At 38.7% G+C, this 144,179-nt stretch overlaps 1 protein-coding gene and 1 long non-coding RNA gene across 6 annotated transcripts; one reads left to right on the plus strand and one right to left on the minus strand.

The window, feature by feature from the left end:
* Positions 1-11,664: 11,664 nt before the first annotated feature.
* Positions 11,665-23,759, minus strand: LOC110152706 (uncharacterized). Of its 2 annotated transcripts, XR_011491235.1 has the most exons (4): positions 22,989-23,759; positions 22,427-22,560; positions 14,024-14,099; positions 11,665-12,033 (listed from the first exon to the last, which is right to left on the minus strand). It is a non-coding gene; the product is annotated as an uncharacterized lncRNA (long non-coding RNA). The 2 variants fall into 2 exon arrangements; XR_011491236.1 differs by lacking the exons at positions 11,665-12,033; positions 14,024-14,099 and adding an exon at positions 16,972-17,905.
* Positions 23,760-23,845: 86 nt separating this feature from the next.
* GPBP1 (GC-rich promoter binding protein 1) lies at positions 23,846-91,519 on the plus strand. Of its 4 annotated transcripts, none has more exons than XM_070476708.1 (13): positions 23,846-23,931; positions 25,420-26,393; positions 57,447-57,566; positions 73,182-73,305; positions 73,439-73,662; positions 74,544-74,610; positions 75,644-75,703; positions 82,584-82,768; positions 83,369-83,509; positions 85,311-85,478; positions 85,935-86,122; positions 89,222-89,324; positions 91,026-91,519. In XM_070476708.1, the coding sequence occupies exons 3-13, from the start codon at positions 57,504-57,506 to the stop codon at positions 91,182-91,184; spliced, it is 1,482 nt and encodes a 493-aa protein (XP_070332809.1). In that variant the 5' UTR covers positions 23,846-23,931; positions 25,420-26,393; positions 57,447-57,503; the 3' UTR covers positions 91,185-91,519. The 4 variants fall into 4 exon arrangements, with proteins under 4 accessions (XP_070332809.1, XP_070332808.1, XP_070332811.1 ...); XM_070476707.1 differs by lacking the exon at positions 23,846-23,931 and adding an exon at positions 23,958-24,224; XM_070476709.1 differs by lacking the exon at positions 23,846-23,931 and adding an exon at positions 24,860-24,878.
* Positions 91,520-144,179: the final 52,660 nt, after the last annotated feature.

Raw genomic sequence — 144,179 nt, forward strand, 5'->3', positions numbered from 1 at the left:
TAAACATTAAGTGAATTCAATAAAAACAGATAACATTATCTGGTACTATCTCTTATCTCTTATCAAAATGTCACTTGTAGGTTGCACATCATCACCACTGATAAATATCTGAAAGTTTTAAATTAAATCGATATATGAAGTGTAGGGGGATATGCTCGATGTTTTTAAAGTTCTCAGTTGAGTGGGAACTTTAGAAATATTTGTTCCTAAAGTTAGTTGGCGCTATGAATTATCTAAGAACACGTGAAAAACACATGCTCCCTCCATACACACAAACACACTCACTCACACACACAAGGGCACATTTTCTACATATACACAATGGATTATTACTCAGCTATAAAAAAGAATGTATTTGAGTCAGTTCTAATGAGATGGATGAAACTGGAGCCTATTATACACAGTGAAATAAGCAGAAAGAAAAACACCAATACAGTATATTAATGCATACATATGGAATTTAGAAAGATGGTAACAATGACCTTATATGCAAGACAGCAAAAGAGACACAGATGTAAAGAATGGACTTTTGGACTCTGTGGGAGAAGGTGAGGGTGGGATGACTTGAGAGAGTAGCTTTGAAACATGTATATTACCACATGTGAAATAGATGACCAGTGCAAGTTCGATGCATGAAACAGGGTACTCAAACAACAACCCAGAGAGATCGGATGGGCAGGGAGGTGGGAGGGGGGTTCGGGATAGGGGTATACATGTGCACCCCTGGCTGATCCATGTCAATGTATGGCAAAAACCACCACATTATTGTAAAGTAATTAGCCTCCAATTAAAGTAAATAAATTAAAAAAGAATTACATTGCTTAGGACCCTCAGATTTTCAAATCCTTTTCTTCTAGGCCATGTACATAGTTTGTTCCTAAATTACGACCTTTCCTCTCAATTATATGGAAATGATTATGAAGTTGGGGAAGCAAGGAGGCAAAACAAAAGGAAAAATGAAAAGAGAATTTTCATACATTGCTAGAGTATTGAAACGTTTTAAAATTTTATTTATTTATTTATTTTTGGGTGTGCTGGGTCTTCATTGCTTTGAGAGGGCTTGCTCTGGATGCAGCAAGTGGGGGCTACTCTCTAGTTGTGGTGTTGGGCTTCTCATTTCGGGGGCTTCTCTTGTGGTGGATCATGGGCTCTAGGCACATGAACTTCAGTAGTTGTAATGCATGGGCTCTAGAACTTGGGCTCAGTGGTTGTGGTCCAAGGGCTTAGTTGCTCTGTGGCATGTGGAATCTTCCTGTACCCGGGATCAAACCTATATCCCCTACGCTGGCATGCTGTTTACCCCTGGACCACCAGGGAAGTCCAAGAGTATAAAATTATATAACTACTTAGGCAAACTCTGTGGCAATTTCTACTCAAGTACAATATATGCCACTCGATGACACAGTGTTTTCCCTCTTACGTGTTTACCCAAGAGAAATGAAAACAAATATCCACACAAAGATTTTTACACAGATGTTCATAGCAGCTTAATTTACAGTAGCTCTAACCTAGAAACAACCCAAACATCCATTAACACTGGAATGGATAAACAATTTCTACCTGCAACAGCATGGATGAATCTCAGAAAACATTACACAGAGCAGACACAAAAGAATACACACTATTAGACTCTGTTTTCTCTTTTTAAAAATTATTTTGTTGCTGTTGCTGTTTTTAATTACTTTTTCTTTTGTTTTTGTGAAGTTCTAGAAAAGACAAATAGGCAAAGAACACAAACTTTGGAGAGTGATTGGTGGTTACTGTTAATGGGTACAAGAGAATTTCTTGGGTGATAGAAACATTCCATAGTGTACCTATATATATATAGTTGGATATATAGGTAAAAAGTCAGTGAACTGTATACTTAAGATCTGTGTATTGTACTAAATGTCAATTATATTTCAATTTAAACTAGAGAAATAGAATATATAAAGAAACAGAAATTAGAAAATCGAACAGTGACTTGAGTTAAGGGAGAGAGTTGCCAGTTAGCAATATCTAAATTTTCAACCCAGAATTCTATTAAATATTCCATCCCGTGTTGAAGTCAAATGATTTTAAAAATTTATTTTGATTCCAAATGATGTCCCCAAATATGGCAGTAATTTCCCGGCTTTTCCTTTTGCCCAGGACCCGGCCAACGTCCTGAGAGGGCTGAATCTGGGCTCTGGAATGAGACGGGGCTTCCTGGACATACAGCCTACACAGCAGCACAGGGCGATGAGCTCGGAAAGAGTTTCATGCTCTACTGTTACAGCCTTGAAATTCTTAAAAATTTTATCTTTGAATTTGTGTTTTGCAAGAGAAATTTGTTGAGACAATGAAGCCTGTGCGTCAACAGAAGAGATATGTACAATAGATGCGTCTGCTACTTGTTGCTGTTCTGTTTGCGCATACAATTTGTGAGGCCCATGGTCACAAAATTTTCGTGGGTTCACAGTGTGTGGGAGCTCCATAAGACTCAAACCAAGGGCAAGATAACACACTGCATCTCTAACTGAGTAAGGAATGAAGCCCTGACAGCCCCCAGAGGCCGGGTTATCTGCTTGAACTGGAACTAGTTTCCAAAATAGGAAAAAAAAAAAAAAGGCAGTGGTGTTCTAAGAAACAATAATCCTTGTATTGTGGTGGTGGTTTAGTCACTAAGTCATGTCTGATTCTTTGCAACCCCATGGACTGTAGCCTGCCAGGGTCTCCTGTCCTTGGGATTTCCCAGGCAAGAAAACTGGAGTGGGTTGTCATTTCCTTCTCCAGGGGATCTTCCCAACTCAGGGATCGAACCCATGTCTCCTGCATTGTAGGTGGCTTCTTTACCAAGTGAGCCAGCTGAGAAGCTCAGTTTCTTGTATAGCCAAGTGAAAACTGTGGCGGAAAAGGAAAAGGAAATATAAGGCAACTCATGTTTTCTTTTTCTTTCCTTCTTAGTCATTCCTTATTTATCACAAAGCTAAAGGTAGAATGCGTTGATAGACTGTATGCATATCAAGAAGTGAAATAAGGGACTTTGCTGGTGGTCCAGTGGTTAAGACATCATGCTGCCAGTGCAGGGGGTACAGGTTCAATCCTTGCTTCAGAAACTAAGATCCCACATGCTGAGGGGCATAGCCAAAAGACTAAAAAAAATAATAACAAAAAATAAAGAAGTTAAATAACTGTGCAGCCAATCTAGTTGTAAGACATTTCTATCATTCGAAAAGAACCTTTGTATTCAGAGAAGTAGTCATATGAAAATCTTATTCACATTTACAGTCTAATTTCTCTTTGGATATAAATAAAAGGATCTGGGTTTTAAATATAGTATTAAAAAAGAAGCAAAATAAAAACAGTTGGGTTGGCATTGTTCAGTGTTTTACTGTCTCACTGTTTTTCTTTACTTAGAACAACAAAACACGACAAGTCAGGAGAGACTGAAGAAAAAAAGAATCTTTTTATTTTGGTGCCTTTAAGAGCATTTTTTTTTCTTTTTGATTAAGAAGTCCCACTTTTTCATTTTGCACTGGGCCTCACAAATTAGGCAGCCTGTGTTGCCTGGAGCTGAAACCCTCAGATAATCTTGTGTTTTGGGTAAAGGTGAGAATAATGACAAACCTAGACAGCATATTAAAAAGCAGAGACATTACTTTGGCAACAAAGGTCTGTCTAGTGAAAGCTATGGTTTTTCCATTAGTCATGTGTGGTTATGAGATTTGGACCATAAAGAAGGCTGAGCACTGAAGAATTGATGCTTTTGAACTATGGTACTAGATAAGATTCTTGAGAGTCCCTTGGACTGCAAAGAGATCAAACCAGTCAATCCTAAAGGAAATCAACCCTGAATTTTCCTTGGAAGGACTGATGCTGAAGCTGAAACTCCAATAATTTGGCCATCTGATGTGAAGAGCTGACTCATTAGAAAAGACCCTGATACTGGGAAAGATTGAAAGCAGGGTGAGACAGGGATGACAGAGGATGAGATGGTTGGATGGCATCACTGACTTGATGGACATGAGTTTGAGCAAGCTCTGGGAGTTGGTGAAGGACAGGGATGCCTGGTGTGCTGCAGTCCATGGGGTCACAAACAGTTGGACTGAGCAACTCAACTGAACTGAGAATAATGAGAAGAATAGGAAATGGTGTGGAGCAGGCACCTAGGAGCCCTTCTTAATCTCATAGACTCAGTACCTGGGCTGTAGAAGAAATTCAACCCCAAGTAGGAGAGTCAGAGAGCAGTTTGGTTTTGAGAGTAGTATTATGTGCTGTTTTTTCCAGGGTCTTCTGACCCAGGCTTATTGTGAGAAACTAACAGAACTCTTCAGAATAGCGCTACAACAAGAAGACTGTGGTAAGTGGCAAGAGGCTTGAGGTCTAATACCACTGTCAGCACTGTGGAGCATGGGGATTGGTGAATCTTTTTCCTTCCCAGAATTGGGTGCTACTTACTAGGCCTTCCAGGATGTGGATGAGAGGAGGAGTGGCTTTGATATGGAGGCTACAACAAGAGCCGGAAGTCAGCTCATTTCACTGGGAGCCATAGGGTCAATAAAAGCTGATGAACCTTAGCTTCACAAATTTGGAGATGAAGTTTAATAGGCACTGTGGCGGTTTTAAAACATTATCCCAAATGCTTTGGTGCTCCTCTCATTAAAAGGTAGGGTCCATGTTCCCTCCGCTGCATTTCATAGAATATGGCAAGACTCATGCTCTGATAGATTCCAGCTCCAGGCAGACACCACATCCTGTCTCTTTGGGATGCTGGTCTTGGAACTCACTGATTATGCTGTGAGGAAGTTGAAGTGGAGAGGCTTACATCGGGAGGAATCAGGTCCCCAGTTGACACCCCTGGATGATTCTCAGCATCGTCAGCACGGGCTAACCAGCCATGAGGCTGAGTCGTCTTGGAAATAAATCTTCTAGCTTCCAGATGACCTGCTCCAGTTGACACTGCATGGAGCAGAGACAAGCCTTCTTTGTGAAATCCCACTCAAACTACAGACCTGTGAGCTAAATAAAGGATTGTTGCTGCTTAAAAGCACCGAGTTTTGGCATGGCTTTTTATGAGGCAATGGAAAGAATGGTATATTCCTTGGGTTCTACCAGGAGAAAAGCTCGACTTGATTTAGGACTGAGGCTGTAACATTTCCACCAATGAGAAGTCAGCTGAGTGTAGAGGTTAATCATATAGACCCTGGAGTTAGGTTTCCTTGGTTACTATTTCCAGTTACACCAGTTACAGTTGTGTGACTGTAGTTTCTACACTCAGTTTCCTCATCCATCCAAAATAGAACAATAATGATGATAACTCTACCACCTTGGTGTCAAGGTCAGATGAGCACTTAGAATGGCATCTGGTGCATTGATATCATTATTTTCCGAGCAAAAGCATCTTTATAACCTTTTAAAAGAATTCTTTACTTGTGATTTTACTCTCTAGAGTAGCTGGGCTTGAGAAAATACAACTTCACCTTTTACTCATTTAGTAATCACCTCTCTCTTCAGATTCTGCTGTCATTCTGGCTTTTTATGTTCTACAACATGAAGTTTTATTTTATTTATAACCAGAAAAAAAAAATCAGCAGCACAAAGAGTGGAGGTCATGCTGAAAGCCCACCTGGTGGATTTGAGCCTATCAGGTAAGCATATCATCTCATGCTTCCATTCTGTAACTGCTACTCATTTTATATTACTTGGTAAATTATTAATATAAATGTTATAGATGAACTTAAGACTATGGAAACATGAGTATTATGTTTTTGTCTGCACTTTTCTGTACTTTTACCATCTCAAAGTTAAAAGTGAAAACACACAATACCTGTTTATTATTTGAAATCTGGAAGATACAAAATAGTACAATAATTACTCATAATTTAACCACCTGGAGGTTACTCTTAAATGTCAGTACCCTTTTCTTAGTGAAGGGAAAATGGACCAACCATCTAAGCATTTTATGCTGGTTAAAGTGGTGGCATCTGAAAGCAAAATATCAATACAACACTTGAAAACAGGTGATATCGGATTCTTCAAAGAAAGTCAGGGACCATAAGTGTACTTGACACAGATGCAGAAGGGTAAAATCTCAGATGGGCAGAACATTACAACACAATGGTCGTAATCTATATGACACTTTTAATTTCACATGACCGTGTTTCAGAACTCTGCCATGCTAGTTAGTAGAACCATTTACCTCAAAAAAATATCCATCTCTAACAAGCTACAAGGACCTACTTATAGCACAAAGAACTACACTCTCAATATTTTGTAATAACCTATAAGGGAAAAGAATCTGAAAAAGAATATATACGTATATATGTTCTGTATACCTGAAACTCACACTACATTGTAAATCAACTATACTTCAATTAAAAAAAAAATTGACTTGCTAAAAATTAAAATATATATAAATGTGTATATGTATATATACATATATACATATACACATAAACACTCAAAACAATTTTGCTTTTCCTTTGGGTCTGTAAGTAGCAAAATGATTTTTGCAAATTTATTTATTCACCCAATTTATGAATGATAAAGTTATCTCTAAGGAATTTCTGCCACTTTACTTTCTCTTTGGGTTCCTGGTTCTTTCTAGATGGAGGCTTGGAGGCGTCACAAAGAGGAATGAGTGAGTGAAAGTCGCTCAGTCATGTCTGACTCTTTGCGATCCCATGGACTATACAGTCCCTGGAATTCTCCAGGCCAGAATACTGGAGTGGGTAGCCTTTCCCTTCTCCAGGGGATCTTCCCAACCCAGGGATCGAACCCAGGTCTCCTGCACTGCAGGCGGATTCTTTACCAGCTGAGCCACAAGGGAAGCCCAAGAAGAAGGAAAGTGAAAGTGAAGTTGCATCTGACTCTTTGCAACCCCGCAGACTGTAGTCTACCAGGCTTCTCCGTCCAAGGGATTTTCCAGGCAAGAGTACCGGAGTGGGTTGCCATTTCCTTCTCCAGTGGATCTTCCCGACCCAGGGATCGAACCCGCACCTCCCGCATTGCGGGCAGACGCTTTACCCTCTGACCTACCAGGGAAGGAGGTTTTGAACAGGCAGATGCTTTACCCTCTGAGCTACCAGGGAAAAAAGTGAAAAGTGAAGTCGCTCAGCTGTGTCTGACTCTTTGCGGCCCCATGGACTGTAGCCTACCAGGCTCCTCCGTCCATGGGATTCTCCAGGCAAGAATACTGGAGTGGGTTGCCATTTCCATCTCCAGGGGATCTTCCCGACCCAGGGTTCGAATCCGGGTCTCCGGCATTGCAGGCAGCCGCTTTAACCAGGGAAGGAGGTTTCAAATCATGTTTGACCAACTAGCTTGAAGCAGAAGCTGCTGAAAGTTAAGCTCCTGAGGCAAATGCGCTCCAGCCCCACCCAGTCCTTGTGCTCAGCAACACTGTCCTAAAACAGGATCGAGACTGTGGCTTTTGGCTTTAAAATAGGACTCCATTTTCTCTCTCTCCAATTTCATCTGGCGGAGACCAGACTCAGCTGGGTTGGAATCCTCCTGCTAGGCAGTAGAAACCTCCATTCAGCACTCCACCTTGTCCTCCATTAACAGGCTGCCAGGATGCATGCTACTATAGAAAGTTGTTGCTTTGGCAGGTGAGAAAAGCAAGGAAATGAAAGGATTATACAACTTTATTTCACTGAGGTAGGAACTAAGGTTTGAGGAACTGAAGTAAGAACTTTACTAAGAAACTGTTCAGCTGGAGTGATGCATTGGTTAGAGGGTTGGGGATCAGGGCTGAGGGAAATGAGAGAAGCTGACATGAGAAAATATGCTGCTCCAAGGGACCTGAAATGGAGACAGGTAAATCTGTGATAAGGTCAGTCAGCATGGTTCTAGGATTTTCTACAGGAGAGTCCCCAAATACAGAGAATCTTCTAAAAGCAAAATCACTAAAAAGGGAGGGTTGAGAACCTGGGTGACTTGGGGGGTTTTATGCTTCCCCAGGTGGCTCAGACGGTAAGGTATCTGCCTGCAATGCAGGAGACCCAGGCTCCTGGGTTGTGACAATCCCCTGGAGAAGGGAATGGCTACCCACTCCAGTATTCTTGCCTGGAAATTCCACGAACAGAGGAGCCTGGTGGGCTACAGTTCATGGATCAGACAGGACTGAGTGACTAAGCACACACAGGGCATCTAAAACATAATCAAGATTTGGCTTTATAGGATAATCAGAGGTAGGATCCTCTCAATTTTTCTAAAAGAAAAATACTACAAAGTGGTTTCTCTTTAATCCAGAAATTCCCCTTAAACTGGAAAGGTAGGAGGGAGGGCTAGGCAGGAACTGAAAAGGCCTGAGGGAGAAGTGGGACTAGATGACCTTCAAGGACCTTCCCAGAGCACCCGAAGGCAGGATAGTCCCCTGAGGGTGAGCTGGAAATTTGTGAGAGTGTTTTTTGAGTGTTAGAAAGATAGCATTTAGTAAAGCTAAATGTAATCAATGACACTTCTTTTAAAAGATAAACACCAAGTATTTCTTGCTTGACTTTAGTGTACATTGAATTTTCTGGGATTGCGGCTACTGAATATACTAAAGGAAAATTGTACCTCCTTTTATGGAGAACTTTATCAAGAAACATTCAGAACTTTTTAAATAATACTAGTAGTAACATGTGAGCTAATGTTATTTAAATCAATATAATACCCTTGTTTTAGTCTGCATTTGTAGCTTTTGCAGTCAAAAATTCCACATACAGGAACTGTTAGGAAATTACTGAGCTATATAAAAAATTTTAAGTTTGGGCAAAAAATGCTTAGAATTGGGCAGCATCCAATCTAGCAGATAGAAAGGAGCTCCGAGAAGCTGTACAATATGAAAGATTTATCTGTAGAAGGGTGAAAGAACAAGGAAGTTAGAGGAGGCAAAAAAAAAAGCATTTTGTTATTGCAAGGTTATTTTCCTTCAGTTGATGGCAGGAGTCTGTCAAGCAGTTTACCCAACTGGTGCTGATCAGATTATTCTTGATTAACTAGTTTAAGATTCCATTTCTGGGAGAGCAGAAACTGTAATTAGGTCCTGGTTTGGCAACATGGGCCTTGGCATAACTGATTCCATTTTGGGCATGTCTTATTTTTTAACACTACAGACATATGACTATTCCATTATGCATCCAGTAAAACTGTGACTAAGCATTTACACATCTAACTGTGTGTTTTATTACAAATTACTTCCAGTTTTTTAAAGTAAAGGGGGTGACACAAAACACTTATTATTTATTATTTAAATATTACTTATTATTTAAAAAGGGAGGAGGGTGTAGGTATGTAGAGCTTAGACCTGTTAGCCTAGTGTAAGATTTTTTTTTTTTTTTACTTTGGGATCAATAGACCTTTAAGAGCATCTTGAAAACCAGGAAACTTCTTATACATTTACATATAAGCATAAACACTTGCATAAGCACCCTACCCTTTGTATATGCAAATAGATTCATTCTTAAGGGACTTTTGGAAGAGGAGGCACTGGATGACTGTGTGTGAATAGTTTAGTAAACTATTAAAATTGGACCATTGTAAACAGAGTGAAGTTGCTGGGTCGTGTCGGACTCTTTGCAACCCTGTGGACTGTAGCCTATCAGGTTCCTCTGTCCATGGAATTTTCCAGGCAAGAGTACTGGAGTGGGTTGCCATTTCCTTCTCCAGGGGATCTTCCAGACCCAGAGATCAAACCCGGGTCTCCCGCATTGCAAGCAGGCGCTTTACCATCTGAGCCACCAGGGAAGGTGTTCAGAAAACAACCCTTATTCCTTTGCAGCCTTATGTTTAAACTCTCCTCATGCTGCGTGCTAGGTTGCTCCAGCGTGTCTGAGTCTTTGCGACCCTATGGACTATTGCCCTTCAGGCCCCTCTGTCCATGAGAATTCCCCAGGCAAGAATATCAGAGTGGGTTGCCATACCCTCCCCCAAAGGATCTTCCCAACCCAGGGATTGAATCCACATCTCTTAAGTCTCCTGCACTGGCAGGCAGTTTCTTTACTAGCGCCACCAGGGAAGTCCCTTAAACTCTCTAGAATGGCTCTTGTCTGTCTCAGCACAAAATCTTGGGCATGTTCCACAGTATTTTCACTGTCACTTTCACATAAGTTTTGACGAAGATTCTCTTCGTGACTGCATTTCAGCCAGGCACTTCTGAGCCCTCTCTTGAGTAGGCCTCAACCTTGGCCTGTAAAGATTAGAACAAACACAAACATAGTTTCTAACAGCTCAAGGCCACATTCCTAGGATAAGTCTCACTCCCTTCAAGTGCCTCCCTAGAAAACTCCATGCTGCCAAAAGAATTGACTGTTGCAGCCAACACCTGAAGATAGAGCCTTGCCTCCTTCTCTGTGGGAGAAGAGACATCTAACTTTGATAAGGGCCAACTAACAAACAAAGAAAGGTTTCACAGGCACCACCCCATCCTTCTAGCTTTTTATAATTTTACTCTTCCCTGACTCTGCTAAGGCCCTCCCCTCTCCCTATTCCATTTTCTCCCCTTAAACTGCCCAGCCACCTCTGTACAAATTCAACTAAAAGTTGGGTTCAGTTTATGCTGGAATCTTCTCCCTATTGCAATAGTGTAGTACTAATTAAAATTTGTCCTTACCACTTTAACTAGCATCTGGCTTTGTTTTTCTTTGATAGATTCAAGCGACCCACCTTTTTGCTGAAGTCACTGCACCCTTTTGGGTGATCATTTTGGCCCAAGTCCAGCTCCCTTTCCTACGTCTACATCTGGTTTTGGGGTCACTTATGCACCCCCTAGCCCACCAAACTTCAGGTTCAGGCCATTCCCAACAGAGTTCTCTTGTTTAACTCTGTTGTCAGAAAAGTAGCTCACCACAACATTGAGACCCTTAGGTCTGAGTCAGACATCCTATCTTCCAAGCTTCCTTCTTGGTTGGTTTCAGAATGGCCTAAGCACCCTCCTGGGATTAGGAGACCATCAACACAATGATACAGTGGACTCTTGCTATTCATTTCTCTTTCCTTCCTACAATCAATTTTTTTTTAATTCATCTGGTCTTTATTTAAACTTTTTTCTTCTATGTTTTATTGATATATAATTGGTACAGGGTGCTCTGTAAGTTTAAGGTGTGCAAGCATAATGATTTGAAATGAAAACGAATATCAGGAAATGATTACCACAATAAGTTCAGTGGGCATCCATCATCTCATATAGATACAAAATTAAAGAAATAGAAAAATATAGATATTTACAGATGTATAGATATATTTTCAGAGAAGACAATGGCAACCCACTCCAGTTCTCTTGCCTGGAAAATCCCATGGCTGGAGGCGCCTGGTGGGCTGCAGTCCATGGGGTCGTGAAGGGTCGGACATGACTCAGCGACTTCACTTTCACTTTTCACTTTCATGCATTGGAGAAGGAAATGGCAACCCATTCCAGTGTTCTTGCCTGGAGAATCCCAGGGACAGGGGAGGCTTGTGGGCTGCCATCTATGGGGTCGCACAGAGTCGGACACGACTGAAGCAACGCAGCAGCAGCAGCAGATATATTTTTCCCTTGTGATGAGAGTTCTCAAGATTTACTCTCTCATCAGCTTTTATATATAACATACTGTTACCAATCCCCAAAGGACCAAGGATCCTTTAATTTGGGTCCTTTGCCTGGAGTTGCAAATGCCAATCAAAGGAAACTGAGTTCAGTATAGCAGAGCAGAAACTTTATTCATTGACCAAGGGATGGAGAAAAGAGAGTTCATGCTCTAAAAACACCCTCTTCTCCAGGAAATTTTAAGGTGTAGGAGGGAGACTTGTCATCAGGACTCTAGGAAAGTGGTGGAGATAGATTTCCTTGAGCAGCCAGGGGCAGCTGCGGCTCGTACAGTCTTCCACAATTCTTTGCACATGGAACAAATTGTGCCTAGCAGAGAACAAATCCCTCCTTGGGCAGAGATCTTAGCAGGTAATGAAGCAAAGGTAACTTTCGGATACCTCCAGGTCTCATCTGCTCAGGTACGTGTCTGTGGTCAAGTCAGAGCCAGCTGGTTCAGAGCAGTTGACCACAGCATTTCTCTTAAAGCACAGATGGAAAACATCTCTGTCAAATGCCAGGTGCTTTAGAAACAAACACGGGGATAAATTAACACAAGCATACTTTAGCTCTCAGAGGCTGGTATAGATGACAATGCAGCAGCGTTCATTATGTTTATCATGTTGCACATTACATTGCTAGGACTTATTTACCTTACAACTGGGAGTTTGTTCCTTTTAAGCACCTTCATCCAGTTCCCCCTCCCCGCCACCTCCTATCTCTGATAGCCACAAATCTGATTTCTTCTTCTGTGAGTCTATTTGTTTATTTGTTTTGAAATATAATTGACATACTATGTTATTTAGTTCCTGGTATACAACATAGTGATTCTGTATTTCTATACATGTCAGTATGATTCACCGTGACCTTTCTACCATATGAGGACACAGCGAACCAGAAAACAGAATCTCACCAGACAGTGAAACTTCTAGAATCTTGATCTTGGACTTAGCCTCTAGAACTTGAGTAATAAATTTCTGTGGCCTTCTGGGAAGGCCACCCAGTTAGGCTTCCCTCGTGGTTCAGCTGGTAAGAATCCGCCTACAATGCAGCAGACCTGGGTTCGATCCCTGGATTAGGAAGATCCCCTGGAGAAGGGACAGGCTACCCACTCCAGTATTCTGGCCTGGAGAATTCCATGGACTGTATAGTCCATAGGGTTGCAAAGATTTGGACACGACTGAGCGACTTTCACTCTCACTACTTTCAGTTTATGGTATTTTGTTATGATGACCCAAATAAACCACCAGGATTTCAATTTTTTTGTAAATGTTGAAACTTGCCTTGTGATCTAATGCTAAATGCTGAGGATGAGTGTATTCAGTTGCTCAGCTGTAGCCCACCAGGCTCCTCTGTCTGTGGGATTCTCTAGGCAAGAATACTGGAGTGGGTTGTTGTTTCCTTCTCCAGGGGATCCAGTGATCAAACTTACTTCTCTTGCGTCTCCTGTATTGGCAGGTAAATTCTTTACCACTAAGACACCCGGGAAGACCACTTGATGATTTTTAGTGATGTTCAGTATATGCTTGAAAAGAATGTGTAATACTGCTTTTTTCTGTACAAATTTACATATAAAGATGCATACACAAGTAATCTATTACATATAGTAGATCACATAATTATGCATTATAATACTAGGTTATATTATTATACAATGTATGTTTTATGCAATATGTTATATATTACATATGATATGCTAAAAATGATCACCACATTAAACTTAGTTAACATCTATTACTATACACAGATATTACATAATTATCAACTGTATTTCCCACACTGTAAATTTCATACCTGAGACTTATTTTGTAAGTGGAAATTTACACCTCTTAATTTCCCTCACCTATTTCCCCCTCTCCTCAATCCTGCCTACAATCAAACTTTGATTTTTATAAATATAGATGGAGTGATGAGTATCTTATTCCTTGTTTCATCCTCAGCATTTAGACTCTGCCTAGATCAGAATAGGCTTTATAGGACTTTGTTGTTTTTTTAATGGATGAATGATTATGGAATTGATAAATAAATTTTTTGCATGTAAGTTCAGGCAAAGAACAACAAAGAAAATTCTAAATAAGGTTATTTTTCTGTTTCAGTTTTCTTTCTCTCTTATCCAGTTTATTTTCTTATTCCAATTATGCTTTTCTCTCACTCTTTGAGTCACCAACTTTTTCCCCTTAAAGTGATTGCCTTCCTTCACCTATTCATTTTACACTCCAGAAGTCTGGCTGAATTCATTCTTTACAGTAGAAAAGAATGCTAACTGTAGGTAGACTTCCCAGAGTCTTTCTCAGATGCCCTTTTCATTCTGTGGAAGTGAAAAGAGTGTCTGCCCTGGGTAATAGAGGAAAATTGGATAGGATAAATTGCTTCCTTTTCAATTTATTTTCCACAAAAGAAATCCTGCTTTAAAGGGAAACTTATTTAAGATAGGATAAGTGAATTTGATTCTTCTTTGGGTTAGCCACAGTGTAGACACAAAAGGGAGAAAAACATCAGAATTGTTACACTTACCCCATTGGTTGTTTCAGATGGCCAGTTTCTTTACCAGAAACTGAAGGTCTTTCACAACTGACTTGGGATATCACAGCTGAAAGAAAACATTGCATAGTATCAGCCAGCCTACAGGACAAAGACCCTAAATTCATAGACACTCCTAAACTGAAAGTGACAGAAATGTAACACAAACTAGTAAAGCAATAAAGAAAAATTGAGTGCATTACTCTAAAGTCCAAGGATGGTCATTATTTCAAGTAGGACTAGGTCTAAGGACTGAGAGGATGTTAGGGTTCTGATTATGTTTACCTCTAAGAGCCACATAGTAGGCAGGATGAGAATTCCAGAGTTTCTGCACTGGAAATTCCAGATTTGCTCTTCCTGAGTTTTTAGTAACCCTAATAGAGAATGTTTTCTTGATAGTTCCTGTAGAAAAGTCTCAGAGAAGGTTCTGATGAGTCTAGCTTGAGACAGGTGCTCAAATCAGCACTGGGGCCATGGAGATAGTGTTCCAATTAGGCAGGGATAGGACCCAGCTTCATCCCTGTAACTGAGGGGTGGGGAGGCAAATGGCTAATGGGGTGGGGTTGGTCCCAAATCATACTACACAGAATGGGTCCCTTTCGAAACAGGCATTCTAGAAGTTTTCAAAGGAAAGAAGTACTGGCCAGCCCCCACTCTTCCATCAATATTTTTTTTTATGGGTCTCCACTTTAAACTTCTTTCAAGTTTGACACTTAAAAGATGGAAATTTCTTAAAGTAGCCTGTTATTAATTCCAATATTTAGTAAATTTTTTTATCAGAAATCATCTGGTTCCAATCAAGATTACTCATGCTCTAATTTACTTTTTTGTTGGAATCTTGATAGAGATGTCAAACAGCTATGACAACTTTGTTTTAGTAACTTTACGGCTTGGAAAGAGAGAAAATTAGAGAAAAAAAAAAGACATAAATAAAACAGATGCAAAATAACTCCAAGAGTGCAGCAGCATAGTTATTACTGAGACAATCGGTAGCCTTAGTTATCATTGGAGTCAGCACGGGAGATCCTGAAATTAACTGGGATATAGGACTTTTTATGGAAAGCTAGCTGAGTTCTCGTTCCTGTCCACTTGAATTTGTGATCTGAGATTCAAACTCACAGTAAGTCCCAATCTGAATTGGGATTCCCATCTTCCACCTAATTTGTTTCTCTGCCTTGATTTCATAACTCAGAAAATGCCACCAGCATCAACACAGATGACCAGATTAGAAACTAGTGTTCTCTTGTCTTTTATCTTCACAAACATTTAAGCATAACATTTTCTATATCCACTCTTGAATCTGTTCAAATCTTTCCCTGTCCATTCACCTACTCCACTCACTCAATTCCTCAAGAAATCTCGAGTCCACTGGGCCAGGTATATATCAAACGAATAACCATAAAAATAACTTTAATTTATAGTTACCATCAGTGCTATAAGGGTGAGTACAAGGGGAACAAGGAGCTCAGGGATGACTACCAAAGGAAGTGACATTTAAGTTGAAACTTGAAAGCTTGTAAGAGTTGGCAGAAAGTGGGAGATCACCTGTGTTCCAGGCAAAAGGAAGTTTGTGTGATGACCATTTACACAGTTGTGATGTGTTAGAAGGATTGTGGAGGAGAATTAAGGGGTGTAGGAGAAACTGAAAAATGGCCGCAGCAATCTCAAGACATCATCGTCTTTTACCTGGATTACTGCCATAGCATTTTAGCTTTTCTCTTCGTGGACTTTCATTTTCCTAATCTCTTCTTCAGAGGATCACAAGGAGGCTCTTTGTTAAGCATGAATTCAACATGTTTCTTTCTTACTTAAAGACTCTCCAAAGCCTTGGGGATAAACACCTAATCTCCCTAGCACAGAGTTAGGCCCTTGGGATTTGTTCTCCTGTGTTTTTCTCCAGTCCTCCCTCAAGGTTCCTAGCAGTCTCTGTGGTGGCAGTCACTTCATTTGCATCTTTGGAAATGACTTGCACGTGTGTGTGTGTGTGTGTGTGTGTGTGTGTGTGTGTGTGTATTAGTCGCTCAGTCTATCTTTCAGTCGCTCAGTTACTCTTTGTAACCCCATTGCTCTGGCTTATTTTCATCCATGTATCTCTGACTGTGCAACAAATTCTAACTGGAAGGCCCTTCCCTCCTGGAATTATATTCAACTCATCGGACTCAGTTTTTTAAAGGTTTCTTCTTGGAAAGCCACCTCACAGCACTCTGCACGCTTCTAACATAACACTTGGCACAAAGTCTTGAAATCCATTCATTTGACAAATATTGAGTGGTTACTATTGCTAGCACTGTTTTAGGCACTGGAGGATACAGTAGTGAACAAAATAGATATTAGGTCAGCTTTACCCCTCAGGTTGCGAGAATCTGGAGCACTGATTGTGTCTTAATCATTTCTGTATCCTCAACAGATGTACAACAGTGCCAAATATAATTAAATCTGAATTGAATTGAGCTAGTATTCAAGCCCAGGTCTGCCTAATTTCAAAGTCCATGATCTTTCCACTACTATGTGGAATCCAGATGAATCTGAGTCTATTAAAGTAAAAATAGAAACACTATTAAAGAAAAATGGCAGCATGGATCATAAGTAACCAGGACCTGGTTCATTTTAAGTGCTCAAAAAATAATGTTATTTTGCCAAATCTTCCTCTTAAACTACCATCTTTGGCTCAGTGAGTCACCCTCTGGCATATTACCTTAATTTTCCAACACTTCTCTCTCCTTCCTCTCCAGACACACTCTCTAAATTCAGAAACATTTATCACTATACAGTTTAATAGAAGAAAAAATTAGATACAATCTAAATGTTCTTCTATAAGATACTGGTTAAATAAGTTAAATTCTTCCAAAGGGTTATTATACAATTCTTAAGTTAGCACTAAGTGCAACTGACAAAGAAAGATGACCATTTATTACTAAGTTGGAAAAACAAGTTGCAGAATAATGTGTAGAGACCAATTTTATTAAAATATGTATAGACATGATACATACATGAATAAGAAAAACTCTGCAAGGATCACAACAAACTGTTCACAAGAGCTTCCTTCTGGAGGTATAGTAGGATCTTCTAATTTATATATACTTTTTCAAAACAACTTTTTACTAAAGGATAGCTGATTTACAACATTGTGTTAGTTTCAGGTATACAGCAAAATGATTCAGTTATACATACGTGTATACCTGTTCTTTTTCAGATTCTTTTCCATTATAGGTTATTATGAGATATTGAATATAGTTCCTTGTACCATACAGTAGGTCCTATTGCTTATATGTTTTATATATAGTAGGGTGTATATGTTAATTCCAAACTCCTAACTTATCCCTCCCCTGTCCTTTCCCGTTTGGTAACTACAAGTTTGTTTTCTATGCCTATAAGTAGGACTGAGATTCTTAGAGACACCCCTGACTCTCCTAGAGCTTCGTCAGCTGGGCTACGGGGGACTGACTGTGCACCCTCTGACAGAGCATATACCTTTTGCATGTATGTAGAAATGTGCTTTTTTCCCCCGGGAATGGTGTGCATTATTATCATTAGATCCTCACAATAATCTTTGACCTAAGATACATTGAACCATCTATGCAGAAGACAGATGCTTAGGAAGTCCTCCATGAATGTCCTTTATCTCCAGTAGGTTTTTAAAAATTTTAAATGTTTTATTGCAGTATGGTTGATTTTCAGTTTTTTTTTAAGTCTTTGGTACATAGCAAAGTGATTCAGTTGGTATGTATATGTATTTTCAGATGTTTTTCCATTATAGTTTATTATGCAGGAGACTCAGCTTTGATCCCTGGGTAGAGAAGGTCCCCTGGGGGAGGAAACAGCAACTGGCTCCATATTCTCGCCTGGAGAATCCCACGGACAGAGGAGCCTGATGGGCTACAACAAAGAGTCGGACACGACTGAGTGACTGAGCACAAGATAGTGAACATAGTTTTCTGTTTTATATAGTAGGACATGGTTGTTCAATTAAATACTTTTGTATTGCTTGATTTTAGAATAAACTTGTATCATTTTCATAATTAAAAAGGAAGATAAGGGTGAAAATATAAAAGATGCTCTGATAACATAAACTATTACCATATTAATTCCTGTGATTTTGTTTTAAAAGCTGGTTAGCTTGAGCACAGCTTCTAGTCTTAGTAAAGTTGAAGTGATCTAGTATTACTTAATTCTGAAACTTACAGGCTTAATACTAGGTATCAAAATGAGAAATCTTTAGTTTTACTTCCAGATCTGTTTGACTGACTTTTGACCAGGCCATTTAGCCTCCAGTCTGTATCCCTATATGCTTAGGCAATTAGACTTAGTGTTACAAGTGGCATTAATGCATTTAAATAGAATTATTTGCCGGGGTGGGGTGGGGTTGGGGGGCAGCGTTGCCACTCATTTTTACTGGGAAGCTATTGATTCAATAAACCTTCTAAAGTACTTGATGGATTTCCTTTCACTGAATGAATATTCAGAGCCAAAAGAGGATGGAGCTACCCCAAGATGAACTTGGAAACCTAAGAGGAAAAACACAAAGGAAATTCCATCATGGAGACTATTCCTAAGCAGTTTCCCACATGTTTATTGTACCTAGAGTCAGGGCCCAGCTCTTGACTCAGTATCTCTCAAGTCACTCAGTCAGTAACAAGGTGCAGGGGATGGTGGCTATTGTGCCTCCAGGGCTCCTCACATTTCATTTTCAGAGATCACAGAGGAAACAACATGTTGAAATAGATTCCAAGACTTTTAAAAACTCTACAAAGTGTTTTCACTTTATCTTCAGTGATTTACATGCATTTAAATGCTATAGTTTTAAAATTATAGATACCATGCAAGAAGAGTCTGTGTTTTGAAAGTCACATATTGGAGAGAACATTTAAAAATTTTGTTGACAATTGTGCTCATGCTAATAGTGTTCCTCCATATCTCCTAGAACAAAGAGAGGAACACAGACGTGTAAGTGCCAATTAGCAAAACTGGGCCACCCATAACTGGAGCCCAGAGAATATTTGTCAATTCACATATATGCTTTGAGAAAGGAGTAAGTGGTCAATTCTCCAGCAATTAGTTCTATGCTCAGACAGTAAAGAATCTGCCTGCAATGCAGGAGACCTGGGTTTGATCCCTGGGTCAGGAAGATCCCCTGGAGAAGGAAATGTTTACCCACTCCAGTATTCTTGCCTGGAGAGTTCCATGGACAGAGGAGCCTGGAAGGCTACAGTCCATGTGATAGCAAAAGGTTGGACATGACTGAGTGACTAACACTGTCACAACTAAAAAACTCATCAAAAGGAGAAAATACTTGGTAAATTTAAATTTATAATCATGAAATGGGGCTTCCCTGGTGGCTCAGATGGTAAAGCATCTGCCTGCAGTGCGGGAGACCGGGGTTTGATCCTTGGGTTGGTAAGATCCCCTGGAGAAGGAAATGGCAACCCACTCCAGTACTCATGCCTGGAAAATCCCATGGGCAATTGAGTGAAACTTAACAGGATCAGGAGCCTTTTCTAGGGAAAGGTACATTAGAAAAGTGGCTCAAAAATAATGACCATCCTTATTGTTAAAATAAACAGGTCATAAAGACTAGGTATCAAATGTTATGCTAATCCTTAAAATGAACCATAGACAAAAGGAAGAATTTTTTAAATGTGGGAAGTTTTGAACATACGGAATAAAAAACGGATATAAAGGTTAGCTTAACATACATGATGATACAAAGACATACTAAGAACAAATCCTTGAAATGAATACATTAATAAAACTTAAGAACCATTATTTCTGGGTGGTGGACTATAGGTAATTTTTATTTGTTTATACTCTTCTGTATCTGTCAAATGTTCTACATGTACAACTTTTGTACTTAAAAATTGTTATTGGTGGTGGTTTAGATGCTATGTCATGTCTGACTCTAGTGACCCCAGGGACTGTAGCCTACAAGGCTCCTCTGTCCATGGGATTCTCCAGGAAAGAATACTGGAGTGGGTTATCATTTCCTTCTCCGGAGGATATTCCCAATGCAGGGACTGAATCCGGGTCTCCTGCATTGCAGGCAGATTCTTTACCAACTTAGTTACAAGGGAAGCCCACAAGTATAATAGTATGTGGCAAAAACAAAGATTAAGGTGGGGAAGCCATGCATTTAACAAATATTTATGCTGTGGCCAAAACTATACTAGTTGCTATGAATAAATATGAAAAACATAATTGCTGCTTTCAGGGACCTTTGAGTTCCATGGTAGAGACAAGTGAGGAAATCAGCAACTGTAATTACATGTAGAGGGATGATAAGGAAGTTCCTAGACACTTTCCAGGATCAAGGTAGAGGTAAAAATGGGTAATCATAGATATGAACACAGGATTGCATAATGGGAACACAGAAAAGGAACACTGGATATAGTTTGGAAAGATTCAAGGTTTCCTACAGAAATATTTTGCTTCCCAACTGCTTTAGATTTTTGGCAATTAAGTTTTAAACATCAAATTATTATAAAATAGTATATTCAAATAGCATAGAAGTGAATAAAACAAAAAATCTTGATCTGATGAATATTAAAGTTATTCTTTCATTATTGCTATATAAATATACATACTTTAAAAAACAAATTCTGATGCTATATATATATATTGTTTTGTCACATACTTTTACCTCTTAACATATTGAATATCTTTGCATATATTGGCCTACCTTATTCTTAACAGCTGTATAGTATTCTACTATATGGATACACATTAATTTTTTAACCAGTACTTGACTGGTAGAGGCTTCCCAGGTGGCACAGTAGTAAAGAATCCTTCTGCCAGTGCAGGAGATGCAAGAGAGGCAGGTTCATCCCTGAGTTGGGAAGATACCCTGAAGTAGGAAATGGCAACCCGCTCCAATATTCTTGCCTAGAAAATCCCATGAACAAAGGAGCCTGGTAGGCTACAGTCCCTGGGGTCGCAAAGAGTTGGACACCACTGAGCATGCACTCACACACACACTTGGTTGGTAGACATTTAGGTTTTCTGGTTTTCACTATTACACATAAGTTGGAAATGAATACCTTCATTTACACATCATGTATACTCGAGCTAACATTATTTTGAAGCAAGTTACTTAATCTCTTTATGACTAATATTTATAAAATCACTGAAAGAGTTGTCAAGTTTGTCAATATTTCTTATATAAAGTGAAGAGTGTGTGCATGCTCAGTTGTGTCCAACTCTTTGCGATGCCATGGACTGTATCCTGACAGGCTCCTCTGTCCATGGAATTTTCCAGGGAAGAGTATTAGAATGGGTTAACATTTCCTACTCTAGGGTAACCTTCCCTACCTAAGGATTGAACCTGCATCACTTTCATCTCCTGCATAGGCAGGCAGATTTCTTTACCATTGAGTTACATAGGAAGCCCTTATTTCTTACACAGGGCTTGGTTAAAAAAGCGTTTTTCAAACTATTATAATGTTATGCTAACTAATAAAATAAACTATTATGTGGTAAATCCTTTGTTTACATTTCACTAAATGAATAAAATAATGGAAACCATATTACTGGTTGAAGACAGATTCTTGTATTTTTTTTAGTTAGCTTGTTTTTTAATGATTAGAAAAATAACACAGGCCCTTAACAAGTATAAAGATTCTCTATCTGGAAATAAACATTGGTAACATTTTTATATCTATTTAGTCAGACAATCTTTTGATATAAAGTTTTTCTAGATGACAGAAAATGGACAGTCCTGTAACTGACATTTTTCAGCAATGTCTGCTGTGAACATCTTTTCATGTTATCATTTTTTACAAAGAAGTATATCATCATTTTAAATGGCTTTTGTAATTATAAGCAACTTATCAACGGATATCTTTATAAAATTGTTGGACACCTTTATTATTTTACTAATAAAAATTCTCAGATGTAGAATAACTGTTGATACACAAATGCCTATTCCTTATACCTTCATCTAGTTTTTATTCTTTTTAAATCTTTGTCAGTCTGCTAGGTGAAATGTAGTACAGAATGTCACTATTAGTTTTATTTTCATTTTTTCTGATTTTTAGTGAGGTAGAACATCTTTTCATGTAATTACTGACACATACATGACTGGCTTCTTCATGTCCTTTGACCTTTTAAAAGAAGTTAGTATGGTTGCCTGTTCCTTAATAATTTGTAAGAGCTCTTAATGCATTTATTATGTAAATTGAACATTATTATTGTGGATAGTAACCGACTGTATATAATTAAATATTAATATTTTTGTCATCCATGTTACAACTGTTTCTCCATTCACTATTGGGTTTTCAGCTTTATATCTTTTGCCATATGAAAGGTACAAATCGTGTTTTCAAAGCATCAATATTTTCCTTTGTTTGTTGAATTGACACCATGCTTAGAAATAGAAGCAGCAGCAGGTCTTGTCCCAATACGTACGTTATTTCTATGGAAGCAATGTGGTGTGGTATAAAGAACGTGAATTAAGACCCAAACACAATTGAGTTAAAGTATGGTACAGCCAAGTGGTGGCACCACATCCCATGTTGTGTAATCTGAACCAGTTTCCTCATCTGCAAAAGGAGGAAAACACCACTTCAGAAACTAGTGTAAAAATTAAGTACTTGGCACAGACAAGGAATCTAGCAAGTGTTAATTCTCATTTCTTTGCACTCAGCGAGGCATTATTAATTGCCAAGTGTCCATCTTCCCTACGAAAACGAAAAGATTGGGAGGTGTAATTTTTGGTGAATTTATATTCAAACATTCTTTCAGGTAGCTTTTATTTTTTTTTATTTTTATTTTTTTCAGGTAGCTTTTAGAAGCAGTTCATTAAACTACAAACCCCATAATGCACATAAAAGAACCATAAAGTTTCCGTGTATGAAATCCTCATGGCTTGGAGGAGGGCGAAAAGCCAAGAAATTTTTCTCCGGTTTTTCCCTCGTTAAGACACCCTTCCCCTACATATTTGCTAAAGAAATACGGTTACTTTTCTTACTTTGCGATACCCCTTGAAAGGCTGATTTCACAGGTTTCAACGTGAGTCTTCAGTTTCAAGGCAAAAAAGCATCGGAATTAGAAAACGGTGACGCCCACAAAATTTATTATACCGAACCTTACGAGCTGTGAGGGACCGAGACACTGTTGAAATAATCCTCCCCTGCCGTAGATTTAATAAAGAGAAAAACGATAATTAGCACGGTTATATCCAGTAGCTACTTTTATCCCTGACAATCTGGGCTTCGTTCCCAACCAGCGAGTCTCGTCTACTCAGTCACCGGCCTCGCGTATATTATTTATGTTCGACACTCTCGTATTTGCATACGACAGTGGATCCGCGGCTTCAAGGCGCCGGATTAGTCCTGCGCCAACTCCGTCGGCGCTCCGCTCGCGCAGGTCTGTGTACCGGCAAGCATGTGATCTCTCAGCCTCCCAGGCCTGAGCGAGGTATCCGGCGCATCGCGCGCGCCGCCGCTCCTCAGAGCATCCAGCCAGGGTAGACGCCGCGGCGCGAGCCACTCGAGCCGGCGCGGACCGCCTGCCGAATCGGCGTTCTCCTCTCGCCCTCCCGTAGCCCCACCATCCCAGGCTCCGGGGCGGGAGCGGACGGGGGGAAGGGCGGGAGGAGGGGCTCCTCAGGGAGCAGCGGGGAATTCCCCCTTCCACCGAACATTCCCGATTGTTCACCACCCTCACGTCAGCAGCAGGGGGTAATCCCCGACTCCAGCTGCTCCTGACGTCACCGCGCGGAGCCACCGCCCCCCGCGCGCCCCTGCCTCCGGGACCTCCTCGAAGCCCCTCCCCTAGGCATAACCACGCCCTCTTCCCCTCCCCCAGCCGCTCGTCGTAGAGGGCGGGGCTTCTTTGGCCGGGGCGTGAGCGGCTGCTTAGGCCAGAAGGTTCTCTGGTGGAGACGCTCCTCCTGCTGCCCCGCCCAGTAGGTTCGTTCGCACCGCTTCTTCCACACCCTATCTCCCTCCTCCTTCTCCTCGCCCCGCCTTTCCCCTCCCTTCTCCTCAGCCCTTTTAGTTTCTTCCCCGCCTCGCCACCTTCCACGATCTCGCGAGACTTGGCCCAGAACATTGCGGATCGGGTCGGCGCCATTTTGGGACTGAGACTGGTTGTGGGGGAGGGAAAAGCGGCAAAAGGGGATTATTCAAAGTACCGAAAACCTCCTCCCGGGATCGAGCGCAGCGGCACCCCTAGGCCAGGGGCACCTCTGGTGTGGCAGAAGGTAATAGCGTCCTCTGCTCTCGGCGCCAGGGTCTAGGGATGGGAGGGGGTACCCGTGTCGGCGTTGAGGTTTGAGGGGTCGGGAGCGGCGTTGGCGGCGCGAGGTGTGAGGCTACCCGAGGACTGGGGGGTGGGTGGCGGGAGAGCGAGGACAGAGAGGGAAGGACGGCGCGGCGAGGCCCCTCTAGGTATTGACTTGGTCCGGGTGGAGCGGAGGTGGCGGTTGTGGGAGGGGGTGGGTGGCTTAGCCCGGGCGGCTTGGGCGGGGGGGTGTTGTTTGGTGGAGGCTGGGAATGGGTCCGACGCCTTTCGTGCTCGGTCTTCCTCCCTTCGGCCTCTCGCAGGCTCCCGCCTCCTTTTGCACCGCTGCCGCTGTCTGAGGGTTGAGAGAGTCGAGGCCGAGTTGTGGCCTTTGGTTGTTTCTCAGCGCACCCGCTCAGCCCGCCTCTCCAGGTCCGTGACTGTGGACCGAGGCGAGCGCAGCCTTGCCCCTCTGAGTCGTGTAGGGTCTGAGGGAACTCGGTCTGGTTGGGGAGAAAAGCATTCTTAACGTGGTATACGAGAAGGGCTCAGTACCTTCCACCCCCTCAGTGTTGAGAGAAACCTGTTTTCTTAATTCAAGGAAATGGGAACCCTCACATCTCGTGGCTGCCGGGTAAGTCTCACCCTCGGGCGGATTTAAGGAATGTTCTTGTCCCACTTCCCGGCCACTTTCCTTCCTACTCTGAATGGAGAAAATGTGCCCCTTTCCTTTGGACATTCTGATTTGGAGGGAGCGTCTTTCTCTTTATATCCCTCATTCGCTAAGTTGCATTTAGTAATGCTGCGTGGCAGCACACCTGTCTTTTCGTTTTCTTTTGGTAGATTTGAATAGAAAATACGGAAGATCTCTTAGAAGATTGTTTGCTCGTTTGTAACATTTACTCAAAGTATAAGGAGGTTTGCTTATATAATTCCTTTACCTTATATCCGCACACCCTTCCCAGTTGGAATCAGCACTTGTCTACCATAATTCCATCTCCCACCTTTTTTTCTCCCCCTCTACATATTTTGAAGTCCTTTTCATACAGTAGACCTTTTTTGGGTGCGGAAGTGCCTTTCTCTCCAGAGGTTGAGTGTTGAGGATGGGGATTAATTTTTAGTTCAAAATTAAAATTAAGTGTATAATTAAAACATTTTTTTTATAACTTTTACAGGTGATTGAATTACTCAGATATGAAGATCATCTTCTAGGTTTTGTGTAAAAGGCCCCGGATATTTCAAGTGGCCATTTTGGAATTACAGTGTTTTTGGATAATTTTACCCCAGAAGTTTATTAAAATTGGCAAGAATCATCTCTGAAGTGAATTGATAGTAGTGAACAATTCTACAAGCTACTTAAAAAGAGATCCAGGCATTTCTTCAGTATTTTGGTTCAAACGGATTATATAACTGGTTTAAAGTGTTTCAGCTGGTGGTATTTTTGCTTCCCCCCCAACCCCTCCCCTGTTGTTGGTGTTCTTCAGCCAAAACTGTAAGATAAGTTTGATTTGTGTACTGAGTAGTTTCGGCAGTTTTCAAATTACTGTTTAAATATTGCTGAAGTTTTTCATGGCAGTTTATTTTTACCTTTATTAAAAGTTTTAGGAATTTTTGACCTCAGCCCTTTTCATGTCACAATGGGACAGCTTTTCTAAATGAAGACATTGAATGAATACAGAGTTTTTTTGCTTTTATCTTTTATTTACGTGGAAATTTAAGATGTGGCAGTTTCCCAGCAGCATGGTAGTATTGAGATAGTCTCTGTTTATGCTGATGTTTAGGAATGCTCTTCAGATGTGAAATTTTCTTTTTGTTTTTGCTTTTTGACTCATAAATTGGATTATTTCATCTGGAGTGGATAAGTACAACAGTGACAAGTACATGGAATAATAAAGAAGACTTTAAAATCTTAAAATCCAAGGAACTTGGCTAATTCTGGCGATAGCCATATGAAAACTTTAAAACAGAAGTATGGGTAGCTGACTGAAGTAACTCTATGTCAAATAGCCATAGGTTAAGTGTCTTCAAAGAACTTGGATATTATTTCAGAGGATACAAAATAAAAAAACAAACTGGAAAACATAAAGATTACAGAGACAAACCCAACACCTTCCTGTGCAGTCCTGTTGGAATTTGTAAGTACTATATGGTGAGCAAATCAAATGTTCATTTGTAAACTGTAATGAGTCAACTTTATCCTATGTTATTCTTTGGACGCCTTTCAGTTTCTTGCAGTCAGGTTCCTTGGCTTCAGTTTCCTGGGCAGTCTGTAAAGAACTGTTAAGTAAATTGAAATGCAGAAAGAATTGTTAAGAATATTTCAGATGAAACTGTTCACATTTGAAGTTTTTGTGCTTCTGAAGTAAGAGACAAATCCATATGGTCAGTATGGCTTTATGGATTAATAGAAAGGTAGGAAAAAACTCAACAAATAGCCAATTTACTTCCTAAATATGAGTTTAGATTACATTCTGAATGCAGTTTAGTGTTCCATTGTAGAATTAGGTAGTTGTTTAAACAATTACAGGGCTTGACTTTTAATCTGGTCTTTCATGAAGTAAATTGTTTTAAGGGGTAACAATTCCTAACTTTTTAATCCATTACAGAAATTTTTTGAAACAAATTTTTGAAGTGGCTTTGTATTTCAAATTGTTCATTAAGTTCCAAAAAGTTTCAAAAAGTCATTACTAGGAACAGAAACTGAGAGGAAGAGAAGGTATATTAAGAACCTTTAACTTAAAAAATGAGTATATATTTTCTGCCTCCAGAAGGTAATGTTGCCTTAAGTTTATAAACAAATCTTGGTTAAAAAAAAAAAGTTGTGAATATTAATTGCTGTAATAAAAATCCTTTGACAAAAGAGTATCATCTTTTAATTGTTTATTTGAGGATTGACTGGTATTATGATTTGTTACTGCATTTAGTTTATTTTAGTGAGTCATAGGCATTCAATAGAAGTGTTTTTAAAAAATTGACTAAAATTTATTTTTGAAGCGGTTTATATTAACAGACGAATGTAGCTAAAGTTGAGGGTTATTTTTTTCACTTAATTATCTCTCTGAGATTAAAAAACACCGTAATAGTTGCACACTTTGCCAGGATAGCCTAATAGCTGGTCATTTGACTCATTTATTGTTTTGTTGTTATGCTGTTGAATCCTGTTAGCTCCCTTAGAGCAGGAGAGGTAGGAGAGTCCAAAAGGATTGTAGGTATTTAGACATACGTGGTATTTTATTTTCTGATGTAAAATTGAGATTAGAGTTAAATTAATCTGTCAGAAAAGAATAGGAGATTTGTTTTCTCTGTCAGAGCTTTGTGTAGTAGTTCTAACTTAGTTTCCACCTTTATTTATATAAACCTGTGATGAGAGCAACCCCCCTTCTGCCCTTTTCTTTGCTTCGGAAGCCTGTGGTTTACGTATTGCTCAACCTTAGTGGGTTTTCAAGTTACTTATCTAAGAACATGCATTTTAAATGTGATTAGGAATTTGAACTGGAAGTGAATGGTTCTTTTATAGAAAAGAACCACATAAGATTTACTGTTTGTGATTATTTTTCTTTAAATTTCTCCTGTTGCTCCAAGCAGTAATATCAGGATAAAGATGACTCTAGTGACCAGGGTTTTTAACAATTAACTTTAATCCTTGAATTTACTTACAGTAGTTGTTCAAGGGCAGCTTGATTCAACTTGAGTGTTTTGATAAATATTTCATTATTTTCTTGGCATTGAGATACACAGTACCAGAGTAATTGAAGTAATGGTTGGGTTCTTTCCCCCCCATAAATACCTCTATCTCCCTTTCTCCCATTTCCCCCCCCCACTTCTGTGCCTGAACAATATATAGGTCTAAAATAGCAATTACAATGATTAACATTTGTAGGTGATGATTGTGTAGTACATAGTAGTATATCATAGAGAAAACTACTACTAGTTGTATAGGTGAGAAATTAAAAATTTTAGGGAGACTGAGACTGGTGTAGGAGTCTTGACCAAGTCTCCAAGTCGGACTAGAGAGACCCAAGCTAGCCATGTTTAATACTGTCTTCATGTGGATTTTACTTTTATTAATTCTGTTTGAAGGTTATCACTGATATTTTTGTTTTTCTTCTCATTTACTGCTTTTCTTTGGTTAATAATGATTACTAGTGAAGCTTGGAGACCAGCTAAAAGAAGAAAAACCACTGTTTTACAATTTGTTAGTAGCTGTTTGAGTGCTAACTTTTGGTTAGCTAAAAATTAAAGTATGGTTTCGGATTATAAAATGAACAGAAGAGAGAAGAAAGTAAAATTCAACAAGGGAAGGGAATAAGGATGGGAACCTCTAATCTGAAAGTAAAATTACAACTGAGGCTAGAACCTAAACAGGCCAGATTATCTAATTGTCTTTGACTCAACCACTTTTTAATAAAAGCGTTTAGATAACAATTTAGATCCAGTTAGGGGTAGAGATGTAGGAAAAGGGTAGTTTGGGGGAGTTAGGACTAGTATTTGGAATATTAGAAAAGGGTCTTTGTGACCTTGTATATTTACTTAAGGGCTTCCCAGGTGGTGCTAGTGGTAAAGAACCTGCCTTTCAGTGCAGGAGACCTAAGAGATGGGGGTTTGATCCCTAGGCGGGAAAGATTCCCTAGAGGAGGGGATGACGATCCATCCACTCCAGTGTTCTTGCCTGGAGAATCCCATGGACAGAGGAGCCTGGCAGGCTATAGTCCTTTGGGTTGCAAAGAGTCAGACACGACTGAAGCAACTTAGCATGCATGCACGTATTTACTTAACCTCTTTTGGCTTTACTTTTTTCATAAAAATGATGGAAATAACGTATGTGAAGGCTTTTTTGTTAATTGTGAGGTGTAGTATATAGGTAAAGTTTTATTGTATGTGTAACATTTTAAAATTCTGTTTAATACATTTTACATGTTAAACTAATATTATGGTCTCTGAAATTATTTCTCTCTCTGGTTTCTGTTAACAGCATTACCTGCATCCTAGTCATGCTTTCCTTCTCATTTCCAGTTTAATGTATCGTCCTAACTTGATCTTTGGCTAAGGAAATACCCTACTTTATTTGAGTTTATGTGTGTGTGCTTAGTCGCTCAGTTGTGTCCATCTATTTTCAAACTCATGGACTGTAACCTGCAAGGCTCCTTTGTCCATGAGGATTATCCAAGCAAGAATACTGGAGTGGGTTGCCATGCCGTCCTCCAGAGAAACTTCCCAACCGAGGGGTTGAATCCAGGTCTCCCCCATTGCAGGCAGATTCTTTACCGTCTGAGCCACCAAGGAGGTCCTTAGTTGAGTTCACGTCTCTACAAAGTCTTTTACTGTGGCCAGAGAAATCTGCCTAAATTACAGTTCTTGGTTTTGTTACTTTAGCAGCCTTTTGGGCCATGTCTGGAATATTTTGGAAAGAGCAAGTTGCAAAGAGATGTATCCTATGTCCTCCCCTCTTTTAATGTTTCATGTGTGAGGGGCTCCTAACATGAGTTCTTTATGGCTATGTGGATGGGAGACTGATTTGAGAAGTCTCTGAAATAGATGTATTTGAAGGTGCTTCCATGTATTTTTTTGGAGAGCAGGTTCAACAACAGGATCACGAGACACAAAATGTTATAATTTCTGATAAGACCTTTATGATTGGATCTCCTTTTCAGTTTTACCTGCCTGCTTTTCCCCTTTGTGTTAGCTGTCCCACCCAGCAGAATGCTTACAATCTTTTGTGCTGTATCTCTTCAAGTAATTGCTGTTTTCTGCATCTTTTTTATATAAAAGATCATACTCAGTTTCTTTAAAAAAAAATTATTTATTTATTTATTTTTGGCTGTGCTGGGCTTAGTTGCTGTGTGGATTTTTTCTAGTTGTGTTGCTTGGACTCCAGAGCACTGGTTCAGTAGCTGTGCTCCTGCTGTGAGGCATGTGGGATCCTCCCAGGCCAGGGATCAAACCCATGTCCCATGCATTGGCAGGTGGACTCCCAACCACTGGACCACCAGGGAAGGCCCAGTTTTCTTTAGTCATCTTTGTGTTCACAATTTGGGGAGTGTGTTGTTTTCATCTTCATTTCCTACCCGTTAATTCAGTTTCCAGGTTATGTATTTTTAAAACTATATTTAGAAGTTGTTCCGTACTTGTGTTTTTTTTTTTTGAAGCGAGGATCTTAAAAATTCTAGTTAAATGGATTGTTTTGGTTGCACCTCGCAGATACCTTTAAAAAATCATTTAGCTGAAAAATTGTCATTTTTTTGTCTTTACGTATGTGTGTATACTAGTAAAAACAAGTTAGCTTTCAGTGAACATAAATAACACAGTTGATTCTTGAATGACATGGGGATTATGGGCACTCACCTTTGAATTGGATAATTTGCATATAGAAGGCCAGACGTCTATATCTGAGGATTCTCGGGATCTGCAGTTTTGCATCCACAAGTTCAACCTGTTTTGGATAGTGTAGTAGTCTATTATTTAATATTGCTAAAAATCCACATGTAAGTGGGCCTGCACAGTTCTAATGACTGTGTTGTTTAAGGGTCAACTGTACTTGTTTTTTTTCTAATGGCAAAACTTTTTTTTTTTTTGTACTTAAAACTGTATATTCTTTAAACAGGGGAGTTAAAAGAATACTATTGCACATGGATTTTCTGTGGGTCAGAAATTTGGTAGCAGTTCAGCTGAGTGGTTCTGGCTTCTTCCATGTCTTTCATAAAAATCTCAAAGGTTGCTGTCATTTGAAGGCTTGACTGGTGCCTAGAGGGTCTCCTTCTAAGAAGGTGTTCCTCTTTGGGCTAGCAGGTTGCTGCTGGCTGTTGTTTAGAGGACTCAATTTACTTTGCATGTGTAGATCTCCAGCTGTTTGCATGGCAGCTGCATTTCCAGAGGAAGTGACCTGAGAAGAAAGGTAGGTAGAAGTGTGCAGTGCCTTTTCTGACCTGGTCTCAGAAGTCACTTCTGCCACATGCTTTTCATTAGAAGCAAGCTGTTAAGTCTAGTCCACAGTCAAGGAGTAAGAAGTATGGCTCTACCTTTTGTCAAAAGATTTTTTGGACATAGTTAAAAAAAACTAGGGGGTAATTCTTTTACAACCTGTTGTTGTCAGTATGGGGGCTTCCCAGGAGGCTCAGTGGTAAAGAATCTGCTGGCCAGTGCAAGAGGCGGGGGCGGTTTGGTTGATCTCTGGGTTGGGAAGATTCCCCTGGAGTAGGAAATGGCATTCCACTCTAGCATTCTTGCCTGGAAAATTCCATGAACCGAGAAGCCTGCAGCCCATGGGGTTGCAAAGAGTTGGACACTACTAAGTGACCGAGGACACCCACACGTTGTCAATATAATAGGTAAAGTCTTCACCCCCACAAATAGATTGTTTTAAGTTAAGAGAAGAAAATGAATTCAAAATTTGTATCAGTTTAGCAGATATAAGTCTTTTCTGCCTTTTGAGTCACTGTATGAGATAGAGAAGTAAAATCTTCGGCCCCATTTGCACTAATCTCCCAATCTGTGTAATGAGGAACTTTTCTATTATGGTAAAGTAAACATAAAATTTACCATTTTAGCCTTTTTTGAGTGTAAACTTCGGTGAAATTGAGTACTTTCACGTCGTGCAATTATCACCACTGTCCATCTCCAGAACGTTCTTTTATCTTCTCAAATTGAATGCTACCCATTAACTCTCCATTTTCCCTTCTCCCAAGCCCCTGGCAGGCACTCTTGTATTTTCTATGAATTTAACTACTCTGGGTACCTCTTACCTATTGATATTGTACTCTTTGAAACACTTCTTAAATATTTTGAAGGATATCTTCAAGGAAATTAGATATGTTTATAATAAAGTAGACTTTTCGGTTCTAATTAATAGTTTGTGGCAAAATACCCATAACAAAAAAATAACTGAAATGCTGAATTTTAAGTGTATAGTTCTGTGGCATTTAGGTACATTCATGTTGTTACGCAGCCATTACCAGCACTCACCTCCAGAGCTCTTTTCATTTTGTAAAACTGAACCTCTGTACCTGTTAAACCATAACTATTCCTTGCTCCTCCCAACCCTTGTAAATCACCACTCTCCTTAATGTCTCTATGAACTTAACTACTTTAGGTACCTCGTATTAGTGGAATCATGCAAATTTGTCCTTTAGTGACTGGCTTATTTCCTTTGAGCGTCTTTGAGGTTCGTCCATGTTGTACCATGGGTCAATCAGAATACCTTTTAAGACTCTAATCCATTATATGTGCATGTACCACATTTTGTTTATCCATTCGTGCATTAATGGACACTTGGGTTTCCACCTTTTGACTATTGTAAATAATGCTGCTGTGAACATGGGAGTACAAATATTTGTTTGCATCTTTGCTTTTGATTCTTTTGGATAGATACCCGGAAATGGAGTTGCTGATCATATGGTAATTCTGTTTTTAATTGAGGAACCACCATATTGTTTTCCATAGAGGCTGCACCGTTTCTTATTTCTACCAGTGATGCACAGGGGTCCCAATTTCTTCAAATTTTTCTCAGCATTTGTTGTTTTCTGTGTATTGTGTTCTAATGGTTGTGAAGTGGTATTGTTACGGTTTTGGTTTGGATTTCCGTAGTGATTAGTAATGTGAGAAGTGATGTCTGGTGTGCTTTTTGGTCATCTGTATGCTTTGGAGAAACACCTTTAGCCCATTTTTAAACCAGATTGTTTTTGTTGTTGAGTTATAGGAGTTCTTTATTCTTGATATCAGCATCTATCATAAATGAGTGGGTTAATCCATATTAATGCTTACCATGTTTCAAGCAGTATTCAAATCTTTTTAACTGTATTAACTAATTTGATCCTCATTGGTGCAGCTTGTGGGAAGGTTCTATTCTCTTTTTATAGGTAAGAAAATGAAGTCAGAGGTTTTAAATTGCTTGTTAAGGTTACACAGCCAATAAGTGGGATTTCTGAGTCCATACATTCTGTATCCAGAACCTAGAACTTCCAACCATTATGGCTCATAGTTAGTTTTAGGATCATAGTAGGAAGAAAGTCAAATTCTATTCTGTTTCAGGAATTTAGAAACTTTATTCTTAGTCAGCAACTAAATTTTATTTTCCTTAATGTGATACAGTTGTGACTTGTTAATAAAATGCTCACTTAAGTTCTTTTTCAGGAATATTTTCCTTTAGAATCACCTCATGACCAATGTTTATATAGCAATTTAATTTAGAAAGTGTTTCCCCCAATTATCATGTAAAATAAATGCTATTTCTGTTCAGTGGTTTAAGAAAGTCAGTCTGAAATTAAATAATTTATGCAAACTTCTCAGTAAGTGAAGGAACCCTAATTTGGATTATTTGCATTCTTCTGTTACAGTTAGCTTCCTTAGCATTCCAAGGTTCTAAGTAGTAGGTCTTATTCTAAGAGCAGTGCTATCCAACAGAACTTTGTGAAAAGGTATAAGATTCTGTGTCTATTCTTTCAGTATAATAACTAGCTATATGTCAATGGAGAAGGAAATGGCAACCCACTCCAGTAATCCTTGTCTGGAAAGGAGCCTGGTGGGCTGCAGTCCATGGGATCGCAGAGTCGGGCACGACTGAGCGACTAACACTTCAAGACTTCGTATGTCATTATGGATATTTGAAATACATCTGGTGCAGATGTGGATTTGAATTTTAAGATTTGTTTAATTTTTGTTTAAATTTAAATTACAGCCTATGACCACTAGCTGCCATATTGGACAGCACAGCTCTAGAGCAGTGATACAGAACTCTGTCAGATTCCTAACCTTTTGTGACAAATACTTTTTAAAGTGCTCTATACTATCCTGAAATAAAATAGCCTATGCAAAGTGCTCTATACTATCCTGAAATAAAATAGCCTATGCATATAGTAAGATCACAATGTTATACAGCCGTAATGAGAAAATAGACATTTATGTTAATGTATTTCAATATATAATAGCAAAGTATGATCAGATACCCTCCTCTCTGCCCCCTAATTTCCAGACCATACTCTACAGGTTATTTTCCCTTCTTAAAAAGAAGCAGGTGATCTAATAAATACTCTTGTCCTTTAAGGAAGAAAAGTACCTCAAGTTGATTAATTTTTCCTTTAATATTATTTACTGCTAGGGTAATTGAGTGAGCAGTTAGCCACATTAAAGCTATCATACAGTGTAGTGACATGATAAGCATCTTTTAATGTGCTTTGGTGAAGTGTCTATTCAAGTCTTTGATCCATTAAAAGATTAGCTTGTTTTATTGAATTGTAAGAATTCTTTATTTTGGCTTTAAGTGTATTAGATAACGTATTTTGCAAATTTCTCCCATCTGTGGTTTATCTTCATTTTCTAACTGTGTTTTGGAGATCAGACATTTTAAAACATGTAGTAAAATTGGTTATTTTTCTTTCATGATTTGTGCTTTTTTTGTGTCATAAGAAATTTTTACTTAACCTGAATTCATAGGATTTTCTCCTGCTTTTTAGCTTTCTTCTGGAAGTTTTGTAGTTGATATTTTTAGATCTGTGATCCATTTGGAGTGAATTCTTCTGTTTTGCATGTGAAAGGATTGAGGTTCATTTTTTTCTTTTTTAAATATAGATGTCCTACTCTCCTGTTTGTTGAAAAGACTTTGTTTCCCATTGAATGATGTTGAAATACCTCTGTTGAATGTCAATTGACCTTATATATGTGGAACTATTTGTGTCTTCTTTGATATATGTCAGTTGCACAAAGCAGTAGTCAATAAATACAAATGGTAGCTTTTGACTTTTTCTTTCTGCTTTATTTTAAAACCTGATTGACATCTTTTATAGGAAATTTGGGTTAAAGGGGGAAATTGTTTTTATGGGGATATGAAATACGACCTGTTGCAAAATAATGCCATCTTGAATTCATGGAGCAATTGTCTTTTGAATGGCTTGCGATGTTAGATATTATCTAATTTATATGTAAGCATACTTGGAAAATAAATGACAACATTTTTATGTCGCAAATGAGAAAGTAAGATACAAGCATATCATCTTATTTATGGTAAAATATTGACGCAACAAGTGGATCTGGGATTTTTATTTCTTGACTCATTAGTCTGTGCTAGAGATGTTTATTGCCTGGTAGATGTTTGTTATGTGCCAGTACTTTGATTGGTGCTGGGCATTTAGTAGCAAACAAGGTAATAATACAAGATTCCTAAACTCATGTAGTTTGTCTTCTCTGAAGTTCTGTGAACATAGAGTAAACACAGTCCTTACATTTGAATGCTGATTTCATATCATCTAGTAAATAAAAGCTATTTAATGTTGGCCAGGTCAGCCTTTTTAAGACTTTATTTTCTGCTCTGGTAAAACTAGTTTTTTTCCTGCTTCACAAAGTTATCATTACAGAAATAGTGAATGTTAAATGCTTTGAAATTGTAAAATGATGACAACATTATTAGTAGTATTGTTACGGCTGGTCCATATAGATAGTAGTGTTTGAGGAGCATGTGATCAGCCAGGAGGGAGATTGTAGATAAGGGAAGGTAGGGAACTAGCAGAAGCTAGGTGTATTTAGATTGCATTTATGACCTGTTTTAAAATTGTTGAACCATGGTCGTTACACTCTTCTGAGGTAATTGCTTAACTTGCAATATGGTACCAAATTTTAAATGGCATCTTTATGCAAAAGATCTTAAATTTAAATCTCCAGTCCAGGCCTCCTCCCCATATTCTAGGCTTGTAATTTAATCGACCTTGACTTCTTTATTTCATTTACAAATTTAACATATCCAAAACTGAACTTGTGTTTGAGTCTTTCCCGGCTGCTTTGACCGTGCTTCCGTAGCTCAATAAACGGATACAGTATCCGCTTGTTCAGGCTAAATAATCAGGTCTCATCTTAGTAAATCTCTTTGCTCTCCCAAATATATCCATTTCTGCTCCACCATCACTGTGCTTTTACAAGCCTTGATCTTCTCTTACTTGAACTGCTTGTAGCCTTGTAACTTTGTAATTGTGCCATTCTTTCATTATTATAATTCATTATTCCCAGAGCATGGTCTTTCCATTGGACCTAAGAATAACATGCAGACTGTAGCCTACAAGTAACTTCATTGTCCCTTCTTTTTCTTTGCAGCCTTGGTTACTGTCATCCTAGACCCTTGACTCGGCCTTTTCGTCCTTAAATACACCAGGCATTTTCCTTCCTGTCTTTGGGCCTTTATGCTCTGCCTCTTTTCTTCTTTAGCTCAGTTTTGGCTCATATGTTACATTCTGAATGACTTTCTCTAATCATTCTGTGTGAAGTAGGCAATCGCCTTTGTGTAACATTTGATTTCTCTTGTTACTGTATTACATTCAGATCAGTTTCTTAATTATCTCCTCTCACCTATGTTTATTGCATAAACTTCTGAGGACAGGTACCTTGTCTTATTTGTTTATTGTTATATGCTCTGTGCGTTTAGGTAGAGCAAAGACATCTTAAATAATGTAATCCATCCCCCACCTACACCACCACCCTCAGTATTTTATTGTAGAACTTCTGTTTAACTACCTGGGGGCTAGGTAAAATTTGTTGGGGGATTATTTGTAGCTGAATTTCTTTGTTGTCTGCTCATTTAGAAGCGGTTTTACCTGCCCGAGAGTGTTAGTTGCTTAGTGGCGTCTGACTCTGCAACCCTATGGACTATATATAGCCTGCCAGGCTACTCTGTCCCTGGAATTCTCCAGGTAAGAATACTGGAGTGGGTTGCCATTTCCTTCTCCAGGGGATCTTCTGGACCCATGAATCACACCCAGGTCTCCTGCGTTGCAGGCAGATTCTTTATGGTCTAAGCCACCAGGAAAGTTCTTTATCTGCCTAGACTTAAATAATTGTTACATGAACTTCTAGTCTGTTTGCTAGATTCAAGGCTAACTTTGGGTTTTCTGTAACCTTTCTGAAGGGACTGCTTGATAAAAACTTCTTTTTATTATAACCCTGGCCTTTTAAAAAATTTCCATAGTTTTGAAATGTTCAGTCAGAGAGGTTGAAATCTAGTGGAATTGGTCTCAGGCTTAAAAAGATAAAACACTTTACATTTCAAGGAGTGACCTTGAAATATGTGGGTGGCCAATTTTAGGCTCATTTTTAGAAATCAGGAAGGCCATGGCAATTCATTTATATTAACTGATATCTTTATTTAAGGAGGAAACATTTATGTTTCCTCTTCAGAGATGGCAAATGCAGATTTATGTCCATAGAGCTTTAATTATTTTTGGTATTGCAGATTTTCTCAGTTTGCTTTTGGCTTTGAATCTTTTAGATCCCTTCCAAGGGGGCTTATTTAATAAAACTCTGGTAGGATGGTAAACTTAAGGCTACTGTAGCAAGTATCATTAGGTGAGTGATGAAATCATTGCTTCATGAACACTAGCTAGGTTGAAAACTACTTATCGAGATGTCTTAAGGACTTTTCCTATGCAAGCCTAGTTGCCTTAGGTTTTTTTTTTTTTTTAGCTCATAGTTTAGATCTTTCACATTATGTACTCTTTGATCTCCATTTAAAATGAGTTCCTTTTATAGGCACTTTGTGGAAATGGGAAAAAGTGAGTAAAAATGTTTTCACCTTAGTACTTTAAATTAGGGCCTTCCAAGGATTGAATTTGATGAGAGAACAAGTCTTAATCTTGGAGATAAAGTTGGCTAGGTTAGTGGAAGGTATGTTGTGACTGTTGTGGAAGTTCAAACTACTTGTCTTCTTTTTGCCGCCTAAAAGACTTTTTGTCTAGGAGATTGAGATTGAGGTCTGTATTTTCTGTGGTTTGATACAAAGCTATAAACCCAAGATGGTGCCTGACAGGTAAGGCAGAAACTTAAAACTCAGAACATAGAGACTGACTTACATACTTGTTAAACTTAAAGCTAATATTTTATATAACACATGGTCTCTACCTAATGTACCCTGGGTTATTTACAGTATGTGTAGGGTGTATTATAGAGGTTAAGAATTTGAGCTACCACTGATTAGTACTGTAACCCTAGGAACTTTAAAATGTACTTCACATCTAAAAACCTGTTGTTCTTTTTTGAAGAAAAGATAATATCAACCACCTGGGGATAGTGAGAACTAAATGAGATAATACTGTAAAATCCTAAGCAGGTTGCCTAACAAATAGCGTGTGTGCGTGTGAATATATATATTTATTGTATATTTTGTCTTCATAATCAGGTCCTTTAAAAAGTTCCCTGAATTATTTTCTAAAAAATTATTTTAATTTTTTTACTTTTAGCCATGTTGTGTGGCTTGAGGGATCTTGGTTCCCTGAGATTGCCCCCTGTAGTGGAAGCACAGAATCCTAACCACTAGACTGCCAGGGAATTCCCCAAATCTTTAAATTTCATATCAAGGATCCTGAATCTGTTAGCACTTTGTGAACTGACTTATTCATAGGGTTAGGTTTACTTATTCATTTGTTGAAACTTGGTTGATGTTCTTAGGATCCTACCCTTCAGTGTAATTTGACTTTAGAAAAAGATGGATTATATTAAAATATTTGAGGATTCAAGAACTGGTAAAGCCGAGTCAGACTTAAGAGGATTTAAAATTATTTTGAATACATGCACCTAGTGCAAATTACAGATAGTACACGGGTTTTTTTTTTTTTTTTTTTAATAGAAAAGTCACCTTCTCTTTTTGTCCAGCTATAGTTCTTGTCTGAATAAACTGTTTTCTATGAATTTTTCTAGAGATCTTATGGATATATAAGCACGTGATATTTTTCTTTTTAATACAAGTAGAAGCATGATGTCCACTTTGCTCTTTTTTTTTTGTTGGTCTAAGTTGGGTTTCATTGTGGTGTGCACATTTAGTTGTGCTGCAACATGTGGGATCCTAGTTCCTAGACTAGGGATTGAACCTGTGTCCCCTGCATTGCAAGATGGATTCTTAACCATTGGATCACTAGGGAAAGTCCCTCCATCTCGCTATCTAACCTTCTTTACTTAAGGAATTATCTTGGAAGATTATTCCATATTAATACCAGTAGACCACCAGGAAACGCCTGAGAATGAAAATTTTATATATAAGATCTTTTTCTGTGAACTCTTTATATCCTTTTCTCAATTTTCTTTCTTTTCTATGAGTTCTTTTTCTGTTGATTTATAGGAACATTTGTGTATGAAGACAAAATACCTTTATATATGCTTTGTGTGACAAGTATTCCCTGCCCTCCCCCAGTATAATGATGTTTTATTTGACATTGATTATGATTTTCATCAAATAGAATGTTTTTTGAGTTTATATGTAAATACGTTTTTATTCTCTTTTCTTGTGTCATATATAGAAAGACCTTCCTTCCCTTTTCTGAGATAATTAAAATTTCTCTTTTTCTGTAATGACTTTGACTTTTTTCTCCTTTAAATTATTAATCTGTTTGATTATTTTGAGTAAACTTTGAAGTAGGAGAGTTGTCCAGACTTTTATACTAAATTTCTGTATGTGTTGTTTACGTGGACTTTCGTTCTTTCACTGTTTCTTTCTGTTTACGTATTGATGTTATGGTGCCTTAAAGTCACTGTGACTTTTCAAGTTTAGTTATGTTAAATAAAAAAGGAGTTAAAAAGTCATTTAATCTGGAATTAAGGAACCACATATTTAATGTTTAATTTATTATTTCCTAATTCTAGAATATTGATTTGCCTTTGAAATGCAGATTATCAGGCCCATTATTCTGTAAATAGGACATGAATTCTTCCCTCCCTCTCTCCTGTTCTCCATTCAGTTCATTCATTTCATACTAGTATGTGTTCTTTTGAAGGATGTTCTTTAAAGTGTTGGTTTGGAGTTTTGGCTCCCTAGATTTCATTTTTGTTACACAGAAAACAAATATGTCAGATATTTCTTTATGGGAAGCTTAATTGTTTAATAGAACAACATACATTTATATTGAATCTTTTGATAAATAACTTGTGGTAAAATGGTTAAGGTTTTTCTTATGAAAGATTTTTATGCCTTTAATCTTTTTAAAGTTTTATTGAGATATAAATTGACATATATGATTTGTGTAAGTTCAAAGTGTACAACAGCATGTTTTCACTTAACATATATCGTGAAACGATTACCACAGTAAGGTTAGTTAGCATCCATTTTCTCATGCTGTACTTATCTTGTAACTGTAAGTTTGTACCTTTTGATTATGCTTCTCCATTGGGTTCCTCACTCCAACTCTGTAACCACAATCTGATCTCTTTCTAGTTTTTTTATTTTAACAGATTCCACATAAAAGTAAGATCATATAGTATATGTCTTTCCTTGACCTATTTCACTTAGCATAATGCTCTCAAGGTTTACCCTGTTTTGTTGTCACAAATGGCAGGATTTCCTTTTTTTTGTACCACAGCTGCTTTATCCATTCATCCGTGGATGGAAGAGTTTCTTAGAAAGGTAATAGTTGTTTATCATGTTGAGTTAAATTTTGAATGCTTCATATTTAAAGCACAATTTAAATTATAAACCAGTCTTAATGTATATTTATTTACTTTGCAGTACTGTGGAGTTCATATTGATACTTCCAGTTCAAGTTTAGGACCACTGGGTTTTTGTTTATTGCCTTCTGTTTTACATGTGTATTTCCTTTTTTCAGCGTTTAGAATCTTGGTTCTCAAGGACACTTTAGTCTTGTTTTTTTTTTTTTTTTTTTGGTAATGGTATGCTTTCATGATAATTTGTTTAGATTTTTTCTTTACTGGGGATATTTTTAGTAAATTGTCTTTTTCTAAAAATTGTCCATTTCTGTATTTTCAGCTTTAATTACATAGAGTTGTTCAGATGGTTTATGATTTTAAATGTTGTCATTTTTGATTTTATATATTTGTGCTAGTAGCTTTTCTACTGATCTGTCCCTACCCCCACCTCACAGCAGTTTTGGATTTACAGTTCTTCAGCTTTTCCAATTTACTAACTATTGGTTTTGTGACTTTGCTTCTTTTCATTTATTTTGCTTTAAAATTGCATGTGGTAGAGGCTTGATTTTGTTATTTCTAGTTTAATTGAATTGTGGTCAGGTAATGTGAATCCCACGGACAAAGGAGCCTGGTGGGCTACAGTCCATGGGGTCACAAAGAGTCAGACATGACTGAGCAACCAACACACAATGTCATTTGTAGGTATTTTTGAAATTTATTAAAGATTTCTTGGTGGCCTGAGATGGGTGCTGAAAAGAAGATATACTTTCTGTGTTTAGGGGTTTAGCATTTGATACATAAAATCTGTTAAAATTTAAATGGGTATGGTTTAAATCTTCTATATGCTTACTTTTTATCCATGAGGCTTATATTGGAGCGAGCAAGATGTGTTCAAGTCTTCTGTATTTTTCTTGTATCACCTGTTATTTTATGCTTTATGAAAGTGTATCAGTGTTATTGGGATCATAAATATTAGAATTGCCTTGTTATTGTACATTTCAGTTATAAAGTCTGTCTACTTTAATGCTTTCTAGTTTGAATGCTACCCTGTTAGTACTCTTACTGATCATTTTCTTGTGCGTTGTCTAATCGACTGTTAATCCTGTCGAGTGTTTTTCACTTCAGATACTACATTTTTTATTTCTAGAAGTATTTTTTAATGTTCTCTATTTTTCCTTTACGTTCCTATTTTCCCTGTCCTTAGACATGTTTGTAATAGTTGGTTTAATGTTCTTGTCTGCTAATGCTGTCATATCCATCATATCTGGCTATCTCTTTAAGTAGATTCTTCCTCTTGTTATTTGTAGTATTTTCCTGTGGGGGACCCCCCCCCTTTTGCATGACAGATAATTTTAATTATTTTTGTTTTGTTTATTTGGCTTCTCTGGGTCTTCGTTGCTGCAAGCAGACTTCTAGTTGTGGAGAGCTGAGGCTCGGCTAGTTGTGGTGCGTTGGCTTTTCATCGTGGTGGCTTCTCTTGTTGCAGAACACAGGCTGTAGGTGTGCAGGCTTCAGTGGCTGCAGCATGTGGGCTCGAGTGCAGTCGCAGTAGTTGTGGCGCACAGGTTCAGTTGCCCCATGGCATATGAAATCTCCTCAGACCAGGGAGCAAACCTGTGTCCCGTGCTTTGGCAGGCAGATTGTTTACTTACTGCTGGACCACCAGGGAAGTCTTGGGTGAGTGAAAAGTTTTGACTGAATGCTAAAGATTATGAATTTCATATTGTTAAGTGTTAGGTTTTGTCATTGGACTTTGCTTTGGGAAACAAGCTGGAATTAGTTGGGTCCTTTCAAGAAAAGTTCTCTGAGGAAATTTACACAAGTAAAACATTCAGTTTCACGAAAATCCTGTAATAGTAAAATTGAGTTGGCGTGCAGTTTTTAAATTCTGGCTATGACAGAATAACAGGCAACCAGATAACCAGATTTACGCACTCATCTTAGAAATCTAAAAAGCCAGACAAAATGTATGATACAGGCTTTTAGACATTGGATAACAGGAGGTGGTCGGTCTTATGAAAGCCCTCATTGCTTGAAGAAAAGGAATAGGTTACAGCACGGGGTGGGGAGTGATGGGGTGAATTCAAACAGTCTGGTGGTCTTACTAAAAGTTGAGCAGGTAGCTGAAAATTTGGAAAGGTCAAAGTCGATAGAATTTGTGAGGCAAAGTAATAGGCAAACTATTGAGTGCAGAGAGGACTCAGAAGAATCTACTCAAGGCTTGTGACTTACAACTGGACTTGCATGTGCATGTTTGGAAGTGACTGAAGCCAGGGAATAGAACCACCAGAAAGGAGTAGGTGAAACAATTCCAGAGTTTTACATAGGGTCAGGAAAAGTTTATGTTTACATCAGCTTCAGTGGAAAAACCCACCTAAGAGTTGGAGCATAGGCTGTAAGTAGAATATAGGCAAAATCTCAAAAAGGATTAGCTCCAGTTAGTGGGGCAAAATTAACTCTAGACTACAAGCTTTTTTGGACCCACCCTAACAGAGTTTGGTAAGTTTGGTAGCTGAGTTCCAGTTTTTGTTTTTTTGTTTTTGAGTTCCAGTATTTTAATTTGTTATGAAAATAGCTGAACATCTTTTCCCATCTAAGTTTTTTTCTTTTTTAATTTGCCTCGGGTTTTTAGTTGCAACTTGCAGGATCTTTGTTGCATTGTATGAGTTTTTTTTTTTTTTTTTGTGGTGGTGGTGTTGGTGCCTGGATTTTCTAGTTGTATGTGGCTCAAGGCTTCCAGGATGCTCAGTCTTTAGAAGTTGTGGCACTTGGCCACTCTAGTTGTGGCACACGGGCTCCATAGTGGACTGGCTGAGTAGTTGTGGTGCCTGGGAGCTTAGTTGCTCCACAGCATGTGGGATCTTTCCTGACCAGGGATTGAACCTGCATCCCCTGCATTGCCAGACAAATTTCTTAACCACTGTACCACCAGAGAAGCCCCTAATGGTTAATTTTTTTTTTTATGAACTGCCCATAAAGTGACTAGAAAATATTGGTCACTGGTCATTTTTTCTTTTGACTGCACCCCACTGCATGTGGGATCTCAGTTCCTCTATCAGGGATCAAACCTGTACCCCCTGCAGTTGGAACCCTGGAGTCTTAACCACTGGATAGCCAGGGAAGTCCCTCCCTTCTTTCTCTTTCCTCCTGGTTGTTAGGAATTGCTTGTCTAAGAATATATTTATCTGCTTCACTTTTGATACTTTGAGTATAGCTTTCATGATTCAAAATACTTTTTCCCTCAGCACCTTGACTGCTATTTTGTTGTCTTTGTTGAGATGTTTAAGAAGTTTGATGCAGTCTGATTTTTTTCTTTCATGTGGAGATGTTTTTCTCTCAAGAAGTTGTTCTATATTTTTGGGGTTCTGAAAATTCCATTTTGCTAGTTATTTCTTGAATTACGTATTTCCTTTGTGTTCATGGTTTTTAGTGGTCTCTTCACTGTTGCCACTTTCCTTAAAATGTTTGGTTATTACTTCACATTTAAAAATGATTAAAAAGCTCTTTGGGACTTTTATGTGTGTGAGCGGTGCTTTTTGAATGTCTGTTAATGTTGAAGGACTCTGAAAAGTCAAATATCTTTGTGGTGTTAGTGCTGTTTATTTGGAGAATCTACCCCAACTCTGTTCAGGTACTGCTAGATACTCTGTGTACATTCATACACCAAGCAGCAAGCATTTCTCCAGTTTTTTTTTGTGGATACTCAACTGGGTTTTCTACAATTGAATTCAGTTTGGATTTTCTGACACTTATTACCTGGAGTTAGTTTAGACTGTACAGGTTAAGGGCTCAGTCCCATAGGATTGCCCTTCTGGTCCCACTTCAGATATGAATATCAGGTAGTAGATTTTCAGGTTACCCACACTTCTGTGTGATTTGGCTTTAAATTAGAGATGCCATGGACATCCCTCCCACCACCACCAGATCCCCCTGCCACCCCCCAGGTTCCATATTTTTCTGTAACGGTTTACAGAATGCAAGAACATACTACTGTTACTGGTTTATTGTAAAGGATATTCTAGAAGACACAACTGAACAGCTAAATGAAGCAGTACATAGGGTACTGTCTGGAATAGTCCCTTTGGAGTTTGGGGTATACCACTGCCTCAGCAAGTAGGCACATTCAGCAACCTGGAAGCTCTGCAAACCCGTTCTTTTGGGGTTTTTACAGAGGTTCTAGTACCTAGGAGTGAGTGATTAAATCACTGGCCCTTAGTGATTTGTTGCAAGTTGCCCAGTAGTTCTTGAAAATTTTGTTTCTGGTTTTCTGTCAGTAAAAAGTTTTCATTTGTAACACACATGCACTAATGGACACTGCACACAAATATTAAGTATGCAGTGTGAACACCCCATATTAGCACCATTTACTAGGAACCCCCAATGTTTGTGTCCTTCTCATTTTCTAACTTTGAAATGTTTTTCATCTTGCGTTTCTCAGTCTCCTTACCTCTTCACATCCAGTCCTTTGCAATCACCCTCCTGTAGATTGTGTTTCTGCAGTCTCCCTCTGTCTCCCTCCCTCCACATCATTTCCATTGTTACTACCCCCTTATTCTTTTTTGTTGTTTTTTTTTTTTCTTTCTTTAATTGAAGTATAGTTAGTTTACATCCTTGTTGTTTATTTTATATATGGTGGTGTGCATCTTTTAATACCATAATCCCAGTTTATACCTCCCATTCACCTTTGATCACTGTAAGGTTTTTCTATGAGTCTATTTTGTTTTCATTTGTACTACTGTTTTTTAGATTCTACATATAAATGATATATAATATTTGTCTTTCTCTGACTTACGTCTCTTAGTTTGATAATCTCTGAGTCCATCCATATTGCTGCAAATGGTATTTCATTCTTTCTTATGGTTGAGTAATATTCCTCTGTGTGTGTGTGTGTGTGTGTACATGTTCTTTATCCTTTCATCTGTATGGAAATGTCCATGGTTGCTTCCATGTCTTGGCTATTGTAAATAATCCTTCTATGAACATTAGAGTGCATGTATCTTTTCGAATTACAGTTTTTGTGTTTTCCAGATGCATGCCCAGGAGAGGGATTTGCTGGTCATACAGTAACTCTTCTTTTAGTTTTTAAAGGAGTGTCCATACTGTTTTCCACAGTGGCTGCACCAATTTGTATTCCCAGCAACAGTGTAGGAAGGTCTACTTTTCTCCACAACCTCTCCATCATTTGTTATTTCTAGACTCTCCGATGATGGCCATTCTGACCAAGTGAGGTTGATAACTTGTTGTTTTGATTTGCAATTCCCTAAGAATTATTGATATTGGGCATCTGTTGATGTGGTTTTTGGCCATTTGTATATCTTCTTTGGAGACGAATATCTCCAAATATGGAAGACAAATATCTATTTAGGTCTTCTGCCCTTTTTTTGTTTGGGTTTGTTTGTTTTATGTTATTGAGTTGTATAAGATGTTTGTGTATTTTGGAAATTAAGCTCTTGTTGCTCACATTGTTTGCAGTTATTTTCTTCCAGTCTGTAGGTTGTCTTTATGGTTTCCTTTGCTGTGTAGAAGCTTATAAGTTTTGTCAGGTCCCTTTTGTTTATTTTTGTTTTTGTTTCTATTGTCTTGGGAGACTGGTCTAGGAAACACTGGTACAATTTATGTCAGAATGTTTTGTTTATGATCTTTTCTAGGAGTTTTATGGTGTCATGTATTATATTTGTCTATAAGCTATTTTGAGTTTGTTTTTGTGTGTGGTATGATAGTGTTCTAACTTCATTTATTTGCATGTACTGTCTCCTTATTCTTGCTCTCTTTACTTCCATTCTTTATAAGAGAGCTTTGAGTTTGGCTTTTATATTACAGCTTTTAGAAAATTGAAGGAAGCTAGCTCTTTTCCACTGAAATTGAACTCATGGACAGTTCTTCAAAGTTTTTTAAGTAACACAACTTTTGAAAACTTCTGTTATGAGTGAGCTGGTAATGGGAACCAATACCTTTACTCGCAGGGTGATTTTCTGAATCCTCTCTGCCCCCTTTATTTTACAACAAACTATACCAGATTTATTTTTTCTAACCACGTTTCCAGACATACAGTTGTAACTTTAAAACTTCTGAGTGCTTCCCTTGCCTGCTGAATTTAGTTCCGATTTCTCATTCCTGTGAGCTGTTCAAGACAGTACTTAATGTCCCCAGAGTACTTTCTCTACTTAGTTTTAGATATACTGGCATGTTGAATGGTGTTGGTTGACATGTTCATTACTGGGTTGATGTGTTGAGAGTCTGTTGATTAGATTCATTAGTTCAAATAAGTTTGTAACAGAATGACTTAGTACCATTGAGAAAGGAAACCCCCAGTAGTAGTAGTTGTTTTTTAAATTACTTATTTTTGGTTGTGCTGGGTCTTCATTGCTGCTCATGAGCTTTTGCTAGTTGTGGCTAGCAGGGGCAACTCTCTCGTATTGCTCAGGCTTCTCGTGGTAGATTCTCTTGAGAAGCACAGGCTCTGGCATGTGGGCTTCAGTAGTTTCAGCCCTCAGTCTCAGTGGTTGTGGCCCACAGGGTTAGTTGTCTGCATCACGTGGAATATTCCTGGACCAGGGATCAAACCCATGTCCTGTGCATTGGCAGGCAGATTCCTATCCACTGGACCACCAGGGAAGTCCCCCAGTGTTTTAAGAGACCTGTTCATAAATATTCTGTGCTTACTCTAAATTATTCACACAAAATGATTCCTTCAGGTTTTTTATTTTTTTAGGATTATGTTACTGGCCAAGGTGTGGGGACAGACAAGGAAAAACAGTGATAAATTCCATTTCCTTTCTGTGTCCGTGCCAGAGAGTATAATTTTGTTTTCTGCTTAATTGAAACAAGACATTAGACATTATGGTTTTGTGTCTTAGGCTAAATATTGAACATTTTAAATAACAAGATCTTTAAATCTTAAGGGATGGTAATTTAGAAGCTTCTTGGTAATTCTAATTTATAATACCGTTTTTTTAAAAAAACATTCTACATTATATGAAACATTGTCAGTTGTATCTAAGAAATTATATGTATATATTTAACCATAGTCATACATCATTCTGTTTTTTTTCTCATGTTGATATTCCAGTTGAACTAAGTCATTTCTGGGATTTTATGATGTTATAGCAGTGTTTTCTCAAACACATGGTTTAAGAAACCTTAAGGGTAAACCAATCACCTCTGATCCAAGGTTATTTTACTTGAATAAGTAACTTAAATTTTTTTATATTGAAACATATATAGATTACAGTGCAGAAATTTCATGAGTTTGTACATTAGGACTTGAGGACGAGTTGTTTTGGTTACTTTCTGAAAATACATTTTGGAGGGGGCAGGTTTGTTAACTCTGTAAGTAATTTCTGTGGGAAAAAGTTTGAGAAATATACTGATAATGAACAATGAGCATGGTTTTGAGGCAGGAAGATTTGAGTTCATATCATAATGTAACAGGCTCTGTAGTTTTGCAGTTGTTGTTCAGTTGCTAAATTGTGTCTGACTCTGACCCCATGGACTGTAGCCTGCCAGATTCCTCTGTCCGTGGGATTTCCCAGGCAAGAATACTGGAGTGTGTTGCCATTTCTTTCTCTAGTGGTTCTTCCTGACCCCAAGGGATCAAACCTGCTTCCTCCTGCATTGGCAAATGAATTCTTTACCACTGAACCACCTGGGAAGGACCTAGTTTGGGGGTAAATTATTTATCTCTTCCTATTTTGCCCCCTCCCCCCTTTCAGAGAACATATATAAGCTGATGCCACATATATTTTTTTTAAAGTTTATCTGTTTACTTTATTTGAACTCTGATAATATTGGCATTTTTTAAAATGGCAGAACATCATTTTTTCCCTTAAACTGCATTTTCTTTTAACAAGGGAATTAAAATACTTTTCCACGTGGATTTTCTGTGGGCCAGAAATTTGGTAGCAGTTTAGCTGAGTGGTTCTGGCTTCTTCCATGTCTTTCATAAAAATCTCAAAGGTTGCTGTCATTTGAAGGCTTGACTGGTGCCTAGAGGGTCTCCTTCTAAGAAGGTGTTCCTCTTTGGGCTAGCAGGTTGCTGCTGGCTGTTGTTTAGAGGACTCAATTTACTTTGCATGTGTAGATCTCCAGCTGTTTGCATGGCAGCTGCATTTCCAGAGGAAGTGACCTGAGAAGAAAGGTAGGTAGAAGTGTGCAGTGCCTTTTCTGACCTGGTCTCAGAAGTCACTTCTGCCACATGCTTTTCATTAGAAGCAAGCTGTTAAGTCTAGTCCACAGTCAAGGGGTGACCTGGGTTGGGAAGATTCCCCTGGAGTAGAAAATGGTAACCCATTCCAGTATTCTTGCCTGGAAAATTCCATGGACAGAGGATCCTGGCGGGGTACAGTCCATGGGGTTGCAAAGAGTTGGATGGGGCTGAGTGATGGAGTGCGCGCGCACGCGCGCGCACACACACACACACACACACACACACACACAGACACAGTTTGCACTTTTCTCTGCTTAAATACTTCAGATGGATAATTTGCTTATTACCTTAACTTTTGAAGGATATGAGGCAGCAACTTTGTTTCCATTTGTTAGCTTCTTAGCTGTTAAAGAGGGAAGACTGCCCTTTTGAATCTAGTACTTTCAGCAGTGTTTAGTGCTTGTTTTTGCTTACATTGGCTGTTTAGTAAATGAGCTGATTTGAATTAAATTTTATTCTATGTAGACCATATTGTTTGCAGTATAGTTCTAAATTAAAATTTATCAGCCCTTAAAAAAAGATCTCATTCAGGGATGACAAACTGTTTAGTATTGTGAGCTTGAGAAGCTCAGTGAGTAAAGTATTGTTTATAGAGTAAGGGTTTTTTTGTAGTGGTACATTTTGTATGAAAATTGTTAGCTCATTATAAGTTTTGGAGTACTTCAGTTATGTTTTGTGTATTAAGCCTTTAGTAATCCAAAATCGCAAGAATTGAAAGCATGCTGTTGCCAGTAATTTTTTTTTTTTCCTTAAATAGAATTCTTTTTGTAGGGGTGAAAGTAGCAATTTTCACATGTAGCAATTTAACAAATAACAATTCTTATAAAATTCCTCTTCTGTTTTAATTTATTTTTTATTTTTATATGTAAGTAAATCAAAAGTTCTGAACAACTTAATAGATAAGCTGAGGGGGATAGGGGACTTAACAAAAAAAGGTTAAAGCAAGCCAATAATATGAAACTTTTTAAAGAATGGAAATTTCTATAATACTCTAGATTTCTTGTGAAATTTGCTAATGTTTTATATTTGAGAGTCTAATATGTAATTGAGAGTTTGATAACTAAGAAAAGATATTAGACACTTTGTTTCATACCTGAAACTGCAAAAAACAGAACAGTAGATTATTTTCCTATGTTTAGAGGTCATGTTCCTTAGGCAAGAGTTTTTTGGTTACTAAATAATACAGTATTTACCATCTTTTCCTGATTATCATTACTTTAAGTACTCATTTAAGAATAGTACTCAGCCTTAAGACCCGTTGAATCAGAATCTGTAGGGGAAGGACCTTTTACTTTTTATTACGGAAATCTGGAAATCACTTAGCGCTTACTAAATATTAATCAGACTTCATTAGTGGTATTGCAGTAGTGAAGCAGACACAACAGTGGAATAAGATGTCAGAGTATACTTTTCAAAAGTTATAAATATGAAACTTCCCTGGTGGTCCAGTGGTTAAGACTTCACCTTCCAAAGAAGGGGGTTCAGGTTCCATTCCTGGTTGGGGAGCTAAGATCCCACATGTCTTAGGGCCAAAAAAGCCAAAACATAAAACAGAAACAATATTGTGACAGATTCAATAAAGATTTTAAGAATGGTTCACATCAAAAAAAAACTTAAAAAAATGTTAAAAACATGACTTAAAGATATAGAATAAAGTCACAGCCTCATCATTTTTAAAAAATGATTTAAAAAAAAATAACCTAATTCTTGAAGATTTTGAGCTAGTTGTTAGAGTACATATAATGTGTCTCATATAATGTCACCAGCTCCAGGAGTTGGTGATGGACAGGGAAGCGTGGCACGCTGCAGTCCGTGGAGTCTCAGAGTCGGACATGGCTGAGCAACTGAACTGAACTGAATGTCTCTCAAGTTGGTGTCTCTCCTGTTGAAGACAGGCTGTGCTTTGGTTAGGATATTACAGAAGTGAAATGGTGCCCTGTCTTGCTCATTGGCACACAATTTCAGTTTGTTCTTTGCTGATGATACTCACTTTGATCTGTTGATTAAGGTAAGGATTTCCCAGGCTATGTGCCAGGCCATTTCATTGCAAAACTGTAGTAACTTTTTTTTTTTTGAGGTTCTTAAAAATTGTATAAATAACCTCTTCCTTCTAAAATTTTTCAGTTGTATATGTATTTATCTGGATTCATAGTGTTTCATTCAAGGGGTTATAATATAGCACGTTTATTTTTATGAGGTGAAAGCCACATTACATGAAATTAACCATTTTAAAAAGTATAATTCGGTGTCATTTAGTACATTCACAACGATGTGAAACCAAGTTCCAAAACATTTTCATTACCCTCTAAGAAAAATCTGAATCCATTTAGCAGCCAGTCCCATTCCTCCTTCCCAGCAGTCCCTGGTTAGGTCTCTGCTTTTCATCTCTGTGGATTTGTCTGTTCTGGATATTTCATAGAAATTGGGATTGTACAGCATGTGATCTGGCTTCTGGATGTGTTTGGCAGAACATGGTTAATCATAATAGAATATGTCTTCTATTGAATACATACATGACTTTTTATTCACTTATCTATAAGTGGACTTTGAGATGTTTCCACCTCTTGGCTGTTGTGAATAGATCTTCTGTGAACATCAGCATTTAAGTATTTTAGTATCCATTTTCAATTCTTTTGAATGCAGTGGTATTGCTGAGTCATATGCTATGTGTTTTTAGCTTTCTGAGGAATTATCAAACTGTTTTCCTCAGCACTTGCATCAGTTTACCTTCCCATTAGCAATGTACCAGGGTACCAGTTTCTTCATATATTTGACAACACTTGTTATTTTTTATATACTTTAAAATTTCATTTTTATATTATTTATATATATATTTAAGTTTTTTTAATTGGAGGGTAATTACAGTATTGTAGTGGTTTTTGCCATACATTGACATGAATCAGCCATGGGTGTGCAGGCACTTATTATTTTTTAAAAATTAATTAATTTTTGGCTGTGCTGGGTCTTTTCTGCTCTTGGGCTTTCTGTAGTTGCTGCAAGGTGGGGCTACTCTTGTTGCAGTGGGCAGGCTTCTCATTGCAGTGACTTCTCTTGTGCTGTGGAGCACAGGCTCTAGGCATGCAGGCTTCAATATTTGTGGCGCGTAGCTTCGTTGTCCTGTGGCATGTGAATCCTGAACCAGGGATCAAACCCATGTCTCCTGCATTGGCAAGAGGATTCTTAACCACTGGACTACCAGGGTTGTCTAACACTTGTTACTCTTACTATTTCTTTTTCTTTCCCCTTTCTTCGAGGGAGGCTGAGAAATGTCTGTTCAAGTCCTTTGCCCATTTTTAAATTGTCTTCAAGAACTCTGTATATTCTGAACACTGGACACCTGTTAGATAAAATTTGCAAATATTTTCTTCTGTTGTCTTTCCACTTTCTAGATGATATCCTTTGTATAGAAGTTTTAAATTTTAGTGAAATCCAAAGGTGCTGTATCTAAAATTCCATTGCCAGATCCAAATTAGTGAAACTTTACCTCTGTTTTCTTCTGCTAGTTTATAATTTTAGCATTTGTAGGTCTTTGATCCATTTTGAGTTATAGATATCAATAGGAGTTTATTGGGTATCCACTTGTGGAAGTCCATTTGTTGTGGTTTTAGCAGTTTGGCTTAAAAAAAGTCAGTTGGCCATACATGTATGACTTTTTCTGGATTCCCAGTTATGTTCCATTGGTTTATTTTTCTATCCCTTACTCTATACCAGTGAAACATTGTTTTGATCATTACAGCTTTGTAGTAAGTTTCAAAATAGGGATATGTGAGTCCTGTAACTGTGTTCTCCTTTTCTAGTAGTGTTTTGGCTATTTGGGGCTCCTTGCAGTTCCAAATGAATTGAGAATGGCTTTTCTGTTCCTTCAAAAAGGGTTGTTGGAATTTTAATAGAGGTTATGTTGACTCTGTTATTGCTATCTTAACAATACTTAAGTTTCCCGATCCTTGAACAAAGCATGTCTTTATATTAATTTAGATCTTAATTTTCCTGTAGCAGTGGTTTGTAGTTTTTAGTGAACACATCTTAAAACTTCTTGGTTAAGTGTATTTCTGGATACTTTTTGAATAGACTTGTTTGTTCATTTCCTTTTGGACTGTTACTGCTAATGTATAGAAATGCTACTGAATTTTCTGTGTTGATCTTGTATCCTGCAATATTGCTGAGTTTATTAACTCTAATAGTTTTCTCCACAGATACGGAAATCAGGGTTGATTTCCTTTAGGATGGACTGGTTGGATCTCCCTGCAGACTCTCAAGAGTCTTCTCCAACACCACAGTTCAAAAGCGTCAATTCTTCCGCGCTCAGCTTTCTTTATAGTCCAACTCTCACATCCATACATGACTACTGGGAAAACCATAGCTTTGACTAGGTGGTTATATGTCTTGGTGTGAATATTTTTGTGTTTATCTTTCTTGGAGTTCAGTTAACTTCTTGGATATGTATATTTTGTATCTTTAGCTAATTTGCTAAGTGTTTAGCCATTATTTCTTGATTTCTTTTTCTGCCCCCCTTCTTTTCTCTCCTTCTGAAACTTTTGTTATGTGTATGTTCGTGTGCTTGATGATGTCCCACAGGTCTTTATTCAGTTTTGTTTTGTTTTCTTCTAGCTCCTTAATCTGGTAATTTCAATTGACCTCTTCACTCATCAGGTTCTCTGATTCTTCTTTCTGCTGGCTCAAATCTGCTATTAAACTGTCCAGTGAAATTTTCATTTCAGTTAACGTACTTTCTAGCTCCAAAATTTGTTTGGTTCTTTTCTCTAATCCTTACCTCTTTATAGATACTCTGTTGAGACATTGTTCTGGTTTCCTTTAGCCCTTTTGTATTTAAGACAATTGATGTCTGTTTCTCATCAGTGGCAGTTTCTGCTAATGTCACACCCTCCCCCACCCCCCACCATGGGCTGCACTGTATTGTTTCTTTGCATGTTTTGTAATGTTTGTTAGAAAATCAAGCATTTTGAATACTCAGTCAATAAGTTGGAGACTCTAGGAGTCAAATATTTTTTTCTTCCCATCGTTGGAGTTGCTTACTCTTGGGTTGTGGTTGTGTGTACATTTAGTGACTTTTCTAAACTATTTCTGAAAGTCTGTATTCTTTGTTTTGGGTAGTTTCTGAAGTCTCTGTCCCTCAGATTGTAATCACCTAGTGTTTTGTTGTGTTTGAGAGAAATAATATTTTAATAAAGTTTAATGCAAAAAATCCATGGTGAATAAAAAGTTATCAGGCTCAGTATATTGTCTAAAGGTTGCAAATTTTTCACACATAGGCGAACAAGAAATCAACTTAGTACTCATAGCACAGCTGAGACAGGTTGAAGCCTTTAATAAGACTTTACTAAAGGTTTAGTGGTTATAGAAAGTAGTTTCAAGGCAATATAATAGTTTTGTTTCAGCTGTCCATGGATATGGCTATTCTCAGAGCTCTTCAAACAAGAGCCATCGTTACCTTGTCCAGCTTGTGTTTTGTTGCAGATAAGTGTCTGGAACCTAAAGGGAATAAAAATGAAAGGAAAGAAATAAGAACTCTTCCAGTCTTTGTTTTATTGGATCTGTGTTAGGCATTCTGTCTTTCCTTTAAATATTTATTTTTGGCCACTTTGGGTCTTAGTGTGGCAGGCGGCATCTTTGTGGCGCCTGGGCTCTTACTTGTGGTGTGCGGACTCAGTAGTTGTGACTGCAGGCTTCGTTGCCCTGCAGCGTGTGGCATCTTAGTTCCTCTGTTGTTCAGTTGCTAAATCGTGTCTGACTCTTTGCGACCCTACAGACTGTAGCCTGCCAGACTCCTCTCTCCATGGGATTTTCTGGGAAAAGAGTACTGGAGTGGGTTGCTGAGCCTGCCACCAAGGGATCTTCCCTGACCCAGGGATCAAACCCATGTCTCTTGCATCTTCTGCACTGCAGGCAGATTCTTGTCCCTTTCAGCTACCAGGGAAAAATTTCTCCGTTCCTGTGTTCTCTAGCTGGGGCCCTGTAAATTAAACTGAAGAAAGACATTAACAAGAGAAAACAAACAAGTTTATTAGCACACAGTCACCTGGTGGTACCTCTCACCGTCAGTAACTCAAAGAGGATGAGTAGAATGTGGGATCTGTATACCTAACTTCACGGGGGAAAAGAATATTTAGTAGAAAAAAGCAAATGATTTTTGAGACAAAACAGATAACTCGGTCCTTAGGCATTTGTGGCAGTGTTTGAGTGTGGTGCTGAATTTTTTTTTTTTTTTTTCTTTTTTGTTCTCCCCAAAAGAGAAGATGAGTTGCTGCAGGAGAGGGGATTAACAGATTCTTTTGGCAGGCTCTGCATTTAGGTTGATAAGGAATTTTAGGAACTCACATGCCTTCAGCTCAGTTTTTCTTATATCAGAGTGGCTTGTTTTGGGGATGGCACATCCTGATCTCGTCACACACTTCTGTAAATATTGTGACATTAACTAGTATTGCTCTTTACCTTTTTTCAGAACAGGAAAATTTATGCCATTAGCTATCTATGCTTTATTCTCTATGAATTGATTTAAATTAGAATTCATAAAGACACACAGAAACAAAGAGATAATAGTAGTGGTTTGTCTCCTAGGAATAAGTTGTAGTGTGTAACTTACCATTTAGCCTTTGGTTTTCTGTGATTCCTGGGGCTACTCTCTAGTTGCTGTGCGCAGGCTTGGTATTGTGGTGGCTTCTCTGTTGCATTACGCAGGCTGTAAGGTGTGGAGGCTCAGTAGTTGCAGCATACAGGCTTAGTTGCCTCATGGCATATGGGATCTTTGAGGACCAGGAATCAAATCAGTGTCCCCTGCATTGACAGGTGAGTTCTTAAACTACTGGACCACCAGCGAAGCCCTGATCATTTAATTGAGTATGTAAACATTTTTGTTACCTTAGTGAGTGAACCAGTTGTTTCTGTCTCTGTGTCTGACGTTTGTTGACCTTCCTTCTGCCCCTTCCCCTTTCCAGTACATTGGATAGTAGAATTGGAGTTTTTGTGTAGTATCTTGAGAATTTTTATTTTAGGAAATACTTTGGTATGCCTTAAATTCTGCCGTAGCACTTATATTTGAAAGAATTTTGAAAAAGGATGATTAGCAGCGGTATTGATAATTTTGCTTTTTAAAATTTCCCTTTTGAGGTTATTCTGCAATTGTAAATATAAGATATTAGTAAATTTAGACATAAATGTTCAGAAAATTTGATTTCTTCATTGACTAATTTCTAAGCTCTATATTGAAATGAGTACAGTTGCCCAGTTGGCTTCTTCCCCTTTTAAAAAAAACCTGTGAATTTACTGTGTTTAGATTGGGCTGGTGACTTGAAATTTTTGATGCAATTGAGAGAGGCTTCCAAAAAGTTAAATTTAGAATGTAGAAGAATAGTGGATGCCCGTTGTGATGATTGTAATTTAAAAAATCCTTTTAATTGTGGAAATTTTCAGATATACATGTAAGTAGAGAGACTCCTTAGGCACCTCCCGGTACTAACATTTATAAACACACGGACAGCCTTGTTTCAGTGACACCCATATTCCTTGTTTTTTTCCCCTGAAGCAAGTTCCAGATACATGGATTTAATTGCAAAGACTTAAGTGTATGTCCTTTTATATACAGTTGACCCTTGAATAGCATAGAGGTTGGGGTGCTGTCCATCCCCGCAGTTCAAAAGTCTCACTTCAGAAGTCAAAAAATCTTTTCAGTTGGCCCTCCCCACTTGCTGCTCCACGTCTTTGGATCCAACCAGCCTCAGGTCATGTGGTGCTGTATTACATATTTAGTGAAAAAAAAAATCTGTATATAAGTATCTCAGACCATCACAGTTTGAGACCTTACTGTTGAAGGGTGCACCATACCACTAACAGTTACATCTACAGTGACTAATAATTTCTTAAAGTCATTTTAATATTCAGCTCATGTTCAAATTTTGGACTGTTTCATAATTTTCACTTTTTGAATTTGGTTGGAATAAGGATCTATGTAAGGTCCACATGTATTTGATTGATCTGTCTGTGAAATCCATGTATTTGTTGAAGAAGCCAGATCATTTGACCTGTAGACTATCTTGTGATCTCCATTTGATGGGATTACTTCCCTCACTTGTCCTTTAATTTATTAACTGTGTTGAATTTCCTGTAAATTGATAATTGGATCAGAATTCCAATTCTGTAGGGGGTAGGGGGGGAAGAATATGTGCTGTGTACATAGGTAATGCTGTGTGCATCATATTGTGTCACAGCAGGAGACACTTTATAACTAACTAGTCTGTGATAAGACTATTGTAATTTCAAAACTAAGCTTCATTGAGGTAGTTTATAATATAACTACCTAGTTTTAAGTGCATAATTTGGTGAGTTTTAACAAGTGTCTACATTTGTATAATAACCTTCAGCACAATTAAGATAAATACCCAGTTACCCTTGAGAATTTCTTTCTTCCCTTTGTAGTCATTTCCCTTCTCTCCAGGCCCTTTACCCTCCACTGTGCTGATCTGGTTTGTCACTGTATTTTTGCCTTTTCTAGAATTATAATTGAAATCTTATAGTAGTCAGAACACTGTAATTTAAAGGAGGTATAAGATAACTTTGGCCAGGAACTATATAGATCTAATGCTTTCCACTTTTGTATGACAGGGACTTGCCATGAGGTGTTGAAACCTTGTTTCGCTGAGTTGGAGAGACTGGACCTAAATGGCGCAGCATGACTTTGCTCCAGCCTGGCTTAATTTTCCTACCCCACCATCATCAACAAAGGTATTCTTTCTTCATCTCTCTTTTCTTTTTGTCTTTCTGTCTGCTTTTATTTAGTTCATGTTCTACATAGATGTAGTTAAACTAAAGCTTAATGTTTTGCAGAGAAACACCTAAACTTTCTTATTTCATATTTAATGTGTTGGTTTATCTATATATGTCAATTTTCAGTATACCATCAACATTCTAAACCATTTACTTCAAAAGTTGTCTTTTGTGCTAAAGTTCTGCATTTTAAAATTCAAACCAAAAAAATAAAATAAAATTCAAACCAGTTAAATACATTGCACATTACTTTTGTGGCTTACCGCTCTTTGTACTATTCTTCTGATAACTGACTTTGCTTACTTTCCTATAGATAACGTTAAAAAATCAGATGTTTTTAAAGTTTTTCCTTTCAATTGGAAGACTTCTTTTTCAAATAAATGAGACTATGGCATATTACTCAATTTTAGGAGTTACGAGAACTTTGCAGTGTTGCTACATATCAGATGACTCACTGATTTTAAAATGTTCATTTTATATAACCAAAACAGAACTTAGTGTATAAGACATGCTTGACATTGAAATTGTCATCCGCTTATAACCCGTCCTGAGAGGGATGTTGAAATTGATTAGAATCAATCTATCTGGCTCCATACTATCTTCCACTTTGTTTTTTCCATAGTGCAAAGGAATCAAGAGGGAGGTCTTAATCATCTGCTTACCTATTAGTCTCTACCGTGCTAAGGCGTTCATCTAGGACCTTTTGGGGATCCAAGCAGTTCTTATAGAACAGTTTGCTGAAACAGCTTTTAGGGGAACAGTTTTATAATTTGCAGAGTTGTTCCCCAGTAAGGACTTATTAGATCATAATATATTGGAAACGTTGCCTTGGGGGAGACACAGCATGTGAACTGACTTTATTTTATGCAGATGAATTCTCTGGAAGGCTCTTTGACTTGCCTGTTTCCATATAGTGTGAGCCTAGACCCACTCCGGTACTCTGGCCTGGAGAATCCCATGGATGGAGGAGCCTGGTAGGCTACAGTCCATGGGGTCACTAAGAGTTGGACACGACTGAGTGACTTCACTTTCACTTTTCACTTTGATGCATTGGAGAAGGAATGGCACCCCACTCCAGTGTTCTTGCCTGGAGAATCCCGGGGACAGGGGAGCCTGGTGGGCTGCCGTCTATGGGGTCGCACAGAGTCAGACACGACTGAAGCGACTTAGCAGCAGGAGCAGCAGACTAGAATCTAGGATGCATTTTCTATTTTGTAGTATTTTCATTTGTGAATTTTGTAAAATAATTAAACATTGTATTTCATAGATTATAAAATGGGATCACAGTTGTTGGGAAATGGGAAAACCATTTCTTAGTTACAGACTGTTCGCCCGCCTTTCCTCTTCTATTTAGGTCTCTGAAATTTGCTTTGCTCTTGTTGTTTATGTGTATCTCACCCCACTAGTTGCTGTCAGCTATGCTTTTCCTGGATTCAGTTTTTTCCAGACCTACTTCAGAGCCTGGAAGCACATGAATTTCTTGCTCCTCCATTTCCTTTTACTCTTTGAAATGAGTTAAAGATTTGTTTTCATTTTTAAACATATCAGTTAAAATTATCAGCACCTGAAAAGTTAGTTACAAACATTATTGAGAATAAGTCTTGTCTTCATTGAAGTGTCGATTAAGGTTGATTAAGATTGACTTTGTTATGCGTGGTGGAATTCTTAATGCTTTCTAGAACTAGACATTTGATCTGGATATAGGCCCTCATGAAACGAAGCCTTGATTTTGCCAATTCTAAATTTTCAATTAATTCTAATTTATTTTAGATTACCTACAGAAAATAATGTCAGTTTGAACTCTTAACTAGCAATATTTGAAATTATCTTTTTAGGCCTTTCGCAAAGTGGTTTTAACAAATACAAATAAATACACACATCGTTTGGTATAACGACTTATACTGTCTATATCACTCAAAATCACTATTCCTGGATTTTCAGTTATCATTCTTGTTTTCTGACAGAGCCCTTTTAATCTTATCCTGAATAAATGGGATAGTCATAAATAAATGTTGGGTTCTCTTTTTCAACTTTGTGTTAAGTCTTTTCTTTATTATTTGAAGAGATGATAGGAGTACTTGAATTAAGGGTTAACTGTTTTCAACACTGCATCTGAGCAGTTTTCTAAGGTATGCAGAATTTTAGCCCCATCATGTGGTGAAATTTTAAACTGCATGTGGTGGTTTCTGTCTATGAAACAGACATACTGGCATTTGAACTGTTCATTAGGACCCAATTAGAAATTTTACATTGTGTTTTCATATGCACATAGCTGTAACTAAAAAGTCATTTATCTGTGTTCTTCTTTCTCTTGGGGTCTTTTTATTCCAGTCAAAAAAATGCTAAAAAAAAATACAAATTGCTACTAATTATGTGTCTTTTATAATGAGACCTCACCTACAGTTTGAAAAATAGAATTGTAATTACTTTCCTTCACTAAATTAAGTAGTATCAGTTTGCGTTGAACTGTGTGCTTTTTAAACTTTAGGCTAAGACAGGATGAGAAAATTTAGTCAGACTGGTAGCTGAATTCATTGAAACTTTTTGTTTACTAAGTAGATTTGTTAACTGTTGATTCACATATTCTGGGAATCAGAAAATTATGCTACTATTTTTAAAAATTCAGAAAAAGATTTAAAATGTGGTAACTAATATTTCCTTGAGTCATTACTACATACCAGTCACTGGGTAAAGCACTTTATAAGAAGGCAAACAAAAGCATAAAAGGTAAAATATTATTCCCATCTTCCACCCCCCACCCCCCCCAACCCATGTAAACAGATGGGGAACTGAGGTTAAGAGAGACAAATAACTTGACCCGAAGTGCTTGAGTTAGCACAGGAACATATGTGTGCTTGACTTTAAATAATTATGTTTAATAGCTTTCTTTTTTTGATTACTAAGAAGTAGACTAATTTTCAGAAGTGAAATACTAAGATGTTTTAATGTATATATCAGAATATAATTTTATCTTGGTTTTGGTAAGCAAATTGCTTTTTTTTCCTTCAAGGATAGCATCTCCAATAATCTATTTCTGTAGTTAGTACATGGGTGTCTTCACTCTGCAGTGGCTGTGTACAGTTGACCCTTGAGCAGTATGGGTTTGGGTTGTTTATGTCCGCTTATGTGGATTTTTTCTCCCCAGTAAATACATACTGTAGAACTGTGTGATCTGTGGATACTGATTTTGACCATGCATAGAGTTGGCACCTCTAACTCCCTGCATTTTTCAACTGCCAACCTTAATCTTTTATTGAGTGAATCTGCATAGATTAATTGGACCTATTAATGGATTAAGCTGCTATTAATGGACTAAGTTGCAGGAATGCTTGGGCATCTCTTGAATGTATTTGTAGGGGAAATTCCTAGCAGCAGAATCTGTGAATTAGGAAGTTTATACCTTTTGATAGATAGTGCCTAATTGCTGTCTAGAAATGTTGTAGCAGTTTATAATCCTATAAAAATTTCATGGAGGAGGGGCAGTTTTTTCACTATTGACAATGCTGGCTGTTGTCCCGTTTTTTTCGTATTTGTGAAATTCAATGAAAAATGACACTTCATTGCTTTGATTTTCATTATTTAAGTATGACTCAGCATACTTTTGTCTTAGGAAATGTTATTCATGTAACTTATTTCTTAGTGATTTATTTGTAATAGCTCTTTTCATATTGAGGAGTTTGTTGCGTATTCTGCATATATTTTCCTACAGTATATTTGTCTTAATAATTCTAAAAGAACCATGTGGGTAGTTCTGAAGAAATATTTAAATGTACAGAGAAGCATGGAAGAATAAGTCACATCATAACATTTTGCAATTTTATCTTTGTGTCTCTTCTGGAAATAAACAATTGAAGTCTGCTGTTGACTTCTTCACAGTCCTTTTTCTGTCTTCATTTTTTCCCCAGAGATATTCTCAGTGCATGTTCTTATATTGTTACTAACTATGTGAATATCAAAAGGAGTTTTCTGTATATATAGAACATTAAATGATTAACATTTATGTTCTGAACCTTGTTTTTATATTTGTTATTTATAGCTTTTAGAATTCCCCCCATGTTGATATCTGCAGATTTGCTGTAATTACCTTAAAAACTCTGTTCCTGAGTCTCCTGCATTTCAGGTGGATTCTTCAGTCTGAACCACCAGGGGACCCCCAAAACTCTGTATTCTATTTTTTGCCTCTGTATCACACTGTGTTTGTCTCATTAAGTTGAGATTGTTTATATCGCTGGGAAAGATTGAGGGCAGGAGGAGAAGGGGGCAACAGAGGATAATAAGATGGTTGGATGGCATCACCAACTCAATGGACATGGGTTTGGGTGGACTCCGGGAATTGGTGATGGACATGGAGGCCTGGCGTGCTGTGGTTCATGGGGTCGCAAAGAGTCTGACACGACTGAACTGAACTGAACTCTATAATGAATACTGTATTGACTATTTTCTTACTGTCTCCTTGCATGTATGGATAAGAATTCTTTAGACTCCTGCTTCTCAGACTTTAATGGCTGTGAAAATAACCTGAGAATTTTTTTAAAATGCAGATTCTAATTTCAGTAAATCTCTTAATGGGGTCCTAGTCCTGACCGTCTTCAAAGTACTGTTGATTCTGCTTGTCTCTGGACCACATTTTGCATGGCAAGGCTCTGACCTATAGTTAAAAGAAAAATTGCTGAAATTCAGTTCCATACTGCCAAATTTCTTTTCCATCTGGTATACTGATTTATACTTCTGTATGCTGTACATAACTATTCTTTTTACTTTGTACTCTTACCCTCTTGCCAAGACTTTGTCAGATTATCAGAGTTAACATTTTTGCCAGTCTTTGTTATGAAATGTATTTTTACTGTTTCTTGGACATTGGGTTATATTTCTGTGAATTGCCTATTCACATTCTTTGTTTATTATTTCTTCTGGGCTGCCTTTCTGGGGGGAGTACTGGTTTGGCGGGGGAGAGAAAAATGTGTGTGTGTGTGTGTGTGTGTGTGTGTGTGTGTGTATCTGTATGTGATCTTTAACTGTTTTACATAAAGTTGCATAGTTCTTTTTCAGTCACCCAAGTATCTCTCTCTCTCTACACACACATACACCCACCCACACCCACACATATTCAATTGCTTTATAGTAGTTCCTATCTTTTTTTTTCTTTCTGTGAAAGTCTTATTTATTTAGCTGTGCTGGCTCTAAGTTGTGGAATGCAGGATTTTTGGTCTTAGTTGTGGCATGTGTGATCTAGTTCCCTGACCAAGAATGAAATCTGGGTGCTCTGCATTGGGAGCATGGAGTCTTAGCCACTGGACCACCAGGGAGGTTCCTATTTGTTGCTACCTTAAATGCTATTTTAAAAAGCTTTCTTGGGACTTCCCTGGTGGTCCAGTGGCTAAGACTCCACACTCCCAATGCATGGGGCCAGGGTTTGATCCCTGGTCAGGGAACTAGGTCCCACATGCCACAACTAAAGATCCTGCATGCACCACCTAAGACCTGGCTCAGCCAAATAAATAAATATTTAAAAAAATAAAAAGCTTTCTTATTAAGTCTTTCTAGCATATATATTGTATCTTGTATTAGTGTTGTTTCTAGCAACATTGATTAATTTTTACTTTAATGTATTGAAATTTTTAATGTGGAAAATCATTCACAAATAATATCAGTTTTCTTTCTATATTTTCAATCCTGTTACTTGTGTTTCTTATTCATATTTTACTATACTAGCTATATGTCAGAGTCTGAAAGGTCTGAAATTTTATCCTGCTTTCAAAATAAGTGTAACACGCTAGTTTGTTACTGTTTCTTGGATGCTGGCAGAAGATGAGACTTCCAGGTCTCATGAGACAAAGTGCATTATTATTATTAGCACAGCAGGCAGCATAAGCATGATTTTGGCACTGGTTCTTCCTGTCCTTTAAAACCTCTGGGAGTTGACATGGAGCAGCCCAGGTTTATGCCTCCCATGTATATCTGCCACATTTATAAGAATACTGCTCTTTGTCCCAGAGTAGGACATTACCTGACCCTCGATATTCTCTGCAAACGTAACCCTGAGAAAAGGGCCATAGAAAGAGCTGTCAAGGCCTTGTGTTCTTGGCATACAAATAAGAACATGGAGGGATGCTCAGTGTCACATCTTTTTGCCTTTTCATGCTGTTCATGGGGCTCGCAAGGGAAGAATACTGAAGTGGTTGGCCATTCCCTTTTCCAGTAGACCACGTTTTGTCAGAACTCTCCACCATGACCCATCCGTCTTGGGTGGCCCTACACAGCATGGCCCATAGTTTCATTGAGTTAGTCAAGGCTGTGGTCCCTGTGATCGGTTTGATTAGTTTTCTGTGATTGTGGTTTTTATTCTCTCTGCCTTCTGATAAGGATAAGAAACTTGCTGACTGACTGTGGGGGAAACTGGGGCTTGTTCTGATGGGCGGGGCCGTACTCAGTAAACCTTTAATCCAATTTTCTGTTGATGAGTGGGGCTGTGTTTCAAATCCTAAAAGATGATGCTGTTAAAGTGCTGCATTCAATATGCCAGCAAATGTGGAAAGCTCAGCAGTGGCCACAGGACTGGAAAAGGCCAGTTTTCATTCCAGTCCTAAAGAAAGGCAATGCCAAAGAAGGTTCAAACTACTGCACAATTGGACTCATCTCACACACTAGCAAAGTAATGCTCAAAATTCTCCAAGCAAGGCTACAACAGTACATGAATTGAGAGCTTCCAGATGTTCAAGCTGGATTTAGAAAAGGCAGAGGAACCAGAAATCAAGCTGCCAACATCCATTGGATCATAGAAAAAGCAAGAGAGTTCCAGAGAAACAATCTACTTCTGCTTTATTGACTATACCAAAGCCTTTGACTGTGTGGATCACAACAAACTGGAAATTCTTTGGGAATATCAGACCACCTTACCTGCCTCCTAAGAAATCTGTTTGCAGGTCAAGAAGCAACAGTTAGAACTGGACAGGGAATAACAGACTAGTTCCAAATTGGGAAAGGAGTACGTTAAAGCTGTATGTTGTCACCTTGCTTATTTAACTTATATGCAGAGTACATCATGTGAAATGCCAGGCTGGATGAAGCACAAGCTGGAATCAAGATTGCCAGGAAAAACATCAATAACCTTAGACATGCAGATGACAACACCTTTATGGCAGAAAGTGAAGAACTAAAGAGCCTCTTGATGAAAGTGAAAGAGGAGAGTGAAAAAATTGGCTTAAAACTCAACATTCAAAAAACGAAGATAGATCATGGCATCCAGTGCCATCACTTCATGGCAGATAGATGGGGAAACAATGAAAACAGTGACACACTTTCTTTTGTAGCTCCAAAATCAGATGGTGACTGCAGCCATGAAATTAAAAGATGCTTGCTCCTTGAAGAAAAGCTATGACCAACTTATATAGCATATTAAAAAGCAGAGGCATTACTTTGCCGACAAAGGAAGTGTGGTGTTGGAGAAGACTCTTGAGAGTCCCTTGGACTGCAAGAAGATCAAACCAGTCAATCCTAAAGGAAATCAGTCCTGAATAGTCATTGGAAGGCCTGATGCTGAAGCTGAAACTCCAGTATTTTTGCCATTGGATGTGAAAAACTGACTCACTGGAAAAGACCCGGATGCTGGGAAAGATTGAATGCAGGAGAAGAAGGGGACGACAGAGGATGAGATGGTTGGATGGCATCACTGACTCAATGGAATGAGTTTGAGCAAGCTCCAGGAGTTGGTGATGGACAAGGAAACTTGGTGTGCTGCAGTCCATGGGGTTGCAGAGTTGGACTGAGCAACTAAACTGAACTGAGGGATGCTCAGGGTCCATGATGATTGCCTGTCCCAACAGTCCATACATGTTGCAGCCAAACTTGAATTTCGCATGATTGTAGCACTCTCAGCTACTCTGATTAATTTGACAGAGACTAGAACCAAATCCATTTAATTGTCTTACACAGCAATTAAGGCTACTACTACCAATGTCCCAAGCAACAGTGAGTGAGACCAGGATTTAGCTAGTTGGGAATAATTTAAGGGGTACTAGTAAATGATTTTTTTTCAGCCAACCAATATATGGTCTAAAGCCATTCTGTTATCCTTTAAAATTCACTTAAGGGAGGGACTTCCCTGGTGGTCCAGAGGTTAAAAATGCACACTTCCACCACAGGGGACATGGGTTTGATCCCTGGTCAGGGAACTAAGATCCCTTAGGACCCCCCCCCCCAAAAAAAAAAAACAAAACTCAAGGGAAACTGACTTGAGATTTGGCATTATTATTACCTACAATTATAGAGGCAATACAGTGGGTCAAAAAGCAAACCTGATCCTCAATAGAAAACATTCTGTGGCTTATTCCCGCCCCCCCCCCCCCCCCAACCCACCTACAAAATGATTGATTCCATTTTCCTGGTATGTAACTATTCAGAGATTTGAATAGTTTTGCACCTGTGGTGTTGGTTGGCAACATCAGTGTACATAACATATCCTCATGTACATCCTCGTGAAAAACATATCGCACAAAAACAAGCATTGTCGCGTTGTTCATGTCGGTAGACTCTCGTCAACCTGGATTGCTGACTGTGGTAACTCTCTAATCCTCTCTAACAACTGTGTCTCAGTATCTTCTGGTGTTCCATCAGTTCATCTAGTTACGGTGCTAGCTGAAAGAGGAACACATGCCGCCTTTTGGGCTGCAGCCTTTCCTGAAAGTCCAAGACAGTTGTCCTTAGCAGCAGGCAGAATCACCTCTTCTTTAATAGTAAAGACCTTAGCTTTAGCAATTTTTAGTTAGCTACTAAGAATGATGCTCTCAGTGCAGACACGTTTGATGAAATGGAGGCCTTCAATAATTGCTTCTGTTCTTCATTATGTCTTTTTCTTTTGAAAAACTCCAAAGGCTTGTCTTTTAATGCAGGGTGCTTGGTCTCCATGTGGTGAAGCGGTTTTGAAGGTTTCATGGCTTCTTTGGGTAGCCAGCAGCACATATTATACAAGGTAGACTTGGAGAATGTGAATCACCTGTTGCAGTGTACTTGTAATTTAAGTAGGATTCTTAAGTGCAGCTTTCTTTTTTGTTGGCAGTCTTAAAGTCTTCTGCTGTTTCACCTGGGTCTTTCCTCACTTTTCAAAGTGCCCCAGCAGTGTTTGTTTTTTTACTCATTTTGGCTAGGGTTATCTCTTGTGGGGCTTCCCTGGTAGCTCAGCTGGTAAAGAATCTGCCTGCAATGCAGGAGACCCTGGTTCGATCCCTGGGTTGGGAAGATCCCCTCGAGGAGGGCATGGCCACCCACTGCAGTATTCTTATGTGGAGAATCTCCAAGGACAGAGAAGTCTGGCTGTCTGTAGTCCATGGGGTCACAGAGTCAGACATGATTGAGCAACTAAACACAGCACAGCTTTTGTGGGCCTACCAAAAAAACTGTGACCCAGACAAATGTGCGGGGTGGGAAGGAGGGATGGATGGAAGTGGTAAATAAAATAATGGGCAGGCCACACACAGACTAAAATAAGTGTTGGATTCTAACTTAAAGGTTTTCACCAGATGCAGCTGTACAGTTGAAGGACATCAACTCATTTGCCACTATAAAGCCTGCCACAAGATGCGGCCCAGTTGTGACTTGACATTCACTGATAGGGTTTTGATGATAATCTGAAAGCAGTTGATTTATTATGGTCTCTGTGCAGTCAGGAGTCCATACTTTGTGGCTCAGCTGGCAAAAAGAATCTGCTTGCAATGTGGGAGACCTGAGTTCAATCCCTGGGTTGGGAAGATCCCCTGGAGAAGGGAAAGGCTACTCACTCCAGTATTCTGGCCTGGAGAATTCCATGGACTGTACAGTCCATGGGGTTACAAAGAGTTGGACAAGACTGAGCGACTTTGACTTTCACTGTGCAGTCAGACCTCTGCTAATGGTAATCTGTATTTGCAGCTGCTCCCCAGTGCTACTAGCATCACCATCTCAGCTCCACCTCAGATCATCAGGCATTAGATTCTCATAAGGAGTGTGAAACTTCGGTCCATTCTGTGCATGGTTCATGGTAGGGTTTGTAATCCTATGAGAATTTTTGCTTTCGCTGATCTGACAGGAGGTGGAGCTCAGGCAGTAATGTGAATGATGGGGAGCAGCTGTAAACACAGTTGAAGCTTCTCTCACTCACCCACTGCTCACCTGCTTGCCGCTTGGTTCCTAACAGGCCACGGACCTGTATTGGTCCATGGCCTGGGGTGTTGGGGACCCTTGTTCCAGGGGATAGGGAGATCATTAATTGTTCTCCTTTGTACCTGTGCTTTCTGGTGTTAAAGATGTTTCTTCTCCCAATTGCTAGGGTTTTTGCTCTCCCTCTGCATACAGCCATGAAATCTGTATGCAGTGTGTCCCATTCCCATAGCTCTAACTTCACTTAAAAACTCTTGTACCTAGATATTTTAATCTAGAGGAACTGGATGTGAGTGGGACAGGGGCATTTTTAAATAATTTTCAGAGACCCCATTTTAAAGATACCTCACCCTCACCTTGGTCTACTTTGGTGGGGATTCCATGAGAAGTGTACACAAGCAAATGGCTGTTGTCTACATGTCTAGGACCATGCCAGTTCAACAGGAGAATCCAGGTGGCCAAACTAGATTTGTTTGAATTCCTTTTTGGTTAGCCATCACCCTGAGGGGTTGCCTGGCCTGTAGTTGTTCTTAGGGAAAAGAAAGAAACATCATATCTGGAGATAATCAGAGCAGAATTTTTAGTGTAAGTCTGTTTACTGTCATAACTCTCCACTGTGTCATCCTGATTACTACACAAGAAGTGGCCAAGAGGAGGTGATTCCCTTTTGGTTATGCTGCATTCATTCATCTTACTAAGATGTGGGAAGAGATGAGGGGTATAGAGGTGTAGTATAAGTGGTTTTGAGTTGAATTTTGAGGAGACTGTTAAAATACTTGTCTATACTTGTGAATAATAGTATGAAACGTTCATTGAGTACTTTGAATATTGATTCATTGCAAGATGACTTTTTGACAAAAGATGTACTGTTAATGAACTGTTCCTGGTCTGTAACATACCCAACACATTACATGAATTAATTTCGGGAGACACAATAGTGTGACCAGAGTTAGCCCATCAGACTGCAGCAGTAATAATGTAACCTGAAAAAGTTTCAATCGTGGTACAACTCCCTTGAGGACTCCATGAAGAAATCAAATCTTTGATGTAGTTCTGTGTGATGTGGTGTTCTTTACAGTGAGACAAATGGACCAACTTTTGGTGGGAGTCACAAGCTGGCATGCAGTAGAGGTTTCTGCATCAGAAAGATAAAGTCCTTTCTTTTGTGCCCAGTCTGTGATAGTGGGTGTGTTCCATGTCTGGTGTGATGATGGGTCTAGGTGGTGTGCTGAAGATTTGATCAGCATTCTAATTTCAGTCACTCTCAATGCCATTCACTCTCATCAGATAGCAAGCCTTACTGAATCAACGTGAATGACTCAGATTGTCTCAGCAGCAGCTGCAGTTTCCCATCATGTGTGACTCCAAGAGATGTTTTTAATCGGCCCGTCTGTAGTTTTTCTGTGATAGATGAGATGGCGAGGCTATTGGCAACAATACAAGAGTTAGGAAAATATAAAATGTCTTGTCCTTCAGAATATCTAAGGCAGGGATCATAGCTTTTATTTCATTGAGGTGATTGGCACTTAGCCATTTGGTTTTCCAGAGTTTGTTGGGGCTGGGTGGCTACTGTGTGTACCATCATCTTTTAACTTAGCTGAACTATCAATGAACCAGGCTCAATCATTTAGAGGAACTTTTCTGATTTGAGAACCTTATTGAAACACTGGCTTGTCATGGTGGCAGGAGGGAGAATAAAGTATACTGCAAATTTATGTTTGGCACTTCAAGGGCGAGGCCAGCTGTGGTGTTGAACACATAATTTCCATTTGATCAAGAGCCCTCTTGGGTTCTTACATTGGTTAGTCCTTAGTTTAAGTTTGCTTTCAGTAAGAGCTCAGCATTATGGCAGGAGCCACATTCTTTTTTTGGCTGACTCGGGATTGAACACGGAACCTTGGCCATGGCGGTGAACGCCTGGCATCCTAACCACTAGGCTACCCGGGGAGCTCGGCTTTTAAAAGGAGCGTGTACTTGGGATGTGTCAGGCAGATGGCTGCAGTACTGGAAGATAGTCTTCCTGAATACTGCAGAGCCAAGTCTTCGGCCACATACAGTTTTCTTTTTTTCCTTTTGGAAGGTGTACTTTTTATTAGACCATTTTGAAGGGGATGGGAATCATCTGTCAACTTGTGACATTTCCTGAATGGGAGAATCTAGAGCATTTTTAGTACAAGCATGTAACGTTAACATCAACTATGTAACACACTGGTACATTGAATTGGCCTAGTGGCCCCACCTACAGGATTGCTTTAATTTCCTACTCTAACTGCTGAGATTTTTCCAAATTCTTATCAGCCATGTTCGGATACTAGGGTCCATTCCCATCATGGGCACACAGACTGAGGAGTTTGTTTATTTATTTTTTTAAATTTATTTAATTGGAGGCTAATTACTTTACAGTATTTTAGTGGTTTTGGCCATACATTGACATGAATCAGCCATGGGTATACATGCGTTCCCCAAACTGAACCCACCTCCCTCCCCATCTCATCGCTCAGCATCATCCCAGTGCGCCAGCCCTGAGCACCCTGTCTCATGCATCAAACCTGGACCTGCGATCTATTTCACATATGGTAATATACATGTTTCAATGCTATTCTCTCAAATCATCCCACCCTCACCTTCTCCCACAGAGTCGAAAAGTCTGTTCTTTACATCTGTGTCTCTTTTGCTGTCTTGCATATAGGGTCATCGTTGCCATCTTTCTAAATTGCATATATGCGTTAATATACTGTGTGGTGGTTTTCTTACTGACTTACTTCACTCTGTATAATAGGCTCCAGTTTCACCCACCTCATTAGAACTGATTCAAATGCATTCTTTTTAATGGCCAAGTAACATTCCATTGTGTATATGTACCACAGCTTTCTTATCCATTCGTCTGCCGATGGACATCTAGGTTGCTTCCATGTCCTGGCTATTGTAAACAGTGCTGCAATGAACATTGGGGTACATGTGTCTCTTTCAGTTCTGGTTTCCTCGGTGTGTATGCCCAGCAGTAGGTTTGCTGGGTCATATGGCAGTTCTATTTCCAGTTTTTTAAGGAATCTCCACACTGTTCTCCATAGTGGCTGTACTAGTTTGCATTCCCACCAACAGTGTAAGAGGGTTCCTTTTTCTCCACACCCTCTCCAGCATTTATTGCTTGTAGACTTTTGGGTAGCAGCCATTTTGACCGGCGTGAGATGGTACCTCATTGTGGTTTTGATTTGCATTTCTCTGATGATGAGTGACGTTGAGCATCTTTTCATGTGTTTGTTAGCGATCCGTAGATCTTCTTTGGAGAAGTGTCTGTTTAGTTTTTTGGTCCATTTTTTTATTGGGTGGCTTATTTTTCTGGAATTGAGCTGCATGAGCTGCTTGTATATTTTTGAGGTTAATTCTTTGTCAGTTGCTTCATTTGCTATTGTTTTCTCCCATTCTGAAGGCTGTCTTTTCACCTTGCTTATGGTTTCCTTCATTGTGCAAAAGCTTTTAAGTTTAATTAGGTCTCATTTGTTTATTTTTGCTTTTATTTCCATTACTCTGGGAGGTGGGTCATAGAGGCTCTTGCTGTGATTTATGTCAGAGAGTGTTTTGCCTATGTTTTCCTCTAGGAGTTTTATAGTTTCTGGTTTTACATTTAGATCTTTAATCCATTTTGAGCTTATTTTTGTGTATGGTGTTAGAAAGTGTTCTAGTTTCATTCTTTTACAAGTGGTTGACCAGTTTTCCCAGCACCACTTGTTAACGAGATTGTCTTTTCTCTGTTGTATGTTCTTGCCTAGACTAAGGAGTTTAGTGTATATGTGCATATCAGAGTTACAGTCTAAGCTTTCAGGACCTCTCATGATTTCTTTAGCTTGGAATGTGGGAAAGTTCAGGGAGGAGGGGAAGACTGTTCCTTTGGGGGTTGCATGGGTGGCCTGGAGGCTTTTTCTCTTCTGGCTTCTCAAGCCTGGATTGGTGTTGATTTCTCTTTTATGTACCTCCTGGCCTCAGGAAACACCCCAGCTGGGGACGTTTCATGTCTCCATGTACCACAGTGCCATGGCTTTGCCCTATATGGAAAAGGTTGAGTCACTCTTATGCTTAATACTGTCTCCCCTCCATGGGGCTGGGTAGGATGGTAACTTGGGTACCTGTGTGCAACAGAACTATAAGAGTTTGTCTGTTTCTTGCCTTAAGTTCTGGCGCACACTTTCTTGTTAAAGCAGCTGAGTTTGATGTGGGGAAGAAGAGTCAGAAAGTACAAAGAGCACAGAATACATCCACTCCAGGAAGCTAGGCTTTGCATTTTTTTTTTGTTTCCAGTGTCAGTAGCAGTTTGGCCTTAACAAATGTACTTCTAATGTTTTCAGTCTTTCCCAAACTCTCTATTCTCATTGCTGTTCAGCTTTAGTGACCTCTTGACTTCAGCGGCTACAGCCATATTGCCTTTCAGATGGGACCCCATCTCATGATAATACGTCACTTCCTTCTACTCAGAGGAGAGTTTCAACATTAAAGCACTGTTTGGACATCTTGCTTCAGTCCTGCCCCTTGCCACTTGGTTGCTAAACAGTGAGGAACCTTTACTTTCACCCATCATTGTTGCCAGGTCCTGAAGGATCTTATCCTGTGCCCCCGTCTGGCCTTGTTTTTCTAGAAAGTTTTAGCTTTGAGAACATGGTATCTTCATCACCATAACTGGTAGGGTTGTGAAGTGTTTGGGTTTTTACCCTACTTAAAAGCTTAGCAAGCCAGGCTGTCACTGTTGTTTCATGGATGCTGGTGGAAGACAGATGAAGGGCTTTGTCTTTCATGCATAGAAGCACCATGAGGATGAAGCCAGGAGCAATAGGGGAACTTGCATTAGTAAGTCCCACCGTGGTCATGAGGAGGAGCCTAGTTAAAGAGTGTGTGCAGTGTGTTTGTATTAAAACTGAGGAGCTTTTCTGTTTGTCCTGGAGAGAATTGTAATAATTGTTTTTACAACATTCTTCCTTTGACAGATTTTTAAAAGCACTTGTTTTGGGGAAGAGAAGTTTGGAAGTAAATCTATAGAGAACTTAAAATAGAACTGTAGCTTGATTCGCCATAATTTTCTGATCTTGAAGAAAACCTTGAGCTATTTAAATCAAAGAATGTGAAATACACGATGCTATGTTTTATTTTAAAAGAAGTGTACTATATTTGCCTTGATGCCTTTACAGTGTCTTTACCTTTAAAGTTTTCGGGTGAATATAGTTGTTAAACTCTTTCAGAATGGTGCTTTGATTTATCTTAGGTAGAAAAAATAGATGAACAGTGGAATCCCTCTTATAAGTTTTCAGTTACCAAACACATTGAAATTATTATAAAATATTCTACTTAACCATTTAAAATTCTCGGGAATAAATAAAGCCAGTGTATTACTAGTTTCTAAAGTTAGTCAGATTTTATATGTATGTTTATCTGTATGGTTATAATTTGTTTCAGTCGTCACTGAATTTTGAAAAGCATTCTGAAAACTTTTCATGGACAGAAAATCGTTACGATGTGAACCGCCGACGACACAACTCTTCAGATGGCTTTGATTCTGGCATTGGACGTCCTAATGGAGGTAAAGTTGCTGAGGAATAGTAGAGTTTAAGAAGAGTTTTCTTCACATTCTTGCAGGAATTGTTTTGATTGTGATTGAGTCTTTAAGCATAACCATCTTTGAATTTGTAATACTTTGCCATTATTTTAAAAAGGTAACTTTGGAAGGAAAGAAAAAAATGGATGGCGTACACATGGAAGAAATGGTACTGAAAACATAAATCATCGAGGGGGATACCATGGTGGAAGTTCCCGTTCTCGTAGCAGTATTTTCCATTCTGGAAAAAGCCAAGGACTACATGAAAACAATATACCTGACAGTGAAACAGGGAGGAAAGAAGACAAGAGAGAACGCAAGCAGTTTGAGGCTGAGGATTTTGTAAGTTGCTTGTAATTTTAATACAAATGAGGTTTCTACAAGTGCTATTTAAGCATCAGATCTCTCAGGAGATTTTATCAGTACATATCATTTTCTCCAGAGATCCCACTTGACAGGTTCAATTATTTTTTTATTTTTATTTATTTATTTTGGTTCAGTTATCTTTAGCCTTTACATTTCGTTAGGCTTTCTGTACGTAACTCTTTCCTTCCCCAATCTTCTTTGTTCCTTGCGTTTGTTTACTTATTCCTGTGTCTCACCATGTGGTTTTTTAAAACTTTGGATAAATTTATGTCATTTTATTCTTCATAGAAGTTAAAAAATTTCCTTTTTCTAAAGAGCAAACATCTACTAAGCTAAGCTTTAGAGTACACATTCAGTGCTCAACTCAGTTTTCTTTTTAATAACCTGAGCATCACTACTTGAAGTAATAAACTTGTACTTTGCTTTGAGTGTGAGCTTGTTAAGTAAAGCGTTCAGGGATGCAAACCTAAGAAGAATTAAGGAATGGTCTGATTTCCTCTTGTCTGCTCTTAACCTTATGCTAAGAAAGGATGATTTCTCATTTTGATGCAAAGACTGCATTCTCCTGCATTTGCTTTCTTCTTTTTTTTTTAACACTTTTTCTTCATGTAGTTGAGGATGAGGAGAGTATTTAAAGACACTTGTTTTCTTCAACTTATCGTGAGTATAGATATTAACCATTTTAATTGTTACAATAAGCAGAAAGTAAGATTTATGAATAATTAGTGTTGTTAAGAGTTCATTATGTCAAATTTGTCAGTATATTCTTGAGATTACTTTTAAAAGGAATTTTTTTTCTTAAATATGAGCAGTTTAAACATTTGTTCTTTTTATTCCACCTTTTTTTTTTTTTCCAGCCATCTCTAAATCCTGAATATGAGAGAGAACCAAATCAGAATAAATCTTTAGCTGCGGGTGTATGGGGTAAGTAATCGTTGATGGGTATAAAATGTTATTTTTAGGTTTCAATTTGTGTTTTTTAAAATTGTAGGCTAGAATTAAACTATCTTTTAAATACCTGTTTTCGATGTGCTAAGCTATAAAAAAAAAAGGTAGCACTTTAATAAAACAAGATATTGGGGACATAAGAAAAGCTTGATTTGGATAATTATTTACACATATTAGTACCATTAAGTATATTCAGATATGAGTTTTTTAAAAAGTAAGTTAAATGTAATGAATTGATATCATTTGGAGAGCAGCTCAATAATCTGTTGAAACAAAAAATTTAGTTTAACTCAACTTACAGTTTTTCAAAGTTGAAAACTTAACTGGAAAGATAAGTACTTTTAATCAGTGTGCTATAAAAATAATTTTTTACTTAATGAAAATGGTTCTACACAGACAGTATTAAAAGTAATTGTATAAATTTTGCCTAGAACTAGTCTATGTTTGAAATTATTTGCCTTTTTGGTTGTCAAATCTTGACAGTTTTTCTGGTAATGACTTCCTTTTTAAAATTGCTGAAAGTTTAATTTGATAGCATCTACAGAGGATTAAACTGCACTTAGAGTAACTTAATTAGCTTTTTAGAGATTTAAGTGAAGTTTAAAATAATGGAATAATTTAAAATATGAAGATTTGATATCTGAAAAATAAATTTAATTATTTGATACCAAATTCAGAGGCGATGCATCTGCTTTGGAACTTGTACACACGTTCTTGTGTTTTTCTATTGAAAATAAGCAATTTACCAAAACAAAAGGATCGTGGCTTATGACAGCATAATAGTCCTAATGATAAAGGCATTATTTTAAACTTTGCCACTTCCTGTGCTGTTCTTTATTGTATTTGGGGGTGATACGCTGGGGGAATTATTTTGTTTCTTTTGATCTCCCAATTTATTTAAGGGCTTCTTGAGGGTGGGGGTGGGGGTGGTCAGACACTTTTGTTAGAACCATGTGAATGGCATTGTTTTTTCTGTATTGCAAATTAGTATTTCTACCACTCTCCCCAGGCCTACACGCCCAGACACACACATACCCAACCAAAAAAATCTCCCAAGCTCCTCTCTTAGGTATGTTTCCTTATTATTCAGTTTTTCTGGGAACAGCTGATTGCATAAGAATATAGAGCCACCTGCAAGGTGTTAAATAAAATCTCTTAAGAAATTAGGAATAATTTGGATTTGATTAAAATGAAAGTAAATAAAATCAAGAATGTTAGTGAGCGTTTGTCATATAAAACCTACCTATAGATACGACTGGTACTGATCCTTGGTTAATAATTTTAGAAATGATTTAGAAATACATTTTTGAAAATATTGAGAATAAAATGTATTAATATAAAGATTTTGGTTCTACTGTTTCAGGGTTGGTCTAAGGATTTTGAGCACTAGTTGAAAAGATGTTTAAAAGGAAGATGTACTCTTTACTGTGTCTTAGGTAAACTAAAAAGTGTGTCTGCATTAGAAAAAAAAAACTGTGACTTGATTAATTGTTAAATTCCCAGTACTTCCCATAGGAATACAATGAAACTTTCATTGTATTACACTTCACTATTCCTTTCTTAATTTATGCCCTGGGTTCCCAAATATTGTTTTCCCCATTGCAACATTTAAAATAGCTATGTTCCTGAGGAAGACAGAGAATTTTCAGTAGAACTTATCTAGTGCTACTTCCTTCCAGGTAAGTCAAAATTTAATAATGGAAATGTAATATATATTAAAAAATACCACTGGTTTGTCCCTGAAACTGTCCTTTTTGTAAATCAAAAATTGCAAGAGTCTAAACATAATATCCCAATTTAAAAAAATAGTTTGAATGAAGTATTAATAGTTAAGCTATTTAAACCTGTTGTTAAATATGTTTAACTCTGCCTAGAACTTAGTTTTATTGGAAACTCCTTGTAGTTTGTAACTGACTTTTGTAGTGTTTTTATTTTACCAGGATTACTCTTGAGCTCGATTCATACTAAATTTATCTCCTATATCTAGCAATTTAAATATAAAACAAAAAATCAAGGCAGTTCAGTGTTCCTGTGAGAATTTTAAAATAATTTAGCTGGGTGATTGATTTGAGTAGTGAGAAAGAGAGAAAATGATATGTGTTTGTATGCAGTTTGAGACATTAGTAACTATCAAATTGACTTGTGTTTTTAGAAGTCCTACTGGCTATTCTGTGTTGACGTAATATGTCAGCAGCATAGTATTAACAGGGCCTAACATTTTGTGCTTAAGATACTAAATAATGAAAACCTTTAGTCACTATTAGTTTGGTTTCAACTCAGCATTTACATTTGTGTTTATCCTTTGATAATTTGATGAACTTCCTAATTTTTGCTCATATTTGATACAGTACTATGAATTTGTTTATTAGCCTTCTAAATTAAAGCAAATCTTAAAGATGGATTGTTTTAGAATTCTAATGATACTTGCCACTAGCATACAGGTTGAGTGACATGATAACACTAAATGAGGTTTAGGTCATGAAAACAAGTGAAAGTGTTTAAGGTGCCTTTGTAAAGGGATTAAGAGAAGGGAATAATCTTTATCAGATTGCTTTATATAAAAGTATTCATATATTGGTATGATTCTACGTTCTTCAATGTCTCAGGTGAAAACGGTTGTTAACATAACAATAAGAAAAAGGTAATACAATACATGTTCACAGTTGAGAAGGGAAAATTAAGAGTTTGATTAGATGGCATAAGTAAGAGAATTAGAGATAGTGTTCATCAGTTAAGTTGTTTTTGTTTTAGAAAGCCTGCTCTTTTTCATGAGTAATGTGGGTACCTTGTTAAAGGAAAGAATATCATACCCCTTTGACATTATGTCAGTTAAACTCAGGTGACTAAAAGTCTCATACTACTGTGAAACAAGATTCGTACATTATATAAAATATCAAAAATAGCAATATTCAAATAATACCAATCTATAGAAAAATAATCTTTAAAATATTTTTGTCCTTTAAAATTAGTGTTCAGATGGCTTTGTTGCTATGGTACCGATTCTTTGCTTCTGATATTCGTATGTTATTATGTCTTATGTGATTGAGTTTCCTCTTCAGATTAGTGTGAAAGCAATTAAAATACTATTTATCCTTCTTGACTATTATTCACACAGTAAAGTTGCCTCTTATATCACGATGAGGAAACTAAACTAGTAACTGTCATCACTGTGACGAGGAGGGGAAGGGTGGACCCTGACTTGGTAGTGTACACTTACAAGACTCTTATTTTGACCATTCGTATAGGCTTACTAGTAGTATTTTAGTTGAAAATGGTTAAAAAAAAAGAAAAGAAAATGGTATACATTTTGAACTGTCTGACCTAGCCAATACTCTAATCCATTTTCTCCAGTAATATAATTAAGTGCATTATCAGGTAGTTCTGGGTGCTAACATTAGGTCTTTTACCTATTAGTTACTTAGACTTTGGGAAGGTTACTTAATCTCAGTGAATTTTCTTGTCTGTGAGATGAGGATGGAGCACTATGCTAATACTAATGAGAAAAGCATTGTTAATATTAAATTATCTGTTAAATTGGTATCCTTGATCATGTTACAGCTGTTTAATATGAGTTAGCTAATTATGTTCAAATCCAGTAAGTCAGGAAGATTCTGATAGATTTACAAAAAGACAAAAAGTGATAGATTCAAAAATAAAAGCGAAAACTGGATTGAATCAGAATATAAGGCAACTTTATGGAGAGCATGAAGACAGAAAAGAGAAGAAGGAATTGAGATGTCAGCTCTGACTTATGCATGTGGCCAACTTACTTTGTATTATACGTAGCAGTGTTTTAATTCTAATTTTTCTTGAAAAGATTGAGCCTCTCCCCTCCACTATTTCCTTTGTATTTAAGGAACAAAACTTACTACAACATTCAAAGATATTGGGAGAGCATGAAATAACAAGATGATAAAGCAATATTTAAAGCCAGGTATCATCGGATTACAGTTGTTTGTGAGGATAGAAGGAAATAATGATATGAAAATCCACAACTCATATTTGCCCTTAGGTATTTTGAAGGCAGTTTGAATATCTGCTTATGTGAGCTTGATAATAAGCATATATGATTTATAGAAGGAAGTCACCGAAGTCACTAATTCTTCTTTATAAGTGTTAGCATCTTTCATCAATGAATAAATTTTCTCTTTAAAAAGATGAGCAATTTGAATCTTTTTCATGAAGTTTACCAGTTGATAAAGTGGAGAAAGTACAGAGGAGTCATTGGATACTGTTTGAATCTAACAGATTCAGCACCTAGCTCAGAAGGTTCATGTCAGGAGAATTTGCACAGATAATCTGTGAATAGATAAACCAGTTTATAAGTAATAGAAATGATGCAGATTTAAGTTACTAGTGCTGCCATCACCTTTTCCATTGCTTAGATGTGATTATTACCATCAAGAAGCAGTTTTCCCACCCTTCCTCTTTCCCTTCTCCCTCCCCTCTCCCCCTTCCTCAGACCTCTCCCCCACTTATCTTTTTGGCTTCTGTGTTCTTGTATTGATATTTAACACATTAATTAATTTGAGTACTTAGCTAGAATGTCTCTATCAAAAAGTAGGGGCTCTGAAGTCCAAGTTCTCAATTTTGGTCAGCCAGTCTCATGATACCAGTAGTTCAATAACCAGCATCTGCTGCTCTTGGAGAGTCTTCCAGAGCATCAGGGAAGGGTGGCGGGAATTGCCTGCAGCTCACGCTGAAGACACAGACACTGGTGGCACACACAGTTGGGAACACTTCACCAGGCGAACACCTCTGCTGTTGGCCGCCGTGCCATCCTGCCCCTTTAGACTCAGAACACATTTCTTGTTAAACAGGCAGCTTTATGTAGTGTGTTCAGCATAGATGTATATGATATAGGTTAGTCTTTATTTTGTTTATTTCTGTTGTAATTGTTCTCATCTTCTATACTCTTGTGGTTGTTCAGTTTAAATTTTAGGTTTAAAATTCTTCAAAAAGACACCTTTAATTTGAAATACAGTTGCCTAATACAGTGGAGATTGTATATGACTTTTCTGGACATTTTTCCTTAAAGAGAACATTTCACTGTAACTCTGAGACAAGAACTGTTGTTTTTCATTTTATAGATGAGATTAGTGATGTTGGAGCAAGTATCAAAATTCTGTAAATCTGGTACAAAAGCACATGGTCTTAATTTCTGTACTATTTGAATATGAATGCTTAGTAAGTAAATCAGCACTGTGTCCGACTTTGTTTTTCCTCCCAGTCCCTTTCATCATCTTTTAGGTACCTTTATTATCTTTTACTTGACTACCTCTTGTCTGTGACTGATTTCTTAGGCTTCATCTTTCTTTGTAGGATTTTCTTTCATTCTTTGCACCAAAGACCTCTTTGAGGAGACTGTGAGAGTATTTCTTAGGTATCTAGAAATCCAGTTTTAGGAAAGGTGAACTTCGTAGTCAGAAATTATATTGAGGCTTAATCATACCTGCATGCTTATCTGTTCTCCTCTTCTGTCTTCTAGTTTTGATGAGTGACGACTTATGTACAAAAATATTGTTTCTTTTTCATCTTGTACCCTCAGCCTTCAGTGTGAAATCATTTACTTCTGCCTGAAGTACATTGTTTAGGATTTACTTTAGTAAAGATTTTACTTCAGTAGATTTATGTTACTTTTCTTGGTGACTGATTTTCGTCTGAAAAGATTTCATTTTTGTATTCTGCTTTATATGGCGTTTCCAAGTCCCACTCTGCAATCCAAGATTCTACAGCGGAAATTAGTCCCCTCCTCAGCTGTTGGGTTTCTTTGTGCACACACTCTAAGCTGAAGTTTCTTCCTTTACTTTATTTATTCTCTAGAAATGCGGGTTGATATCATTCATTGCTGAGGAACCTCCTCCTGTTCTTTACTGCTGTATTTGTTTACCTCCCTCATAATAGTTTGGGGGGCTTCCTGGTAGCTCAGATGGTAAAGAACCTGCCTGCATGCAATGCAGGAGAGTTGGGTTAAATCTCTGGGTCGGGAACATACCCTGGAGAAGGGAATGGCAACTCACTGCAGTATTCTTGCCTGGAGAATCCCATGGGCAGACTAGCCTGGCGGGCTACAGTCCTTGGGGTTGCAAAGAGTCAGATGGGACTGAGCGACTAACACTCATTATGGTAATTTTAACATAAGGATCTAAAAGGGAAGGAAGATAAACTTGTGTGCTTAATTGACGATATTGGAATAGAAGTCTTTGCCAGTCATGTATGAACTTACTGTGATGCACAGATAAAACCGCCTCCTACTTCAGCACTTGGATTTTTCTGAGATTAGACCTTAGAGACTCTAAGACTTTTTGCATTTCCCAGCATCAGTCAGTCATCCCTCAGATTCCTGAGGTTCATTAACTTAGATTTTGAGTTGCAGACTGTTGAGATTTTCTCTTATATTCTAATTTAAATAATTGGTAATTTCAGGAGTCTTTTTACTATTTTATTTATGCTGTAACCTTCTGCTTACCAGAAGTAATTGTAAAACTTAAAATTGTTTAGCAGTATTTCTAATGTTCTTCCTTGGCCTCTGTGTAAGATCATTATTCTTCATTTTTGTTTTGACTTCAGTGTGTTAGTTCTTCAGAAAAACTGTATGTTGGTAATGTAATTAGTGTCCTTGTGTGCCTGAAAATATTTTTCTTAGGTTTCATATCTTGGGCCTTTGTAGGTGGCTGAGAAGTTGGGATGTTTGCCCTAGTAGATAAACTTTCAGTGTTTAACTTTCAGAAAGGTGAATCTTTTCTCAGTTTGCTTTAGGTTCTTGGGTGGTGTGTTGTTTCATTTGTTTGCTTGTTTTTGCTACACCACAGGGCTTGCGCAATGAAAGCACTGAGTCCTAACCACTGGACTGCCATGTAATTCTCAGGTTCTTGTTCTTTTATTTTTTTAGCATTACAATAAATGAACTAGTTTATCAGCTCTGTAGTTTGAAGAGTTAAGTTTCAGAGGGACTTTGAGAATGCCTCTGTATCACTAGTAGTCCTTGTTTAGTTTTTGAGATAAACCAGTAGAAAATTTGGTTTGTTTGATGCAGGCCATCATTATATACATATGTACTACTCACTCTCTCATAGGATCATATCTTAAACTAATTTTAATTTACATTTTCTGCAGTTTTGTTTCCAGTTAATTCTTTTCTTCAAAACTCTTCAGTGGTGAAACTGATGGCTTTCAAAGTTTTTCTATAGGAAGAAAGACATGTCACTGCCATTATTGGGAACATGCTCATTGTAACACCTGTTTAATTACACATTACCTGTTTGGTTATACATTAACTGATTAAACTCTAGAAGTTATGTTTCATACTTTACCAAATTTAGTTGTCTTGAGAAAAGCTTTCTAGTACTATCTTCAGAAGCATGGATTGAGTTGGATCCCCTACAGCTTGCACAATGCCTTCAGTGTAGTTTGGATGGCCAGTAAATATTTGAATGAACTGGTATGTGAAAACATAGTTCCCCTTTTCATTAGTCATAAATTGAGCAGGAATTAGGAAATAGAGGGACTGTAGATCCTTTCTTACTGGTAATAACTATGAATGAAATAAAAAGAATTAGGAAAACTCTTTTCAGAATGGAAAAGAGGAAAATGTATCTTGTATTTCACGTCTTAAGAGCTGTTAGGATGAAATTTATAATTGAAAAATATACTTGAATGTAATTAATTTTGGCTTGGTCATAGTTACCATTCTAGGTCACTGTCTAACTGAATTCATCTCTGAATGTTAGTTGACATTGCTCAAGTTTCTTGCTGTGGTCTGGTGATTGTTGAAACTTTATTTCTCAAGCAAGAATATAATTCATACTTTTACATAGCTTAGGTATTTTATCCAAGAAGCAGCTGTTATTTTTAAATACAGTAAAGTTTGGAATATACTATTCTTTGGTGATTTAATTTTATGCTAAAATTTAAACTGTATAACTGTTGCTCGTGCTTTATTTATACAGAATATCCCCCGAATCCTAAATCTAGAACTCAAAGGATGCTGGTCATTAAGAAAGGTAATACAAAAGACTTACAACTATCTGGATTCCCAGTAGTAGGAAATCTTCAGTCACAGCCAGTTAAGAATGGGACTGGTCCAAGTGTTTATAAAGGCTTAGTTCCTAAACCTGCTGCTCCACCTACAAAAGTAAGTTCTAAATTGTTAAATATGCAAGTTATAAGTTGATATCAACTGAGTTACTTTGGCCAAAAAAATATTGAAAAATTCACATCAAAGTGGGGAGGGTATTGGTGGGCTGCTGATTTCTGAGTGAAAAGTGTTGGGCCATTGTGTATACTTAATTGCCTTTTAAGTGGTTTGTGTGTTTGTGTATGTTTTCTTGTTTTAGTAGTCAGTAGTAAATGAAATCTGTAAATACTTGTTTGCCAGATGCATCTGTGATATATTTGCTTAATAATGGTTTAAAATGCTGTCCTTCATCTTCAGTTTTAGGCTTTTGGAACTCTCACTTGTGTTTTCTTTGTATTAGGCAAGAGAAACCTAACTTAAGGTTTATAAAACTTGGGGAAAAAAGCAAGGTAGTTAAATGTTTCATCTGAATATCAGATTTTGATTTTATTTGTTAAAAAAGGAAGAGAACAATGTAGAAATGATTAAGATACAATACAAAATAATTTTTTTTAAGTCATATTTAGTCATCTTTATTTTATAGTATTCACTTTGTTCTCTCCTCTATGCAGTCTGTTTAGATACACATTAATTAATGTTTATGTGTTTTTTCTTTAGCCTACACAATGGAAAAGCCAAACTAAAGAAAATAAAGTTGGGACTTCTTTCCCTCATGAGTCTACCTATGGTGTTGGCAACTTTAATGCTTTTAAATCAACTGCCAAGAATTTTAGTCCATCAACAACTTCAGTGAAAGAGGTATGGCATTTAATAAAAGTACTTCTGAGGAGCCAAATTATCTCAGTCATGATAATTTATTATCTCAGTCATGATAATTTAATTAACAGTGAACAAAAGGCATAGATTTATTGAACAGATTCATTAAGAGACTTTAGTTGTTCCAGAATTCAGATACTTCTTTCTGTTTGCTAACTAATTTTGCAATTTAAGGAGGAATAATTTTAAAATTTCTAACAAAATGTCCAAATAACCTAAAGTGTAGAAAATTCTTGGCAAAATAAACATGTGTAACCCATTAACCAGAAAGAGTGGCTTTAAAAAAAATTATTTTTGGTTCTGCTGGGTCTTCATTGCTGTGCAGGCTTTTCTTGAGTTGTGGCAAGCGGGGGCTACTCTAGTTGCAGTGCCCCGGTTTCCCTTGTGGAGCACGGGTTCTAGGGTGCTTAGGCATCAGTGGTTGCCACATGTGGGCTCAGTAGTTGGAACTCCTGGGCTCTTGAACACAGGCTCGGTAGTTGTGGTGCACAAGTTTAGTTGCTCCTCGGCATGTGGAATCATCTGGATCAGGGGTGGAATCCGTGTCTCCTGCTAAGTCGTGTCCAACTCTTTGTGACCCCATAGATGTAGCCCACCAGACTCCTCTGTCCATGGGATTTCCCAGGCAAGGATACCAGAGTGGGTTGCCATTTCCTTTTCCAGGGGATCTACCCGACCCAGAGATTGAACCCACGTCTCCTGCTTGGCAGGCAGGTTCTTTACCACTGAGCCACCAGGGAAGCCCCAGAAAGAGTAATATTTAAGAAAAGAATTACGAAAACAGATGTTGTCATAAAGTTATGTTATGATGTAGGATTAAACCCTGACTTAAAAATGAGGATTTATATACTCTTCTTTTGGGGATGATGGACATTTTATTAGTATTAACACTCGGGGCAGAGAAGAGGAAGAAGAGAGAAAGATGCATATTTACTGACTTTGAATACTTAGTAGCTTACACATTTCTTTCTCATTTGGCCAGCTTTCTGAAACTTCTAGATCAGGGACTTCCTGACCAGTTCAGGGACAAAAGACACTTGTGACTATATTGTAATAACTGAGATTGTTCTGGGTACTATATTGGAGTATTATAACCCCTCATTGACTAGTTCTCATCATAGAATTTTAGAGCTGTGCTAGAAGGACCAGCATTCCCAGCTGGTTAATTATGGCTTCAATTCATTATAGTCTGCAGATGTTATTGCTAAGTTAAGCATTTCGATTTATTCTCAAGGCTTAAAATTCCTGTGACATAGAATTCCAGCATTCTCTTTCCTTGTGTTCCACTCTCAGTATATGAAAAATAAAAGGACTCCAGTACATGTCCCTTTCCCACCCTCCTCTGCTCTTCCACAAAACTTCCCTTGTGAAATCCTATGTGATAAACCCTTAGTGTACCTGTGCATAAATAATTATACTAGTTCATTTTAGAAGCTATTATTAGAACCTTTGAACTCTGTGGAACATAATTTTAAAAACTGCTTTTTAAAAAATATATATAAAAATATTTAAACAATTTCAGGATCCATTTTATAAAATAGTATTTAAATCTCCTAATTTAGAATGACAGGTCTTAGTATTATCAGACTTTGTTTCTCAGATAAGAAAGATTTTATATTTAGTCATTCAGTGAGATAGATAAAAATAACAAGGATAGTGGAAAATAGAATTTAAAATCAATTTTGTATATTGTGAAGAAAGTGAAATGAGCCATTATAGTTGTGAACTTTACGTTGACATTAGTACTCTATGCATTTATCAACATTCTAAATTTTTTTCTTAGTGTAATCGCTCAAATTCTTCTTCACCTGTTGACAAACTTAATCAGCAGCCTCGTCTAACCAAACTGACACGAATGCGCACAGATAAGAAGAGTGAGTTTTTGAAAGCATTGAAAAGGGACAGAGTGGAAGAGGAGCATGAAGATGAAAGCCATGTGGGCTCAGAAAAGGTAATTGAAGGTGTATGTAATTCTTGGCTTGACATTAGCATGTCATTGGAGTCATTGGGCAGATGTTATTTAGGATCTTTGAATATTTTCATATTTCTGAAAGCAAGGCTAGCTAGCTCTTTGCATAAATAATGAATTCCTTTCTGAATAGATTTTTCTTACTCTAGTTGCTGTGCAAAAATGAAATTTAAAAACATTCCTGTTGATATTTGTACTTTTGGTTTTCCCCATCTTGCCTATCTTTATCCTTTTAATTTTGTTTTTGTTGAATAGATGTGAATACTTGAAGTTAGAAAATTGCCTTCACAACTTAGTTTTACATCTTCTGAAACTGTTTTCTTCATGATTATATAAGCATTACAGTTACATTTTATCCATGAAAATCTAACCAGGATCTATTAAAGTTGCCTTTTTAAATAACTATCTCTAATTTTTTTTTAACTCTTCAAAAATCAGGATGACGACTCATTTAATTTGCATAACAGCAATAGTACTCACCAAGAAAGGGATATAAATCGAAACTTCGATGAAAATGAAATTCCACAAGAGAATGGCAATGCCTCGGTTATTTCCCAACAGATCATTCGGTCTTCAACCTTCCCACAGACTGATGTTCTTTCTAGTTCACTTGAAGCAGAACACAGGTTGGTGTTTTTACTTTTTTCTCTACCCAAAATTTTGATTTTATATGGAAAATTGATTTCTTTAACAGCTTCATTGAGATATAATTTATATACTCTTAATTTCTTTACTCAGTTTGTTAATTTGGGGTATATTTGAAGTTGTATAGCTGTCACCACAGTCTAATTTCAGAACATTTCTTTACTCCATAAAGAAACCCCATGCTCATTTACAGTTACTCCTCATTGTTACTGTCTTTCCTGGGTAACCACCAGTCTACTTTCAGTAATACTTTCAAGGTTCATCCATATTGTAGCATGTGTTTCTCTGAAAACTGAGTGCTATTTATTTTTCATGGCTTTAGATTTTCTGTAAATCTCTTTTGGGTGGGGGCGGGAGGTGGAGAGGAGGGGGAGGCTTGTGGGATCTCAGTTTCCCAACCAGGGATCGAACCCAGCTCTCAATAGTGAAAGCCTTAATCCTAACCACTAGACCACTAGGGACCTCCCTGTAAACTTTCTTAAGTTACATACATATTTAAGTACTCATGTTGCTTGATTTAAAAAGTTAGGTGTCAGTGATACAGTTCTCAGGATTACTTTTTTTGTTCAAATGTGTAAATTAAAATGAAATAATTTCACACATGTATTACTAGTTATTATCAAGTTTCAGTATACCATCACAGTATTAAGGATAGTTTCAACATCAGAGAGGTAATTGTTACCTTGTTTAAGCACCAAATGAATTAATAGAAATGAGTGCCAGAGAAATTCAAAGGAATTTGGGGTTAGATAGCATTATGGCTTGAGTACCAGTTTGAAGATTTTAGTTGGGACCTAAATTAAATCTTAAAGGGTGAGACAATACAGGCAAGGGTACTGGGTAGTCATTCTGAAATGGGGGTATGAAAGGATGTTTAGAGTAGAATATATGCATGGTTTGTTTTAGGGGTGATGTATAGCGTATCTTGACAAGAGTGTGGAGTCCTAAATGGAGTTAGAGATACATTGCAAAGGCAAGGCTTTAGAGATCTAGTCAAACTCTTTGAATGCTTCAGATGAAGAAGGAGCTCTGTCTTATACCTGGTTTTTGATAAGAGTAGGATTTGTGACCCAGGTCTTCGACTCCTAGTGCTATGCTTTTTCTAATGTAAGGAATTTGAATTTGTGGTCATTGTGTGTTACAGAGTTTGTTCTTTTAGGAATTGGGAAGCTGTTGAAAATATTTGGCAGAGGGTGATAATTGTGAAAGTAGTATTAGAGTGATTTGATAATAGTTGGAAAGAGAATGAGAAGAAATGCTAATGGAAAGGCAAAGTGCAGATCACTGTTATGATCTATTCCTAATTGTGGGGTTTAGTCCAGAGACCACAGAGTTTGGTGCAGTGTATATTAACTTGGGAGGCAGAAAACCAGAATTCTGCTTCTTTGCTATCAAGTAGGCAAAATTTTTTACTTATATGATCATGGTTGTTCATCTGTAAAATGTGGGTATGCTGTGTTGTTGTTCAGTTGCCAAGTCATGTCCGAGTTCACAACCCCATGGACTGCAGCATGCTAGGCTTCCTTGTCCTTCACTGTCTCCTGGAGTTTGCTCAAACTCATGTCCATTGAGTCAATGATGCCATCCAACCATCTCATCATTTGGTGCCCCCTTCTCCTGCCCTCAATCTTTCCCAGCATCAGGCAGGGTCTTTTCTAATGAGTTGGCTGTTCGCATCAGGTAGCCAAAGTATTGGAGCTTTAGCAGTAGTCCTTCCAATGAGTATTCAGGGTTGATTTCCTTTAAGATTGACTGGCTTGATCTCCTTGCTGTCCAAGGTACTCTCAATAGCATTATCTAGCATCACAATTTGAAGGCATCAGTTCTTCATCATTCTGTCTTCTTTATGGTCCAGCTCTCACATCCATGCATGACTACTGGAAAGACCATAATCTTGACTATATGGACCTTTATCAGCAAAGGGATGTCTTTGCTTTTTACTGTACTGTCTAGGTTTGTCATAGCTTTCCTGCCAAGAAGCAGTCATCTTTTAATTTCATGGCTGCAGTCACCATCACAGTGATTTTACAGCCCAAGAAGAGGAAATCTGTTACTGCTTCCACCTTTTTCCATTGTATTTGCCATGAAGTGATGGGACCAGATGCCATGATCTTAATTCTTGTAATACCGAGTTTTAAGATGGCTTTTTCACTCTCCTTTACCCTGATCAAGAGGTTCTTTAGTTCTTCTTCGCTTTCTGCCATTAGACTGGTATCATTCACATACCTGAGGTTGTTGCTATTTCTCCTGGCAATCTTGATTCCAGCTTGTAACTCGTCTAGCCTGCCATTTCGCATGATGTTCTCTGTGTATAAGTTAAATAAACAGGATGACAATAAACAGCCTTGTTGTACTCCTTTATTAATCCTGAACCAGTCACTTATTCCATAAAAGGTTCTAACTGTTGCTTCTTGACCTGTGACAGGTTTCTCAAGAAACAGGTAAGATGGTTTGGTGTTCCCATCTCTTTAAGAGTTTACTACAGTTTGTGATGCTCCACACAGTCAAAGGCTTTAGGTGAAATTATGGGTATATTTCAAGTCTCTGAGCACTGATTTTTTGATGAGATTGTTTGACAGTATATAAAGATCTACAGAGTAGTCAATTTGTGACAGGTTCAGTTTGAAAAATGAGTTAGGTGTAAAAAGGAGTAACAAGTGCTTAAGGGATGTAATTATTTAAAAAACAAAAACAGAAGTAGAAAACCTAATGAATAACTAAGAACATGATGAACTGTAGTGGCCCTAAAGAAATGGGGAGGTGTGTTGCTTCTATTTTTAGTATAAGAATTTAGCAAATTTTCTTCAGTTTTTAGCCTAAAAGAACCTTTTGCAGGTTTCCAGCCTTAGAGAACCTCTTACACCAAAGATAATTAGGCATTTCATTCTGATCTTATTATTTAAAACAGTTTATTGGGCATAATCTTACCTATTCACTTTCAGAAAGATATTTAAAGCATAAACCCTAACATCTTTTGTGTGGATTTTGTATAATGGATCATGTTTTCTTGCACATAATATAAAAGGACTTAATTTGGGTGAAATTTTAAATTAGATTTATTCATTTCCATTCCTTTCCAGATTGTTAAAGGAGATGGGTTGGCAAGAAGACAGTGAAAATGATGAAACATGTGCACCCTTAACTGAGGATGAAATGAGAGAATTCCAAGTTATTAGTGAACAGGTAAGAACTGAATCATGTAAGCTCACTTTAAAAATAGCCCTTTCTTAATCAGAACAACATATAACTAAGCATTTTTAAGGGGTGAGGTTAGACGTTTTATTTAGGGATTTGTTGAGCATCACATTATAGATCAGATTTGCCTTTGTTTTAAATAGGTCTGCAAGGCTGACTTCTTTAAATCCATGGATCTGCAGTGCTTAGAAATTAGTGTAAAGAATGTGTCTGATTTATCATTTACCAGGCATTTAAAAAATGACTTGGTGATAAGAAGTAGAAAACAACAGTAGCTTTCTCAGATGTAATTTCATCTTTTATCCTTTTCTTGGCACAGGAATTTTGATATCCTAAATGTCTTTTTTTTTTTTTTTTTTTAATTTCTGCATAGTTGCTTTTTTGAAAGAGTTATTGTTTAGTCACTAAGTTGTGTCTGACTCTTTTGACCCAGTGAACTGTAGCCCTTCTGGCTCCTCTGTCCATGGGATTTCCCAGGCAAGAATATAGGAGTGGGTTGCCATTTCCTTCTCCAGGTCATCTTCCTGACCCAGGGATCAAACCTGATCTCCTGTGTTGGCAGATGAATGCCACTGAGCAACCAGGGAGTATTCCTTAGAAGATGTATGGTAGAGTTGAGGGAAATCTCAGGGAGTGTTTCAAATTTTTTTTCAAATCTATTGTACTTTTTGAAAATAGTTCTGGTCATACAAAAGTGATTTTCTATATAGAAGTATTATCAATGTTAATAATCTTCAAAACACTTTTCATATGCTTTGAATGAAATTTTTGAGGAAATTAGTTATATTTACTTTAATAGATTCATCATCCTAATTAAAAATTTGTGCCAAAATGCAAATAGCATAAAATTTACCATTTAAATCATTTTTAAGCATACGGTTCTATGGCATTTAGGTACATTCATATTGTTATGCAGATGTTACCACCACTCACCTCCAGAGCTCTTTTCATTGTTAAAACTGAACCTCTGTACCTACTAAACCATGACTATTCCTTGTTCCTCCCAACCCTTGGAAACCACCGTTCTGCTTTCTGTCTCTATGAATTTGACTGCCTTAGCCCCTTATGTAAGTGAAATCATGCAGTATTTGTCCTTTTGTGACTGGCTTATTATTTCACTTAGCAGAATGTCTTCGAGTTTCATCCATGTTGTAGCACAGGTCAATCAGAATATCTTTTTTCAGAGACACAATAATCCATTATATGTGTATGTACCACATTTTGTTTATCCACGTGTCCATTGATGGACACTTGGGTTGCTTCCACCTTTTAGCTGTTGTAAATAATGCTGCATGAATATGGCTGTATAGATATCTATATCTATCTATCTACATGGCTATAGATCAGTAAGTAGTGTCTCTTTCTCTGTCTCTCTCTCTGTGTATATATACACACACCCCCTCCCCCAAAATATTAGAATATATATGTGTATATATATATAAATGGTTTGGTATGCTGTAAATGCAGTTCTCCCAAGAGTAGTGATTTATTCCTAGGAAATATTTTGTTATATTGGTTTGATCTATAATTACCTATATGACTAGTTTTTCAGAAATGATACCATAATCTGTGGAGTTTTATTTCCCTTTATTGTATTCTTGGTTAAATTTAATTACTAGAGCATTCTTAGTTTGTAGTAATTCTTGGAAGATGATTTCTTTATTCATTTTATTTCTGTTGATATTTTAGTTACAGAAGAATGGTCTGAGGAAAAATGGTATTTTGAAAAATGGCCTGATCTGTGACTTCAAGTTTGGACCCTGGAAAAACAGCACTTTCAAACCCACTATTGAGAATGAGGACACAGAGACAAGTAGCAGTGACACATCAGATGACGACGATGTGTGAAGGATTTCCTAACAGCTTTAGAATTATAGTGTGATACATCTCTCATACAGTTTGGGGTGAATTGTAAAAATGAAGAACTATAATTTATGTAGTAAAATACCCCGTTAGAAGATGATTTTTTTTTGGGGACTTCAATATGAAGAAAACCAAGAATGTTGTGTTGGGCTGTGTTGAACATTATTTCTTTGTAAATGAATGTTGTAGAAATGAGGACTTTGGTTGATCCAACATTGACTTTCTTCATCACTGCAGCATTTCTCTGACTAGCAATGTGACGATGTAACAAATGAGAGTTTCTCATTTAATAATAAAAAAATTGTGTAATGTTTTGCAAAGCTTCTGTCTTAAAATGTCCAGGTCTTAAGAAAAAAGGCAGCTTACACTGTTCTGCTTGCAGAGTCATATCTTTTCGTACAATGGAAATCCTCAAGTCCACTTTGTGTGGCGCTGTCCCCAGCCTCCCCCCCCCCCCCCTTTCCAAAAAAGGACAATGTAGCATGTTGGCTAAAACTGGAGCAAAGTGCACTAAAACTAAAACGTTAATCTCCTGAACTCAACTGTTGTGCTAGTCACATTTTAAAACATAAATTGCTCTTTAGCCATGTGTAGTTCAGTAAATATAACAGGAAAGACTTGCCACACTTTCTTCCAAATTTAAAGAGGTGATTTTCAAGAGCTTTATTTGGGTATGTTGTAAGACCAGGATTTTCAGAGTTGATGGGAAAGAGTCTTGTGGGAAAACTTATTTTGATAAATTATTACACATGCAGAAAACTGATCACACTGACTGGATCTGTCCACGTGGAAAATAAACTGGATTTTCAGAATATTGTCGTTCTTTGTAGTGTTCAAGATATTGGTCTCTAAAGACATTGTGGTTTATTCACTTTTTAAAACAAAGTTACACTTTATTTATTTCTTTATGGTGATTACTTTTGAGTTTAGAAAAAGAAAACTAGTTAAAATAGCCCTTTTATTATCAACTGCTTAAGTTTATTGAACGAATGGTAAGAAACCACTTTATTTTTCATTTGCACGTTAATAATAGAGTTATTTCTCTTTACTGCTCACTGTAAGAGTAAATTTGCTCTTTTTTTTAGTATTTTTGATTGTTCTGATTTTGTTTACCCACATTTGCTTTTAGCTTCTTCCATCCCACTTCCATGTTTAAATATATTCTGATTGTAAAGAGCATAATCTTAAAGCAAAAATGTTTAAAGTTAACATCCTCAAGATGTTTTCTCAGAAAGCTGCAGTGCTTTTGCTGTTTCCATTTCAGTAATCCTATGCAGGTTCCCCAGCTTTCACCAGAAGTCAGATTTTTTGGTTCATACCGAGACTGCTGGTGATGGGGAAATTTAAACAAAACACAGGTTTCACCCCCACAAAACGTATGAGGATGGGTTCAAGTGGATATAGTATTAAATATATCTTAAAATTTATCTTTTATAGTAGGCTTTTATTATATAATATGCCATAAATCAGTCTAATTACTTAAAGTGAAAGGTAGCATTAGCCACAAGTAAACTGAAACAAAGCTCTGTCAGTATCATATTGAATGTTTTTGAACTCTTAGATTGCACTGATTGGTTTATGGCTTGATGAAATCTATCAGATGCAAATTGTATTTGCTAACACAAGGTCGAAGGGATCTGAAAAATGTGGTTTATATTTGAAATTAATTTATTGTGTTTTCTAAATAGCTTTTAGAAAAGATTCTATAATTTTATATTTTTTGTCATTTTCTATTTTCTATTCAGATAATTTTGCCTTAAGTCTCATTTTCCAGCAGCTACTGTTTGTTGTGTGTTCACACATTGTGATATCGAGTGTTTCCATTGTGGCAAGATACAATGGTATGGTTATTCTATGTATTTAATGATAGCATTAACTAGTTTGGCTACTGAGTTGATGGAGCCATATGGATGCATTTTGCTAGAATGTTTAAAGCGTAGCATGATTTTAACTTGCTCTTGAAATATGGGCAGCTGGTAGAGTTTGGACTGTATTGTTTGAAAGAGAGCCCATGAGTATTATGGAAACTAGTTAAATTGTACATCTAGTGTGAAATTGTCAAACCCAGGATTTGGAGGCCTGGGGGGAGAAGTTGCTGCTTTTAATTGCTTCAAACTGTTTCTCTGCAGCAAGTTCTTTTTTACAACCACTTTATGGCGGTATAAATTGGCATAAACTACATATTTAAAGCATATAGTTTGATTATCTTTGCCTTGTGAAACCATTGCTGGAGTCAGGGTAGTGAATATATATGTCACGCTGAGAAGCTTTACATTTCCTCCTTTGTAATCTTCCCCTTTTACTACTACTAATACCCCCTCTTCCCCAGCCTTTTTTTAATGAGCAGAATTCTTAACGGTAATGGGTTTAAAAGAGCATTTCCAAAATTATATCTTGTCTTATATTCAGGATTATGGTAACTTTTATTTCCATAAATATATTTTTATTAAAGTTGAAATAAACATAGAAATGTTAATCTAAAAAAATCAGATTTGATATCAGATCAGATTCAGGTTGACCTTACTAAAATTCAGTGTGTTGAAGGGCTTGGGATCTATAAACATTTTAAATTTCTTTGCTAGTGTTTGTACTGTTGTTAGAACATTATTACATAAGCATTTTAAACTTACTTAGGGATAAGTTTAAATACTAATAATGTCCTGAATAACTTCTGTTCAGTCACTCAGTTGTGTCTGACTCTGCGGCCCCATGAACCACAGCACGCCAGGCCTCCCTGTCCATCACGAACTCCTGGAGTTTACTCAAACTCATGTCTGTTGAGACAGTGATGCCATCCAACCATCTCGTCCTCTCTCGTCCCCTTCCCCTCCTGCCTTCAATCTTTCCCAACATCAGGGTCTTTCCAAATGAGTCAGCTCTTTGCATCAGGTGGCCAAAGTTGGAGTTTCAGCTTCAGTATCAGTCCTTCCAGTGAACACCCAGGACTGGTTTTCTTAAGGATGGACTGGTTGGATCTCCTTGCAGTCCAAGGGACTCTCAAGAATCTTCTCCAACACCACAGTTCAAAAGCATCAATTCTTCGGCACTCAGCTTTCCTTATGGTCCAACTCTCACATCCATACATGACTACTGGAAAAACCATAGCCTTGACTAGACGGACCTTTGTTAGCAAAGTAATGTCTCTGCTTTTTAATATGCTGTCTAGGTTGGTCATAAATTTCCTTCCAAGGAGTAAGCATCTTTTAATTTCATGGCTGCAGTCACCATCTGCAGTGATTTTGGATCCCTCCCCCCCCAAGAGTCTGCCACTGTTTCCACTGTTTCCCCATCTATTTGCCATGAAGTGATGGGACCAGATGCCATGATCTTTGTTTTCTGAATGTTGATCTTGAAGCCAACTTTTTCACTCTCCTCTTTCACTTTCATCAAGAGGCTCTTTAGTTCTTCTTCACTTTCTGCCATAAGGTTGGTATCATCTGCATATATGAGGTTATTGATATTTCTCCTGGCAATTTTGATTCAAGCTTGTGCTTCCTCCAGCCCAGCGTTTCTCATGATATACTCTGCATATAAGTTAAATAAGCACGGTGACAATATACAGGCTTGATGTACTCCTTTTCCTATTTGGAACCAGTCTGTTGTTCCATGTCCAGTTCTAACTGTTGCTTCTTAACCTGCATACAGGTTTCTCAAGAGGCATGTCAGGTGTCTGGTATTCCCATCTTTAAAGAATTTTCCACAGTTTATTGTGATCCACACAGTCAAAGGCTTTGACATAGTCAATAAAGCAGAAATAGATGTTTTTCTGGAACTCTCTTGCTTCTTTGATGATCCAGCCAATGTTGGCAATTTGATCTCTGGTTCTGCCTTTTCTAAAACCAGCTTGCACATCTGGAAGTTCATGGTTCACGTATTGTTGAAGCCTGGCTTGGAGAATTTTGAGCATTACTTTACTAGCATGTGAGATGCGTGCAATTGTGCAGTAGTTTGAGCATTCTTTGGCATTGCCTTTCTTTGGGATTGGAATGAAAACACCTTTTCCAGTACTGTGGCCACTGCGGAGTTTTCCAAATTTGCTGACATATTAAGTGCAGCACTTTCACAGCGTCATCTTTCAGAATTTGAAGTAGCTCAACTGGAATTCCATCACCTCCACTAGCTTTGTTCATAGTGATACTTTCCAAGGCCCACTGGACATCATATTCCCAGATGTCTGGCTCTAGATGAGTGATCACACTACCGTGATTATCTGGGTCGTGAAGATCTTTTTTGTACAGTTCTTCTGTGTATTCTTGCCACCTCTTAATATCTTCTGCTTCTGTTAGGTCCATACCATTTCTGTCCTTTATTGAGCCCATCTTTGCATGAAATGTTCCCCTGGTGTATCTGATTGTCTTGAAGAGATCTCTAGTCTTTCCTATTGTTTTCCTCTATTTCTTTGCATCATCACTGAGGAAGCCTTTCTTATCTCTCCTTGCTATTCTTTGGAACTCTGCATTCAAATGGGTATATCTTTCCTTTTCTCATTGGCTTTTTGCTTCTCATCTTTTCATGGCTATTTGTAAGGCCTCCTCAAACAGCCATTTTGCTTTTTTGCATTTCTTTTTCCTGGGGATGGTCTTGCTCCCTGTTTCCTGTACAGTGTCACAAACCTCCGTCCATAGTTCATCAGGCACTCTGTCTATCAGATCTAGTCCCTTAAATCTATTTCTGACTTCCACTGTATAATCATAAGGGGTTTGATTTATCCCTTATGATTATACAGTGGAAGTATATATTTCTGACTCCCAAAACATAACTAACCTTGACCTGACTTCAGATTCTACCTGAATGATTCATAATCCCTTACCCTAAAACTTTGTTAAAGATGTTTTATCAAATGTGTTCTATTAGAATTCAGCTACCTGGATTAGAAAAGATACTTGTGAAATTTTTCTTTCAAGTGAGGTTTTTATTTTGCCATATAAATTTAGGAATATATTGCTTCTGCTGCTAAGTTGCCTCAGTCATGTCCAGCTCTTTGCAGCCCTATGGACTATAGCCTGCCAGACTTCTTCGTCCATAGATTCTCCAGGCAAGAATACTGGAGTGGTTGCCATGCCCTCCTCCAGGGGATCTTCGCAATTGGATTGAACCCGTGTCTCTCTATGTCTCCTGCATTGGCAGGCAAGTTATGACCACTTGCGCCACCAGTCCATGGGATTCTCCAGGCAAGAATACTGGTTGCCATGCCCTCCTCCAGGGTATCTTCCTGACCTGATTGAACCCACGTCTCATGTCTCCTGCATTGGCAGGTGGGTTCCTTACCGCTCTCACCACCTGGGAAGGCCTAGGAAAATATTGATAGGCTTTTAAATAAGAATATCACTAATTGTGAGAGGTGGATATTATGACTTTTGAAAACAGTTGCATTTCTGGAGGTTATAATCATTACTTTGCTCTTCAGGAGGGAAGAGCAGGACATTTCAAGCAATAGCAAAATCCATAAAAATCTCCGAGGGCTGTAGAGAAGTTTCCATTGTTCTATTTTGCTACTTAATGTAAATTTACCTTAGGGCTGAATGCTAGAATTTAGAAAAATGATGGGTCTCCCAAGAGAACTGATTATTTTTGTAGATAATTTGTTTGCTGACACATGGACCCGAAGTGTTATTACTTAAGGGGTTGAGAATATGTGTAATTCAGTTATCTACTTTAAAAGATTTTCTAATTGAAATTCTCTCCTTATGAGATAATAGCGTGCAGTTAATCACTACTTGTGCAGTTCATCACTTGCTGACATTTAATTTATCCTGTAGATTTCACTCTACCTGTCCATTTATAATCTTTGTTTTGTAGAAACCTAATCTGAAACCTAATTGAAATTTATAGTGTTAAATCATGTTAGAAGGACATTACTGTAGCATGTTTAATGGCAGCAGTGTCCCAACCCTTGGTACATAAGACCCCATGTAGTAGTAGTTCCCAAACTTGTCTACACATTTGTGTTACTAGAGAACTTAAAAAAAAGATTCTAACGTATTGACATGCAGTATGGTAGAGTAGCCACACTTGGATTTGAAACCTGGCTTTATGCTTTATGTGAGCTTTGATCTTAATCCAGATAGTTAACTTCTTGAAATGTTAATATCTCTTCTGTAGAATTACTGTAAGGATGAAGAGAATCATTAACACCTGGTGTAAATCCTGGGCACACAGTAGGTGTTCATGAATTTTAGCTGTTAATCACTACTGTTAAAACCATGTAATTCAACAGGAACGCCCAGTAACATGTAGTTCAGTCACTCAGTCATGTCCAACTCTGCAGCCCCATGGGCTGCAGCATGCAGGGCTTCCGTGTCCATCACCAAACCCCCAGAACTTGCTCAAACTCTTGTCCATCGAGTCGGTGATGCCATCCAATCATCTCATCCTCTGTCGTCCCCTTTTCCTCCTGCCTTCAATCTTCCCCAGCATCAGGGTATGTTCAAATGAGTCAGTTCTTCACATCAGGTAGCCAAAGTATTCGAGTTTCAGGTTCAGCATCAGTTCTTCAATGAATATTCAGGACTGATCTCCTTTAGGATGGACTGGTTGGATCCCCTTGCAGTCCAAGGGACTCTCAAGAGTCCAACACCACAGTTCAAAAGCATCAATTCTTCGGCGCTCAGCTTGCTTTATAGTCCAACTCTCACATCTATACATGACCACTGGAAAAACCATAGCTTTGACTAGACAAACCTTTGTTGACAAAATAATGTCTCTGCTTTTTAATGTGCTGTCTAGGTTGGTCATAGCTTTGCTTCCAAGGAGTAAGCGTCTTTTAATTTCATGGCTGCAGTCACCATCTGCAGTGATTTTGAAGCATGTAGTACATATTTTTAAAAGTTACATGTTAGATTAAACAAACTATTCTAAATGGCTATATGTGGTGTAAAACAACTGGTTGAGTTCTCACTAAACTGACTCGTTTCTTTTCCACTTCATTTATTTGACATTATGCTCAGTTATGAACTAAACTTGATTTTTTTTTTTTTTCACTCTAAGGAGTTTACCAGTTTTCTGAAATGTAATCATTAAACTTCAGTGGTAAATCATATTCTTGTCAACTGATTACAAAGGTGGGCTTCAGTGCTTTCAAATTTTTTAAAATAGAATTGTGTTTAATAGTGACATTTTTTGTAGAAATAATTCTAAGCTCGAGTTTATTTCTGTTAAGGTTTAATCCTTTTTCTAGGATGCTAAAGATCAGAGATAATGAATAATGAGGTGGAGGATTTTGATGAGAGGAATATGACTTTTTAAAAGCTGTTTATCCTTAAATGGACACTAGATCATGGGACAAGCTTACTAGGTCTGGGTCACAAGAAAATTAGATTATATGTATCAACTTTTGTTTTAAAAGGTTTATGGTTTTGTGATATTTAAAAATTTTTTATTGGAGTGTAATTGATTTACAGTGTGTTTCTGCTGAATAGCAAAGTGAATCAGTTACACATATATTCACTTTTTTTTAGATTCTGTTCCCATTTAAGTCATTACAGAGCATGGAGTGGAGTATCCTGTGCTACACAATAGGTTCTGATTATCTATTTTATTATAGCGTTGTGTATATATCAATCCCAACCTTACAATTTATCATTCCCAACTCTCCTGCCTTCCCCCTTGGTAACCATAAATTTTTTTTTTCTACATCTGTGACTTTCTGTTTTGTAAATAGGTTTATTTGTACCATTTTCTTAGATTCCACATATAAGCGATATATTTCTTTTCTCTGCACTCAGTATGACAATCTGTAGGTCCATCCATGTCACTGCAAATGCCATTATTTCATTCTTTTTTTAATGACTGATTTTCCATTGTATGTGTATGTATATATCTATATAGATATCTATATATTTAGATCTAAATCTGTAAATATATAGATATCTGTCTAGATTGAGGGCAGGAAGAGAAGGGGCCGACAGGATGAGATAATTAGATGGCATCATTGACACAATGAACATGAATCAGAGCAAACTGTGGGAGTTCATGAAGGATAGGGAAGACTGGTGTGCTACAGTCCATGGGGTTGCAAAGAGTTGGACACACACACACACACTCTGGTTCCAGTCTCTCAGAGTATCTTCCTGAATCTGGGTCTCCTGCAGGCAGATTCTTTATTGTCTGAGCTACAGGGAAGACCTATGTATATGTACATACCATATCTTTTTTAATCCATTCTTTTGCCAGTGGACATTTAGTTTGCTTCCTGGTTATTGTAAATAGTGCTGCAGTGAACCTTGGGGTACATGTATCTTTTTGAGTTATGGTATTCTACAAATACCTGCCCACGAGTGGAATTGCTGGATCATATGGTAGCTCTTGTGTTTAGTTTCTTAAGGGACCTCCATACTGTTCTCCATAGTGGCTGTACTGATTGACATTCCCACCAACAGTGTAGTAAGGTTCCCTTGTAATGACATTTTAGATATTAGAGTCTTTTTTCAGTAAGGAATTTACTTTTGTTGTTACAACTTTAATGCAGCTTTAACATGGTTTTCTTTAAAGATAGGAGAAATTTGCAGAGTGGCAGTTAACTTGGTGTTTTTCCCGGTGGTTCAGATGGTGAAGAGTCAGTCCACCTGCAATGGAGAAGACCCAGGTTTGATTCCTGGGTTGGGAAGATACCCTGGAGAAGGAAATAGCAACCCACTCCAGTATTCTTTCGTGGAGAATCCCATGGACAGTGGAGTCTGGTGGGCTATATAGTCCACAGGATTGCAAAGAATTCAACACAAGTGAGCGGCTAAACACACTTTAAACGCCTCCGTCAGTTAGTCTAGGTACTGAAATAGTAGTTGCTTTATAAGAAGTTGATTTGGTGAGGTGAAAAAGTATTTTATTTGGAGTAAGTATTTTCTCCTCAAAATTGAGCTTCAATGTCCTGACAATGGCAGAATAGATAAAACATGGGTGCTGAGAAGTAAGGCATATAGGGCCCATCTTTATGCCCAAATAGAGATGTAAAGGCTTCATGCCACCCATTAAGATGTCTATAATTTCTTTCTGGGGGATTTTTTTTTTAAGTTGGGTGTTGGCAGACTTTCTGTAAAACAGCAGATGGTAAATATTTTAGGCCATATAATCTGTTGAAAAGGTGTCAAGTCGCTCAGTCACGTCCGACTTTTTGTGATCCCATGGACTGTAGCCTGCCAGCCTCCTCTGTCCATGGAATTCTCTAGGGGAAGAATACTGGAGTGGGTAGCCATTCCCTTCTCCAGGGGTTCCTCTTGACCCAGGGATTCATTCTGTGTCTCCTATATTGTAAGTGGATTCTTTACCATCTGAGCCACCAAGGAAGCCCCATATAGTCTGTTGAAACTACTCAAATTTGCCATTATAGCATGAAAGCAATCAGAAAATAGCTGAATGAATGGATGTGTCCTGTGTTCCAATAAAACTACCTATCTAGGGGCAGTAGTTTGCTAGATTGAAGGCAGGAGGAGAAGGGGGTGACAGGATGGGATGGTTGGATGGCATCACTGACTCAATGGATACAAGTTTGAGCAAACTCCAGGAAATAGTAAAGGACAAGGAATCCATCTGGCGTGCTGCAGTCCTTGGGGTCGCAAAGAATCAGATATTACTTAGTGACTGCACAACAACTTCTCAGTCTTAAGGACCAGACCTTTGGAAATGAGTAAAAGTTGGATTGTAGTATTTGATCTTTGCACCATTACCTGGATGATTTTTTGTCTTGTTAAAAAAACCTTTAAAATATTTTTCCTGTTTTTGTAAAGATGATTATAGTAATGTATCTACACAGGGTAAAATACATTGTATCCTGAATCACATCAAAAGAAATGCAGATTTATCAATACCATACAAGTAGACACTACTGAGAAAATGGAAAAACCTTAGTAACACATGGAGAGTTTTAGAAGTACAAACTTTTTTCTCCCCTAAAAGTACAGTAATTTCTTTCCTGACTTCTGTTACTCTGCCAGCATTCTGGACTTAATGTGTTTATAAACATAAATGTTTTTTTTCATTTTTTGTCAACAGTAATATGAACCATGTATTTTAAAGGAAAAGCCTTTAGGCAAAGCCTTTGGTAGAAATTAGAATTTTTCTCTGAAGCGACACAGTTTATGGTGAATAGTTTATCTGTTAAACATGAGAGAAGCAACTCTGTTTGGTACTGGAAGTTACTATTACAACATATCAGGTTCCCATCAGATTTTTGGTCCCTTCGTTTGAAGTATGGTGGCTGCTTAGATGACTCCCCAGTTAATAACTCGGATAATCTCTCAGTAGTGCATGTTCAGATCAGCAATTTGGCACAGAGAAGAGGACAAAATTTTTCCTCAAGTTGGAGTGAGGGAAAGATCTCAGGTCTCTAACAGGGAAAAAGGTAAAACCAGTGTATTGAATCTGAACACAGAAACTCATGATAGGAAACAGCTTCCTCAGCTAGTAAAGCTGCAAAATAACGCAGTTAAGCCGCTGCACAGATACCGCATGGGGTCTAAATCCATAGAAAAGAATGAGTAAGTCCCTGCAGCAATGACTGAACCCAAACAACTCACAAGAGACAGGACTAAACGGTTTTTAACTGGCTCCAGGTTTAAACACTCTGTCATCCAACCTAGATAAGAAGGGATTTGATCTAAAATGGAGAATGAAAAAATGTGGAGATATAAACTCTTGTTAGCTTACATTTAAATTTGATCAGTGACTTATTCAGCAGTAAATACTTCTTATATCTGGAACTTCGCAAGTTAAAACAAATAGAGAAGTCAGTAAAAGGAGGGCCTGCTAGGCCAGGCCCTGTGCGGAAAGTACAAAGAATAAAGATAACCCCTGTGCTGAAATTGATCACGGCTTTGTAGGATAAATTAATGTGAGTTTTCAAAATACGTGCAATGTGTAGAGTTAGGGGTAGGGTAAGAGGTCTCAGGGGAGGCTTTCCAGAAGATGTCTTAGCTTGGTTTTAATGAATAATAATTTATAAGGCACATAGAGGACAGAAGGGAATTTTAGGCGAATTATGGGAATTGGCCCATACTGAGTTCAGGAAACCTTACGGGGTTCAGTGTAAGCTTGAGCTTTAACAGTCTTTTTACGTCAAGGTTCATATGTATGATTTCTTAAAACTCAGTGACAAGTAGGAGGGAAAACTTGCCAATGTCTCATGCAGGTTTGAGTACATAAATTCAGTCTTCTAGGTTGAGGGGTACATGTTAACAATGGAAGAGGCAAACAAACTGGCACATTGGGGAAAGGTTAAACAAGGGTTTCACCTGCACAAGAGAAGTTCCCCAAGGCAGCCCACCAACAATACCTTGTTAGGTAATGACCCCACAAAAATGAGGTTCTAATGAGTGATTTTTCTCTTTCAATAAGTAAACTTCTTCTCTCTCCCTTGGACAAAGTCAGTTCAGTTCAGTCACTGAGTCGTGTCCGACTCTTTGTGACCCCATGGACTGCAGCACACCAGGCTTCCCTGACCATCACCAACTCCCGGAGTTTACTCAAACTCATGTCTGTTGAGTTAGTGATGCCATCCAACCATCTCATCCTCTGTCATCCCCTTCTCCCTCCTTCAATCTTTCCCAGCATCAGGGTATGTTCAAATGAGTCAGTTCTTCTCATCAGGTGGCCAAAGTATTGGAGCTTCAGCTTCAACATCAGTCCTTCCAATGAATATTCAGGACTGATTTCCTTGAGGATTGACTGGTTGGATCTCCTTGCAGTCCAAGGGACTCTCAAGAGTCTTCTCCAATACCACAGTTCAAAAGCATCAATTCTTTGGCGCTCAGCTTTCTTTATAGTCCAACTCTCACATCCATACATGACTACTGGAAAAACCATAGCCTTGACTAGACAGACCTTTGTTAGCAAAGTAATGTCTCTGCTTTTTAATATGCTGTCTAGGTTGGTCATAAATTTCCTTCCAAGGAGTAAGCGTCTTAATTTCATGGCTGCAGTCACCATCTGCAGTGATTTTTGATCCCCCTCCCCCAAAAGTCTGCCACTGTTTCCACTGTTTCCTCCATCTATTTGCCATGAAGTGATGGGACCAGATGCCATGATCTTTGTTTTCTGAATGTTGATCTTTGAGCCAACTTATTCACTCTCTTCTTTCACTTTCATCAAGAGGCTCTTTAGTTCTTCTTCACTTTCTGCCATAAGGGTGGTGTCATCTGCATATATGAGGTTATTGATATTTCTCCTGGCAATCTTGATTCCAGTTTGTGCTTCATCCAGCCCAGTGTTTCTCATGATATACTCTGCATATAAGTTAAATAAGCACGGTGATAATATTCAGCCTTGATGCACTCCTTTTCCTACTTGGAACCAGTCTGTTGTTTCATGTCCAGTTCTAACTGTTGCTTCTTAACCTGCATCACATTTCTCAAGAGGCAGGTCAGGTGGTCTGGTATTCCCATCTTTAAAGAATTTTCCACAGTTTATTGTGATCCACACAGTCAAAGGCTTTGACATAGTTAATAAAGCAGAAATAGATGTTTTTCTGGAACTCTCTTGCTTTTTTGATGATCCAACCGATGTTGGCAATTTGATCTCTGGTTCCTCTGCCTTTTCTAAAACCAGCTTGAACATCTGGAAGTTCATGGTTCACGTATTGTTGAAGCCTGGCTTGGAGAATTTTGAGCATTACTTTACTAGCATGTGAGATGAGTGCAATTGTACAGTAATTTTAACATTTTTTGACATTGCCTTTCATTGGGATTGAAATGAAAACTGACCTTTTCCAGTCCTGTGGCCACTGCGGAGTTTTCAAATTTGCTGGCATATTGAGTGTAGCACTTTCACAGCATCATCTTTCAGGATTTGAAGTAGTTCGACTGGAATTCCATCACCTCCACTATCTTTGTAGTGATGCTTCCTAAGGCCCACTTGACTTCACATTCTAGGATGTCTGGCTCTAGGTGAGTGATCACAGCATCATGATTATCTGGGTCATGAAGATCTTTTTCATACAGTTCTTCTGTGTATTCTTGCCACCTCTTCTTAATATCTTCTGCTTCTGTTAGGTCCATACCACTTCTGTCCTTTATTGAGCCCATCTTTGCATGAAATGTTCTCTTGATATCTTTAATTTTCTTGAAGAGATCTCTAGTCTTTCCTATTCTATTGTTTTCCTCTATTTCTTTGCACTGATCACTGAGGCTTTGGAACTCTGCATTCAGATGGGTGTATCTTTCCTTTTCTCCTTTGCTTCTCTTCTTTTCACAGCTATTTGTAAGGGCTCCTCAGACAGCCAGTTTCCTTTTTTACATTTCTTTTTCTTGCATTTCTTGATCTTGCTCCCTGTCTCCTGTACAATGTCACAAACCTCCGTCCATAGTTCATCAGGCACGCTGTCCTTCAAATCTAGTCCCTTAAATCTATTTCTTACTTTCACAGTATAATTGTTAGCGATTTGATTTAGGACATACCTGAATGGTCTAGTGGTTTTCCCTACTTTCTTCAGTTTAAGTCTGTATTTGGCAATAAGGAGTTCATGATCTGAGCCACATCAGCTCCCGGTAGTCCAAAGTAACTCATGCTAAAAAGCAAATAATTGAAAATTATTTCACAATTACCATAAACAAAATGTAGTATTAGTGAATGAGGAGACTCAACATATATAGACATGGTCCCTCCTCAAGAGACATGCTCTTTTTACCTAAATATCTGTATTTTTACGACTAGGGAAGATAAGTCTGATTCTTTGTACAGCTTACCTAGATACATTCTTAGTATCTGAAAGTTTGTTCTAAAAAAATCTCTTTGAATAGGTATTTTTGTTATTTCCAAAAATAAATTGAATTTACACTTAAAACTTGTTCAAATTCTTCATATGTTGTATGTAATTTTCTGTGGTTTATTTCACAATTGAGAGGAAGGAAGAACTTCACAATGTGTTAAGCAGTATCCTCTAAGGTCAAGAAGTGCTCCTATCAAAGATTATTTAAAATAAATACATGTCTTGACTTTGGAGGACAGAACCAAAAGAATTCCAAAACTGATCTAAGTAATGGCAATATCACCAGAATTATTTGCACATCTAAGCAACTTTGGTGTGCCCAGCTCCTCTCCTGAGTCTTTGGAATTGTACAGCCTACCAATGTGATTACTCTGAAACAATAGTCATTTGGATGGTCCAGTTCCAGTGTGCTTGTTAAAAAAAAATAAAAATCACATGTTTTATAAGATGTAATGTTAATGAAAAATTCCTAGAGTATTACTTGTCGTTTGCCTTGAATTTTAGCTACTGATTTGGTTGACAAGAGTTTTGCTGAAATTGCAGTTGCTAACTTTGGCAAATTTCCAAGCTGTCCTTTTTGACTTGGAGATAATTATGAAGAGAGGTTAGATTTTCCTAGCATATCTCTCAGTGTAGGTTGGGTGACTCTTCATGGGCATTCATTCATCTTGTTGAATCTCATTAGCCCAGACATTCTTGGGTCTCAGAAGTTCCATCTATCAATTGCTTAGACTTCAGGCTATTTTGAGCAAAAGATAAATGTGTGTGCAAGGGTCCCCCAAAGATGAGGCAAGTAGAGAGCAAGTAAAGAAGGCTGGCTTTAAGATTTTGAAGGACTCTTAGAAAAAGAGGGATTAATTAGATAGTTTTTGTGTGATGTTGGTTCAGTTACCTAACTTGTGTGTACCTCAGTTTCCTTAGGTATAAAATTGGATACTATTTGGAGCTGTCTCATAAAATTTGGGGGAAGACTAACAACCTTTCAAACATGTAAAGCCCTTTTAAGAGCTTGGCAGGTAGTCAAACCAGCAATATTAGCTTTTGCTATTGTTTTTCTTCTATGTAGCTTATTGAAGAGAAATCTAACAAATATTTTTCTAACTAAATGTGTCATATGAATAAACATTATTTTTATGTTTAACGAGTAGTTTTAAACATATTCTTCACTGGTCCTTACACCAGTTGCTGGAGTGCAGTTGAAAAGACTAAGTACTCTTATTTTTACAAACTGAAATCCAAGGAGATTAGTAATTTGCCTGAAGTCACACTCCTAGCGCATGGGTGCACTGGAAATTATGAATGGGGCCTTCTAATGGGGCCTTCTAAGCACACTCCTAATTCAGCGTGCTTTCTACTGTGTCAAGCTACCTTAAGGGCCAGTCTGAGAATGTTGGATGCGGGATGGAGGTTTCAGCTCATTGAACGAAAAATCTTCCTGCTAGAGTTCTTACAAAGTAGTTTCCTTGAGAGGGTGAGAGCAACGGCAGTAGTCAAGGAGGAGCTGGGCGACCAATTTTGACAGATCTTATTAAGGGCTTCTTGTGTTTGGGAAAATCTTGACCGTGATAACTGAAATGGCCCTTCTGACTTTGGTCTCACGTAGGGGGAATCTGTTAACTCATGCTTTTCAAATTGTCATTTTTCATTGTGACTCATTACAAGGTCATAAATAATTTCAGCTGCTTCTCCCTTGGATGGTCTGTGTAATTCATTTGCCTCATGCTTTCTGATAGCACTATATGACTAATGTGACCTGGAATATTTAGACTTAGGTGTGTGTCCCTTTGCATCACACAGAATATGAAAAAGACATGTATTCAAGAGTTGAAATCCAGTGAAAGTAACTTATTGTTTTATGCAGAACATTTTTAAATGAAGCTGGTATTTTGCTTTCCTTTACTGTTAGTACCTGGGAGTGAACAGATACGATGATTACTAATATTGTTTGGTGCCTCCACCTCAATTCATGTTAAAGTACCACCAGTGTACACATTCAGTACAATTGTTCCAGTATGAACTATGTATTTTAAAGAAATTATTCAGTGCTTTGACTGTTTAAGCACTGAATGACTTGTTTGTTGGCAAGCATTTACATAAAAGAAGAAGCTATTCTTTGCTAATTAATTGATATTGATACCAGGTGAATATAAGCAAAACAACAAACCCCAAATTCAGTCATTTACATGTCAAGTACAATTTTAAAGATAAGCTATTAATTCAGTCTCTATGTTTGCAGCTAAAATTTTAATTCAACAAATTACCATATCATTGGAAAATGGCACTCTTGTGATTTCTTTACTGAATTTTCAGGCATTCCATAGTGTCAGTTCTGTCAGGGCTTTGAATTAAATGCCTCTCAGCTAATGTGTGGGTTTCTATAGTTAGTAGAATACAAAAACCTGTAAGATGTTTCAATGACCTTTTCATTTCCAGTTTGGAAATGCTAAAACCATTTTGACTTTTAAAGAGTTCATCATGTCTGTTAAAAATAATAGGGCGATGAACATTGGGGTGCACGTGTCTCTTTCAGATCTGGTTTCCTTGGTGTGTATGCCCAGAAGTGGGATTGCTGGGTCATATGGCAGTTCTATTTCCAGCTTTTTAAGAAATCTCCACACTGTTTTCCATAGTGGCTGTACTAATTTGCATTTCCACCAACAGTGTAAGAGGGTTCCCTTTTCTCCACACCCTCTCCAGCATTTATTGCTTGTAGACTTTTGGATAGCAGCCATCCTGACTGGCGTATGCTACCTAAATACTGACTATGAAACTTGGCACATATTATAATTTGCTAAACTAGAAAGTAGTTGGACAAATACTGTATGATATCACTTACATGTGTAATCCTAAAAATACAAAAAAAAAAAAATAATAATAGGGCGGCTATAACAAAGTGCCACAAATTAGGTGGCTTTTAACTACAGGAATTTATTGTCTCTCAGTTCTGGAGACTGCTGCTGCTACTGCTAAGTCACTTCAGTCGTGTCCAACTCTGTGCGACCCCATCCCTGGGATTCTCCAGGCTAGAACACTGGAGTGGGTTGCCATTTCCTTCTCCAATGCATGAAAGTGAAAAGTGAAAGTGAAGTTGCTCAGTCATGTCAGACTCGTAGCGACCCCATGGACTGCAGCCCACCAGGCTCCTCCGTCCATGGGATTTTCCAGGCAAGAGTACTGGAGTGGGGTGCCATTGCCTTCTCTGGTTCTAGAGAATAGAAGCCTGAAATTAAGGTGTTGGCAGGGCCATCCCCTTCCTGACGTTTCTAGGGGAGGATTCCTCCTTGTCTCTAACTAGCTTCAGGTGTTTTCTGACAATGCTTGGCATTCCTTGCTTTGTGGCAGGGTAACATGAAATCTGTTTCCATCTTCACGTGGTTCTTTTCCCTCTGTGTATCTAGTACGTCTGTCTTCTTTTAGGGCATCAGTGATTAGATTAGGGCTTAAGCTATTACGATTCATTTTAGTTGATTACATCTGAAAGACTCTGTCTCCATAAAATGACATTCTCAGTTTCAAGGTAGACATGGGGGGTGGCACACAACTCAGTGGTTGAGTACCCCCTTTTTCTTTAAACTCTTTATATACTTTCTTTAAACTCTGGTCTCAAAATGATGTTGCAACTTAAGTAGCACTATAAAACTATTTGAAAAACTATATGAAAATATTCTCCTGTATAAGACACAATAAGGGAAGTTATAAACATCTCTAAAGCCAAGGGGAAGATAGTTTTAATCATGCTTTTGTTTACTTATAGTTTTGCCCAGTTTCTTTGGAGTAGATGTCTCCCTTCCATGAGATAGGACCCTTCCATGGGTGTCTATTTCATCTCTTTCAACATCTTTAAATGTAGATGGCACAAGTGTGCATCGAAAAAAACAGTCTTTCAATCTCCCTATTTTAAGGCATCTGTTCTAAAACATAAGAAAAGTATATAGTTAATTTTCATATGAAGTATTAAGCTACCCTAATATTTTATGTAAAAAACTAAAACAGTTTCAAGAATTTTAAAATATTGAATTTTATATTCAATATTAAAGAATAGAAAAATATCAAATTATACTCAGTAGCGTTGTTTCCACAGAGTTACAAGAAAATCTTGTGGGCTTTAGAATCATGATTTATTGGATAGTGAATTAGCGAAAACATATAGCTGAAGATAGGTAGCAAGACCCCTGTAGGAGAACAGAGGACAAAATTAATCTTTGAAAAAGCAGGAATTCATACCCTAAACCAGTTATGCCTTGGAAATTTCTAAAAAAAAATTACAATATACAAATACACATTCCATCAGTCAGCAGAACAATAACACTATCATGCGTCACTTAGCCTCTGGAAAACGCCACTGTCTGTGCATGGGAAAATGAAAGTTACAGACGCAAAAACATGTTAGTATTATAGTGAAAGTAGTTCTGACTTTTCCCAACCTGAAAAGGGACTCATCTTTGAGGCTATGACCAGAGTCTGGTCCCTTCTTAGAGAACCCCTGTCAAGGATAGATTAGATATGCTTATACCTAATGTTAGTAGTTAGTTCAACAAATTACATTGTCCATTATCTTAATAGTGCTAAGGCCACTCCCACCAGACTTTGAGCTCACTTACCAAAGAAGTGATCATGTTTTTTTAATCTTTGCATCTTTTTTAAACATATTAACAGTGTTCAATAAATGTTCATTGAAAAAATTTGAGAATTTTTTATTTCATCAGAAAACATGGTGAAAGTATTTAAAAGTCTTTGGTGCCCTCAAGAGGCATAGTACTGCAAAGCAGCTTATGGAAAATACTGCATGCATTATTTTTTACTTTTGAGCCTAATTTAGGTTTAGGTTGCTACTTCTCTGTATTGATAAGAGTTTTCTTCACTCCAAATTATCTTACAAGTGTCAAACAAATTCTTGTATTCCACTTTTATGTCCCATTTCATGTTGAAATGATAATATTCTTTACTGAATAGTTTCTTACTATCCTTAAGATGCTGACCAGTTTGTTCTACTTCACGGCTTCTTACTCTCCTGTTGCCAAGAAAAGTTGATTGTTGCAGTTAGTTTTCTCTGATGTAAGAAGTGAGTTTTGTACTTGATATTCTGAAATTACTTCTTGCCTTTGATTCAAATCTTTATTATTTCACCCTGTTATGGGTCTATAATTCTTTTGAGAGCAGACATTATTTCATTTTATGAATGTCCAGCATATTTAACATTTCCTTTAATTAGTTTAATTTTTTAATCTTGTTATACCTGTTCCAAAATAAATGAGTTTTTTTTTACTCTGTGGTTTTGTAGGTGCACATACTTGTAACCAAAAGAGCAAAGGTGACCACATTTGTTTTCAGGGAACTCTTACATAAATGGAAAATGTGGGTGCTTTTCCCAGTTATTATTAACAAATTTGGCAGTTCTGATAATATGTCTTAGGTGTATTGAGTTCCTTATAATACCCAAATTATTAAAAAGACTTTCGGGTCATTCAGTCACACTGATGGTCAGTGTAGTGGAAAGAACCAAGAATTTTATATTGCTTTAAGGTTGAATGCCATGGGAGGAAGCTGGAGAGATGTTTTTTGTTTTTTGGTGGAGGTTCACCAAAGTGTTAAAAGTTTGGAAGAACTAAAATAATTTATCTAGATAGGGAAAAGTCTAGGATAGACATATCCACAAAGTATATTTACAATACGACCACCTTTCCATTTAAAAAACATTTTATTTCATTTATTTGTTCAAATATTTATGGAGAATCTAATATGTATCAGCCATTATCCTGGGCTCAGGGAACACGGATATTGAAAAGGGAGTCTCATCTTTCATGAAGCTCTTCTAGCGAGGAAACAGCAAAGTTAAAAACAAGGCAGCTCATAAGTGCTGTGACAAGAGTAAAGGCATGTCAGAAAATTCTCTGCAGAGGTAAAATTCTGATCTTTCTTTGCAGAATAATTAGGTGTTAGCTGGATGGCGGAGGAAAGGATGTTTCAACAACGGGGCTAGTGTGTGGATGGCATTGGAGGACTGTGTGGAGGATTAGCTAAAGAGGCAGGCGGAGATCTGTTGGTCCTTTAATGGACCGGAACCTGCTGGTCCGGAGTCGACGATAAGAAAGTGAGAGAGAGAAAGAGGCTGATAGCGCTTGTTGGTCCTTTAACGGACCGGAACCTAGTGGTTCGGAGAGTAAGAGAGAGAGAGGCTGATATCCCCTGGTTCACGCGGAAAGCCAATAGAGCCCCGTTCTCAGGGCGGCGCTGCTGCGCGGAGGCACCGGGCGCCCCCTGGAGTGGGTGACGGCGCAGGGCGCCCCCTGGAGTGGGTGACGGCGCAGGGCGCCCCCTGGAGTGGGTGACGGCGCAGGGCGCCTTCAAAGGGGGTCTGAGAAGCCTGGGCAAGAAAGTGAGCTCAGCGGGCCTCCGCGCTCCAAGGAATTAGCCAGAAATAGAGAGAGAAGGAATAGAAAGAAAGAAAGAGAGAAGGGAAAGAAAGAAAGGAAGGAGGGAGGGAGGGAGGAAGAAAGGAATGAAAGGAAGGAAGGAAGACACGGGGACCAACGCTCTGATGGAGCAAATGTGTTTTAATCAACATGGCGTGCGCATATATACTGTCTTACAAGGTGGTTATTCTCAGCAAAGACAAAGATTAAAATTCCAGACTTACAAAACATAAGATGATCCCTATCAAAGAGAGAGTTGCAAACGATCACCTTTTACCGTATGGCTCATAAAAAGGAAGAGGGTCCTTATCACTGTAATGAGAAATGCCTGGATTCCTCAGCCCCTGGAAAGGCATGCCTCTCCTCTTAATTCCTGAATATTCAGGAATCAGTAAGGGCCAGAGGGTTCCTGACAGATCCCAAACAGCACACAGGAAGCCTCTTGTTAAATGCTTCCTGACAGAGATCTTGACTATTCAAATAAACATCTGGCAGGTTTTCTTGGAGGCAACAAACTGCTGAAAAGTTTTAAACTGGGGAGTCATATGAGCAGGTCTGCATATTTCAGAAAGTTCACTTTGGCCACAGTGTAAAAAGAAGATGAGAAGGGGGTAAACTGAGGAGTAGGGAGTGAGTTTAAATTATTGCATTTTGGCAAAAAATGGAAAAGAAGTGAACTCAGGCAATTCAATAGGAATTAAATTGAAATGTTAAGGAGAGAGAATCAATAGAATTTGGTAGCTAAGGGAGTGAAGAAGTCCAGGATGCCTGCCCTGTGTTTGGCTTAGATTTTGTGTCATCCACTAAAATAAGAAATTAACAAGGAACAGTGTATTCTGGGAATAAGAATGACTAGATTTGAGACATTCAAATGCAATGTCTCAAAGGCAGTTAGTTATACAGATTTGGAGGGCAGAAGACTAGGGCTTCCCTGGTGGCTTGGGTGCTAAAGAATGTCTACAATTCAGGAGACCTGGGTACGATCCCTGGGTTGGGAAGATCCCCTGGAGAAAGGAATGGTGGCCCACTCCAGCATTCTTGCCTGGAGAATCCCATGGACAGAGGAATTTGACAGGTTATGGTTCATAGGATCACAAAGAATTGGACACGACTGAGTGACTGATACACAGAGATGCACTGGCGAGAGACCATTCAGAAAAACCTTGGTGGTGGTTGGCTCTGAAAAAATGAATAGCACTGTCTGAGTTTTCTGTTTTCATGGCATCTAGCCTGAGTCAGGCCCTAGTTATGAACAGCAAGCACTCCAACAGAAACCCTGTATTCTTTCTGGCTGAAGAACCACAGGACAGAAAGTTGGGGGGGAAATTCCAGAAGGAAAAGACCCACAAAAGAGGAACTCCAAATCTCATCTATAAAGTCTGTTTAAATCTTTTGATAGACTTAGGTTTGAGCCTTGGTGGGTGACCTGGGGCAAGGTACTTCCCCTCATAAAGCCTTAGCTTATTCATTTTTAAAATACAAAAACTAGTATTTTTTGCAGAACGGTTATGAGGATTTAAAAAAATGCAAGTGCATGGGAAGTGTTTCACAGTGCTTTTCATACAGTAGACTCAGTAAATGACTGTACTATTAATCAGGGTTCTGCTGGTGGCAAGTGACAGAAACTGAACTCAAACTTGCTCAAGCGGAAGGACAAGGAAGAACAGTGGGTGGAGTCAGGGACTCAGTGTGACCAGGGCTTGTGAATGCCTCCTCTTTCTCTCCCTCTCTCCTTCTCCCTCTCTTCATTACACACCTTGCCTGCCTCCTGGGGTTTATTCTTCTTTTCTTTTCTGTTGATAGCTTTGGCCTTTGGGGATGGTGTGGGGAAGTCTGGTGCACAGTAGTCCAGACTAACAACCCTCTGTGGAAGTCAGAAGAATAAGTCCTAAAGACGTTCACGTCCTGAGTCCAGGAAACTGTAAATATGTTACTTACATAATAGCAACAGGGAATTAAGATGGCAGATGGAATTACAGTTGTTAATCAACTGACCTTAAAATAGGGAGACATCCTGGATTATCCAGGTTGGCCCAATGGAGTCACAAAGTTCCTTAAATGTGAAAGAGTGAGGTGGGAGGGTAACAGGGTGCTATGACTACTGAAGGTTGGAGTGATGCGATGTGAGAGGACTTGACTGTCATTACTGGATTTGAATATGGAGGAAGGACTCAGAGCCCTCGGAAGATAGAAATAGTAGGGAAGCATATTGGCCCTTGGACCCTCCAGAAAGAATACAGCCCTGCTACTGATTTTAGCCCAGTGAGACCCATGTGAGAGTTCTGATCTACACAATTGTAAGGTAAATCTGTGTCATTTAAGCCTAAGTGTCATTTACTCTAAGTGTGTGGTAATTTACCTGTACAAAACAAATATACCATCTCAGCTTAGTTGGGGTGATTCAGGTTCTGTGGTCTGAAACTTATGCAATTTGGGGGACTTTAAGAAAAATTCAAAATTACAAAAGAGACTATTTAGAATGAGAACAAATCACAACAGATCATAAATTTTAAAAAGATGACAAATGCTACAGACTGAAAATATCCAGAAAGATAATATTTTAAAATTATTAATAGTTCCCAGACATACCTCTATATAACACTTCTCCCAGTACAGTTTTTGGCTGCTTTTTCTCTGATCCCTTTTTCATATGACACCATTTTCTTATTTTCTTAGTGGAATAGAAAGGTAATCCCCTCTTCCCTCTAATGTCATTAACTGAAATTTATCTTTGACTATTGATATTTTAGAAAAGTTTCCTTTAGTTTCACAACTTGTAAATTTTTAGAATTTCTAAATTGAGAAAACTTCTATCCAGTGTGCTTCACAAATGAGAGAACTGTTAGGTTTTAGACATTGCAACTTTTCTTATTCAGTGGCTAATCTTAAATCATGTTTAAAATGGTGACACTTATAAACCAGGTTGTTGTCTCTTTCCTTGTCATGATGACATGTTGTAATTACCTATTTTCTTTAGGTTAGTATTTCATTTGACCTCAGCAAGAAATTCACAAGGATTTGTGTTGACAGGACTGGGCTGGAAGAGGAGCATGTGCAGAGGTGTGGCCAAGCAAAAGAAGAGCATGTGCAGGGGATGTGAAGCCAGCGGCCAGGCAGAGCAGTGGCCGCAAGAAGACTAGAGAAGTGTGCTGGAGCCGGGGAGAAAGGCGGAGGATGGTGTCAAACACTGGTAAGTGGCTGAAGGGAGAAGGCCGTGTTTCGAGTTAAGTGTCAGAAGCCTGAGATGATTGTTAACCACTTGAAGAACACCATGGGAAATGGTAAGGTCATTAACACTAGAGTCGGGAAAGCTTTGGTTTGAACCCTAATTCTGCCCCCCACCCACCACCCTGATCATCTCATGTCAGACAGTGCTGCTTCCCTGGCCAACATGTACGATCCGCACAGTCAGATCAAATTCCCAATGCCACCAGCCTCCTTCTCCTCAAGGCCAGGCGGTCTCTTCTCCATTGGTTCCATCATTATGCTGCTCCACTGGCCTGGAGAGCATGATAGCGCACATAGAAGCTCTTACTAAATTCACCAAGTCTTTAATGATAGCTATCGAAATCTGTTCTTATGGAACACTGAAATGCCTCTAACGAGAAAAGCTGTCCTTTAAAATAGGATGGCCTTGGGACTTCCCTAGTGGTCCCGTGGCTAAGACTCCATGCTCCCAATGCCTGGGGCTTGGGTTCGATCCCTGGTCAGGGAATTAGATCATGCATGCTGCAACTAAAAAGATCCAACATGCTGCAATGAGAACTGAAGATTCTGCATGCTGCAACTGAGACTTGGTGCAGCTGAATAAAAAATAACTATTTAAAAAAATAAATAGGATGGCCTTGGACACTATGACTGCCTCACTAGGAAATACCTGTGCCATCATCCAGATGAAGTGCTATGTGTTCATATCTGATGAGTCTGCTAATACATCATTTTTATAAAATCACATGCAGACACAAGTGAACATCCTAGTTGATCTGACCCCCAGCCCAGTGGACTAAGTGGTCAGTGGTTCAGATCATGTAGGTCTTGGTGAAAAAAACTACTATTTGAAAATCATTATCTTGATCTGTGTTTTCTCTTGCATGTGCCTCTATTGCTGTAGGGTCTACCTCCAGTATAGTCAGAGATCCACTAGAGGAGGGGCCTCTATGCTAATGCTGAAGGATCTGTGTAAGGTTATAAGAGCCTGTCTGAGAGGTGGAGTGTTGGAGGAGGTCATGGAGAGGACGTGACTGCTGGTTGACCTCTGTGCTGCACCCGGGCAGCCGGAGGCCCCTTCCCCTTCCCCTGTCCTTGGCACAGGTGTCTGCTTGCCTTTCCTGCACTAAGAGCTGCCCCAAGGACAGGACCTTGACATGGCGATGCATGGCTTAGACCATCTGAACAGTCCTTATACAGGACTGAGCCCCATTAAACGCTTTTTATACATTTTAAGATCCTGCCGACCAGTGTGGAGGTCTGCTTATCTTATAGCTGCTGGGACCAGCCTTGTACATAAGTTCCATGCTTATTATTAAACCTGCCACCTGCCCATTTGGAGTGAATGACCAGTCTTTTCCTTTGGTCTCTCCTTACCTGCAGTGTATGGGGTTAGATTTTGAAGCAACACCTTCTTTGCTTTCTCCTAGGAAGACACCTGGGCTTCCCAGGTGGCACTAGTGGTAAAGAACCTGCCTGCCAATGCAGGAGACATAAGGGATGTGGGTTCATTCCCTGGGTCAAGAAGATCCCCTGGAGAAGGGAATGGCAACCCACTCCAGTATTCTTGCCTGGAGAACCCCATGGACAGAGGAGCCTGGTGGGCTACAGTCTATGGGGTTGCCAAGAGCCAGACACGACTGAAGCAATTTAGCACAGCACAGGAAGACACCTACTTCTCGAGGCCTGTGTTTTTGTCTCCCTTTCCTTCCCTTCTTTTCCCTTCTCTGTGCCTACAGGCCTTTTAGTGTTTCTTTATCCTAAAATAAACTCTTTCTTGAGCCTCTGTCTTTCTTCATCCTTTTGATCTATGTATGTGAGCAACACAAGGAATCCTTCATGGTTGAGTCTCAGATGGTTTAAGAGAATCTCCCCTTCTGCAATTGCTAAGCCTAAGACTTTCAGAATATTCACTGCACTCTGACAAAATAGGTATTTTTCACAATCACAGGCTAATTCTCCATGCCTGGGGTCATGCTGTTCCTTCTTGCTCTGTTGCTTCAGAGACTAAACTCGAGAAATCCCTCTGACCTTTGTTAGGGTTAGGTAGCTCTCAGAGCATTTGGGGAGTTACAGTAAAAATTGTTAAAAGTTAAGAGCTACTGGTGATGGGAGCAACTGGCTGTGGGGAAAGCTGGGCTTTTGTGGGCAGGGCTGTGCTAGGTAAATCTTTAATTCAGTTTTCTGCTGATGGCAGAGTAGAAGGGCGTGTGCTCGTCTTCTGCCTGTGAGTGTTTGAGGGTCTCCTGCAGAGGCGTGGGTCAGCAGTGGCCTGCTCTGGGGACAGGGGCCCTGGCAGCAGCAGCCCTGGGAGGTGTGGCCTGTTGGCGCAAGTCCTCCTGGAGGAGGTTGCCAATAGCCCTTACCACAGAGCCTGCAAAGTTCACTGGCATCACTGACTCGGTGGACATGAGTCTGAGCAGACTCCAGGAGATAGTGAAGGACAGGATAGCCTGCCATGCTGTAGTCCATGGGTTCACAAAGAGTCAGACACGACTTAACAACTGAACAACAAAAAGAGCTACCATCTATTAATTGCTTATTATGTATTAGGCACTGGCCAAGCATTCTCTGCATATCACTTTGTTTAAATGCATCTCTCAAATCCCATATCATGCTGTGCTACGTTGGTTTATGTATCTGTGTTTTCCTGGAGACAGAAGACTCCTCAGCTCCTGGACGTCAGGGCCTGGATGCTCTTCATCCTTACACTCCCAGCCCCTAGCACAGCACCTGTGTGTAACAGGCACCCCAGCATCAGTGAGTGTTTGGTTTGATGTGAGGTCTGACCCTTCTGGTAGACTGGTCTAATTCTTCTTCTTTTCTATTTGGTTATATTGATTAATTTGTTTCATTTTTTTAGGTTCAACATATAAGTGATAATATATATGTTTTTCTTTGTCTGACTTACTTTACTAAGCATAATACCCTCCAGGTTCATTCATGTTGCAGCAAATGGCAAAATTTCATTCTTTTTTATAGTGTTCCATTGTATATACATATCATAGCTTCTTCATTCATTCATCTGTTGATGGACAGTTAGTTTGCTTCCCTACCTTTAACCATACCTCTGATGAAGCCATTATTTCCCAGCCTGACCCAGAATAAGGTAACTCTCTAGTTCAAAGGTTGGCAGATGTTCTCTGAAGGTCCAGATAGTAAATATTTTTGGCTTTGTGGGCAGCTACTCAACCCTACTTTTGTACTAGGAAAGCAGCCATAGACAATATGAAAACAAGTGGGTGTGGATATTTTCCAATAAAACTTTATTTACAAAACTAAGTGGCTGCCCCTGCTCTATCAGGTTTGTATCTGTAACCAATAGGTTGGTTTAGAACATGAACTTTCCTTCCAAGGGTCAGAGAAAAGAGCCACAGGTACTTACTGCTCCCCCTGGTGTTTCTCCCTAAGGGGCTTGCATACTCAAAGATTTCTGGAAAACATTGTAATTTTAGAACATGTTCGTATCTTACAACCGTGAAGTCCGTAAGTTCTTTTTTTTTCTGTGTCAAACTTAGATTCATTCTGCTTTTAACTGAAATGTGATGCTCCTTATTGTACTTAAGGAAAGGAACTTACTACCCTGGCATCTTGGCTAATGCTTTATCACGTAATTATTAATCTTGTGCTTGTAGGTAGTTCTATGGTTTCGTATCATTTTCTAGTATGCCAGTTGCCTTAAAAAATAGCTTAAGATTCTCTTCAGAAAGAACCATAATGACAAAAGCATATGACTGAGAATTTGGTGAACTAGGCAGAATGGTTTTAGGCTACAAACTATGAAAAGCAGACTGAAATTGTCTTCATGCTCAGATTGATCGAGTGTGTGAACAGCCCTGGGGAGGGAGCTGTTGTGTCCATCTCTTGGTTCTGTCCATCGTCCATCTCTGTGGTGTTCTGTTCTTAGGCAGGCTTCCCCTTCATGGGAGCCCTGGGAAGTCCCAAGCTTATATGCTTTCAGGTAAAATCCAGTGGAAAATAGAAATTCTGTTTAACGAACAGTTTCAGTACAAACTTTGGGTCTGACTCCCATAGGCCTGTATTGTTGACCTGCTGATCCAAGTCGCCTTGGCCTGAGGCATGGCATATGCTGGTTTCCCAAACCTGGGTAATGTGCCCTTGGCTGGCTTTTCCATACTCCCCATCTAAACTGAAGAGTCGGTGAAAAGGAATATAGCATCAAGCTTCTAAATGATTCATACTTTTGCAAAAAGAAAAATGAGGTATGGAGAAAAGTTTCACCTTTGTTATAAAAATTCAACTAAGGTCAGAGTAAACACTGTTAGATTTACACTGCTTTCCTTAAAAAACATTGATTACAATGTAAAATCATAGAAAACTCAGATTTAATAACACTAAGCTTAAAGTACTCAATAGCAAAAATGAAAGCCTTCTGTCATCCTAATAGCAATGGATTTGTAATATTTCTGCTAACTAGAATTAGCCATCCCTGAAAAGATTCTAGTCCAATACTGAATTGTTTATAAAATGCCCTATTTATTGTAAAGTATTGTAAGTAGTCAAATTCTGTATATACTGCTATTTTCTGTGTCTCTTCTTTGTTGTGGACTTAAGTATATTCAGTTCAGTTCAGTTCAGTCACTCAGTCATGTCTGACTCTCTGCGACCCCATGGACTGCAGCAGGCCAGGCTTCCCTGTCCATCACCAACTCCCGGAGCTTGCTCAAACTCATGTCCATCGAGTCGGTGATGCCATCCAACCATCTCATCCTCTGTCACTCCCCTTCTTCTCCTGCCTTCAATCTTGCCCAGCATCAGGGTCTTCTCCAAGAAGTCAGTTCTTTGTATCCAGTGGCCAAAGTATTGGAGTTTCAGCCTCAGCATCAGTCCTTCCAGTGAATATTTAGGACTGATTTCCTTGAGGATTGACTGGTTTGATCTCCTTGCAGTTCAAGGGACTCTCAGACTCTTCTCCAACACCACAGTTTAAAAGCATCAATTCTTGCCTTCTCCCACAGAGTCCAAAAGTCTGTTCTGTACATCTGTGTCTCTTTTTCTCTTTTACATATAGGGTTATCATTACCATCTTTCTAAATTTCCATATATATGTGTTAGTATACTGTAATGGTCTTCATCTTCCTGGCTTACTTCACTCTGTATAATGGGCTCCAGTTTCATCCATCTCATTAGAACTGATTCAAATGAATTCTTTTTAATGGCTGAGTAATATTACATGGTGTATATGGGATGTTTCAAGAGAACAGCATCAAAACATGTATATTATCTAGGGTGAAACAGATCACCAGCCCAGGTTGGATGCATGAGACAAGTGCTTGGGCCTGGTGCACTAGGAAGACCCAGAGGGATCGGGTAGAGAGGGAGGTGGGAGCAGGGATCGGGATGGGGAATACATGTAAATCCATGGCTAATTCATGTCAATGTATGACAAAAACCACTACAATACTGTAAAGTAATTAGCCTCCAACTAATAAAAATAAATGAAAAAAAAAACACACAAAAGCATCAATTCTTTGGTGCTCAGTTTTCTTTATAGTCCAACTCTCACATCCATACATGACTACTGGAAAAACCATAGCCTTGACTAGACAGACCTTTGTTGGCAAAGTAATGTCTCTGCTTTTTAATATGCTGTCTAGGTTGGTCATAGCTTAGCTTCCAAGGAGCAAGAGTCTTTTAACTTCATGGCTGCAGTCACCACCTGCAGTGATTTTGGAGCCCCCCAAAATAAAGTCTCTCACTGTTTCTATTGTTTCCCCATCTATTTGCCATTCAGTTATGGGACTGGAGGCCATGATCTTAAGTTTTTTGAATGTTGAGCTTTAAGCCAACTTTTTCACTCTCCTCTTTCACTTTCATCAAGAGGCTCTTTGGTTCTTCTTCACTTTCTGCCATAAGGGTGGTGTCATCTGTGTATCTGAGGTTGTTGATATTTCTCCCTGCAATCTTGATTCCAGCTTGTGTTTCATTCGGCCCGGCATTTCGCATGATGGACTCTGTATATCAAAGTTAAATAAGCAGGGTGACGATATGCAGCCTTGACTGCATAATTGACTGCAATTTGACTACTCCTTTCCTGATTTGGAATCAGTATGTAGCTCCATGTCCAATTTTAACTGTTGGTCCTTGACCTGCATACAGATTTCTCAGTAGGCAGGTAAGGTGGTCTGGTATTCCCATATCTTGAAGAGTTTTCCAAAGTTTGTTGTGATCCACACAGTCAAAGGCTTTGGCATAGTCAATAAAGCAGAAGTGGATGCTTTTCTGGAACTCCCTTGCTTTTTCGATGATCCAGCCAATGTTGGCAGCTTGATTTCTGGTTCCTCTGCCTTTTCTAAATCCAGCTTGAACATCTGGACGTTCTCTGTTTACATACTGTTGAAGCCTGGCTTGGAGAATTTTGATCATTACTTTACTAGTGCATGAGATGAGTGCAATTGTGCAGTAATTTGAGCATTCTTTGGCATTGCCTTTCTGTGGGATTGGAATGAAAATTGACCTTTTCCAGTCCTGTGGCCACTGCTGAGTTTTCCAAATTTGCTGGCATATTGAGTGCAGCACTTTCATAGCATCATCTTTTAGGATTTGGAATAGCTCAACTGGAATTCCATCACCTCCACTAGCTTTGTTTGTAGTGATGCTTCCTAAGGCCCACTTGACTTCTCATTCCAGGATGTATGGCTCTAGGTGAGTAATCACACCATTGTGGTTATCTGGGTCATGAAGATCTTTTTGTATAGTTCTGTATTCTTGTCACCTCTTCTTAATATCTTCTGCTTCTGTTAGGTCCATACCACTTCTGTCCTTCATTGTGCCCATCTTTGCATGAAACGTTCCCTTGGTATCTCTAATTTTCTTGAAGAGATTTCTAGTCTTTCCCGTTCTATTGTTTTCCTCTATTTCTTTGTGTTGATCACTGAGGAAGGCTTTCTTATCTCTTCTTGGCATTTTTTGGAACTTTGCATTCAAATGGGTATATTTGAGTGACTGAACTGAACTGAACTGATGTTGCCTTCCTGATATTTTCTGTGTATTTACACGGTTATATACATATATGGAGAGAATTTATAGTATTAAAAATACATGATACCGTGTTGTATGAATCTTTCTACAATACACTTTTAAATTCCATAGTATTTTAAAGAAATGTATCAATGTTAGTACATGTAAACTACCTTATTCTTCTAAATTGCAAAGTAGGATGCTATAGCATAGATGATTTTTTTAGCTATTCTACTGCCAATGGGCAGTTAAATTGTTCCCATTTTTTAGCTATTACAAGCTTCCCCATTGGCCACTCTTGTGGCCTTATACATGTGTTCCTATTTCTATAGGAGAGTCACCAAATAGTGAAATGGATCAATCATGGAGCATAAAATTTTCAAAAACTTTTAAAATAGATCCTGTGGGATTTTCTTTAAAAGAGTTGTGCCATTAAAAAAATTTTTTTAATTAAAAAAATTGTCTAACTTTTAAGGCAAGCATATATTACTTAGGCATTCAAAAATAAAGAAAAGCTGTAAAGGTGTTCTGCAACTCTGTACATCCTCCAGGTACTGTGGGTGAGACTAGGTAGATTTCTACCTGTCTGGACTCTCTCCAGGGAGCCCTCCTACCTGAGGCAGGAGATGGAGAAAGTTTTCTCAAACAGCAAAGACTAACAAACCTTCAGAGAGCGTGTTTCTGTCCACTTGGTGCCTGGGACTTACGTGACAGGGGTGAAAATTTCCTAACTTTACAATTTAAGCCTCTCTCAGTACCAGAAGACAATGTTTTATTTATGTATATGAAAATATTGATTGAGGGTAAAAGAGATTTTGGAATTCAAAGAAAAGTATGAAATTTTTCCTTCTATGACATCGCCAGTGAATGTGGAACATACTCAGACAGCTTAATGGGGTTTTTAACAGAAATGAAACTATTCAACTATTGAATTTGTTAGCCTACCCAAGGTGCTTAACTAAGAATTTAATACACTTTTACAAGAGTATCTCTTACCAGCAGAGGGGGCCAGCGAGCTTTCCACTGTTCAGAATCCTCCTGACTACAGGAAGAGTCTCAGAATTACCTTTGTCTGCCTAAAGGTACAGAATATACAGTGTTTTTAATCTTTGTGTTCAAGAAGCTATTCCATAGCTCCCATTTAAAAATTAAAAAAAAGTTTACATATAGAATAACATGTACACTGTTTAAAGTGTAGTACCAGAAATTAATACAGAAAGCTTTTTTTATGTAAAAGCACAAAATGATATAAAAGATCCTTACCCTTTCTACCCATTCACTCTCTCCAGTCCTACTCCCAAGAGGCCATCATTTTCAACTCTTGTTTCTGTTGCTTTGGGGAAAAATTTGTATCTTTTTAATAATACACTAGCAAAGTATAGATTTAGAAAATACAACTCCCTTCACTAGTGGCAACCACTATAATTAGCTCATTGAATATCTTGCCAGAGAGATTCTATGTGATGAGTCTTTTTAAAATGTAATAATTCTAGAAAAGCAATACAGTCACATGCTTCAAAAGCTTCCAATAGGAATTCAGAGAAAACTCTCCTTCCCATCTATGTCTCTCAGAGTTTACGTATTAAGTCCTGTTTCTCCACTTAACCTGAGAATTTAGCTACTGACTCTATAACATGTTAGATGAAGGTTTGGTCTTATACTCTCCATGCCATCCCCTTCCCCTACCACCTGATATAAACATAATAATCACATTATTATTATTATTTGGCTGTAGAATCTTAGTTACCTGAGCAGGGATCAAACCTACGACACCTACTTGGAAGTGTGGAGTCTTAATTGACTGGACTGCCCGGGAAGTCCCAATAATCATGTTCTTTTGATAGACAATATTTTTGATTGCTGTGCTAAATACTATAGTAATTCCCCCCACTCTTTAAAAAAAAATAAAACATCTGGTTTTCTTCGAGTCATTGATTCACTTTTTCATTGGTTTAGCTTTTTTCATGAGCTTATCACTGATTTTTCCATGCACACCATCATATTTGTCAAACACCAATGATATTTCCCAAATTACCAAATGGATTGCATATCTTGACCCATTTTCTGTCTTGCTCTAAACAAGAAGCTCTGACCTACCCACTTGCCTTTGACCCCTATCCTGTAGAATAGTCTCATGTCCGGGTCCCATGTTTCAAGGAGGCCACCAGATGCAGGGGCCTCTAATGCTTTGGCACCTACAAAGATGAGCAAACCAACATCTAAGCCTATAAATGCCTCAAGGTTAGGAAATCAAAACCAAGCACAACCCATCATAAACAGCTGACCAGGCTTTCAGCTGTAGCCAATCAATAATCTTTTTAAAAATTTATTTTATTGAAGGATAGTTGATTGACAATATTGTGTTAAATTCCACTGTACAGTAAAGTGACTCAGTTATATATATATATATATATATATACACATGATTTTTCATATTCTTTTTCCTTATGGTTTATCACAAGATATTGAATACAATTCCCTGTGCTATACAGTAGGGCCTTGCTTATCCATTTTATATATAATTGTTTGCATCTGTTAATCCCTGAACCCTGAATCCATCGCTCTGCCGGCCCACCTCCTCCTTGATAACCAACCAGAAGTCTGTTCTCTATGTCTGTGAGTCTGTTTCTTAGAATAAGTTCATTTGCATGATAAGATTCCACATGTAAGTGATATAATATGACATTCTTCCTTCTCTGTCCGACTCTCTTTTCTTAGGATGACAATCTCTAGGTCTATGCACGTTGCTGCAAATGGCATTATTTCACTCTGTGTGTGTGTGTGTGTGTGTGTGTGTGTGCACATATATGCGTGCAGTTGTGTCCTACTCTTTGCGACCCCATGGACTGTGACCCACTAGGCCGCTCTGTGTGTGGGATTTCCCAGGCAAGAATACTGGAGAGAAGGTAGCCATTTCCTCCTCCAGCAATCAATAATCTTGCTTTGCTTCTGCACCTTCTCTGTATAAGTCTTTTTTCCCTGGCTCCTATAGGCAAAGTGCTCCTAATCACTTCGGGTCAGGTTTGGCTCTGCCCAATTTGAATAGCTTGTAGCTCCAGTCAACATTAAAATTGTTAATAGGCCTCAGTTTCTCTTCTACCGCATGTTTCCCTTTTCTTAACTGAGAAGTTTATGTTATTCTGATTTCTGATCTTCAGTATGTGACCTGCTTTAATTCTGTTTGCTTCCCCGGTGGCTCAGATGGTAAAGAATCTGTCTGCAATGCAGTAGACTGGAGTTCAATCCCTGGGTTGGGAAGATCCCCTGGAGAAGGGAATGGCTATCCACTCCAGTATTCTTGCCTGGAGAATTTTATGGACAGAGGAGGCTGGCAGGGTCTCGAAGAGTCAGACATGACTGAGCAACTAACACTTTCATTTTAGTTCTTTCCAAAAGATTTGCTTATCTAGGCCCGTGTAATTTTGTGAAGATATTACTTTGTATGAGTCTCTTTCATTTATTCTGCTAGGCAATGAGGAATTCTTTACAGTACTTGGAAATTTTCTTGTGTGTTTTTTCTTTTCTTCTCTCCAACAGGATGTCTGCTATCATCTCCTCCCCTGGAACACTGTCTCTGTCGATTTATACCTCTCATATGCCTTTCCTGTTTTTTTTTTTTTGCCAGGTTGCAAAAGAATTGAAGAGATAATATGCATGTTCGGTTGGCCACAAAAATGAGGTGCCTTTATGTCATCACTTTTTGAAGGTTTATTAAAAGAGGAGTCTAGTGTGAATCTGTGGAAGTTATCCTTTAAAACACACAATATGGAATCAGAGGAATATCTTTAAGTAGAAGGTTTTATAAAGAAAATATTTTAGAATACACCCTGTCTCTTTTGACCTTGGTTCCTGCCTTAATACCAGAATTAAAGTGGCAGCTGTAGACACGGAAGGGTCACATTTCAGAGAGATCAATGAATGGTATCATATGACATCATTGCTTTTCTCTGTCAGACTTACTTCACTTAGTATGATCTAGGTGCATCCATGTTACTGCAAATGGCATTATTTCATTCTTTTTTATGGCTGAGTAGTATTCCACTGTATGTTCTCCATAGTAGCTGTACCAGTATACATTCCCACCAACAAGGAAGGAGAGTTACCTTTTCTCCACACCCTCTCCAGCATTTATTATTTCTAGGTATTTTGATGATGGCCATTTGGGTCAGTGTGAGGTGATACCTAATGGTAGTTTTATTTGCATTTCTCTAATAATTAGTGATGTTTAGCTTCTTTTCATGTGATTTTTTTAGCCATCTGTATGTCTTCTTTGGAGAAATGTCTACTTAGATCTCCTGCTCATTTTTTGATTGGGTTGTTTGTTTTTTTTGACATAGAGCTGCGTGAGCTGTTTGTATATTTTGGAGGTTAATCCCTTACAGCAGCGGTCTCCAACCATTTTGGCACCAGGGACTGGTTTCGTGGAAGACAATTTTTCCATGGGTGGGGGTGGGGGGAGATGGTTTTGGTTTTTACCACTGTTCACTTCCTGCTGTATTCATAACAGGCCACAGACTGTACGGGTCTGTGGGGGTCAAGACCCCTGCCTTGCAGGACTCGGGATTTTATTTTATTTTAAATAGTTACTTATTGGCTGTGTTGGGTCTCAGCTGTGGCACGTGAGATCTTCCTTGAAGTATGCAGAATCTTTTGTTGCTGCATACCGGCTCTAGAACTTGGGCTCAGTAGTTGTCCCCTGCATGGTAAGGCAGATTCTTAACCACTGGGACCAGCAGGGAAGTCCCAGGACTAGGTGTTTTAAACGCTGCCCCCTAGATGCCCCGCTTGATATGAGAACCGCTGGGGCCGCTGATGGCTTTCCTCAGGGAGGGAATTACACTCTCCTTAAATAGACACAGCTGGAGTAACACAAAGGTGACTTTGTAGTTCTGGCTTTGTCGTGTGCGTCCTTGGGTTCCTTCCCACCAGTGAGGGAGGGCTCAGGTTTGTGAGTGGTGACGGGAGGAGAGGCAGAGCATCTGTCATAGATGTGATGTGAAGCCTATTGTCTGTAAGTCAACTTTGTCATCATTTAATTTGGCTACTGCAGTGACAGTCAAGGGATGGTTTTTTTTTGAAGAGACTGGGAAGGAAAGGAAACTAATAATTTGTGAATTTTAGTGAAAGTAGATGGACACTAGGGGGCAGCAAATCACCGTTCCCAGGACAGGCTACACAAAATTCAGTAGGGCCAAAAAAAGATGGTTTCCTTGAAAAATATGATGTGTGTGATAATTGTCTTCTATAAAGGGCAGCCCTAAGGTCAGAGCTGCTCTAACCTGAGTGGCAGTTTCAATCTTTTCAATATTTCCCTCCATGTTATCCCAGTATCCACTTCTCATGAAGCATAGTCACTTACTAAGCTCAATGTTTCCTTACCTGAGTGTTTCTTTACGCTCCCCTGGTAGCTCAGACGGTAAAGACTCAACCTGCAGTGTAAGAGACCTGGGTTCGATCCCTGGGTTGGGAAGATCCCCTGGTGAAGGAAATAGCTACCCAGTCCAGTATTCTTGCCTGGAGAATCCCATGGACCGAGGAGCTTGGCTGGCTACAGTTCATGAGGTCGCAGAGTCGGACACAGCTGAACAACTACCGCTAGCCCATTAACTCCTTACCTTCTCATGAGGCACATTCATATACTTTGCTCAGTGTTTTCTTACAGGGCACCCTCCTAGCTCCTCTCTCACAGACTCCTAGAGTTGATCCTCAAGGACACACCACCTCTTCTGGAAACAGTCAGCTTGACAAGTACGTTTCCTGCATCTTGAGGGATGAAGCTGGTCTCCATCTTCTCCATGATGAATGGCTGGTCTCCAGCCATGGGCCTCTCAGTTAGTACATTATCTCCTAGAACCTCCTCACAGGTGATGAGACTCCAGGAGCAAGTCCACTGTGCGTTCACTGGGGTGACCAGGAGACACTGCACTGTCCTGAGGGACCTTCTGTATAGTCAAAGGCTAACTTGGCTTGATATTTTTGGCTATAAATTTTGCTCTGAATCGCCTAAGTCTGTTTCCTCTGCTAAGTCTAGGAATTACTCACATTTACCCAAGATGTCTTCTTAACGAGAACTTTGCATAGTTCATCCAAACTGAAGTAAAAAAGATGTGCTGCATATGGATTGTTCAAGTGGTCAAATATAGTTGTTTTTGGCAAGAGAGAGGAGGTCTTCATCTGGACTCACAGAGGATTTGGTACCATATGTTTTCTGGTCAGTTCTTCTAAAGGCAGTTCCAGCATAACCTGGAGTGGTGGGCTAAGGTGGTGTGCGCCCATGAGCTGTGTGAGGTTGGGTAGATCATGGGACCTTCATTTCCTCATTTCTTAAATGAAATGACCTTTATTTCCTCCTTTTAGAAACTATCTACTGTTGGCTTAGATAGTGGCTCTTAATTAGAAGCACACCTCTGAGTCTGATTTGAAACCAGTAGATCCCCAGGCCCTGTCCTCTCCCACAGAATCACGGTCCCTGGGGCTGGGTGCCTGGCGTGTGTATTTGGGTGGTGGCGGTGAGGAAGAAGGGGAACTCAGCCCATTCTGGGTGATTCTGGTCAGGTCACCAGGATATGAACATCACAGCAAGTATTTTAACTTTCATTCATTCATTCACTCGTTTGTTAATTCACCAAAAATTTAGTAAAAAATATGTGCTGGTGTAAAGGTCTACATGAGTCCATTTGGAATTCAGATACAGTAAAAAAAAAAAAAAAGAATTGAAGGAAGACTATATTAACTATTCCAGACAGACACACACACAGTTAAAATTTGTATAGTAACGGGCACTTGGTTAGGTTACATTAGGATCATTACTTATTTATTTTCTAAGTCTCCTGACCTGATAGTAGCTGACAAAATGAACCCCTCTTAGGACACATGAACCAAGAAATGAGTGACTTAGAATCAAGTAGCTGATGCATGAAGAGCTCTGGAGAGAGAAGCTGATGTTCTAGTGCCGGGAACTTCCCTGCCACTGACTCTCCCTGAAATCTTGGCAAAATGTCTTGAGTTTCTTCATCTTTACTCATGATTACTTTCCAAAGGGGATTATAAATCTCTACTGGTTATTGCTCAGGATGAAGATTAGGATCAAATGAGATAATGTGACTTTGTAAATTATAAAAAGCCATAAAACCTTAATAATAATATTGCCATTACTGCTATCATGAATTCTATTGAGCAGAAGTGTTGGAATTTTGCCTCTCAGGCCAAATGTCTTAAAGGTAGCAACAGACTAGGTTGGGCTTTAGCTTGTCCATGGTGAGTGACCTCTCTGGGTTTTCTCTTTCACTTTCCATGAACCATAACAGCTCACGTCTTCATATGCTTGGCCTCGGCCGACTCCTCTCCAAAGCTCCCTTCACACGCATGCATCTCATCTACCAAAAAATGTTCCTTGTGGTCCAGAGTACCTCAGCTGAAGCTTTCTCCATTACAGTTGTTTACTTTCTCTGTAAACGTTAGGTTTTATGGTGAACTGTGGCTTTGGAGATACAAAAGCTCCATCTTGGTTTATTTGGGATGGGCTTTCCAAGAAAACAAAGCCTGTGAGTCTGAGGAACACTGACCCGAGTGTGTCCTGTGCAGTCCTTTTTATCCCTCCCACTGTGGGCCAGGAAGGCTTTCATTTATCCATCTGGGTGCTGTTGCTGTTCAGTTGCTCAATTGTGTCCGACTGTTTGCGACCCCATGGACTGCAGCACGCCAGGCTTCCCTGTCCTTCACTATCTCCCAGAACTTGCTCAAACTCATGTCCATTGAGTCAGTGATGCCATCCAACCATCTCAGACTTTGTCATCTCCTTCTCCTCCTGCCTTCAATCTTTCCCGGCATCAGGGTCTTTTCCAGTGAGTCTGCTTTTTGCATTGGGTAGCCAAAGGATTGGAGCTTCAGGATCAGTCCCTCCAGTGGATATTCAGGATTGATTTCTTTAGGACTGACTGGTTTGATCTCCTCGCAGTCCAAGGGACTATCCATCTGGGGCTTTCAGTTAATCCTTTACTTGCTTCAGATATTCAGGGTCCTTTTCTTTGCTCCTTTCTTTCTAGACTAAAAACAGGGGTTGGTGCATTTGTGTTCTTTTTTACAAGGAGAAAGGAGCACAAACACCCTGTTTATTGGGAGAGTCCCTTTGGGATCAGATAGACCAGTGAAATGGGCTTGCAGGTGCCACAGACTGCTGCTGTTCCCGAGGGACATGGTGCCCTGTAGCATTCCTCAGGGGAAAGGAGAGGCATTAGATGACCTTATTCAGGGTCACTTATAGTGGGACATTCTTATGGATCTCTGCAGAACTCCGAAACTCAATTTCTTCCTAAAATTACATACCTACTGTAGCAGGAGAGTTCGGGGATCACCAAAGAGAATTTAAGAAGACCAGCCTCGGACCCCTGTTCCCCCAACATCCCCAGCTCCCATGTCTTCTCAGTGGTCATTCTCGGGGGGCAGGTGGCTCTTTCACAGGGCATGAGCTCTGCCTCTGTGAGCAGTTCCTGATGGAGACAGAGGGAAGCCAGGGTCCTGCTCATTAGCCCTGAACCTGAGGGCTCTCTGAGTTCTGGGACCAGTCTTCCTCCCACTCTGGGGGTGAAGGACCTGCTTTCATATTTTAAAGCAGATGGATATTTATCTTTATTTATAAAAAAATTTTATTGGGGGTGTATTTGGTTTACAATGCTGTGTTAGTGTCAGGTATACACAAAAGTGAATACACATGTTATAGATACGCTTTTTTAGATTCTTTTCCCACAGAGGCCATCATACAGTATCGAGTAGAGTTTCCTGTGATATATAGTGTGCTCTTATTAGTTATCTATCTTATGTGCAGTAGTGTGTATATGTCAACCCAGATCTTGCAATTTATCCCTTCCCCTTCTTCCCCCGATAACAATAAGTTTATTTTCTCCAGCTGTAACTCTGTTCCTGTTTTGTAGATAAGTTCATTTGCAGTCTTTTTTTAGATTCCAGGTTTACATGATATCATATGACGTTTGTCTTTCCCAATCCATCACAGATTGATACTTGTTTAACAAAAAAATTTTATCTTTGTGAAACATTACATTAAAAATCCGGTACAAGCCCCACTTAAAAATGATTTGATTTTCAGAAAGATAAGATTACTCTGGAGCACGTTTCTATAATAGTTTCAGAGGACTAACTTGCAGTTGATATCAGAAACAAATAGTCCTCCACCTGGGACAGGTGTCTGGCCCATGTTCTGGGAAGCACTGTTGAAGGTCTTGACCGGCAGCCTGCAGCCCCGGGCTGACCACGTGACCATGGCTGGGCGCCCACCCTGTGCCTCGGTGTCCTCACCTGTAGATAGTTAGGGGTAATGATGGTGGTGCCTCATGCAGTTGCTGTGAAGGTGAAGGGGGCTTAGGCAGGACCATCGCTATGACTCTTGAAGTGTAAACCCAGTGTGACCAGTCCCACCTAGCAGCTCGCTCCTTACGTTGGAGGCCATTAGAGTCCCTGGGAAAGAGACAAGCTGGGAGCAAGAGCAGACCCACCTGCCTCATGATGTCCTCTCTGGACAGCAAGATGTTCCTTTTCTCACACATTCTCATTTAGGTAAGTTGGAACTGCAACACTTAAGGCCTTTGCTTTTTCTGCGTCTTTTACAGTTTGCCTGTAGTTTTGCTTGAAAATGAGCATCTATTGAGCCAATGTGTTTATCTCCTTTATTTCTGGCTAGTTTCTCTTTCCAGTTAAAATATACAACAATTTTTAGGCTCAAAGTACAGCAAGGGGATGTTTATATATAAAATAAACTATTTCGTCAAAACTAAAAAACAACAAGAACCCATTTAATCCATGTACCTTTTCTGTAGTGATCCCAAATTTTCTCTTAGACTAAGAGCACTGTTTCTTTTAGTATAGATGGTCTTCCGGTGACATTTGAGGTTTTGATATGTTCTAAAGGAGGAACATATTAATGAGATATTTTAAATAATGGAGTCATTCTTATCATCAGTCTAAAGCTGAAATCTATAGAACAAGCCTTCTAAACACGACCACTTTACCATACTCCATCAGAACTTGGCCTCATGTTTACATTGGATTTTCCCTAAAATATAACCAAAAAAAAAAAAAAGGGTGAAAATTTCTGTTTACACTGTGGATCCGCTTTCTCTACTGGCTTCTGTCTTGTTTCTCAGTTGCCTTTTCACGGGAAGTGTTTTGACGTGAGCACAAAATAAAGGCTGTGCAGTATTTCTGTATTAAAATGTCCCATTCAGTCCTTGGGAGGAAAGTTGGTCAGATGAACAGTTGATCTCTGGCTCTCTGTACACCAAACAGAGTAAATAAATCACAGCAGCGAATTCTAGGGGATCTCCTTTTCCCATGGTGATTCCTCAGCACCTCACTGGGGCATTGCTCGCCTCACCTGCTCTCATTATAAGGGAGCCACGTGAATGGTACTTATTCACACTTCCCAGGGTTGTGTGTTCCCTGCGAATGCGGGAGGGCACTTGTTTCACCATGGCCACTGTCCCAGCTGCAGGCTGCCCCTGGAAGGCTGTGCCCCAGCTCTTCGTTTGCTGTTCCCAAGTTGCCAGCTGATGGCCCCATTCCTTGAAGTCCTGCTTGCGGAAATGCCAAGCCCAGTTCCTCGATGAGCTGGGACTGACTGCCCCACCGCCAACTCCGAGCTCCCTGTCACCCGCATATACAGAGCAGTCCGCTGTGTCCTTCCGAAAGCAGTTCCTTCAGCTTCTGCCCAAACTCCCTCTCGGACTGGGCTCCAGCCTTGAGTCCTGGTGTCGGACTGTGCTGACGGCCCCTCCTCTATCTTTTCCCTCAGACACCGCCTTCGATGTACTCGTTCAGCTGCTAACCCGCTTCAGATCAACCCCTTCAGAACCTTTCTTGCAAACTGGAGTGTTTTCCTTTTTGGATAGTGTGATAATCAACCAGTGGTGTTGGATTTGTTATTTAAAGCCATCATTTAAATAATGTAAACATTTAAATTGCATTGGTTGAAAAAGTATTTATTTGAAATGGATAAATGTGAGTGGTTCCTCTATACCCTACCCCACCCCCTTCCCAGACACAGCATCTGTTAACTTAGTGGTTGATTGTTGATTGTAGGGTCAGTTCCAAGAGCCCATGAGAGAGATTCACTTTACCTGACAGAATAGGATGTCACAGCAGCAGATCTTCTTCTGGCCCCTTCTGGTCTCCAGTAAAACATACGCTTGATCTTCTCACTCTGATTTTTTTTTTTTGTCTCTTCTCCATGCCTCCTGTATTTCATTCATTTTACTGTTTTTGTTTCTACTTGTTTATATTATTATCATCATTATACTATTCTGCTTTTTCTGACATATCTTCCAGTCCACGCATTCTTTATTCAGCTTTCTCTAATATGCTGGTTGCTGGTAAACCAGTATATTGTTTTTAACTTTGGTCATCATATTTTTACGTTCCTGAATTTCAACCTGTGTCCTTTTAAAATCTGCAGTGTCACTTTTGCCAGTTCCTTACTGAAACTGTTTAGTTTTGTTTTTCTCTCTTTGAGCACATGAATCACAGTAGTTTTAGAGCCTGTGTCTGGTAATTTCGTCATCTGGACCACCTGTGTGTTCATTTCTGTTGTTGTTTGTGCTGGTTGTTTTTCATAGTATCCTGCATTCTTGAGAGACCTGGTTATATTTGATTGTGTGCTGGACATTGTACTTGAAAACATTATTTGTAAACATAATTTGAGGCCTAGAATGTTATCTGTCTCCAGAGAGAATTTTCTTTGCCTCTGCTGGATGCCTGTGGTGCAACCCAGGATCCCGTGGATTTAATTTTAGGACCTGACATGCTGTGGGCACCCAAATGACTTGCAGTCCAGCTACAAATGAAAGCAGGTTTATTTGCAGCTTGCACTTATTTCTAGAGTTCAGTTTGCAGGATACTAACCCCAGGCACTGGGTGGTTCAGTAGAGCCACCTCTTGGCAGAGTCTAGATTCTTCTTTTTGCCAAGCTATCCTCCTGAACTGTCAGAAGCACTAACAGGGAGAGTTTGTTATGAGGCAACTGTGACCCACCTCCCCCAAAGACTTTGGTTTCATAGGTCTGGGCTGTAGCTTGAGAATCTGCATTTCTAAGTTTCCATCTGATGCTGTTGGTTTGGGGATCACATGTTGAGAATCCCTAGCTGACTTCACTCTTGAACTAGATTATACATCTCTTGAAAGTGAAGACGATGACTTATGCTCCTTAGTTTCTCTCGCCAACTAGCTTAGTGCTATGACCCACATGGAACCTGTGTATGTAATTCTCACAATGGAATACATTCAGGTGTTGCTGTTGTTATTGTTTTTGTGTGTTGGAGGTTCTTAAAGTGCCAGGTACCTCTAGCCACTGGCAGTAAACAAGAAAATACAACACAGTCTCTATCTTTTCATTCTAATGGGAGATGTGGGGCACTGTGGCAAGGCAGGCTGGGGACAAGAATGAATAAGTTGACTGTGTACTTCTTCATCCAAATTGTGGCAATGAAAGGGGACACTCAAAAATCCCAGTGGAATCACTATGTTACCAGGAGCTATGGGAACAATGAGAAGGGGCTATTTAGCCCAACCTAACCAGTGGGTTGAGGGGTGAAAAGTTCAGAGGGGAATTCTAAAAAGTTACTTCAGGGAGACTATGCTTTCGTTGTGTCTTAAAGCCTGAACTTTTGCATTTTAAAGCAGGAAAAGGTGCAGCTCTTTTTCTCAGATGCTAATTAGGGTGGAATTTAGGGTGATAAGACCCCTGCAAGTGCAGAAGGTAAAAGCATCCAAATTATGCTATTTTGGGTGACCACCTTTGGGTGACTAGGCCTTCTTTGCTTAATAAGCATTTATCATTTGTCAGGGCAGCAGAAGTCACTTGATAGTCCACTGTTCCTCATTTCAGAAAAATAAAAGGTTGACTGATTGACTTCAAGCTCTTACAAACAGGCAGAAGCAACTTGCTCTCCCCTGCTTTCCTCAGTCTTCTCATGCTTCTCTCTCTTGGTAAAAAGGAAGAAAAGCTGACCTTTGAGCCAAGGCTATAACAAGGGCAGTCCCAAGCTACTAGACAACTGATCTCATGACATTGAGCTCAGTATTTCAGTTCAGTTCAGTTGCTCAGTCGTGTCCGACACTTTGTGACCCCATGAACCACAGCATGCCAGGCCTCCCTGTCCATCACCAACTCCCGGAGCCCACCCAAACTCATGTCCATTGAGTTGGTGATGCCATCCAACCGTCTCATCCTCTGTCCTTCCCTTCTCCTCGTGTCCTCAATCTTTCCCAGCATCAGGGTCTTTTCAAATGAGTCAGCTCTTCACATCAGGTGGCCAAAGTATTGGAGTTTCAGCTTCAACATCAGTCCTTCCAATGAACACCCAGGACTGATCTCCTTTAGGATGGACTGGTTGGATCTCCTTTGAGTCCAAGGGACTCTCAAGAGTCTTCTTCAACACCCCAGCTCAAAAGCATCAATTCCTCTGCTCAGTATTTAGACAAAGCTAGTTTTTGCACCAGAGGTAAGTGATGTCTACTCACAGGCTACATTCCCTCACCTAGTCTCTCCAGAGTGCTACCTTCATTACTAGGTTTTTTCCTAATCACCTTGCCTGGGCTCACCTTCTCACCTGCAAAGAGCACATTCTCATAGTAGCATAATTACATAGCTGTGGCTTATACTTTGCTTCTACTTTGGGTGCAGTTTGCTGCAAATAAGGACATTTACAGTCCCTGGGAGGTGTTGAAATAGTCCCAAAATAGTAGACATGCAAACACGATGCCTGATGAGCTGCTGCTTATTAAAACATATGGTTTAGGACTGAGTTGCCAATTTTATGTTTCCATAAAGTACCGTATGGTCTTGTATAATGAGGAAAATTGCAGAATGCTGATGTTTATGGGGCAGTCAAAACTGTAGGCTCTGCAGGCACAGATCATGAATTCTAGCTTGGAACTTCATGTTAATATAAGATTTTTGCCTTATTATTTTTTTAACACTTTCAAGCCTTCCTCAGTGATCAATGCAGAGAAATAGAGGAAAACAATAGAATGGGAAAGACTAGAGATCTCTTCAAGAAAATTAGAGATACCAAGGAAACATTTCACGCAAAGATGGGCACAATAAAGGACGGAAATGATATGGACCTAACAGAAGCAGAAGATATCAAGAAGAGGTGGCAAGAATACACAGAAGAACTATACAAAAAAGATCTTCATGGGCCAGATAATCATGATGGTGTGATCACTCATCTAGAGCCAGACATCCTGGAATGCAAAGTCAAGTGGGCCTTAGGAAACATCACTACAAACAAAGCTAGTGGAGGTGATGGAATTCCAGTTGAGCTGTTTCAAATACTGAAAGATGATGCTGTGAAAGTGCTGCATTCAGTATGCCAGCAAATTTGGAAAACTCAGCAGTGGCCACAAGACTGGAAAAGGTCAGTTTTTATTCTGATCTCAATGAAAGGCAATGCCAAAGAAAGTTCAAACTGTCGCACAATTGTACTCATCTCACATGCTCGCAAAGTAATGCTCAAAATTCTCCAAGCCAGACTTCAACAGTACATAAACAGAGAACTTCCAGTTGTTCAAGCTGGATTTAGAAAAGACAGAGGAACCAGAAATCAAGCTGCCAACATTGGTTGGATTATCAAAAAAGCAAGAGAGTTCCAGAAAAACATCTACTTCTGCTTTATTGACTATGCCAAAGCTTTTGACTGTGTGGATCACAACAAACTGTGGAAAATTCTTCAAAGATGGGAATACCAGACCACCTTACCTGCCTACTGAGATATTAGTATGCAGGTCAAGAAGGAACAGTTAGAACTGGGCATGGAACAACAGACTGGTTCCAGATCGGGAAAGGAGTGCATCAAGTCTGTATATTGTCACCCTGTTTATTTAATTTATATGCAGAGTACATCATAAGAAATGCTGGGTTGCATGAAGCACAAGCTAGAATCAAAATTGCTGGGAGAAATATCAATAACCTCAGATATTCAGATGATACCACCCTTAGGGCACAAAGCAAAGAAGAACTAAAGAGCCTCTTGATGAATGTGAAAGAGGAGAGTGAAAAGGTTGGTTTAAAACTCAATGTTCAAAAACTAAGATCATGGCATCTGGTCCTATCACTTCATGGCAAACAGATGGGGAAATGATGGAAACAGAGACTTTATTTTTTTTGGGCTCCAAAATCACTGCAGCTGGTGACTGCAGCCTTTGAAATTAAGATGCTTACTCCTTGGAAGAAAAGTTATGACTAATCTAGACAGCATATTAAAAAGCAGAGACATTACTTTGCCAAAAAGGTTCGTCCAGTCAAAGCTATAGTTTTTCCAGTGGTTATGTATGGATGTGAGAGTTGGACTATAAAGAAAGCTGAGCACTGAAGAATTGATGCTTTTGAACTGCGGTGTTGGAGAAGACTCTTGAGAGTCCCTTGGACTGCAAGGAGATCCAACCAGTCCATCCTAAAGGAAATCAGTCCTGAATATTCATTGGAAGGACTAATGCTGAAGCTGGAACTCCAGTACTTTGGCCACCTGATGCAAAGAACTGACTCATTTGAAAAAAACCATGATGCTGGGAAAGATTGAAGGTGGGAGGAGAAGGGGACATGAGTTTGAGTAAACTCTGGGAGTTGGTGATGGACAGGGAGGCCTGGTGTTCTGCAGTCCATGGGGTCGCAAAGAGTCTGACATGACTGAGCAACTGAACTGAGCTGAACTCTTTCACTTCTGCAAGGAGTGGAACTCTGTCTCTCTGGTTAGATTAAACCTCATCCACTGTCTTTGAACTTGTGGCAAGTGATGTTTTTCAGGTTCACCCAAAGTAGGAAAGGCTTAAGATTTTCCTTTCAGAGTTTTTGCCCTAAAGTTTGGTGTCTGGTTAGGCAGATGGCTGTTATGATTTGAGTTGTGTCCCCCCGCAAAAGATATATTGAAGTCTTAACCCCCAGTAACTAGGGTTGTGACCTTATTTGATAAAAGCATCCTTGCAGATGGAATTAGTTAGGATGATGTCACACTGGAGTGGACTGGGCTCAGTCCAATATGACTGATGTCCTTGTGAAGACACAGACACCCAGGCAGGATGCCCTGGGAAGATGGAGTGTTGAAGCAATGTATATACAAGCCAAGGCATGCTAAAGACTGCTGGTAAACCTCCAGAAGCTAAGATTCTCTAGAGGTTTCAGAGGGGGCATAGCCCTGCTAACACTGTGATCTTGAACTTCTGGTCTCCAGAACTGTGAGAGGACAAATTTCCGTTGTTTAAAGCCATCCAGTTTGTGTTGCTTTGTTATGGTAGCCTTAGAACATGAATGGCTAATAATGTCTGGGCTTCCAGTTCCCTCCTTTGAAAGTATTACTCACAGAAATTGCTCTAGGTGATCTGGGTGGTATAACGCAGTGTGACAGAAAGAAGGCTGGTAGGAGGGTGGGACAGTCATTCTTCACACAGTTGAGTTCCTCTGCCTGGATTGTTTTAATCCTCCTGCAGTGCTGACCGTTCTACTCAGAGGCTTTGCCATCCCTCTTTGTCTTGGTTTTAACTCCTTTGATGATGGGTGGGGGGATGGGCAAGGTACACAGGACCCTGAAGTTGCCAGTCATTATGCTGCATTCCCTGGCACAGTGGCACAGAACTTAGAGGCAAAACGGGTCCTTCCTTGAATTGATAGAGAAGCACTGAGTAAAGTAGGGTGGTGCTTTCTCCCTTCTGGCCACTAAGCTGGGCCTTGGGCACCCATGTGCAGTAGGTCTTTTGCATCCAGGGTTCTGCATCCACAGATACGGAGGGAGGGCTGACTGTCAGGACCTGGAGCATCTGAGCGTGTTGGTACCCATGGTAGTCCTGGAATCATTCCCATATGAGTAACAGGGGGGTGATTGTATATTTTCCTCTGGAGTGCAGACGGTCTGCTTTCAGTGAGTGAGCCATGAAAGCTGTGTTTCTGAGCCCATAAATCCCCACTTCCTGCAGTTCTGATCTGCATCTTGTGAGCTACTCTTCAACTCTTTCTGGCTACAGGTTTCGCTAAATCCCATTTCTGCTTGAGCTAGGTCGAGTTCCTTCTTCTTGTTTATAACAGTCAAGCCCCACTTGCAAATCTTTTCTGAATCTCCTCCTCTCCCTCCTCCTAGGGAAAGACTTCCTTTTGCTCCCTTTTCAACTTTTAAATCCTTTATTAGAATGCTGGACAGAAATTGTTTTTTGGCTTATATGTTGTTGAATCCCATTAGGTCATGAATTTCTTGATAGCAGAAGCTGTGTCTTACTCATTTTTATTTCATAGTGCTGTGTGCCTGGATTATATCTGGGAGCCCAATTTAAGGATATTAGCCAGCTAAATAAACCAATGAATTATGAACCACCTTTAATGGGATTGCAGGCTGTTTAAGTAGGAAAGGTATCTAGCGTTAGTCTGTGTGCGTGTGTCCTAAGTCGCTTCAGTCATGTCCGACTCTTTGCGATCCTTCAGGCTCTTCTGTCCATGGATTCTCCAGGCAAGAATACTAGAATGGGTTGCCATTTCCTTCTCCAGAGAGTTAGTCTAGTGGTTTTCAATTTCTCGAAGCTGAATTCTTTTTTCAAAGTGGAATTTGAGGTGGAGGCCTATACGTAAAGAATGTGCGTGTGGAGTCGCTCTGGTGGAGGTAGGGGTGGCCTCCTCCCAGGCATGCTGCCCCCTCCTCCTGTCCTCTGAATGCTTCACCCCACCCGGTGGCCTCTGCAGAACTTCTGGGATTCAGTGCATCACTGTTTGGTAAACATCTTTCTGAGACTCATGGAGCTTCATTTTCCCATCTGGCTTCCCTTCCTTTTAAAATGGATGTCACAGATCATAAGTTGCTGCTGAGTTCAGTTCAGTTCAGTCACTCAGTCGTGTCCGACTCTTTGAGACCTACTGTACTACAATAACTTCCCTCACACGTGAGCATCACGTACACAAAACGCACATATATCCCTCTCTAAAAATACTGAAGAGGGTGATTTGTAGAGCTCAAAATCCCATAGGGTGACCTGTGGGGTTCACAATAGCTATTGGCCTTCTGAGAGTAGGGCCAGCTCAAAGGATTCAAATTTGACAAAAGTTTATTTGGGGGAATCTCCTTTCCAAATTATAGTACATTTCCAAACCCTTCTCAAGTATACTCTCCAACTGACCACCTGACATCATCAGGACCCTTCATGTCTTATTGTTGACCCCTGACCTGTCATGAAATATTGATAAACAGCATGATAACATGATCTTCTTCCTCCATTAAAAAAAAGTTTTTCTTAGGGTTTCAACTTACCTTCCATTTTTAGGATTCTTGATTTCTGGTGTCACATAGTGACTAGTTGTTTATAACGGGAAAATCCTCAAAGAGACATGGTACTCCAAAATATCTTGCCACTAGGATGACCCTTTGCTATGCTTGATGTTAGCAAATAACTGTAAATACAGAGGCTGCTTATTCTATCAACCAGTTCCAGTTCAGTTGCTCAGACGTGTCTGACTCTTTGCAACCCCATGGACTGCAGCACACCAGGCTTCCCTGTCTATCACCAACTCCCGAAGCTTGCTCAAACGCATGTTCATCGAGTCGATGATGCCATCCAACCATCTCATCCTCTGTTATCCCCTTCTCCTCCTGCCTTCAGTCTTGCCCAGTATTAGGGTCTTTTCCAAGGAGTCAGCTCTTTGCATCATGTGGCCAAAGTATTGGAGGTTCAGCTTTAACATCAGTCCTTCCAATGAATATTCAGGACTAATTTCCTTGAGGATTGACTGGTTTGATCTCCTTGAAGTCCAAGGAACTCTCAGGAGTCTTCTCCAACACTGCAGTTAAAAAACATCAATTCTTCAGTGCTCAGCTTTCTTTATCGTCCAACTCTCACATCCATACATGACTACTGGAAAATGACATGACTAGACGGACCTCTGTCGGCAAAGTAACGTCTCTGCTTTTTAATATGCTGTCTAGGTTAGTCATAACTTTTCTTCCAAGGAGTAAGTGTCTTTTAATTTCATGGCTGCAGTTACCATCTGCAGTGATTTTGGAGCCCCCCAAAATAGTCTCTCACTCTTTCCATTGCTTCCCCATCTATTTGCCATGAAGTGATGGGACTGGATGTCATGATCTTTGTTTTTTGAATGTGGAGTTTTAAGCCAGCTTTTTCACTCTCCTCTTTCACTTTCATCAAGAGGCTCTTTAGTTCTTCTTTGCTTTCTGCCATAAGGGTGGTGTCATCTGTGTATTCCATCAACAAGAGACTGTGTAGTTCATATTAAGGCAGGGTTTCTGATCTCATTTGGCTAAAGGATACTTTTCAAGTTATAGTGAATTGAAAAAGCACCAAAAGAGCTTATTAAATAAAATTTGTGTGGGAATTATAGTAGAGAGTAAATATCGAATCAATATGAATAAATTGTTCCAAGAAATAACCAAATTTTATTTAAAAATTTTCTTATAATAGGACAAAATTATATAAATGAATTTTTTTAAGAATAAAAAAACTATATTTAAGCAAAATCCTATTTTAAGTTTTTTACTGAGAGAAGTCATGAAGTATTTTTTGAAGTATAAGTGACATAACATTATACTACTTTCAGATATACAATATAATGATTCAATATTTGTATATATTGCAAATAATCCCCACAAAAATCCAGTTAACATCCATCACCATATATAGTTATAATTTTTTTTCCATGTTATGTGAACATTCAAGTATCTCTTAGATACTTTCAAATGTGTAATATAGCATTAATTGTAGTCACCTTGCTGTACATTACCTCCTTGTGACTTATATCCACTTTATAACTGGCAATTTGTACCTTTTGACTTCCTTCACCCATTTTACTCATCCACACTTCTCACCTCAGGCAACCGCCAATCTATTCCCTATTTACATGAACTCCATTTTCTTAATCTTATGTATAAAAAAGGCTATAGGGTAATTGTCTTTTTCTGACACTTCACTTAGTGTAATGCCTTCCAGGTCCATTCATATTGTCACAAATGCCAAGATTTCATTCTTTTATATGACTGAATAATCTTCCATTGTATACACACACACACATGGACACAGTGTCTTCTTTATCCATTCATCCATTGATGGACACAGGTTGTTTCCATGTCTTGGCCACTGCCAATAATGCTGTTATGAACTTGGGGGTGCATAGATCTTTTTGAATTAGTGTTTTCAGATAACTACTCAAAAATGGAATTCCTGGATGGTATGGGTTTGCCAGGTGGCTCATTAGGAAAGAATCTGCCTGCTAATACAGGAGACTTGGGAGACGTGGGTTTGATCCCTGAGTTGGGAAGTTCTCTGGAGGAGGAAATGGCAACCCACTCCAGTATTCTGCCTGAGCAATCCCATGGACAGAGGATGGGCCACAGCCCATGGGGTCACAAATAATTGGACATGACTGAACACACACACATGGTAGTTATATTTTTAGTTTTTTGAGAAAACTACATACTGTTTTCCACAGTGGCTGTATCAGTTTACATTACCACTGACAGTGCACAAGGGTTTTATTTTCTTGCCAACACTTGTTAATTCTTATCTTTTTAATGATAGCCAGTCTAATAGGTATGAGGTGATATTTCATGGTTTTGATTTGCATTTCCTTGATAATTAGTGCTATTGAACATGTTTTCATGTACTTGTTGGCCATATGTATGTCTTTTTTGGGAAAATGTCTATTCATATCTTGTCCATTTAAAAAATTTTAACTCAATAGCATTTTTTGCTATTGAATTCTATAAGTTCTTTGTATATTTATTAAATATATAATTTGCAAGTATTTTCTCCCATTAAATAGGTTTCTAGTTCTTTTGTTGATTTATCTCATTGTGTAGAAGGTTTCTAGTTTGATGTAGTACCACTTGTTTATTTTTGCTTTTGTTGTCAATCCAGAAACCATTGCCAACATTCATGTCAAGGAGCTTATGCCTATTCTCTCTTCTTGAAGTTTTGTGGTTTCAGGTATTACATGTAAGTCTTTAATCTAGTCTGAGTTAATTTTTGCATGTGGTGTAAGACAGTGGTCCAGTTTTATACTTTTGCATGTGGCTGTCCAGTTTTCTCAGCACCATTTGTTGAAGAGATTGTCTTTTCTCCATCCTATATTCTTGACTTCTTTCTTGTATATTTATTGACCATATGTACATAGTTTTATTTCTGGACTCTTTATCTTGTTCCATTGATCTGTGTGTCTGTTTTTATGTCCATACCATACTGTTTTGATTATTATATCTTTGTAATATAGTTGAAACCAGAAAGCATGATGCTTTTTGCTTTTCTTTTCTTTCATAAGATTACTTTGAGTATTTGGATCTTTTGTGGTTCCACTCAAATTTTAGGCTTGTTTGTTCTATCTCTGTAAATGCATTGAAATTTTAAGTCTTTATGAGAGCCATGCTTATGACCATTTTTCCATGTCTGCTAAATTTTATGTTATTGTTGAGTCAGATTCTTATATCAAATGCAGTATAGAGTCCATTCTTACATATTTTAAAATTAGTCTAATTTGGCGAATGGATGAGGAAGCTGTGGTACATATACACCATGGAATATTACTCAGCCATTAAAAAGAATTCATTTGAATCAGTTCTAATGAGATGGATGAAACTGGAGCCCATTATACAGAGCAAAGTAAGCCAGAAAGATAAAGACCATTACAGTATACTAACACATATATATGGACTTTATAAAGATGGTAACGATAACCCTATATGCAAAACAGAAAAAGAGACTCAGATGTATAGAACAGACTTGTGAACTCTGGGAGAAGGCGAGGGTGGGATGTTTCAAGAGAACAGCATCGAAACATGTATATTAAGTAGGGTGAAACAGATCACCAGCCCAGGTTGGGTGCATGAGACAAGTGCTCGGGCCTGGTGCACTGGGAAGACCCAGAGGGATCGGGTGGAGAGGCAGGTGGGAGGGGGGACTGGGATGGGGAATACATGTAAATCCATGGCTAATTCATTTCAATGTATGACAAAAACTACTGTAATGATGTAAAGTAATTAGCCTCCAACTAATAAAAATAAATGAAAAAAAAAAAAGAATAGAAAAAAAAATAAATAAAATTAGTCTAATTTGGAAATTCCATTTGCATTAGGAATGTTATAGCAAAAGGAAGATGAACTTCATCTGAATGTTTTATAATATTCAGGTCAATATGAACTAGATTACTTTAAAATTCATGACTTATTTTGCCTTAGACAACCTATTTCTCAGTTTCTTAGAAATCAAAGACAGAACATTTTCATTTTTACTTTGGAGAATTTCAAACTTTTTCATGTTTGATTTAGACACAGTTTGAGAGTCATCAGCCTCTATATTTTATGCAAAATATCTTTCTTTTAGAAATAGCACCATGGGAAAAAGAGTATATAAGGTATACATGTTAGTATTCAATAAAATAAAAATTATCTGTTGATATTTTAAGATCGAATCCATACTCCAGATGAGCCATCATATAGAAGACAACTGTTGGTAGGACAGCCTGCCTTGGAGATGTGAATTGCCCTGCCTGGGCTTAAATGCCTGAAAGCCTGGTGCCTGGCATCCTAGCTGTCTGTGAGTCAGGTCATGTGATCTCTCTCATGGTGACAGGATATAGTATTTCATTGCTTTGACTCCTGGGGTCACACCATTGATTTAATCGTAGCTTTTTAGGAAGAA

This window comes from Odocoileus virginianus, chromosome 14 (genome assembly GCF_023699985.2).
Source record: "Odocoileus virginianus isolate 20LAN1187 ecotype Illinois chromosome 14, Ovbor_1.2, whole genome shotgun sequence".
Classification (NCBI taxonomy): domain Eukaryota; kingdom Metazoa; phylum Chordata; class Mammalia; order Artiodactyla; family Cervidae; genus Odocoileus; species Odocoileus virginianus.

What these genes read in the sequence shown, in the direction of transcription:
- GPBP1 (XM_070476708.1), top strand. Translation starts at nt 57,504, where the DNA reads ATGGCGCAGCATGACTTTGCTCCAGCCTGGCTTAATTTTCCTACCCCA. An exon ending in TTTAGCTGCGGGTGTATGGG is followed by an intron (nt 74,611 to 75,643) that starts GTAAGTAATCGT and finishes CACTCTCCCCAG; the next exon opens with GCCTACACGCCCAGACACAC. An exon ending in TCCAAGTTATTAGTGAACAG is followed by an intron (nt 89,325 to 91,025) that starts GTAAGAACTGAA and finishes TTGATATTTTAG; the next exon opens with TTACAGAAGAATGGTCTGAG.